General features: G+C 42.0%; 3 protein-coding genes across 11 annotated transcripts; 2 read left to right on the top strand and 1 right to left on the bottom strand.

The window, feature by feature from the left end:
- Positions 1–1,948: 1,948 nt before the first annotated feature.
- Positions 1,949–50,934, bottom strand: USP37 (ubiquitin specific peptidase 37). Of its 8 annotated transcripts, none has more exons than XM_044437959.1 (25): positions 50,707–50,934; positions 46,470–46,674; positions 45,322–45,490; positions 45,036–45,136; positions 33,408–33,527; positions 31,047–31,228; positions 30,658–30,723; positions 30,116–30,213; positions 29,261–29,345; positions 28,276–28,437; positions 26,318–26,449; positions 23,725–23,848; positions 22,968–23,173; positions 22,069–22,186; positions 19,594–19,673; positions 18,457–18,621; positions 17,767–17,832; positions 16,474–16,618; positions 14,512–14,767; positions 12,271–12,437; positions 9,908–9,971; positions 8,724–8,839; positions 7,706–7,775; positions 7,158–7,296; positions 1,949–6,317 (listed from the first exon to the last, which is right to left on the bottom strand). In XM_044437959.1, exons 2-25 carry the CDS (start codon positions 46,623–46,625, stop codon positions 6,230–6,232), a joined length of 3,075 nt encoding a protein of 1,024 aa, XP_044293894.1. In that variant the 5' UTR covers positions 46,626–46,674; positions 50,707–50,934; the 3' UTR covers positions 1,949–6,229. The 8 variants fall into 8 exon arrangements, with proteins under 8 accessions (XP_044293894.1, XP_044293895.1, XP_044293896.1 ...); XM_044437960.1 differs by having other exon boundaries at positions 9,908–9,968; XM_044437961.1 differs by lacking the exon at positions 30,658–30,723.
- Positions 50,935–51,215: 281 nt separating this feature from the next.
- On the top strand, positions 51,216–67,855 carry CNOT9 (CCR4-NOT transcription complex subunit 9). Of its 2 annotated transcripts, none has more exons than XM_044438338.1 (8): positions 51,216–51,397; positions 56,825–57,004; positions 57,490–57,605; positions 61,310–61,419; positions 63,501–63,610; positions 64,532–64,630; positions 65,769–65,860; positions 66,147–67,855. In XM_044438338.1, exons 1-8 carry the CDS (start codon positions 51,374–51,376, stop codon positions 66,319–66,321), a joined length of 906 nt encoding a protein of 301 aa, XP_044294273.1. In that variant the 5' UTR covers positions 51,216–51,373; the 3' UTR covers positions 66,322–67,855. The 2 variants fall into 2 exon arrangements, with proteins under 2 accessions (XP_044294273.1, XP_044294274.1); XM_044438339.1 differs by having other exon boundaries at positions 51,217–51,397; positions 66,153–67,855.
- A 9,423-nt stretch (positions 67,856–77,278) lies between these two features.
- PLCD4 (phospholipase C delta 4) lies at positions 77,279–111,776 on the top strand. Its single transcript, XM_044438282.1, has 16 exons — positions 77,279–77,344; positions 91,594–91,652; positions 91,842–92,000; positions 92,746–92,974; positions 94,453–94,582; positions 96,202–96,437; positions 96,809–97,006; positions 102,302–102,446; positions 103,311–103,463; positions 104,046–104,210; positions 105,299–105,455; positions 107,329–107,445; positions 108,349–108,495; positions 109,518–109,694; positions 110,374–110,523; positions 111,658–111,776. Exons 2-16 carry the CDS (start codon positions 91,628–91,630, stop codon positions 111,759–111,761), a joined length of 2,292 nt encoding a protein of 763 aa, XP_044294217.1. The 5' UTR covers positions 77,279–77,344; positions 91,594–91,627; the 3' UTR covers positions 111,762–111,776.
- The last annotated feature ends 5,183 nt before the right edge of the window (positions 111,777–116,959 follow it).

Below are 116,959 nucleotides of genomic sequence, written 5' to 3'. Positions count from 1 at the left end.
TAAAATTAATTAAAATTAAATTAAACATTAACATTTTAAAATTAATTTAAAAAAATAAAAAAAGCTTGCTCACTTGCTCGGGGGCATGAGAGTCCTGCAGCTTTCTCCAACTAAGCTTTCTCCGCCACGGCTTTCTCCGAATAAGGGCCGTAGTTTGAGGACCCTTGTCTTAGATTCTTATCTTCATGCAGAGCTCTAGCTTCATTTATAGGGAGCAGGTTACCATGCTCCAGTGTTACCAGACAAAAGCAGGTCGGGGACAACCTTGTTATCAGGCAAAGGTTATTGCATCTTAGAGAAAGCAAATTTGTAAAAAAAAGTAGTTTGTGCACGCTATGTACTGGCAGTCCTAACCTCTGATTTCCCTTAAGAATACAAGGGCATTTCACTTAAAACTTCATGCTTTGTGACCTAGAATGAATTTTGGTTCCTGAGCAACTGTCAGGTTCTGGGCAGCCCTGGGGCTCCATCTGGTGTCCAAAACTCGAAGGGCCACTGTAGTAATTGAAGGACTGGGCCCAAGCTCAATAAGCACCAGCTGAGAGATGTGGGGGAACAACCACGTAAGAGCAAGCTCTTCCTCCACTGGTAGCCTCAGTAGCACAAGCCTAGCTGTAGCACTTTCCAGCATCTTGCCTAACTCTTGCTTGATCCAGTTTCTGCCCTGCTGAACCCAGCCTTGCTCATTGCTGCTGCTGAGGTACCTTGCCTCAGGTACCTGCTCCCTGCCCTATCCTGATCATGACTGGATTCCTGCTCTGTCTTGCCTTACTGGTCCTGAAGCTCAGCCAACAACAACTTCATCTTGCTTTCATATATGCTCCTAGTTCTCAACTTCTTGTTGGCAACTCTGCTTCCAACCCAACTACCAGACCCTGGAAAGTGCTCAGAGCCCACCCTTAGAAACATAGAAAACAGTGTGAGTCAGAAGCGGCCTCCTTGGGCATCAAGTCTGACCTCCGACTGGCTCTGCTCATGACATGCCTACCATGTGCATTTCCTTAAACACCCTCACGGATGACACTTCAACTACATCCTGTGGAAGCCCATTCTATACCCTGGGGTCCTGTCAGGAAGTACTTTCTGGCATTCACCTCAAAACTTGGCTCCCTGAACTTTGCTCTATTGGCATGCATCCTTTCCTCATCCACAGGGGAAAAAAGGTTATGACCCACCTCTGCATGACACCCCTTCACATACCTGCATGGTGCTACAGTCTCCCCTGAGTCACCTCAGGGCTGAAAAGACCCAGTTCCCTCAGTCTCTCCTCATATGGCTTTCCCTGGAAACCAGCCACCATCTTGTGGCCCTTCGCTGCACCAATTCCAAACTTGCTGTTTCCCTTTTGTAATGAGGGGCCCCGAACTGAACACAATACTCCAGCTGCAGGTGCACCACTCCTATAGAGTGGCAGTAATACCTCTCTTGATCTAGAAGCCACACTTCTGGCTATGCAGCCAGGGGTGGTGTTTGCCCTCTTGACCGCCACATCACACTGCTGACTCATGTTTAGCCTGCAGTCGACCAGCATCCCAAGATCCTTTTCACAAGTGCTGCTCTCCAGCCACTTGTCCCCTAACCTGTACTTATGGCACCTTTTCCTATGCTTCAAGTGCAAGACCTTGCACTTATCTGCATTGAACCCCATCCTGTTGTCTTGGGTCCTGGTGTCCCTGCTCTGGATCCTGACAGCAACTTAGGTTTTTTTTTAACATTGTACATTCATGTACTCCACCTAACCCCCCACATAACATACATTTCTAGTAGGTTTAGGCATTTTAAAAAATACCCCAGAGCTCAAGTGCCCCCCAAATAATGAAATATGTCTTTAAGGATTAGAAAAATAAAAGGCAGTAACTTCAACTGCTGCAGAAAAATAGAAACTGCTGCGAAAAGAGACAATTAAGTTGCAAGGCCTTTGCATCTCTCTAGAAAGAAATATCAGAAATTCAGCATTAATAAAGAGTGTTTAATGTCTCTGAAATAAATCTACACATCATTTAAAGAAAAATGGCAGAATTGTCAAGAATACATTGAAATAAGTCTGTTAGAACACAGAAAAGTGCTTCTCCACATTAAGTGTCAAGGGACACAAAGTGACTTCCAACATAAAAAAAACCAAGGCATCCACCACAATGCACATGCCAAGAAACTCTTGCCTCAGCTCACTCCCTCCCCCAAATTTGTTATAGAATAATTCACTAAAGAAGCAGGGGAGTGATGAAGTGGATTATTCCAGTAAGCAGACAGCATAGGGAAATGCTTCTCTTTCCCTAACATTCTTAGGCAGTTCATGCCTTGTTTAGATCCATTTTCCAGCTCTCAGCTCCTCAAACACTCAACATAGGCAACTGAAAACATCCATGGATTTTTGTTTAGTTGTAGATAATTAATCCACCCTTGAATTGGTTGTGGCATTACTCATCTAGCATCTCATAGACAAGTATGAAACAAGTAGTACTTTACTGTCCCTTAAGGATAGAGAAATCACCAGAATCCTTTGTATCCTCGTCAGCTATCTTACCAGACTTGAGTTTTATGCCTCTTGTCCTATAAAATGCTAAGTACACATTTCAAATACAAGGTCAAAACTGAAGCAGATTTAACTTTGAGTGGAATAATAGTGCCTAAAGCCCTACAATTACATGCTTAGCTATTCAATTACGTTTTCACAGGCTCATAGCTAGAAAAAAGTTTTTTTAAGGAAAAATCTGTATTAAAAGAACCGGTGTTTGGTTATTTCTGAAGTTTTCTTCAGCAAACTACCTGAGCTATTTAATCCATGTATGTGCAAGATTCTTCTTTGGGGATGAAGGTTGATAAGAGTTTAATTAGTGCAAACACATATATGGCTATTTTTCTTTATCAAAAGTAAATATAGCAGAAAGATGGAGAAAAGTTGATCAAAATATGCTAGAGTACACATGTATGAAACAGTAACTTCTATTGGCTGAATTCATATTTAGTTTTTGTATTCTTTTGGAAACCAAGAACAGAATACTTGAGACGATGTCTCAGAATATTTCATGTCATGCTGCTGCTCCAGAAACAAACTTCATACAATTCAATTCCCTTTAAGTGGAAATAGAATTCTTAAATACCAGCACCTGCAGCTCAGATTTTCAGGAGGCCTTCAAGGTTTCTGTATGATTTCTCAAGATGATCCATAATAAAGAGTTGCTAAAAAAAAAAAAAAAAAACCCTCATACTTCAATGGTTGGTTTAAAATAACATCCTGTATGATTGGGAAAACATTGCACAAGGGCAATATCTTGTACAGTTTCAGCATTACAACATGTTAAAAGTGGGAAAAATCAATTTTGTGTAACATAGGACTCATCATCCTCTTACAACAGTTCTACAGATTTGGAGCAGACAGGGAAATACAAGTCAAGATGTAAACAAAAATGCCCATACCTATGAACCATCATGTGGTTCCCACTTTGTTTTAGCTTAGAAGAAAACAATTCTATTTAGAAGGCTAACATAGGAGTACTTGACTTGTTGCTTGTCAGACACCAGTTCCTGCAAAGTAAGAGCTATGCTTCCAATAGCAGGAAGATACATTATTTCAACTTGCATTCTCAGCTCTGGATGAAACAAAGCTGTTGCACATTTAAGGCTAGAGTACACTTTCTCATTAGACCATCACTTATTTTACCTGTAATTATGCTAATTTGTCCTCACCATCTTTCAAGTATGGAGTTGTAGATGTCACAACGGCTTATTTACACTGAGTTGTAGCCAACCCTTATGTGAGTGGAAATCCACTTGTGTAATGGGACTTCCTTACCTTCCCCACTGCAGCCCTGTCCTGTGATGCCTCAAATCCGCTCCAGAGGATCTCTATACACTCTGGAGCTTATCTGGGAGGCACACAGGGACTGAAAGTGTGTGTGGGGGGGGGAGGGGGGAGTCATTCCATCAATAGTTTACACCCACTGGGATGACACCATTAGATGGAACTAATGGTTTGGAACCGGTCCCTTCCATTCATGGAAGAGACCGAAATACAGCAGAGGTTGTATTGTATTGTACTGAGGGAGGAGGGAAAGGGATTTTAGTTTATTAGCCCCTTCTCCTGAAGTGCCTAGTGCAACCTCCCATGTTGTTTCAGGTTCCCTTAACTCCCCAGAGCAGCTTCACAGAGGGCACAGAGAGTTGTCTGTGGAGCAGGGATTGGGAAAATTGTCTCCCTGCTTCCACAACTTTCATAAGTGTTTGTGTATCTGGAATTAACCCAGTCTCTCACTATGTGGAATTTGGAGGGGTGGAATAGAAGAAAAGATGGCAAGCACCATCTCAGAATAGGTCATATAATCGGTCGGCCAGCCTTACCTTAGAATCAGGAGTATCACATTTTAAGGCTTTTTCATTGAAAAAATATCTTTATTCCTTGCTAAAAACATACTAAAGTAACTTTGACTGTCAACAGTACAAACTTACAGTGGCAGAGTAAGTTAGGGCATGATCCCATGTATGTTTAGACAGAAAAAGGTCCTACATTTTGCAGCTTGCCTCAGCCAACATTCATGCCTGGACCATACTGAGAGTTGAAGGGCTTTTCTTTCTGTCCAACCATACAGAGGTCTCCAGCCTTAGCATATGATGCTTCTGGGAGTCTAATTCTGAAAGACTTGGTTGTGGTTGATGTCAGATAGCATTTCAAATGATTATGCCTGTTATTATCATAAACATGGCAAGTAACCCTTCAGAGCACTCTTTCTGCAACAGGTAATATCCATTTGTCTACTGCTTTGTATTTGCTAGTCCCAGGATTTTAAATTTTAGTAAGCTCCAGCAATAATAAAAAGAAAAATCCCCCGTCAGCAAACAAGGGGGAAAAAACATGACACCCTCTCAACACCTGTTAATCTATTTTCAAACGAGAGGCCTGAGTTAGAAGTAAATCAAGAAGCACCCCAATTATTAAGCATTTCATTGCCACAAAAGTAAAAATGTGAGTACAAGAATTAACTTGCAGCACTAAAATGAAAAACTGGCACAACTTAATCCTAGACAGTGGTGGTTTTTTTTCTTTGCCAAAAATTCTTCTAAAATGAGTTTGTTATCTAAACACGTTTTAAGTAACAAAACTCTAACATATCTGCTCTGAAATGTCTTGCAAACAGCAAATAATCACTTGTGGGAATTTTGATTTTTTTTTTCAACTGATTTAACTGAACTTGCCACACAACTGGAATAAAGCCAGGTATATTTTAATGTTTCATCTGTCACCATATGCCCCTGGCCCAATATCATAAATCTGAGATAGCCACTCCCGCCTCCCATCAAGCACGTGCAGTTTTTCATGTCAGGAGACTGATATAAGCAAAGAGAACACAGAACAGAACTGTTGCTCGTGCTTCCTTTAGTACTCAGCATTGCCTAGGGACTGCTTGAAAAGGGCCTGCCCAATGCCCGGACGTGAATGTCCACTGTTAGCTGCCTCTCCCACAGCCCAAGTGGGCAGTCTTCAGTGAAACACAGCAAATATATAGATATATGCTCACATACATTCACAGAGAAATAAAATTGAGCTGCAAATGGCAGTACTTAGGAAAGAAGTCAGAAAGAATAACAACTTTTAAAGTTAAAATCTCTCTCCCATTTTTAAACAAGGATGAAGGTGAACTGTGTGAAGAAGGTGTATGCAACATGTTCCAGAGCACCAACAGTTTGTTTCCTGGATCTTTATGATCCTGTATTACAAATTATTCAGTGTCCAAGTTCATCTGTTTCAACAAAGCCAGATCACTCCCTTCAGCTAATCGCCAGCACTGTCCAATGAATGTTAAGGACACGATATATGTCAGCTAACAGGCTATTGCTTATTTTGCTGTTGTGCTGGGAAGATGGAGAAAGCCACCCAATATGCAGGATTTTCTCCACTCTCCTTTGTTAGGCAAATGAATGAGCTTGTCATCTGCTTTCATAATATCCTTTGGATGACTTGCTGAAGGAGTTGTTAAATCCTCTAGCCTGATTAACTCAATTATGGAAAATTATTTCTTGAACAGAACAAAAAGCAGAACAAAAAACAAAAAAGGAAGAGAACTCTTGGTAGGTGGTTAACTGCATGGCTGAAGTCCACAGGAAGGTGTGGAATGTTCCATTCCTCCTATTCCAGGGGATTTGTCTCAAACATGCCCTGAGTGCTTGTGGGGCTGCGGCTCCTGCAAGTCAGGCAAAGTTCAAAGTCCTTTGTGCGCAGGAAGAGATATAGTCTTCACAGAGGCTGTCGAGCAGGCTTTCCCACCTCCATGCAAGGCAATTGTATATTCTTTTCCATTTCTAGCAACTCATTAAATATTTCCCTAGGGAACATGAGACATATTTGTATCAATGTGAGAGGAGTGCATATATGCACATCAAAGGCATGTGGGATGCAGAAGACCAATGATGATATTCAATGGCATTTTATCAGTCACAGAGATCTACAAAGCACAGCCTGGCCATCCTTGTCACATAAGTGACAACTGGCTGTAAACCACCCTGAGACATCTAAGTATGGGACGGTATAGAAAAGTTTTAAATAAATAAGTAACTCAGAACCATACTAGAATTAACAAGTAGGAAATTATGAACATATTTTAGACAAATAAATGCTTTTAGAGCTGGGGTAACATGCATTTTCCAGCCCAAGGACTGAATTCATTTTTGGCAGAACTCTATCTCCTTATGTTTTGCACTTTAGCTCCCATCAGCCCCAGCCAGCAGGCCAAATGGCCAGGGAATCTGGATTTTACTTCAGAACATCTGGAGAGCACCAGACTGGAGAAGAGTGTGCTAGGGGACTACATTCCATGGGTGGGCAGTGCTGGAAGCAAAGCAGGGTTTGGAAGGCAAAGAAATGAGGACAAACTACAAAGAAGTACTAGGCATATTGTAAATTAAAGCTCTTACTTCCAGTAAGCCAGCCTTAGGAGAGGCATTTCAGCCTCTGAAAATGGGGGGGACATCTGTGCAGAAAAATGGGAAACCACCAAACAGTCAGTGGTCAGGAAAGAGGTGAATGGCCTTCTGGGAAACCCCTGCGGACTGAAGTGAGGTAGCAGGAGGGCTGCCTTTGGTCCCTGGGGTTCAGGTTCTCCACCCCCAGGATGGAAGTAAAATTAGGTGGACCAGGCTTTACAGTGAAGATAATGGATATTTACTTGTGCATATAAAAGAAAATGTAGCCGCTCCGGTCTCTGTCACTCTGCACAGAGGCTTCTTGAGTTCTGGATACTTCCAAGTCATTATAAGTGTACCATGCCTGCTTGCGAATGTCATATACATCACTAATGTAGTGACCTTAAAAATGATGGAAGAGAGAGAAAGGGGAGAATGCAATGAGAAACGTAATTTCCAAGTTATATTAAGACCCCAAAGTATTTTCAAGGCAGTGTATTATGTTTATATCTGGCAAGTACAAACTGGAAGACCTAAGTAATGACACCATTTGTTCAAACAAATCTATTTTGCTATTTCTAACATGACTATTTTAAATAATTTTAATGAAACTTTATTTTTTTTTTACATACCACAAGCCTTTCATGGTCTTCCAGTTGCAAAATTTACTGTTCAATAAATGCAGAGTTGTTATGGAGTACTCCCTACTTAGGAAAATGCATTATTAAGCACACAAAAAGTATGGGTGGCCCTGAGAGAGAGATATTTTCAGTACAAGGTACAGCTGCTAAAGTGATGGTCCATGCCTTACCTGAGGAGGATGTGTCTCCAATATGGCTGACCACGCTAATGAGACGATAGGAGTTAGGAAGCTCTCCTGTCTGGGGAAGAATTCCATCATCAGCTTTGCTGTATTTCTGAATGATTCTTTAGTTTGGTTCAGGCAGGCAAGTAGGATGATTATGGTTTCTACAGTAAAGCTAGGCCACATTACTCCAAGCACCAGCATAATTCCTTTGAAATCTAACTACTTTACTCAAATCTGCTCTTACACCTGTAACTCTAATATCAGCTGTCAGTAAGTCACCCATGCATGATCAATAAATCCCCCAGCCCTAAACTAGAGATTGCGGTATTTCCCTTATTATTTGTAGATATCAGATTAATCCAATGATGTAAACTTTTCTTTTTTAGTTTATAGTACTCATGCAAATCATTCCATGTGTTTACTTCACACAACTCTAGTGGACAAGTGAAACAGCAAAACATATTATGAATTTTCATTCTATTTAAAATATACATTACCAAAATGGAGTGTACTCATAACACACTAGTGGATTGTTTTCCCATTTTCCCATATACTTCCTAAGGAAAGTATTTTATCCAAAACTTCCTCTGATCAGGAAGCAGCCCTCTTCATTCCATTTGTTAAATTCCCAGAAATTCTCAAGTGTGTGACAGCTAAGTTCCACAAAGATCAGCATGAAAATTCAGATTTTGCTGCTGTGTGTGGCCACAACCTGCATCCAAGGATGAGCAATCTCCAGTCTGTGGGTTAGAAGCAATCTATGGGGATTCCTTGTCTGGCCTGCAGTGTCTTCGCCTCACAATAATTAGGTTTTTTAAAACTCTCCAAGGCTCAATGTCTAATACTATCTGCTGTCACTCACCACTTGTTAGCAGCAGTGGAGGGAACTTTACAACTATCCTCAAAGATGGCCAAGTGTACCAAGCAATACAAGCTGCACTATGAGGAAAGTCTCCTTTTAAGCATGTTATACATCTGTTCCATATGTATAACAGAACAGAAAAACTCTCAATATCATCACCTCAGCATTTCTTTTCAGTTCCTCAGCTTCTGCTTCTGAGTACTCCATGTCTAGAAAATCCTCATTCCCAGAGTCCTCATCAGAACCAAGACTGTCCAGAAGAGAGCTGTTAAACTCTAAATTGTATGAAAATGATACTGTGTAAGACACAGGATAATTGGTAAGCCTTTATAAAGTAGAGTGGTGAACTTATCAGTTCACTGTAAATTCAAATATTCAACCCTTTTTCTTCAAGGAAAGTAGCACGTGCCAAGGAAAAGTTTCTATTATATACTCAGAGCCACAGCAAAGATTTATTTATATATTTATTTAAAATATCTCTATGCCACCCCATTCACAAAAGATTGTGCTTTCACTCCAGCTGTTTAAGTTAAAAGACAACACTTTCCTTCCAGGGCTGCACTGAATTGCTAGAGGTGCAGTTTTCAAATGCTGCTGCTCCAGTTAAAGAGTAGCATGCACCCAGAACACTGCAGCAGCTTGTATTCTTAGTACGTACTCATGGACGTACTCAAATTCTCTTCGGCCAGTTCACACTGTTTGCTTGACTGAGCAAACATCATACCCTTTTCCTTCAAGATGCAATGCTGCAGCAACTTAAACTTCAGTTTTCACAGTCAAAGGCAAAAATTATTCTTAAGAAAATTGCATGCTGCACTTTTATTTGTGAATTTCTCCTTATGCAACAAGGCATTTTTATTTCTTCTTCCCAGTGCATTCTCCATTCTCCCATGCCCTTCCAAAATCTTCTAGAGATCCCCCTGCACACTCAAGAAAAGTGTTGAGGTTACAAAGGAGAGGGATCATTTCTGCTGAAGAAAGATAGTGAGCTATACTAACTGAAACCATTGTGGAAATGTTGAAGAAAATGAAACTGGAAATGAATTTAGGGATTGTCTCTGGAAAACATCTGAGGAATTTCAAGGAGAGCCAAAAATGTTTCAATAAGATTAACAAAGCAGTTTAATTGGGGTGTCACCTGCCCAACATGCAGTGATGAATTGCAGCATGTTGCTTTTTCAAAGTCTGCAGGGGTTGAGGTGGCTAGAAGGAGTCTCTGGGGCAGTGGGTGAGGGCTTGGGTGGACTCCAAGGGATGCTGGAGGACAGGAGAGCCTGAAGGAATGTTGTCCATGGGGTTGTAATGAGTCGAGCATGACTCTGTGACTAGGCAAAAACACTCACCCTGTAAACTTAATTCAGTGGCTCGTTTAAGGTCATCGTCTTCTTTTTGTTCTCGCGCCTCCTGCTGGAATAGAGGGCCAAACTTAGTTTACTGAGACACTTCTTGTCCTTATGGTAGGCTCCCCGCTCTTGCCACTGGGAACTATGCAGCTTCTACAACTTAATTCCCTGCATTGGCAGGACTATGACCAAAAAAAGTCCAAATGCTCTGATAAACATTTAAGCCTTAAGTTTGTGCAAGTTGGTTGAGCTTAGTATGCAACACAGCAAGTTGCTAGTACCACAAAATGCTCTCGCTACAGTTTGTCTTTGTAAAGTCTAGAAATGGAAGTGAACCACTTGTAAGGCAAAGCACATTAGCTTTGAACAAAAATCCCCAGTGTGACCAAATGTATGCTACTCTTGGTCTAAGTTACCTGGGAACAGAAGTACAATTATTGGTCTTAACCAATAGGGATGGGGGATACCTACTGTGTTTTAAAGTAATTCAAAGACTAGCAGTGCTGTTAAGCTTAATGAAAAAGAGACCTCACAGATAGGTGTCTTGCACTGTTGATTAGCCTCCAAATAGTTCAATTACAGGTAAACATTTATTTTTAGTATGTTTTCTCTTAATCCCATCCTCATCATTGCAATTATTCACAATGGTTGTGTCCATACCATCTTAGTTTATCAATATGAGTATGTCTGCAAAAGCATTTAAATCCAGTATTATGAACTAGGTGGCTTGTGAATGGGGTTAGGGACACTTCAGTGAAGTTTCTGCATTTCACCAATATCTGAAGTTAAATTGGTGAGTGGATACAGCAGGGCCTTTTAAGCAATGACATGAAGGCTGTCATGCTCATTGCTGAATTGCCTGCTGAAATTCACTGGTGTGGCAGTAGCATCAAAAAGCCACTTTTCCTTTAAAACAAGGTGTAGAGGGAGCCTATGCCTTGTTTTAAAGCAAAACTAAACTCCTGGAGATCCCAGAAGAAAAGTGTTATTGCTTTAAAACAGGACTGGGCTGTTTGCATCTCTATACATATTTTGGCTTACTATGCTTTAGGTCTATATAATACCTTACCACTGGCCATGCTGGCTTGGGCTGAGAAATATGAATAGGTCAGAACATCTAGAAGGTCACAAGTTGCTCATTACTATTTCCATTCATCTTTTTTAAAGGAAAAATGTGGCTTTTTTGTTTATTTATACATTTATTTATAGACTTCCTATATCTGCTGAGGCCTTTTTTGCCACTGCCAAATTTCAGCAAAAGCAGGAGAGCTCAGATCAATGGAATCTGTCCAAGCCTGAAATAGATTAAGACTGCTGTTACTTTCTTTTACTGTTTTTCCTCCCTTATCCTGTTCATTATCCTTTTCCCTTTTGATTGTTAATGCTTTTGACACATACTAATGTAATACTTTTAGAATTTAATTGTATTGTTTTTATTGTGCATTTAACATTTTTGTATGCTGTTCTGTGGAATTTTGGCCAAAATCATAAACAGAAACATTACAATATTTTCTAGAGAAGAATGGTGGGTGTTCAATGGAGAAAAGCTAGTTACTGACCTCATACTTTTTATGGGGTACAGGGACACCATGACAAATCTCTCCAAAAGCAGTTCCCTACTTTGGAGCCCATTTTGCAATATCTAGTTTGTGAAAAATGTCCATGCGAGAAGTAATGAAATACAAGGTTTATGAATTCTAAATGTCTGAGCATGTTAGAGTGGTTGACTCAGAGTGGTTTTAGGTTGTATCTAAAGATAGTTCTACTTAGAGAAGGGCCCTTGAAATGAATGGGACTTAAGTCAGACTACCATTGGATACTTTCCTTTCTCTCTCCCTGTGTATGCGTGTGTATATGACATTTTCAGTAGCCCTGGGATTATGTAAAGGGAATCCTGGTGTTTTCTTCTGCCTGATGATAGCTGTTCTTTTCACAGAGATTAGCAGCTGTGCACCAGGGGATTTATGCAAGGATATTTTCTCATAACCTTCTCATGAACCAAGACTAGTAGAAATATCACAGGAAGACACCATGGACTGATTCTATGGCAGAAAAATATCTGACTAGAAGGTTTTCCATTTTACAACTGAAATTGAAGTTACTAAAACTACTCCTCAGAAATATGCCAGATTCAGTAAGACACATTTGTGTCTTTGCTTAATCATCCCTCTATAAAAAACAGGTATATTTAACTCTGCCATTAGCAAAGGTTTGCAGTTCCGTGTAATTTAATGAGCTAAAAGGAATGCTTCAGCTGCTTCCCCACTATCAGAGAAGCTGAGTGTGAGGGTTGCATTTGATTTCATAGCACCAGAGAAGGCATTTCAGGGTAACTGTTTGATTTCTAATGCTTTAGCTCTTACTTGCTCTTGCAGGCTCTGAGCCAAAGCCTGTTGTAGCTCCTGTTCTTCTCTTTCGCGCTCCATGTCATACTGTTGCAGCCAATCCACCTCCCCCTGAGTGCCTTCCGGGGTTTTGTTTTCCTTATTCTCATCAAAATCTTTAGTAATCTCCGTGAAGTTGACAAAACCTATGGAAACAAAAACGCCAAATGAATGTTTTAATCTGCTTTGTGGGAGAATTTGCGGAAGACAGTTCTCTTGGTGGCCACCAGTGAAGACTTTTCCATGCCACTTCGATCCCAGAAGCAGAGTGACATCTACTGGCTCAGGAGTACAGGATAGATGCTGTTTAAGAAAAAAGAAAGTTACAGCAGTGATTAACATTTCCCCACATAATGAGGGTTCTAAAGAGGGCTATCAAATGTCTATCGTACACATTTAAAACATCAAAATCCATACCAGCTAAGGATTATTTGTAACCATTCTTCTGAAGTGTGCTGCATGAGCAAACTATTTTTCCCTTTTCCAACTTAGCTTTGCATTTTTAATTTCTGCATTTTGTTTTCAGATTATAGAGATGACTTTTGCATATTTTTTTTATTTGGGTTGTTGTTGTTGTTGGGCACACCTTCATTCCAGTCTGTGAATCACAGTGATTTCCATGATAAGATACTGTGGACTCATAAATTTTTACAGGTGAAAGTGCAGGACTTGTTATATATTTAAACATATTCACCAGAGTCACATGACATAGCAACCCCACATTCATTCATTATTTCAATTTATATGCCGCTACCATAGCCCATAACTGGGCTCCCAGTGCAGTGTACTAAATTAACACAACAGTTTTCTAAAATCATTTGTACTAAAAACATTAATAAAACATCAATAATGCAAAAACAACCCAACAGATTATGATCATTGCATGAAAAATTTAAATAAGCAAACCATGAATAAATAATAGAAACTAAACTAACATTATAAGCCAGGGTTATGTTAAAAACATTATTATCATTACAATCAACTCTTAAAATAGGTGGAAAAGAGATACGCCTTTGCCTGGCACTAAAATTATAACAACAATGGTGCCAGGTGCATCTCTCTGGGGAGCCTCCTCCAGAGATGGGGCACTACCACCAAGAAGGCCCTTCTTCTTGCTGCCATTCCCCTCACCTACCGTAAGGCATGGCTCCTTAAAAAGATGGCTCCTCATTTGGTCTTAAGACACCAGGAGAACACAGTCCCTCAGGTATCCAGGATCTAAGCCATTTAGGGTTTGATAATAAGTACACACACTTTGGCCTGGACTTCCAGTGGTAGCCAGCTTAGATAGTATAAAACTGGTGTAATATGGGTCTGCAGGTGGCTGCCTGTCCCACTTTTTAAAAAGAATTTTAGGCCTGATAGTGCACGAAAAATATTTAAAACTGCCAAATGCCAAGCCCCACTCTTACAAGTGGGAATCATCTCCATTGTTAAGGTTCCTCTTGCTGTTAGCAGAGAGGAGGGAACACTTTCAAAACTTGGGGACCACTAGTACACCTGATCTCCCCCAAAGGAAGCAAGAGACTGCACTGCAAAATGGGGTAAGAGTTCTTTATGTAAAGTGCAATCCCCTGGGGCCTCCCTTTGTAAGGAGATGTCAGCTTGAGACCTGTCAAATCAGAGCTATCATCTCCCTGAAAGGAGGCAGGGAGTGGGAAATGCCTGCAGCCTGCCGTAGATGCATATAGTGTGGATGTCTGCTGCATTTTTCCAGCCTACCCTGGCCAGTTTCTACTTCAGTGTCCCTCCTGTATTAACCCAACCTGCCCACTTTAGGTCATGAACAAACTTAATAATGCACTCAGTAATGGGCCTCAACGAATCTGTCTAAAAGGCAGCTTTTGTGATCTGAAAAAAAGTTGTTGTGAAAACAAAAGACAAGTCAGATTAAGCCCAAGGCAGCTCAATGGCAGCTCTAGGGAAACCTTGGTGCTCCCAAGTCGTCCCCTCATATAAGTGAAGGAGGAGTGAGGGGACAAGACGCAGGACCAGACTCCTACTATATCTGATTGCCTGTCAGATACTTTGGGGGCAAAGGATAAACACTGGGTGGCAATATGCCAAAAGTGAGTTGGCAAATGGGTGAGCCCACCCATTAAGTCAATAAAAAGTTTCAAGCAACTGTAGTTCTCCAACCCTCCAATTGTGGTTCTCCAACCCCTAAATGCAGTCCTTAGAATGTCAAGCTTCTATAAAAGTTAATCTTCCCATTCTCACCTGATTCTGCAACTGCTTTAGGTTTCTCCACCTCCATTGGTTCCATATTTTCTGGCAACTCCTGGAGCTCATCATCTCCAAAGCCAGTGTCTGGGCTATTTGTGGGTTTGTCTTCATCATGGCTCAGTGTCAGTGATGCTTCCCTCTTACTAATTTCTAGAACAGCTGCAAGAAGCTCATCCTCACTCATCCCATCAAATCCAGCATTTGGTGACTCTGAAGCCTTATCACTTTCTGTTCTACTTTTTTTTGAAGCCTAAAAATAAATAAAAAGGCATAATGTGTTGGATGTAAATGACTAAGAATGTTTCTCTCTCAGGCTACTGTGCTGCAGATGTTAACTAAGCTAGGCAATCCAAATACACACACCCAATGCAACTGTAGGTATCGGGCCCATTTTTTCTACAAGGGAACCTACTAGGATAATGGAAACAGAATCTGACTCAGATGAGCAGAAGATGTTAGAATCTGCAGCTGAAATGCCAAAGCCAGGGAACCCAGAAATAAGCCAGGCAGTTACTGAGAATCAGAGTTCCGAATACGTGGGATAATTCAGTGTGCATGCTAACGTGGAGGTGGGAAAAAGTTAGAATTATCAATCCCATGAAGTTAAGATAGCGAACTACTTGAGAAGTGTTGAGAAGGCTGGCCCTTAAGCAGGAGGATCCACTTTAAAGGCATGGTTTGCTCATTTCAATTTGGAAGGAAGCAAAAATATTCAGCTTGGAATCAACCTCATACGAACTTTTTGCTATTGGCCAGTATCCTAACTAAGCTTATTTCTTTTGTTATTTACTACTGCAATACTCTTCGTTTGTACTTTAAAGCCAGCCTAGCTGGTCTGTTTTAACATAATAAAGGCTTTTAAGTTACAAACCCATTGTCCTGGTCTGTGTGGAAGATGGGGGAAAGAACATTCCTTTGGGTTCTACTGTTGCCTGTGACTACTAGATATATAGGCATTAGGTTTGAGGATTTAAGGTATACAATTAGGTCTCCATTTCTTACTGTCTGACTTACTACAATGAACACTTGGCACACACTGTCTCTTCTATTTCCAGTGCAAGTCTTAACCAACATTTGACTATCAGGAACTATTCTTGCATTTACACTAGTCTGTGAGCTGGTTAGGTAATTTGAAAATCTCTCCACATGCCACAGCTCACAATGAAAAAGGGCACGCTACTGGATGCTGGGAAGTGTATATAGCCAAAAATGATCCTAATCAGATTGTCTTCTTCCACATGTTGCATCCCCAGGAATGTTGCCAGCTCTGGGTAGAGATGTTCTAATTTCTAAAGCAGCAGTAGGCAGTCTCCAGGTCTTGGTATAATGATGCACCGGTCTCTTTCCAGAACTTTTATCACTGTCACTAGAAGTGGCCAATGCAATCCAGTGATTCTACTCATGAACTAGACACACTTGAAATAGAATATACATGAAAATTGAACTATCGAACTAGGCCAGTTTGAAATTTGCAAAAACTTAAAAAAAAACAAAGTAGTGCTGAATGACTGGGGGAAAATCAAAACTCAGCAAACTGCTCAAATTCTATAAAGTTGCCAGAGTTTGCCTAGCCCTCTTGTACTTTCAAGTAAAGCCTTTCTATGTCAGTAAAACTTCCCAACACATACAGTACCAGTAGTTTCTTTACTGCACCTCCCTCAAGGGCCCTAAGTAAGTTTTGGGAAGTTAAAAGAGCTGGAAGGTACCAGCAATAAGATAAATGGAATACTCAATCCATTTTTACAGTACTGAGTTGTTCATCTCTCCAGGCTTTAGTACTTCATACTTTCAATTGGGCTTAAAAGTGGCCATGGCTACCCCTAGGTACTGCTTAAAAACTGAGGGTGTACAGATTATTTCCCCATTTCCTGTTCTTTCACTGATCAGCGTCACAGGGCTGAGTATTTGGATAATATAACATGTATGCTTTTTCCTCTCCAAAATCATTCTCCTTACTTTTTCTAGCTCCTCTCGCTGTTGTTCTCTGCATTGGAAATCACACTGCTTTTGGCTGTTTGCTACCGACCGTTTCAATGGCTCATCTTCACTGTCTGAATCCGCAGAGTTTAAAATAGGACCTTTAAACTTGAATGTGTACTTTCTGAAAAGTAAAAATACAACCTTTATTCTTTATATTTGACGAAATCTTCCATGGCAATAAACATCAGGTTAATCATAGAATAGTAGAGTTGGAAGGGGTTAAGAAAGCCACCAAGTTCAACTCCCTGCTGTTGCAGGGCACCAAACAGATACATAAGATATTCATACAAGAGCTAGAAGGACTACATGATTTTAATACAAGGATTACTATTATTTTGTGAACTTTAATTCATTAACCTATGGGAAATTCTGTAGTCTATTTATGACTACAGAGAGATAACAGAAATATTTTTAATGCACATTTAGCATGCTGTGCACAGGGAACATTAATATTTCTAAAAATCTTGAGCAGAGAGATGGACCATTACAAAGTTGGATTTGGTTCTTGTTTATCGACATTTTCCAACTCTCACATTTGGGGTCAGATAGTAGCTTAAAAATTCTGATAAGTAACTTAGTAGCTTTGAACTACTAGTTCATTTTATCCCGATAACATTTCTACCATTTCAGCAAAGCTCCTACAAAATACACAATACATTTCTCAAGTTCTTTATTTTTTTAAACATACAAATTGAATGCACAAATATGACATCCCCTAAAATTTTGGCAGCAAAAATATAATGGGTGGATTTGCAAGCCATGCTAAAATCACTCTGCACATAATCCACAGTGGATTGGTTGTTCACTTGGCGCCAATGCTGAGGCACACTGGGAACTGTAGGACCTTTTTTCGGTCCAAACATGCATAGGATTGTACCTTGAGAGCCTCATTGAAGCTGGGCATTCAGGGACAAAAATGTAGCACACAGCTCATTAGTACTTTATCATACTTGGCCTGTCTCATTTGAATGAGGTCTAAACCTGAAGCACCTGCACTAACAAAAGGTTACTGAATTAAAATGTTATTTCTTTGTTTCTGATTTGAACAAGGAAAACGTAGGATTACTAAATCCAGAAATGTATTTTTTCAATAATTCTTCTATCTGCTAATTAATCACTGCACTGAATTAATTTCAACATAAGAGAGAGAATATACAAGAACTTAGTACAAGAATAAAGGACAGCAGCAACAGATAAAACCAGGCCAACTTTTTATACTTACTCACTATAGGGTTTCAGCCCTCTCAAACATCTAAAATCTTTACTCACCGACATGGAGTGGAGGTGCTTACTGAACAGGAATTCACCATCTGGGATACTTTCAGTGGCCGTGAGCTAATAAAAAAACAACACAGTGTATACTGCTAGGTGCTCAAAGACCTACCATTGCATCACCATTTTGACAGTGATTCAAAACACTAGTCTATAACCAAGTAAACTATAACAAAAAGTCTTTGAATTAGTGTAACAATGGGCTTTACAAAATGTAAACATTGTAAACCTTTAGAAATTTTGCTATGCCACTCAGCAGGAAACTTGCACAACTTTTCCCCACCTAATGCTCCTTTCCAAGTCCACTCTTTGTTGTATGTTTATCCTCAGGGGATGTCCTGCCACCCTTAACAGCCTATTCTCAAGATCCATGGTAAACCCTAGAAACTATAGGCCAATAAAAATGACCCACAGAATAGGAAAAAATAATCAAAGCTGTAAGATTGTTTACCGAATATAATATGAAATGGAAGTAACTATGTTCCTTTCCTAAAGAAAATAATCTATCATTACTTGAAGATAATATTAAGCATACAGGTAAGGGCGATCTAGTTTAGTTTACAGAAGATTTGACAGGATAACTTTACTAAAAGGTATTCATTTAGCTAACTTTGAATCCTAAAATATTTAAATGCTACATGAATCAATTTTTCTTATGAGTATTATCTCTGTAAGGGAATAACTTACATTGCTGACTGTGCACTCCATCCCAGATTAAGTGGAGGTCTTGTGCTTTCTGTACAGTGAGACTGCAGGGTTAAGAATCTTGGAATAATCACTTGCTGTCCAACTTTGTGATTGAGGGAGAGTGCCACATTGAAGCTGTACCGTTTCAGATGAAGAATCAAGACCCTTCAAGATACAATTGGAAATTCATTTCTACATAGAATAAAAGATGCTCTTTATTCTCAGGTAAGAAATAGTACTCTTCAAATATACAGCTAATTCTGTATTCTTCCCTCCCTGCTACCAATATCTAACAAACCTATATGGGTTAAAAATGTGATGTGTTCTTTCTGTCAACAGACAGATAGACAGAGGTATTGTGGTCTTTTTAGTTGTTCTAAACTTTTGAACTTATTCTGTTTTTATGATTCTCACTGAAATTTTATTGTCTGTTTTTATGGATTGTTGTAAACTATCCAGAGAGCTTACAGCTATGTAGTAATATAGAAATGAGATGAATTGTGTATGTTTCTGGGTGTACATGGGGGGGGGTGCATCTAGGTTCTTTTATGTCAACAGGAATATTCCCTCAGACTGCTCAGATTTCCCTCAGATTTCCACTCAGACTGCTCCTGTGTGAGTTGCAATAGAAAGGTGGAGGAGAAAGCTATCATCCCTGATGCCTCCTCCTCTGCAGCCCCTAGTACAACCTCCCCCACTGTTCTGGATTGCCCCACAAACCTCCAGGGAGAGGAGAAAATCAACAAATCTCACAGGCCTCCATTCTTTCAATAGAACTCCTCTGCTGGATGAAAAGCTTCCCATGAACAGATGAAGCTTTTCTGTGTGCAAGGCGGCCAAGTCTAGATTGAACCCATAGTTTTCAATGTATCATTGACATATACCATGTTTTTATTCTTTGTTGTGTTTGTCTCTAGATTGAAAATTTTGCCGAAATCAAACAGCGAGAATATAAGCAGTCTAAAGAACATTTGTTGATTGCTTGTACTCTCTAGAATGTAATGTCAATTTATATTTAAAGACATATAAGACAGTCATTGCAAGGCCACTATTAAAGTTTTCTTTCAATGCAGTTCATTACAGACATATCCTACATGCCCTGATATTATGATTATGTTCATACAATCCCACACGTACCTGGGAAACCGACTGAATTTGTGTGTAACAAGAGCTGACTTCCCATTGCACTTCTCACAGGAATACTCTATCTCTTCTGCCTAAGAGACACAATACAAAGAATGTACATATGAAGGTTGTCATCTACAAAAACCTGTTTTAAAACCAAGAAACTGTCTCTCTCAGCAGAGAAGGTATTCATATTACAGAATGGGCTGCATTCAGTGTCATGTGAACAGACACTGCACAAAAAATTCCACTTGCACAAAAAATGCTTCCTTTTCCTCTCCTCCCATATACCACTAAACTCAGCTCTAGAGGATTCCCAACCCTCCAGAACATATTGGAAGGCACACATGGATCAGAATACACTCCACCACTGGTGTCCATTCTGCTGGTGGATAGATACCTCCAGATACAACTCAGTATTTTCCAAGGAATAAAAAGCAGCACAGAAGCTGAATAGCAAAAGGAACGTATTTAATAAAGAAGCATATTCTTCACATCCATTATAGTGCCTTGGCTAGTCTTATGCTCCCGGTTTTATGGGAACTGCTATCAAATGAGGTATATGCCTAAGCATATTAACATATAAATATAACAAGAAATATTATGTTCCAGTACTCATTCAATATATAGTGCAGTCCTACCTATGCTTACTCAGAGGTCCCATTGTTTTAAAGGGGGCTTACTAATAGCTCAAAGCCAACCTTGAGATGAAAAACGAGGGCACAAATGAGAAGCATACAAAAATGGCAGCTATCTCTCTCTTGCATGCATTCTTCATGCTACTCCCCAAAGAAAGACAGCTAACTCTTCTAGTTGTCACATATGGGCCACACACCTGCTGGTGACTGGCTTCTGTGAACATAGCATGCTGGTCCTTTGCAGGCTGCATTGGCTGCCGCTTGCCATCCAGAACCAATTCAAAGTGCTGGTGTTAGCATACAAAGTTCTAAGCAGCTTGGGGCCAGGATATCTGAGGGAATGAAAATCTCCACATGTTCCTCACCAGAGGCCCTTCTTCGGGTCCCTCCTCAAACAAAGTGAAGGGGGAGATGACCTTCTATGTAGTTGTACCCCACTACTGGAATTTACTTCCACAAGTAATTTGCCTGGCATCTTTACTCTTTTCCTTCAGACACTAATTGAAGACATTTCTATTTCATCATCATGTTGGTGACTGAGCTTGGTTTTTATAAGAGTTTACTGCTACTGCCACTGTATTAAGAGTTTAGCCTCCAGATATTATTTTAAATGATTGTTGTAAATGGTTTTATTATCAACAGACTGTTTAATTTTGTTATTCTATTTTTAACTGGTTTATACTTTAGTTTATTATTTTATGATTTACATTGAATTGTTTAATTTGTAATTTACTGTTGTCTATATAAACCGCCAAAAGAGCCTTGGCTAAGAGGTGCAACATATAAATACAATAGACAAATAAATATGTAAATCTGTGGGAAGGTACACTTGCCTGCTTTTAAGCAAGATTCTGTACAATGACTGGAGAAACTGTTCCAGCATTCCTGGTAAAGAACAACCTCCAATATCCTAGATCCCTCATTGGTTAACAATAGATACAGACAACTGTTTTGACCTATTCCCCCATTAGCAATGTGTGAGAAATCTGGTTTGGGAGTGGGAATCCATTGGATTTCTCCGTTTTCCTTCCCTAGACCTTCAGCCTGCTTTCTCCTTCCTCTGACTTATGCTAAGCATTTGCACAGGTGCCTGGTAAGAAGTGAGTCTGTGCGGCTGGCTTGCATACATGCTGCACGCTGTCCATATATCCACTGTGCAAGCAAAGCTCTGTTTCTGCACATGTGACTTATTTTGCACACTTTGCGTAAGAATAATTCAGTCCCATGAAGGGGGCTGTCAATGTTCACAAGCATTTACAGATTTAAATCTTGGCTCAGCTCACTTCCTAAGCCAGGGCCAAGCGCAAGAAAGAAGTCTGACAAGCATAATTGCAGAGGAGAGCCTTCTCTGCAACAGTGCCCCAATTATGGAACTTGCTCCTCAGAGGTGCGCCTGGAGCTGACATTTTGTTTGCTTTGGTGCCAGACCAAAACCTTTTCATTTTCCCAGTTTTTAAATCAATAATGAATGTACTTTTTATTAGTTGAAGAAATGTGGGAACTGAAGTGTTTTTAACTATTTTACAGCTGTAATATGGTTTTAATATATTTTTTCTGGCTTTTTATATAACCCCTCTTGAGATTTTATAATAATCAGACAGTATACAAGAAATTTTAAGGAAATAAATAAGTGAAACAGCATTACTTGGGCATACTTTTGGGGCTTGTTCAACTACTGTTCGTACAGTATCAGATTAAGGTCTACTCCAATTTCTCTTAACTAGTTAGCCTTTAAATGTTTCTAATTGTATCCAAGCATATGATGATGTGAAAAAGGAATTTGTAACAAGGAACTTATGGATATAATTTATAACATTTTTAATAAGAAATATGGTAAAATATGACATACCCTGAAAAAGAGATCCAAGGAATCTTGGATTGATCGAGACGGAAGAAGTTTTCTTCTTCGTGGCAAGTCAATGGAGAGGTCATTAAACTGCTCCCGTTTGGTGACTGTTTCCCCACACCTGCATTGAAAAGAGATGTTCTTGTAATTTTTTAAGAAGAAATTAGTTTTAAAGAAGTAACCCTTACAAACATGTATGATTTGCAACACCATATAAAGTATGAGAGAAAAAAAAATCTGTTGACATTCATAGTGCAGGCATTGCTGAATAAAAATAGAATCCAATATTATTCAACTTGCAGAGCAGTTCTTGAACTGACAGATTCTTCCACTAAGAGAAAAGGAAGGAGGAAAATATTTATCACTTCCCTCTTCAGCCCACACATCACCGAACATGCTGTGGAAAAGAATGTAAAGAGAAAAGCAAATTGGCAACAATCGCCATGTTTGTCTTCCATTTGCAGAAGTCTCTGGCACATCAAAAACCATTCTGTGAGTGAAACAACAAGCGGGATTCTACATCAAGTTCTAATATTCTTAAAATCAGGTATGTGCAACGTGAGTGCATTACAGCTTCTTCCTTGACTCCTTGCAGCCCTTTGGAGGGGTATATCCAATATTTACCATTTCTTACATTTGGCCTGCAAAAGTGCTTGGCCTGAATTGTGAATAGGTACAGGACAATGCTTGTGTCACTCCATCTGAACTGGAGTTCTTAGAAAAGTTAACAACACTCTTCCTATCTGTGGCAGCAAGTTGCTCACTGTACGGTCTCCATCTGTATCAAACTTCCCCACTGTGTGAATTGCTGGGAGGAGGGAAGCTTTGGGTGCTATTACAAACAAACTCAAATGAAGAGCAAAAGACTGCTGAGACAAATAAAGACATGTTTTAATACTTACATTTTACATATGATAGAATGCTGAACCTCAAACTCTAAATTTGTGATAACTGGACAGGTGTAAACTTTGGTGGCTGATAAGTCATCACATATGCGTCCTAAGGAATTGTCTTCACCAGAAACTGACTCGCTTTTCCAGGTTTTGTTAAGTTTCTCCATGTCCTCCTTCAACTGATCTAAGCACTGACTCAAGAATTCATGGGCATCCTGTAATCAAGCAACATTAATGACCTGTTCATAACTTCAAATAAACTAAATATATATTGTGGATTCAGTAAATGCTGACTCCCACAACTAAATTCCTACCAGAATCCCGGCTAATAAATAAAAACTGAATTGTGATTACCTGGCCAATTAATTGTTAGAGAGCATTTAAAACAGTTTCAATAAATCTAAGTTTTTATTCTTAATATGAGATCCTTATGTTCCCAATTAAAAGTATATTTTAGTCTGTTTAGTAATGTATCATTGCTTTTTTATTTATATTCTCTTCTGTGAATGCCAAAATAGATGACAAAGGAACAACAAAATAAAGACCAAATAGTGATCACCAAAAGCGCTCTGCTCTCTCACAACCCCTGCACCCTTTGTAATATGTTGCTACCACCTTTCAACAGAAATCTAATTTTTCAGTAAATGTCATCAACTACTAGTTTTCTAAACAGTGCAAAACTGTTCTAAGCATTTTTATGCAACTGGTTTTGCTAAGTTATTACTATTGTTTAAATTCTTGGTAGCCTTAAAAACATGATACTTACATTTTGCATGTAGCCAGAGAATCTCTCTGCAGTAGCTGAAATGGCATTTTTCACCTTTTTGAGTAAGTCTTTCTTTACCTCAGGACTACAAGCATCTTTTCTAGCAAGTAGATGGGTAAAGCGTCTAGAAAAATTAATGCAGTGTCATTCATTCATTTCCATTTCTATGTTGCCCCATAATCCAAAGGTTCTCTTTAAATGTCAAAAAGCAAATTAGCAGTGATTAACGCTATAAGTATACTGTGAATACTATGGGATGGTAATCTGTGAATACCTTCCCACTGGCCTCCCCAAAAGAAAGTTTTATCCCATTAATATGGCATGGTATCAGCAGCACAATACCATTAGAAACAAGTAAGTCCTACTCCCTCCCATTCCTTTAAATGCATTTAACATTCAACTAACTTAAAATACATTATGGTTATTTCTAAGATACACTGACTGGCCCAAGTCATTTATATAGGAATGTACTTGTTCATATTATGCAATTCACTGTTAACTATGGGCTGCTTAGGGATGCTCAGAAGCAAATAAGCATGGTGACTCCAGACTGCTCACCTGCTTCTTGGGTTGTATTTGTGGACTGTTTCTACCTCATCAAACCAGATCTGGGCATAATGAAGAACAACCCAGAGAGAGAGCATCCCTGCTTATTTTTGTGTGAAAAAGGACACTTTCTTGCTCCCAAACAGTACATATGCATGTTGCATTCAAATGGGCCAAACTCTGGTGTACTCCTCTTCCTATACCAAAATGCTTATTGCTGTTTTTTTTAAATACAGCATGCATATATAGTACTTGCTAAGCCCTCTACAATGTCATATAGAAATGTATTTGTTATACCACTGCAAAAATAGATGATTTCAGAGTCTCAACAAGTATGGAAATAAGGCAGTAATAGCAATAGTATGAATATAAAGAGACTATATGCAAGTCACATAAAATATTGTAAAAGCTTATATAACAGGAGTGACCAGACTTGCTCAACAAAAGAGCCACCTATAGTAACTGTCAGATGTTTGAGAGCTGCAAGACACGAACAAATATTTATTTATTGTTTATTTATTAGAACCAAACAAAGGTTTATTTGCTGCAAAGATACTATCCACAACAAACACTTCCTCAAGCCATGGAATAACAAGACATCCAATCAACTTGTCTAAACCTGACTCCTTGTGGAGTCTCCTGGTTATTTTGAAAGACAGGCCACCTAAGAAGCAAACTCTTGCCTTTCCAGTAGGCTCCACCAGTCCCACTGCAGTTTGCTTTGGTCCACACCATTTCTATAATGGCCTTTGCAAAGGTGAAACTGAGCAAAGGATCCACTGCGGTAGCAGTGCACACCATTCTAAAACAGACTCGTAATTTTGCCCTTCCTGCACGCACACCTTACTTCCATTGGCCCAGGCTGGCACCCCAATTGGCCACAGACACCCCCACAGCTCGTTGAGGATGGAAGAATGAGTGCAGCGTAGTTTATATGGCAGCTTTGCTGGAAGGTGCTCTCATTTGCTCCTCTTTCATTGACCCCAAGCAGAATCATGCATTTGGCCCCTCTGCGTGCCACAAAAAAACCTCAAAGAGCTGTAAGTGGCTTGCGAGCCTCCCCTTGGCCACCCGTTATATAACATATATAGTTGTCAAAGAAGCCAATATGGCATTGGTAACTAAGGCAAAAAGTGCATCCATGTCCTAGTTATGGTTAATTTAAGGTTCAGCTATAACTAAGTACATTTCTACTAATTGTGGAAAAGACAAAAGCTTGAAGAAAATGGGTAGCATCCATGATGTTCTTCTGCCAGCAAAACTGACACTATTGACAGACTAAGCTTCCCCTCTATGCTGCCGCCTCCAAAACTATTTCAAAGGGTTGAAAGTTGTGCCAGAGCAGATTTATGGATATGCAGGGCACTGTAGAGGGAGGGAGAAGAAACTTCTGTTGTGAGGTAAGTCTGTTCAAGTAACACTAGGTTTAGCACAAGTCTATTGGCAAAAGGCTCAAAATCTAGGAAAAGGTTGTGTTTCTAGCAGGCAATAGGACACCCATTCTTTGTATCTACCTATTCTTCTCTAGAACTTGTTCTCAACAAATATTCTCAACAATAAATATTGTTCACAAAGCCCCAGGCATCTAGTGAAAACACAGAACTTGCCTAAAAGATGCCAGCACCTCATTATCATGGTCAAGCAAAACTAACTCATGTCAATTACCAGATTTTCTATTCCTTTGTTTTGAGGGGAATGGCTTCAGAACAAGAGCTTGAAACAAGTTTCTCTATAAAGGAAATTTCACAAGTGTACAACAGAATTCCTGCAGCTTTGCCAGATCTTCTTCCTTAAGTCAGTGCTCAATGCTCAACAACTATTATATACTTAATTTAACAGGAGGATTTTGTTAAGGTCTGTAGGATTTTGAAGCCTGAGTTTTCATTTATGCTTTCAATTCCAAATCACCAAGCTATTTTACAGAAAGGAACTAGAATTGTGCATATTCATACATTTCAACTAGTGACTGTACACACACATCCTGATATTTCTTTTAATGCTACAGTCAAGAGAAAAGGTTTACTTTACCTACAAAGTTAGCACTCACCTGATAAGTGCATTGAATGGAACTTTTTTCCATGGGATATTTTGCTTCAAAAGATCATTAGCAAACGACTGAATTGAAAACAGAGATTGTAAAATAGCATTCATGTAGCAGGTATTTCCTAAGTTTGTAAATCTGTAAAGACCAAGACAACACTGATTACTGCAATGTATTGTACATACATGGGGTTACTTTTGAAAATGGTTCCGAAATTTCAGTTTGTTAGAGAACTGCTAGATCATTAACTGGTCTGTTCAAATATGATCATGTGATACCAGTGCTTCATCAGCTGTACTGACTTTCAGCCCATATCCAAGCTAAATTCAAAGTGTTGGTGCTGACGTAAAGAGTTTGGGACCAGAGTATCTAAAGCCATGTGCCCTCCCTGTCAAAACTCTTAGATCATCTTCAGAGGCCCTCTCTTGGGTACTGCCTGCCAAAGGAAGGTTGTTACAAGGGACTTTCTCAGAAAGAGGTTCATCTGGCATGTACATGCTATCTTTCTGGTGCTAGGCTTTATGTCTGTTTTATTGATTCCTGCCCTATTTATTATTTTGCATTATGTTGTAACTTATTCTTTTAAATATTGCTACTATATTTTATATTTTACCTGTTTTACGAAATTTTAATCTTTTTACCTGCTTGTAAACCACCTAGAGAACATTAGTTACTGGGTGTACTAGAAATGTAATAAAAAAGATTTATACAATCTGAAGAGAAACCAGAGTATGTCTAAAAAATAGAAATATTAGCCAAAAGTAATAATTTCCAACACAGTCATGAATTGTTATACTAATTACAGTGTGTGAACACACACATTATGTACTCTGTTTCTTACAGATTAGGAATGAGTTTACCTGCTTAGGAAGATTTCTGGGAGTCTAACTAAATAAAAACAAATTGGAGAGTAAAGAGAAAAACAGACCTTATTTTGGGTTTTTTTAAAAAAATCGATAATGTTGGTTAATAGTCAGGAGTTCACAAGTTGATAATATTTAAGGTGCACTCCTATGGTGGGCTTTGCAGATCTCCCTCCCCATCTCAGCTGCACCATTGCCACTGCTATTCTGAAGAGCAATAATGGTTGTTTCAGCAGAGTATTGTGATAGCAGGCAGGGGGCCTTTGATCAATTAGGTCTAACATCCCTCCTGTTCCTGGGAACTGGAAGAGAGTATGTCAGCTACGCAAGTAATGGAAGGGGGAATGTAAAAAAAGTGATAATAAGAGCCTTTTTGGACTGTTCTGTCCAAAAAAATGAGTAGGTTTGTATCTGGAAGCTTTATAAGCATGGTCATAGAAGCAATCTGAAGGAAAATTTCACTGCTGCTCAAAGTAAGCTGAAAAAAATAATGAAAAGCTAACCTTTTAAGATGTGACTAATTTTCTTCAAATATAGCAACAAGTTTTCTAACAACCGTTTGAACAGCTCTTGAAACCGTGCAAGGAAAGATAGAAAATGATGCAAGCTAAGATTTACCACACAGTGGGGGACCTTACTAACATAAGATTTTTCCAGGATTGTTTGACAGGACTGAAAATGAGGAAACCTTGCTACAAATGTTTAACATTCAGACCAAGAGATAAAAGGGAAAGGGGAAGAGAGTCAATAATATGAAAATAATATGAAGACTTAAACACACCTGATCTTAAAACACAAGCTACCTTGGTTTCCCTCTAGCCATTTTCTTAACAAACCACTACGCCATTAAATTCTGATTTCAAAATGAGCAGCATGCTATCCAGAGCACGTAAGTGGCAGCCCTTGCTCAGAGGAATTGTATGTTAAATGTACAAAGTGGGTAAAAACAAGCTGTGAAAATGAAATAATAGAAATAATGTGCTGGAAGGACATTTGGTTGCAGAAAATGCTAAGTTGGGTTTGTTTCTGTATGCTTAGCTGAGGATTTGTGTACATGTGTACATGTGTACTTCAATAAATATTGAAGATATGAAATTTTACCCTTGTAATTGCTGCTGTGGGTGAGTTGAAAGGGGAACTCGTGGCTTGTTCCATCCCGTATAATCTTGATTAGATCTCATCTTTTTCACAGATAGAGGGGCTGGCTGGGAAAAAAACCCCAAGCTTCTTTTAGCAGAAGGAGTCTGATTCAACACATTAGACCTATGTGGTGAAATGATAAAACATTATATTTCTTAAGTATAACAGTCAGCCACTGCCACTAATGACATAGCAACAGTCACAATTGCATTAGATGAACAAAGATTATATGACATGTGTTGTAAACTGCCCAGAGAGCATTGGCTATTCAGCAGTACAGAAACAAAATAAATATGACACTGGAGTGCCACAGCCCCCTCTGCCTGCTTAAGGTTATTAGTCACAATTTTCATTCAAAAATAAACACAAGCATTTTTACCTTTCAGTTATAGAAATCTTAACAAAGGGAGATAAAACTACAAGTAAAAAATAGTTTTGTTTTTTTATATTCATGATTTTCGAGTTCCTACACCTTCCTGCTCGGGGCGGGGGGCAGGCTTCCTTGGCTACTGCTGTGAAGAGATAGCCTGTAAAACCAGTCAAGGCTGGAATGTTCCATGCCAACATTCCCTGCAGGAAAGGGTGAAGCAGTTTGCTTCCCTGGCCACTACAGCTGGGTAAAGCAGGGCAGCAAACTGAAAGGTGTTACCTAGATGGCTGGGAATTACAGGCAATAGATAACTAGTACCTGATGGATTTGTATGTGTCAATTTACCCGGTTATATACCACATTATATGGCTTCCTTAAGTCACCTTGGTGACCTCAATCAGCATGGCACTTGCTAAAACTACAATTTGTCCATTACAAAGCACAAAAAGGTAAGTAACATAAAAAGTGGCTTTAATGGATAAATATAAACAATATACACAACTTGATTAATACAATGCTCTGATGATGAAGCATTCAGGGAGAAAAACCATCTTTTAAAATATATTCTGTACCCACCTGTCCAGATTGGAATTACCAGATGAATACTCTTTTGAAGAGGACCTGCTTCCATAAAATGAGGATGTCTGTAGAGGTAAACCCCCTTAAAAAGGAAAATAAATAAACTTTTATACACAATGTCTTAGTTGATCAGTAATATGATACTGGCTAACATTCAACACTTCAAAGAAGATGCAATATCCTTTTACAATTAAAAGGTGCTAAGTTCTGTCACCAAATCATTTGACTAACTCTAGAATTACTGGAATGGATGTATATGCTAAGCAAAATGCAGATATTTCTCAATCTGAATCTTGGGAATATTTCCCCCTACATCATTTCTCCAGACTGTAACTCTTTGCTACAGCAATGATATCTCAAGCCCCCATATTTGTTGTCCAGTGAGGTGGATTTACAAGGAAGACAACCCGGAACAGAAAAACAGTCAAGCCAATTTACAGGTGGATATGTAGCAGTACTCTCTGCTACTCATCTTTCATTTCAACAGTTCCCAAGATAAAATTCTTCTTTGAGCCTCCAAGGTTTGAGCTATTTTCCAGAGATATGGTTCTTATTTTAATGTTTGCCTTTTTAATGTTTCTCAGGGAAGAAGCAAGATAATTCTATTATTCCAGCTGGGCAACCTGTGACTCTCCAGATGATATTGTACTACAACTCCCATCTGATCTAGCCAGCATAGCCAATGATGATGGAAGTTACAGTCCAAGATCATCTGAAGGGACACAAGCTGTCCACTCTTGTACTATGCAGATTTTTTTTAAAGATAAAAGTTTAGAATGCAAATTAAATAATTGTTTTAGTTTACCAAGTTAGTCATTAGATTGGATTGATAAAAAGTATAGCCTTGTTTACCTGATGTCCTGTTCTCCTCAATTTGTTTCAAGTTCAGCTGTTTCTCCCTGCTGCTAAGTAAGAATTTCCTTGCTGGATCAGTCATAACTTTGTTATTGCTGCAGATAAATACATACAACCTATTTGAAGTTATATGTAAAACAGCACTGTAAACTGTACAGTGTTTATATATGCCCATATTTACATTCACTACACTCACAGGCTCTCCAAACATTTCAGACATCATGATTTCTAAAAGTTTACTGTACTCATATTTTAAAAGCTTGCCTTGTGCTTTAATATAAGTTCACCAGATTAAAGTCATTGAATAATCACTACAAAAAGCAACACTAAAGCTTAACTTTAACAACTAGCATACTGAAACACACACAATGTCCTGAATCACTGCATTTTTCAGGCATTTTAGCACTGGATTTTTCAAAGATCATTATGTTATGCTGATTTAAGAGGAAAATGGGAGTTCTCAATACATCCTTCACACTGGAATTGGGAAGTAAAAAGAAAAGACACAGAAACAAGGGAAGAAGCCATCAAAATGATACCTTGATGAATCATTCTCTTTAGGATAATCTTCATTCATTTCCGAAGTAGGAGACATCCTTTTTCTCCTTCCACAGTTTCATGAGGAGGGAAAAACATTCTTTCAATCCACAAGGAAACCAGAGGAGCCCAATCTCTTAATATTTACGCCAATATTTTCAGGCAGTGACCAAATGGCCTCAGTTTTGAAAGTGCTTCTATAAAGGGTAAAAATGCTTCACCACTTTCTAGCTAGTTCAGCATGCAAGCTTTTGGGACATTTTCCAGAGAATTTATTCAGACATATAAACAAATTATGGTAACCTGAAAAAGCAACATAATTTTCAAAGCCATTGCTATTTTAATGCATGCACACCGAGGACTGCAATGCCTTAAAAGTTTGCTCTCATACCGGTTTTCCAACAAGCCAGTTCTGTGAGGTGTTGAAGCAGCAGAAGGAGTTGAAATGTTGACCCTGTTGCCAGACATTCCAGTTACTGGAGAATTCTTAACTGATGCTCTTCCTGGGGTACCCAGCCCCTTACGAAGCGGAATTTCATCTTTATTTTCTACAACCCCTCTTCTGGAAGGAGTCTATAAAACCAAAACATACAATGCTTCTAATCATAACAGTCAGAGCCAGGCATGAAACTCAGTAGATTGCATGTAGGTTGGAACACTGGCCACTTACCATGAAGATTCCTTCTGGTTTGGTGTGACAAAGACATCCAAAAATGTGCTGAGTCTCCCTACTGTCCAGGAAAGCCAAGGATCACAGACAAAAATTGTGTCTTGTATATGCAATCCATTAATCCTCTTCTTTACTAAGCCTAAGACAGAAGATCAATCGAAGAGCCCAGCAGAGGTAGAATTGAAAAGCAAGGTGAAGAATGGAAATTTTTCCTCACATGGAGGGACTGTGATAGAGCGGGACTAGAAACTGAAACTTTTATTCACACGCGGTTCCTTCTGACACAATCCAAAAAATTAGGGCATGGCTTGGATACTTTCATCAAAGAGGGTAGAGAGAAAATAGTTTGGATGGAGGTATATTACTATTTATAATATCCACCTGCTGAAGGATGCTTCTGCAGAGGAACAGGCATTGTCTTCTAATGAATGTGATTGAACTGAATAGTGTGGCAGTAGTTCTGCATACTTCAAGAAAGGCTTGGTGCTAAACGCTTCTGAGGTGGTCATGGCTCTGGTTAAACAGGGGCTTGGGATACTTTTGGCCACTTTTGGATACTTTTGGAGAGTGGCTTGGGATACTCTTGTGGCCTCAGGATTAAAGGGGATTAAAAATATTCAGAACATGTGCATTCTACTTTGTGTTTGTGATAAATGTTTAGAACCTTGCAAACATTTAGCTTGTGCCATGCTCTATCTGATGAGGGAAACTGGGCAGGAGGAGAGAAGGACCAGTCCCTCGCTCTATGCAACGGAGCTGCCTATGGAATGGAAGGATTTGGCCACAGAAAGTCCTGTGTTTCTATGAAATATAATTGACAGAGATAATTCAAAAATCTTTCTTACCAATATGAAAGCCATGAGAAACAGAACTTTTTGGAAGTAAGAGAAGAGAGATACAGACTTAAGCGGGCTGAACTGAAGCTTGGTTAATACCATAAAGGCAATGTGCAGGTTCCAGGATGGGGAAAAAGTAAACTATGGGCAGACTCTGTGAAGATGGCTCTCTCAGGAATCAATGTGTTGGTGAGATCAAAGTGGCTTTGATTTTGACTTTGACAGCACACACAAAAGTACAAAAGTCCATTGGGTTTCAAGCCCAGGTATAAATCTGTTGAAGGAACAATAAGAGCTCTTTTAACTCCTGCTAGACTCTGCCAAGATGCTACCATCTGTACCACTGGGTCAAGACCTTACAAGACACCTCATAGATATGCAAGATAGATGGCTTTCTAGAAGACACCAAGGTGTTAATCACTGTTTCTGAATACCGTAAGGCTAGTTATCTAGCCCTCTTAGAACACAGGTACAGTTGCTTCATCCTATACTAATTATCTGTGAAGACTTGGTTGGTTTTGAATTCCTCTGTCTTCTAGAAGAGAAGTGACTCATCCCTGTCCTTCTTGAGGGGTGCAAATAATAGCAACTATTACAAGGCTTTTTGCTTCCTTCTTATTGGAGATGGTATGATTTTTTAAACTTTAGTTTCAATTAGAAACAAGTGTGCTCCTTTAAGGAAAACTGTGGCCAGGCTACCCTTTGAAAGGACATCCACACTATGGTGATTCAACCATAGGGACTATTTTCCGCACTCCTTGTCACAGTCTTTAAGATCTTCACACTGGATAAATAAATTGCTACCATACTGTTGGAGAATAGGCAGCTAAGTAGTATGGCTGTATGCTTTTCATGAAGAAGTTGATCTGGGGCCACAGTCCCCTGCAATCATTTGAAGAGTGGGGGTGTGCTCGCACAAGTTTAAGTGATGTTCCTAAAAGCTGCTTTATTTAACTTGTTCCAATTTTCTCCTACATCTGGAAGGAAATGGAGTGGAATCTTAAGGAGTCTTTACCCTAGATTCAGAAGAGGTCTGACCCTAACCTCTTACTCCACAAATAGTTCATCTATGAGTTTATCAAGAACTGCTTGTTTAATTTGGCTGACATATATCATTGGAGGCAGATGAGCACTGTACTAGAAAACCTGTGGTGGAAGCGAATTTCACTTTTATTGGGCTAAGGCAAGCTGTAGACCTCAGGGTAGCCTTACTCCACACAATGCTGCAAACAAGGAAAAACAATACCTGATTGTGTTGCAAAGTTGCTGAGGAAATCCCTGCTATCCTTGCTTCAGAGTCACACCTCCCCAGTTTTGCTTTTGTGTCTGAGGCAAAGAGGACCTCTCCAAAGAGCCTGCATGACATCTGGAAACAGAGCGGGAAGTCTCCAGTTGTGGACATGTATTACACCAGGTTGTTGAGCAGGTGCAGTATCATCCAAGGATACAGCATTTTTCATACTGAAAGGTTGCCCCAGGTTGGTGAAACTGCTCTGTTGGCTGGAGCTGGTATATGGAACAAATAGTGGGTGAAGGTGGGATTTACTTGAAAGTATCTTCCCACAATGTCTCAGCTGTTGGTGCTTCAGAGACTGCTCCAATGGAATTTAGTAGAAAAGGAGTGTTTACGGTTCCTCTTGATTCTAATATGTTCGTCTATTGCCTAGTGATGCAAAGATCCACTTGGAATCCAGCTCTCTGGAGGCTAGCTGGACTTCTCACTCCCATTTGGCTCTGGCCTAAGAAATTATCAGAGCTGAGCTCAAGTCTGTGAATGTTTGCAGATGCGCTGGGCCCCCTTCTTTATGCTGAGTTATTCTTCTACTAGGTATGTAAAGCCTGCAAGTCACTTGTATAGAAGCAGAACTCACACAGTGGGTGTGTGGGCAGCACGTATACAAGCTGGCCTTGGTAGATATATCTGCACATCTGTAATATAATATGCAACAGTTGGACTCAGTTCCTGCTAGACGCCCACAGAGAGGAGATAGAGAAAGCAAGCTCTCATCTCCAAACTAGATTCCTCACACATTGCTCATATTTTGCCTTCTCCAAGCATGAAATACGTTTTTTCACACTGGTACCACAGGAGGGGCAAGGCAGGAGGAATGCAGAGGCGCAGAAAGGAAAAAGCAACAAGATAGATACTAAGGAGAAAGGATAACTTTAATTGTTCCAAAAGTTGAAGGCTAAATGGTGAATGAAACCGGAATTAAGTAGATGAAAAAGCTGAGATGGTTGGAAGATGGACAGAAATACCTAAGAGGCAGCAGGGAACTGGGAGAGAATCATGGAATACATTTTCGAAAGATCTTTGCAATATAATTCCTGGCTTCCCTGGACATTAGGAAAACCTAACCCCCTCCTCAGATGCTTCCTCACACTAAACAGTAAAGTATCTGTAAGAACTAGTGTTCCCATGTGGGACCTTTACAGAAACCCAGTTTCAAGCAAGCACAATTACAGGCCTCAGTGGAACTACTGGTTCATGCACAGAATCCCAACCAGGTTGTGAACCTGCTGGAGGACTTGTATACTCACCATGGAACCACGACCTGGCTACATATAAACACTTCATATCAGAAGACCCCTTCCCACGGGTGTGCATACAACAGATGTACAGCAGAAATAGAATTCTGTGTGTGCTTGAAGAAGTTACAATGGGAAAAATACACACCCCTTCATCAGCACTGCTTGTCAGTTTGTTATCAAATGCCTGCTTTTAAAACTCAAAAACAACTATCAAAATTTTATTTCCTGGAGTGCCCCTAGAAAACTTCTTACCGTCCAAATCCAGTTAAGATATATGTGTTGTGTTTTGATTTAGTCCCAAGGAGCCTGTACATCCAAGCACTTAGCCTTTATAGCACCTGTAACCTAACCCACCAAATAGAGTCAGAAGCAATAAACGGAACACTGGATTTACCATGAGTGTTCCTTCTCCTTGGAGATGAGAGGGCATCCTGTGAAGGGTTACCTGAAAGTCACTGAAGGCAACTTAACAGAAATTCCTGTCCAGCACTTAAGGGAGGAATCCTCTCCCAAATCAGAGAAAAACAGTAAGACTTACAAAAACACTACAGAGCTACTAATTATACTATATATATATATATATATATATATGTATTATGGTACTCTTAGCTGATCTGAAACAGCAGGAAAGGGGCCATGCTCTCTCTTGGTCCTGAGGAGAGCACAGCAGAGCAGAGCAGAGCATCAATCTTAATGGGCAACGAATCCTATTTATCAGTGGCAGTAACATTTCCAAAACTGGAGGTGGGGAGAGGGAATAGATGTCCTCCAAGAAAAGGAACACTCACAGTAACTGCACTGTTCTGTTCACCTTTGGAGTGGAAGAACTGCCTGTGAAGAACTGCGCAACAATGCCCTTCCATCCCAAGTGGGACAGCTGCTCTGAACAAGAATATAACATACTTTGCAGGACTCTCCTGCTGAAAGAAGCACTTACAAAGTCAAATATATTGATTACATAATTATGAAAGTAGCAACCTCACAAATGTCCTCCAAGGAAACATTCACGTGATACCAACTATTGTGGCTTCTCTTCACATTGAATGGACCAAGCACCTTCCAGGACTGGAAGGCATCAAGACTCATACATGAGGCAGACATATTCACCAAATCAAGCTGACTTTGAAATATTTCTTGCTCTGAACAGAAGAGTGAAATATGACCAAAATACCCCATGAAAATCAAAACTCAGCTGCTACAGGTAATTGTATACACACAGAGTATGTGCTACTCATTCTATATTGGGTACAAGAAGTTTCAATAGGAGGTAAATCTCCTCTGTTTTCTGGAAGACAAACATTATTTCTGCCATAAATGATGGATCAATTTAAAGCACCACATTGTCCTTGCAGAAAAAGCATATGCTGAGTTGAACTGAAAGGACTCCAAGCTATGAAATTCATTCAGTGGATGTCACTGCCACCAGAAACACTACTTTGGCCAGGGAGTCATCAGGTTGAAAAAGCCTTAGTCACCTGCAATTTCTGTAATATCATCCTCAGAGTTTTTCCTGTCTGGGTTTAATGACATTTTCTCCTCACCAAAGTCCTAACCAATATCTGCCTCATCCTCCAAATGAGAGATGACTGTGTTGATACACTTGCATTTGGCTAGGACTAGAATCTCCTGAGTCCCAATGCTGTACTCTTAACCACTGCACTACACCGGCCTTCCTATGCATGTGTGCAGCGCACTGGAAAGGCATCAGAATCCAAGTGGTTTGTGGTCCAGGCTCAGGACTCTCCTGGGGCACAGTACGAAGTAGATTCTCAAGACCCCACAGGAAAATTTCAGAAAAACAACCATTCAACTGTCCTCATAAGGGCAGGATGAAAACTGAGGGAGGACCCCTTCCCCTATGTAAAATGGATATGCAATTAAGCCCTGCTTCTACAGACCAACAGGTGGAATAAGCCTCCACAAGATGCCTTCCCACTCCAAGGGAAAACTTAATAATCACATACAACAAAATAAAACTGTTACCCTGTAAGCTAGTTTAAACAACAGTTATATTTTACTTGTAGCTGTTTAGCTTGTTCCTGTTCACTTGTAACCATGTCATCAGTTTATTTACATTTCTGTTTATCATATTTAACTTCTAAAAATACTTTAAACATTCTGAACATTACCTCCAATCCAAAATCATGACAACTGTTCTTCAGAGGCCTAACAGATGGACAGTACCTATTAAGCCAGAGAACAGAACACTGGTACTTACCGAGAAGTTTTCTTCCGGATTGCTATGTGGAAAGCACCCCACAATTGTTCATTCCCTCTATTGCCCAGGAAAAGCAGGGACCCGTGTGACTGAGTTTTGCATATGCCATTGGTTTGAGGTTCTAATCTGATAGTTCCATTTATGGCAAAAGCTCAGTAAATGAGGAAGATAACATTTCTTTGGATCACAGATCAATTAATGACCACAGAAAACAAAAAAAATGTTAATATATAGAATATGAATTGAAGAAAACTTTAAGGAAAACCTTTAAAACGTTTGTGTTTCTGGCCAAAGACAACAGTATAACAAGATGCAGTTGGGATGCCTTCCACACACCAACTGAGAAAGAACCTTCTCAGTAAGTACCAATGTTCCATTCTCCAGGTTGGTGTGAGGAAAGCAGCCCACAATAGGGCATGCTAAACCTAAACCTCAAACAGGGAGAGAAATGTATAGGACTGCATATATGGTACTGCTATTATTGCTTCTGGGGTGCAGGTAGAACAAATAGCCAGAGTGAAATAGATGAACTATTCCACAGCCAGTTAGCTAGTCTGAAACACTGTACACCTGAGTGGAAGAGTGAAACCTCTGAAACAAAGTCTGGCTATTGTAGAAGGAGCTACAGTCTCTGCTGTGCTTCAACAAGCATCTCAAACATGGTTTTCTTGGTCAGAAAGGAGGTATTAGGTGACTGTCATGTGTTCCCCCACTCCTTCTGACAGAATTCTAGCTAACAGTAGAACTGAAAGGAAAGCACAGAGTATCTGCAGGTTTGGAGAATAGTGTTATTGTTTTTGTTTTGGCCAGTTAATGTTCAATGTGTCTATTCCTCTGGTTTGTGGAAATAGAATCTGGAAAAGAATAGTAGTAGTTTATGGTTGTACCTAGAGATGAACAGGTCCTGTCAGTGGACTACACTGACCCTGGGTTTCCTGGAAGACAGCAAGATATAGACTTCAGTGCTACCTGTTATTGGTTTAGGTAATCTGCAGTTCAATGCCCCTTTAATATGATGAGCTGAGATGGATATTAAGTTCTGCTCAAGTCATAACCCTATGGTCTGAATGTCTAGGTGGAGGGAGCAAGATTTTGTACCCCCTTGCTATATAATGTGCCCTTAAGAATAGTGTGCCCTTAAGAATGGTGTTGCCCATTCTTACTAGGATGTAAGAGTGAAGTAACTGGTATGAGAAGGATTTCATACCTAGACGAACTGCTCTGACCTGCATTTTTATTCTGCACTCCAGTTTTCTTAAGCTATTAAATAAAAGCAGCGGGCTCGCTATCCCTTGAGACCAGCATCACTAATCAGTTTGCCATTGTCTGGGCATGCCCACCTGTAGATGGAGATGTTACCCTCACTCAAGAATCTATGAGGTGTTGAGGGAGGTGGTCCTTCATCACCATTTAGCCTTGCAAGGATATCAGAAACTACTGCACAGCAATGGCACAATCTGGGCAATAGAAGTATGCAAAAACACAAGTTCAAATGCAGTAGAAGTGGTGTATGCATTTACTTGGTTATTCTCTGTTGTTATTTTTCTTGTTTGGTCTTGGAGTCTGATTACATTTTCTGAGATGAATATGAACCTCTTGGCAGTGTTCATTAGCATTCATAGATGAGGAAGGACTTGAGTGGGCGTCAGGTAACGTTTCTTCCTGTCTATGTTGAATCCATGACAACCTAGGTATTTGACCATTATTTTCAGGTCCTGTGAATTCTTGCCACTGGAGACAATTGGATGATAATGTATGGATGGATAACTATGAATAAACAACCACATCTTTTAGTTGAAGGTAGGTTACTAGCAACAGTATGATTTTGGTGAACAAGTTGAATGCCAAGGTTAAGTTAAATTACTTTGCTTTGTATTTTAAAAGTTTTGTAGTTTATTTCTACTGTATTTTGCAAAACCAAACTAAGCCATACCTCAAAGAGGGGAAAAAACCCATTGTCAACTGAAATATTACAGTTTCTTACGTAAGATTTTAAAAGGTCCACAACAGTAAATGGAATATAGACTGTATTTCCCTATGTATTAGGGAAAGATACTACTGTTGTTAAAAATAATTATGCACACACTTCAACAGGGGCAGTTCAACTATCCATATATTTACCCATTTGTAAATTATGCCTAAAGGAAATCCATTCAAAAATAGAAAGTTTCCTTAAATGGTTCCCCCACTGTACTTTTCCAGTGTTGCAGTATTAGTATTTTACATTCAAAAAGTGTGGAAAAAATCATTTATGTTAATCTTGTGTTAAATTGCAAGAGAGAAGTTAAAAAGGACATGCATATCATTAAAAATTAAAGAACTTTCCATCACAAAATTTATCCAAATTATTACCTCTTCCCAAAAGAAGTTGCCTTTGGGCATTACCAGAATATATGAAGGAGTATTGGAAGCATTACACCTCCAACGATTCACTGATTTAATTAAGCCCTTATCCAGAGCCACTGTGGTGTCCAGGATATTCAAAACATCAATTTTTGCTGTATTAAACATAGGAAAAGGTCCATTACCCCCATTCTGCAATAGGTAACAATGAAACCCTACATTGACTGGGCAACATAAGGTTCATTACTCCATTCTTTTGGTACCCTGTGCACCATAATTTTTCACCAATAATAAATATGTATAAATTGTAGGTCAATATAGCCGTTCTGCTCCAATCAATACTTCCAATAACACCAGCAGCAATGAAGCTGTAAAAGCAGCAGGACCAAGCTGGTTGTAAACCACCCTGAGACCTTTGTGATGTGATACTATAGAAAAGTTTTAAATATATATCCTAACAAATGTTTCAACTGCATATATTGCCATGAAACCATAGCTGGCAATTTATAATTAGCAAACAGTAGGAAACTGCAAAAAGTTATTAGCAGGGCTGAAAACCTGATCAAACATAAAAAATCAATCTGTCCATCATGGTCCACCAAACAAAAGTTTTCTTGGTAATCTTTAAATTTAGATGTCCTTGCAGTGGTAGAGGACATTATCTATTTTAGCATAAAATAAAAGATTGCCTCTTTTTGGGAAGAGGTGCCAAACATGAAAATTCCAGAAATGGCAGGTAAGAAGTATTTTCTCTCTAAGCAAAAAAGACAAAAATCTAGTGCATATCAACAAATAGGCCCCATGCTATCAGGAAAAATCGATTCTCACTGAGGTAAAGTTGCATCCTTTTGAAGGATATTTGTGATGGAATAGAACCCCATAAAAGTATATGAAACAAAACATGATATAAAGAAATAGCACTGAAAACATTAATAAGCCTATCACACAAACTTAGCTTTAAGGAAGCCCATCTGTCAATGACCCTTGAAATCTCATTAGTCAGCTTCCTTAAATTTAATTGTTTATGATACATGTCTAGGGACAAGTACCCCCAGACGAGTAATAAACTTAGCACAAAGTCTAAACAGCCAGTTAGTTAACACTCTAAGGGATATATTATCTTCAACAGACATCAGATCTAACTCTGATTAGTTAATAAGCAGATAAACATCCCAAATTATTAATAATCTAAATCAAAGCTGGAATAGATGACCAGAGTTTCAATTAAATGACACAAGATCATTAATATAAATAACTTTACATTCTGATATATTATGTACAAACCCATGAATATTAGGATTTTGTTTAATAGCATATACCAGATTCCAAACTTAACCCAAATATTGCTGTAAAGCACAAAAATGTTCTATAAAAAGATGAAATGGGGTTGTGCATAAACATCCCTGGGAGTTCTACTGATGCCAAAGATTCCACTTTGTGAAGTGCTTCCCTGATGGTCTGCAACATGAATCCCAAACTTTTTGGACCTGTGGGCACATTTGGGAATTTGAAAAATTTCTGTGGGCATTACCTCAAACATCTCAATAGCAACAAAAATTGTGTCTACTAGACATCACAATATCTCTTTAACATGGTATTATATAATGTGACTAATTGGTGCAATACAGCTAAGCTTGTTTAAGCACAAAAATTGCTAAAATCCAGTAGTCACTGCTTTCGAGGAAGAGATTCTTACATGGATATTTTGTACTGAAACAGTATTTAATATTCACTTATGTACGCATCCTTTTAAATTATTTGCTTCATGGAAATTAACAAATGCTCAATATAATTGGATTCCCCATGCCCTATGGATTGTACCCTTCATGACCTCAAGTCCCTGAATTTGGGGCTTACAAAGATCCAATGCATCAAAGGAAGACTTAAGCCCCTGCATTTTTTGGTTAGATGTTCTCTTGTACCTGTCTGGATTTTTTTTGGAGGAGAGAAGGAAGCTGGGGAGGCTTCAGAATAGTTTGCAAGGCTTCCCCATCTCTTCCCTTCCTTGTCTGCTGAAATGCTCTATTCCTCCCCGCTCCCCCACCCCCCTTCTCAAGGTTGCCTTCCACTCCAACTGTGAGGGGATCAGATCTCTGGTTATCTGCTCTGACATCAGTTCACCATTTCCAAAAATAGATTAGGGAACCTGAACTATCCTATGGCCCGTAGATGCTGTCTATGGGCAATAGGATTGCTCCCCAGAAGAATATCTCAATACTGGAAGGATAAATACTCAGCTTCCACAATGCAATGGATTAAGAACTTTATAATGCTTTCAATATTTGAATGGGTGGCATATAGTCACTACCTTCATATGGAAACTTATCTGCATAGTTGGCCTGCTAATTGAGGCCTATGTATAATTGCAAGAAAGCCATGTGTCTCTCACACAAATTCATGTTTGCCAATTATACACACACACACACACACACACACACAAATTAAACAGTTGTGTGGGCACCTACACATACCACACAGAAGACTGCTTTACAGACACCACTGGAAACGCTGATAGGCAACATGGCATTTGCAGGCACTGCATTGGAGGCCTGGACAGTATTGTAATCTGTCTGTACCTGACAAATTTCTTCAGTTGTTTGAGGTCCAGTATGGTTCTTCAGCCTTTGTCCTTTTAGGGGACCTTGTAGAAGATGGAATAAATGCCTTTGGATTGTTCTTGAAAAGGTTCTATCACTCCTGTTTGAAAAAGGTTCTGTGTTGTGGTTGACATTTTTTGATACTGGCTATTTCCAGATAATCTCTGGGCATTGACTCCAGAACTTAGCCATCTGATATTGTTACTATGCTAGGAAGAAGTGCTGACGTCTCCCTGCTACAATGGATTTCCTGGTGTCAAAACTGTTGTCATCCTGACTTGGAGAGCTGGAATGTGTAAGGTTGACGGAGTTAGAAGAGTTGGATTTTTAGATAGGAAGCAAGACCTGATCCTTTGAAAACCTGTCACTTTTGGATTGAAAAGAAGTCTGGTTAATACTCCTGAATAGACAAAAGGTACATAAGGTCTGACAGGAGGTTTTTTATCTTCCTTTTGAGAGGGCAAATGCATTACTTTTTACTTATCTTTGGTTCCTATGAGCATAAATGGAACAGCAGGCTACACTGCTGGCTGCTATGGAACACATGGTAAACTGGAAAGCGTGTTGTGTGGCATCATCCAGGTAGACAAAAGATTAGAGAGCTTAATAAGTCTTCTATATAAAGTGGTCTGCTTTAAGTCTTCGCTATTTATTAAGTCTTCAACCCACAAGGCAGATGCTCTTGTAAAATAAGATACTGCTGAAGTTCTTAGAGCTAAAGTTAATATTTCATATGCCTTCTTTAGGGGTGAATCAGACCTTTGTCTATAGTCTTTCATAAGAGTGTCCCCATCTTTGTGCATCATGGCACATAAAGACAAAGCCACCACAGGAGCATCAACTAAAAGGACTTGCAATTTTTCCATCTTCTCATGTCAGAGTATGTAACATCTTTGTGATGCTCCCTCCCTTTTTTCCATGTACAAGAGATTTCCACCCTTTATTAGTTTGTTAAAGGAACCTGGAAAGGATACTTGGGTTGTTGGCTTGGGACACATTGCTGCCATCTGGATAGTAAATGGTTTTTCTTGGATTGTGCTGGGTAAATAGTAAGGGGGAAAATTACTTTAGACAAAAAAATTTTATGTTGAAGAATCTGTCAAATGATGAGTTGTCTATAATTTCAGTGACTGACCATTCCTCCACTTTGCTTTTGGAAATGGCCTCCTGAAGTATGACAAGAGAAGAAACACTGTTTGCACAGGGCACAGCCTCAGCTGTCTGGGACCTATTAGCCTGACCTGTGTCTGAAGAGAATAGGTCAGGTAAATTCTGCTGAAAAATACTGACTACAAGTAAGGATACTTCATTTTGGTTTGGATTGTTTATTATTTTCACTCTTATTTTTAAGATTAGGATTAGGGAGGAGAGGACATGTGAACTTCTAGTATGATTTGGATCAAGGCTTGACCTCAAGGTTTCTTTCTTTAATAAATGATCAGTCAAATTATTTCAGTACTGCCTTATCGATCTCAACTAAAACCAATTCATTTAGTCATGCCTTATTATTAAGGGTGCTGGTTCTCTCTTGATCCCATATGAATAATGGAAGAGGTTGAAGGTCTTTGCTTGTGGGCTGAAATCAAACGCACTACGTAAAGTGGCTGCCCTTTTGTGTGTGAACGAGAGGCTGCGGGACAGAACCTTCTGATTCCACCCTTGCACTCAGAATATCTGGGCTTTCCATTAGAGCCTCTTCCAGTGTGTGTGTGTGTGTGTGTGTGTGTGTGTGTGTGTGTGTGTGTGTTTCATTGCTCTATTGCCTAATTAGGCAAAATTACTCTCTGGGCAGTTAAAAATAAATTATTATCATCTAGTTCAGGGCCCAACTTGTGATCTAGTATGGCTTCTGCAGTGTTGTGGGAGAGGCTGGCATGCCCTGACTCCTTCAAACTTCTGCCTATTCTTCTGTGACCTAAAAACACCTTTCCTGGTGTTTGTGAGACTCAGTGGGCAGCCAGAGCCAGCAAGCTAGAAAGCTCATGCCTGACTTTCATGAGTGCAGTTGGCCATCAACTTATCTGTTGATGGTTTCCTAATGATTCTCACAAAAGTCACTGTCTATAATATTTTTTCAGGACTTAAGTTGGTTTCCTTCACCAGGGAAGCCAAGAAGAGAGTAATAAGCAAATAGAGAAAAAGAAAAGTTGGCAGTGAATGTTTTTTAAAAATTTTCAGAAGAGATTGAAGATATTAATAAGAAAAAAGGATAGAAAAAATAAAGATATGGCTTGAGATAGATGAGAACTAGTTCTATCCTGGGAAAAAGCAAGAAAGAACTGGTAAAGAAGAACCTCAAACTGATAAAATACTCAAAACACATGCAGGCCGTGCAGGTCTCCGCTTTTCCTAGGTGATGCGAAAGTTAAGCATTGTGGGATGCCTTTGGCAAACCAACCTGGAGAATGATTTGCCTAAACTGGGCAGAATAAGATGCTGAGAATCTTGGTCTACTTTCTTTTCACATCAGACTTTTCACAACCCTCCAAGAGTTCCCAGATTTAGCTCTGCCTTTGATTTAGCGCCTGCCTCATCTCATATACCCTGGAGTAATGTTTCAAAGCAAATGCATGCACAAGTGTGCCTCAAGAGAATTTATGAAGGGTTGATCATGGTGGCACAAAGAGTCTGAAATCACAAGCTATTAGTAGGCCTTATAGCTGTTAAGGCTGGCTTTGTCATCATATCACTCTATTGATTCCAGTTGACTCCAATCACTCAAAGGGCTCCCTAAAAGCAATTTATTCCAGAGAATGCTCCTGTTCTTGAGGGTGAGAAATGAGAATTTTCCTGTGCTGCTATTTCACTGTGCTTGCTCAGAGAAGGCAAAGATGTTTCTCTTTTGCTCCATTCCATTTTTACCATGGGATGGGGAGACCCACACACATAAGCATGAATATGCACACACAAATATTTACTTTTGGAGTTGCCCACTGCCCAGTTTAAAATCAGTAATGTGCCCCAAGATCAAACATATCCCCTTCATCTAATTTAAGATATAAACATAGCGTCCTCCAGCTCAACAGGAAGGCTCACACAATCTATTATTTCTTCTGACTAATTCAAGTGACTTAACAGCACATTATTATAATATTCCTGATTGTCTAAGAAAAAAATATTATTGTAGAACAATGTTCAGAGAAGGAACATAAGAAAGAGAAGCAGAACAAAACATTTAAAATACCTGGTTTTCACTGTATGGGAACTGCCTGTTGGAATCTTTCTGCGTGGTTCTATTGCCCAGCACACTTCCAAAACTTCCAGAACCTTGGGAGGATTTTGCAGCTAAGAAAGAAAAAACACCATGAAGTTCTATTGCACATTTACATATTTGCTGCAGATTGTTTTTTTTTAATCTTGTAACTGTAAAATCATTTACTGTACACAAAACTGCTTTTATTTTAAGGAAATACGGAGGTCAGCTCTACATATGTCCTCTCCCCTAAACTAGTAAAAAGTTTTATACTAACCTGTATGAGCCCTATTTTGAATGGCCTCCAGATATAGCTTCATTTCATCTGCATCTTTGCAGGATATTTTATCCACAGTCAGGAAACTAGAATCCTTTAGTGATATCATCAAGCAGCACAATTTCCCTTTACTTGGTCGCACAAGCACTTTTTTAATATTATGGTTTAGCTAGAAAGAAAATAAAGGAGAAAAAAGTGTATAGTTTAATGGAAAGTTATGTGTTCAAGGAGTTCTTTCCTCTCAATGGTAATTTTAAAAGACTCTTTATTGATTACCTATGCCTGTTCATATGACTCCACATGTCTGATTATAAGCTCAAACTGCACTGTGATATTATGCTTAGCCTACTTAGCCCTTAAAAAAACCTAGTTATCTTGACTCATGTTTTGTATTCTTGCTATATTTGTGCAAAGTGAGCACACAATTAAGGATACTGATTATAATAAAGGATTACTAAATGAACATTCTTAGCTTCCATCTATGAAGTACTTCCAAACCACAATATATTCTAGCTTCTAGAATACAAAACCAGATGGACGTCTTTCTGGATTGGATATAAGCTAGTAGATACATGTAAAGGAAATACAGTGCAGCAGCAGACAGACTACAGTCCTATGCTTATTAGTTCATAATTAAATATTACTTTGTCCAATGGGGCTCATAGGTAAATATGATTAAAAATACAACAAGGTTATATTCTTGGGTACAAAATTCACCTATGTTTTGACAATATGGATAACAGCTTATCATGAGAACAATGTATACAGAGGCATGGGGATCTTACAGTGAACCTACACCACGGCACTACAATGAGGAGAAAGGCAAATAGAGCCAACAATAAAGCATTTATCATTCATGTTGCCATAAAGAGTAGCACCCCAATACTTTTCCAAGTTTTCTTTTCTACCAAAGTTTAAAGCTTTTCATAATTTCTATTTTGCTACACAAGAGCACTTAACAGTATACACCTGAATAATTCACAATAAATTATAGTAAAATCAGTATTTCAGAAAGAAAAAATAAGAATGAATCTCTGAAGAAAATTCAGGTAGAAGCTAAATGGACATGGAAGTAATTCATGAACTACTAAATTCAAGAGTAATTTATGAGCTACTAAAATTTAAAAGTCTTTTAAATTCTGAGATACCTGAAATATCTTTGGTATTCCTCCAGCACTGTAGTGAACCACCAGCGTCACTTTGCTGTCCTTATCCACAATTTCAAAAGACCCTTCTTTCCATTTTGTAGTCCCAGTTTGCATGCTGCGCATGCGAATAGACCCCCATAGTTTCACTGGAGTCATGTTTTCATACAAATAGTTTATGAAAGTAATGAAGTTTTAAACGCCAAGCCTGTTTAAAAAAAATGTATAAAAATTAGGAGCTATGCAATAAGCATCACCTTCAGTACTAAGTGACCATTTTAAATCAAATAACATATACATTGTCTTTCTAAAATATAAATATATACCCCCCCCCTCAAGTTGCTTAGGAAATGCTTCATGGATTCTACCAATTTGCGTTTCTCCATCAACAGAGAGTAATAGAGTCCTCCTCCTGCTGTGATCCCCAGATCTGCTCCAGTGGTTTGGGATTTTCTCTGAGGCAGATCTAGGTGCATGGAGAATTGCAAACAGAATAACAGAAAGTCCATACAAAGAAGACTGGATGTCACTCAGTTTTACTTATCTCTGAAAAGGTCCAAAGTAGGTAGCTCATTACAGACAATGAAAATTTATGGAATGCAATTGAGTTTTGAATGTACAGTGGTACCCTGGTTCACAAACTTAATCCGTTCCAGAACTCTGGTTGTGAGCCAAGTCAAATTTCTCCATAAGGTTCATTGTAAATAAGGTCAATCCATTTTATAACTATTTTTTTAATCAGAAAAATTTGAAGCAAAGTGACCAAGAACATCAAAGATCACAGCCATGTCTCCCCCCCCACCCCCCCAAGCAGGAATGTGGCCATCTTCCACCCCCCCACACACAGCACAAGCACAGCCATAGACAGGAGTGCTTGCAGGGGGAGACAGGTGCATTGGGGGGAGAGATGGGTGCGATCACAAGTGTGGTGATGGGGGGGAGAAAGCCAAAATCACAGGCGCGCTCATGCAGAAAAGATGGGCAGCCATCTCCCCCCCCCCCCCGAGAACACAACCACAATCGCGCCTGTCTTCCCTGCACGAGTGTGACTGCAATCATAGCCATCTCCCCACTCGGGGGGGGAGGGGGGATGTGACAATAGCGGTCACCACCCAATGTGAAGTTTGCGACCTGAGTCAAAATTTTTATGAAATTTTTGTTCACGACCCGATTTGGTCGTGAACTGAGGTGTTCGTGAGCCGAGATACCACTGTATCATCCAAATTTTGACCACAAGTTGAATTGGATGTGATGGATAAAGAAATCTTTTAAATGAATAGTTCAACTTAAGGAAGCCTAGGAACTCTTGCAATGTTACAATAAACTATGCAAAATCTAAACAGATTGTTAGCTTTCTAAACATAAATTTGTTTTGATGAAATGCACCAAGTTATTTATTCTTTTTCTTGCATTCCATTAATCTCAAGTTCAAGATTTCATCACACAGGGGAAGTCTGTATATCTATTAATTCCAAATACTGCAATAATTCCCACAGGATTTAAAAATACACTTCTGAACTACTAATAACACATACTTAAACTGAAATAAATTAAAATGACTTCTAAAACTGATGTGTGCTCTGTGTCTCTACCTAAATATATGATGCTGCAGAGCTCTTTTACTTTAAAAAGATTACTAATATGTTCTAATGTACTGTTATTAAGTTATGTCACTTTATTATGGCCTTTAAGCTGGGGCAGGCTGTAATGTACATAAATAAAACAATGCCAGGACAGAAAAAAATTCTAGCAGTTAGACTCATGATGGATAGACAAACAATCAGGAGTTTTCTAGCATATCATGCACATGAAGTGAAAAGTGGCATTGTTGTAACTGTTTAAGTAAATGGATGAATACAGAGAGGGTAAAAAGAACTACTTTAAAGGCAAGATTTAGGGTGCAGGGTGAGCAACTTATGTTATTCCAGATCTTGGATGGCAACTCCCATCAGCCCCAAACACCACAGCAAATAGAGTCATGGGAATTATAGGTCCAGATTGGCCATATGTGCTATAAACATTCACTTTGGAGTAAGTGTAATTGAATTAACTGTGACTTATTTCTGAGCTGACCTTTACAGTATCACAGTACAAAAATAAAGACAGCGTACTGTTGAACTGGGCACTCGAACTAATAGAAACTTTGTTATGCTAGCACAAGCAGCCTGTAGCGCAACATAAGTAGTGTTAGTAGTGTGTAACAGCATTAGCCAGAAAAATGGTCACACCAGCATTACACTAAAAAGTCCTTGAGTAATTTAATTCCTCTAGCAATGTAATTTACCTTAGCATTGGATACTGCCCACGGTAAAAGCCAAATTACAATATATGAGTAAAGCAGAGTACTGAACAAGTGTCAAAACCCTTGAATTCAAGAAGTGTTTTCCTTAATATTTTAAGAAATCCAAAATATTAATGTATAGCTGACCTAGATTATAATGGTTATTTAACATGCCTGTGATAGGAACATGCCTTATCTTTCATATTTAACTACAAACTACGTTTGATTATTTAATCCAAAGTCAATGAAATTACATCTAAGAACAGCCTACACTTAAAATCCTCCAAATTACATTTGAAGAATTTGAAACCAACTGTAATGTCCAAGTGTCTACATCTTAAGCACTCTTACCATATAAAAACGGTTATCTCCTATTTATGCTAATTTCCCAGAAAGCAATGAAAAACTTATTTAAGAGGATGTTTCTTGAAATACTAGCTAATTCATGGAGGCCTGTTAGTAAGCTTTTCAAACATATGCATTAGTAAAGCATGCTAAAATATTTTTTTGAAAATATTTGAGTTACAGCCTCCAACTATTTCCATACTTCAACAATAACTTTATCAGCTTACACTGCACTTGTTAATTTTTAACAGACCAATCATCTATAGTAAATGTATCTGAGCCCACCAGTTTCAAAGTTTTAAAATGCTTCTCCCTCTGCACAGGATTTGGCTGCAAGAGTGCAATGCTCTGGATGGAAAGTCTGATCTGCCCATATTACACTTTTTAAGCTTTTTCACAAAACACTTTTTACAATCAGCTTTCATTCTAAAAATTCTATATAAACCATAGAACAGCAAAAGCACCTAGCGTAAATCTTCTTATGCAGCCAATTAAGGAAAATGTGCAGCCCACATTTTAACATAAACAAGAGATACTTCAATTTTCAGTCAGATATCTAGGAAACAGGTACCTCTGTAGTTCCACATAGATCATATCCTGCAATGGTTTTGGGCACACAGTTTGCCTGTAAATAATGTCTGCAGGGTAGGTTTTCAACACCTGCATTACTATCTCTACAAAGGCATGAGTTCAAAGACAATCTTGCATGAAAGTGATGAAGAAGCCCTAAATACAAATCCGTGTCTTATTATTCCTTCACCAAATTCCCTCACCAGTTCTGTTGCACTGGTTAACATTTTAGGTAAAACCAACAGGATCAGTCTCCTTCAGACTGCACAGCATGTATTATACTGACTTACTATAAAAACCAAAATTTTTGCTACTCTGCTGCAAGCAAACTTCTAATTGATAAGACAAAGTTAAATCCAGAGAGCCCAACAATACAATCCTACACATATTTCCTCAAACAACGAGCTTACTGCACAGTATATTGCCTAAATATCAGATAAGAGATTAGCATAATCTCTTCCCAAACAAATTTTAAGAGCACAAAGCAATTAGTTTGAAGGAAGGTACCAAGTGCCACTTTTTATACCGGTCCTAAACCTACCTGTATCCGAACAGAATGTAGAGAGAGATTAAGTGGCCACAGTTCCACCTCCAAGCCCGGAAAAGAAGCTTCGTTTGCCTCATTTCCACATGCCAGGCTAATGTTACAGAAGGCATAATCGGAACGCCAGTAAGTTGGCAACTCTAGCAGTCTAGAGTTAGGGCGCGACCAGGAAGGAGGTTAACCTGGGGGGAAACGGGCCGCGGCTAGGGAAAGATTCAGGTGCAGATTTGAACCAGCCGCGGAGGGTCTGAGGGAACCGGTGGACTGAGGGATCCAGCTAAGGTCACGGCTGTGAGGTGATGGCGAGCGTCTCCCCGCCATACCGACAAATATCAAGAGACCCTCCTCTATCGTCACATTAACCGCTCAACAATCGCCCTTAATATTGTCTCCTCGGCCCACCCGGTCCCGCGTGTACGAAAAGAACTCTCTCACGGAAAGTTAGTCAGTCACCCCTTCAACCCACTCTTGAAAAACACCGGCACTGCCCGGCCACTCACTAATGTCGACGGCGGCAGCGGCTTTCCTTTTCTCCAGCTTCTCCACAGACCGGTCCTTCCTCCTGCCGCCGCCGCCGCCGCCGCTTTTCTTGCTCTACGTTCGAAGGTAATCTGCCCTTTATTTCCACAACGCGCCGGTCTGGCTTGGCCAAATCCAGCCCGGCCTCCGCTTAGCTTAGTGAAAAAGGCAGATGGCGGGAACCTGATCGGCCGCGCGACCGTCCGACTGACGCAACCACGCACGACCCAAAAAAAATTGATAAAAACAACCGCGCAAGGAGATAGAACGAGAGACCTCTACGTCATCACGGCGACGGCTGGCTCGTTCTCTCATTCGTAGCCATCTACAGCGAATGAAGCAACTTTACTCGAGACTGTAGTTAGCGCGCGAGGCCAAGTGACGACGGTCGCACCTCTGCGCACGCGCAATTGGAGAGCGCTCGGAGGGGTTACTATTTACGTTGCGCTCCTTACTACGCATGCGTCCACGGATTCTCCTCGGGCCTACTGCTGATGCCCAGAGAGAGGTCAGGGGTCACGGCAGTGGCAGGAGTAAAGACAGCAGCAGGGCTAGGAGGAGGAAGAGGCGGTGACTTCTGCTCAGATCCATGATGGCGGCGACTGAGGTAGAAGCGGCCTCCTGAGCTTTGGTAAAGAACTTCCGACCATGCACAGCTTGGCGACTGCCGCGGTAAGGCCAGGCCGGGCCTGAGGCCGTTTGCCAATTCCCGACCGGGGGCGGGGGGGACGAGGAACCTGGTTGAGGCGCATGGAAGGCTCTCTCTCAGCTCATTGGTCGACGAGATTAGAGGGGGGGTCAGAGAACGGAGCGGCGCTCTTTTCCCGCCAAACTGCCCTCCTTAAAAAGCGCTCGTCCTTTAACGCGCCCACCTTCCCTCCCCCGATCCCGAGGCGGGTTCTGTCGTATGTCCTGCGGGGGAAGTAACTGGGGTGCGCGCGCGCACAGGCGTCTTATATCGAATATGTGCGCTTGTGTGGAACTGGAGACGCTTGTGTACCTTTCGCATATGTTAATATAGGTCCGTAATCCCCAGCTGCTTAATGCTGATACGTAAAAACTTGGCTCGGGAGATTGGTGGTTTCCATAAAAGCTTGCGAATTGATGTCTGATGTTTATCCGTGTCTTCAGTTTGCATATGCAGATTTATGGAGACAAACTTGGATCGAGCCTTTTGATCATTTGATCACTGTCATTCAAGTGCCTCCCGCCAAGGCATTTATCAGCCTTCTAGGATGTCAAGCCTGAATTAATGTATTGTTTATATAGCAGGGATTGCTTTTTCTTAAACTCTTTTTTGTATGCTTGTTCCTAAACGTGTTTACATGAGAGTAAGTCACACTGAATTGAATGAGTGTTACTTTTTGGAACGTTTAAAATTGCAGCTGTAATTTGTTTGACAGCATGAAACTTCCATGCCAGTACTTGTTAACAAATTAAGTAAACAGCAGTTTGGGCCAGAAGCACAATTTATAACCAGGGATGAAAATGGAAGTATAAATAATTTAGATACAAAAAGTAATAGTAACAGAAAAGATGGCCTGGGGTACAAGCATTTTCACAAGGGTCACTGTAGAAGATACCACTTCCCCAGTAAGAATCCAATTCTCCTCTACTTCAGCTTAACAGAGCTTGAATCTTTCATTTACTGTTCAAGTCTGAAATCAACCAAGCATGTGAATGAACCACTGTCCTCCAAACTATTCTGCAGGCCACAAATGCTCATGATTCTAAAGTTTGTGGGTGGGCTAATAAAAGCCAAGCGGGAATAGGACATTCATGGATTAACAGGAAACCATGTATTACTTCAGTATTGAGGGTCCTTTGATGAAGGTGGATCGTCTGAAATCTACTAGTATGCTTGAATGGTGAAGTTCATCAGCAAAGCTATATGGTTAAAGAACAGGGTACAACAGTAAAAAAAGTTTTCCACATGCAGACCATCTTGATTTATTCATTGATTGATTTATTAGATTTATATCTCAATTTTTCCTTACATTTCCTTACAACAAACTCAAAGTGGCTTACATATTTCTCCAGATGCTCTCAATCTTATCACCACAACAACCTGTGAGGTAGGCTGAGCTGAGATTCTGTGACTGACCCAAAATCACCCAGTTGACTCCATAGCTGAACAGGGACTAGAACCCACATCACCTGAGAGCCTAGTCTGATGCTAACCAGCCTTCCCCAACCTTTTGTCTTCCAAACATGTTTTGACTGCAACACTCAACATTCCCAGTCAATGGCCCTGCTAGATGGGAATTCTGGGAGTTGCAGTGCAAATGGTTCTGAAGGCTACCAGGTTGGGGAAGGCTTCTCTTAACTGTTGCACCACACTGGCTTGCAAACTTAGGTGGCTCTTACCAAAACTTGAAGATAAATCCAGAAGTAGCTCAACCCTAAAGGCTGTCCAACCCTGGCTTAGATATAAAAATGAGAGTGAGTGGTGCTTTCCAGTGGTAAATATCTAGATATATGTTTACAAAATAGCAACTTACAGGAAGCTACATTTGTAGGGTTGTAGGCAGGACTAGGGATGCCTACTAGCAAAGAAAATGATCTCTCTCTATATGCAGAGGAACCAGACACCATATTCTCTGCTTTGTCTATGTAAGTTGAACTAAGAACTAAAACCACATAATATGAAATAGCAGAAAGGTTTTTTAGTGGTCTACAATCTCTGTCAGGCAGGGTGCCTTCTAACTGAAAGTAGCTGGAAAGGGATTTTCCTGTTCTGAAATGTTTGCTATTCCACGTATGATAAATAAAAAAGGTATGCTTCCATATAATCCTTACACAAAATGGACATTGAAATGGGGTTGAGGGGAAAAATCCAATGTGTTTTCTCTTTGTCCATGTGCTTTCTCCCAGGATGTTTGAGGCTGAGCATTGATAAATAGGCTTTGGATTTATATTGTGATTTCATTTGCCGAAAGCCACTTTGTGAGAGGTTGGTCCTAAAATGCAACCTAAAAGTATATTTAATAATACCAGTATTCCAAAATTAGTAATACTGCCTGCTAGGTAGACTGTTGTAAACATTTGTAACCTAGGTTATCCTCTCTGATTGGTAGACCAGTCCAAAGTGGATTTGGGAAGAACAAAATGGAGGTTAATCTGCCATATCCCAAACGATGCCTGCTTATAGCAGTAAGCATAGAAGCTGAAAGGGCAAGTTTCTTGGGTGTTTTAGCTTGGCAAAAGTTTCACTTTTGGAAACCTACTCCTAAAATAGAGAAATTTGCTACGGCAACTCCAATCTGAAGGCCTCTTGACGGAAAGGAGAATGCAAAGGCACCCCACAGCAATCCATTTTGGGACATTACTAGTGGTAGATCTATATATGTCTAGCTTTCTGTGATTAAAATCAGGGCCTCAGGGCAGGTATGCTCCCACTCCAGCCAACACATCTGAAGCTCAGGACTGAATGGCTTCAGTTTAAAAAATGGATGAAACTGATGATACAAAGAACATGGGGCTGCTTCCAAAAACTCCAGCCTTATGTCAAGTTCTACCTAGTCTATGGTGAAGCAAAAGCATGGTATAACCATGTCATATATTTCATTTTTCCTGCTTATTAACAGCTGTAGCAAGGGAACAAGAAAACACAGAACATTATATATTGCCCTGATTTCATACTGCAAAGGGGGTTAAGGAGAATGTTGCACAGACTTTCTGGCTTTGGTCACAATCCAATTTTATCATGTCTAGTTCTGTTTTTATAGTGTATTTCAATATAACAATATGTGCAAGTACCACTTATTAGGAATACTACTATATTTCTTCTTTGTGTTATACAGTAGACTCTTGACTATCCAGCTTGTGACTATCTGGCCTCCGTACTATCCGGCCTAGTTAAAAAATAACTATCAATGAACAGTAAAATAAGTTTAAATAATTTTTGTAAGAATTAATCCTATGTTTTACATTAATGTTTTGTTTGTTTTAAAAGTGTATGTATTCATACTGTACAGTGTACGTGATTTTATATTTCCTGCAATTAAGTTACACATTATAAAATTTATCTTAAAATGTGTACAATATTTTTATCCTTGGACTTCCTTTTTCTGTAATATTTTGAAATGTACAGTACATAACAAACATTTATAAAGTACTGGCCTGTACTAAGAAGTCAGAAAATATGAATAAGAGCGGGTTTTGGTATAAAAAGGATGTTTTTAATGGTATGGGTGGGGTAGGAAGTGAGCATTTATAGAACTCCGGCCTATCCAGCAGAACTCTGCCCTTCCACCACATCAGGCCGGATAGTTGGGAGTCTACTGTACTTAGAAAAACTTTAAACGAACCTGCTAAGATTGTGAATAACTGATTATCCAAACTTATTCTGGTATGCATAATGTATGCATTCATTTTTAAGTTTGTACTTGGAAGTTCTTGAACTGTGGATATTTAATACATACGGTAAGTACTGATATAGCACAGCCTTTGCCCTGAAAAAGTGATTTAAATAAACTGCCCATTTACTCAGAAAATTATGAAAAGAAAATAGTAATTTTCATAGGCAGGTATCTTTTTGTATAATGAAACCAAGTGAATCAGTAGATGACAGTTTGCACCTACAAACGTCTAACTTACAAAGGCAGTGCTTTGAATAAAAATAGCAATTACTCTGGAAAAAAGCTTCCACAGTTTTTTTTAAACAATGTAAAGGTTTTAAATAAATAAAAACATGCAATTTCTAAATACAATTGGGAAATAGGAGTCATAGCTTCTGCTAATTCCTTTATCTTGCATTAGTCTACTGTCTACTGTTTTTCAGTTGTTCATGCTCTAGTAAAGTTCATCTTCAGGCACTTTTTTGTTTGTTTATTATCATAGTTGACCTTAAGATGTTTTCAGTCTTGCTTCTCTGTCCCTTTTCTCTACCCTCAAGTTTGTTGAACCTGTTTTGTTTTGAGTGGGAGCCAACTAATGAACTCTGTGTGTGTGTGTGTGTGTGTGTGTGTGTGTGTGTGTGTGTGAGAGAGAGAGAGAGAGAGAGAGAGAGAGAGAGAGAGAGAGAGAGAGAGAACAGCAGATCCAAGCAACTCTAAAACAGAGCCCCAAAATAAGAGAGTGTCAGCTAGCTAGCAATCCAGCACTCAGAATTTCTTTCACTGCAAAAGCTCTGAGCTCTGGCCTACCACTGAATGTAGTGATTGAAGTTTTTTTTTTTTCAGTAGTCCTTTTTCAATTTTCTTGAAGCAACTTTTCGCAGCCCTCCGGATGTTTTGGACTAAAACTTCCCTCCTCCCCTACCATTGGTCATTCTACCTGGGGCTCTGTTCTACAATGTAAAACTGGTTTGTAATCTGCCTCAGCTTCACTCATTTTTTTAAATTTTGGAATAATGGAAAGGCTGCTCCTGCCATCTCCCCATCATTAACCAATTAATCTTGTGGAGAAGCAAAAGTTGGCTCTCACCTAACAGCCACAGGCTATCCTATCAGGTGATGATGCACAAATTGGCTACCCAAGCAGGATACAAGAAGTATAAATACTGAGCCTATACAGATAGGCAATCTTTGGGTCCAGGCACAGGTTGGATCGATGCCACTGAAGAGTAAATTCAAATGGCAATATATCTTTTTTACCCCACATTAGCTGCAGCAGTGTGGTAGGTAGGGATATTTGTCTGTACATGGCCACTAAAGCTATGCAATCTAACTTCTAATTTGTTATTTAATTTAGGCCCTGTCGGAAGCTTCATTTTTGTCTGCTATTATATATTTCCTCTTCAATGCTGCCATTGTGTCCAAATGAAGACAATACTGGGTCCAGAACAAGCATATATATTTACTCAGGCTAAATATTCTTGATTGTCCTTAATTGTTTTTGCGTGTACTTTAAAAATGTTTTGTATTGTATTTTGAAGGTTTTTATCTTTTGTAACCATCCAGAGAGCTTAGGCTATAGAACAGTGTAGAAATGTAAAAATAAAAATACTATCTAGAAACAATCCCCATTAAAATGAGACTTCATGCCATCTATTTTTACTTGAAAGTGTCTATTACTTGCTCTTGAAGTTTTATGTGAACAACTATTGGTTTATCTCTGACCGGCAAACTTTATTCAATTTCCTTTCTCATTTTAAAGCCTGTGCCAACGGCACTGGCTCAGGTTGATCGAGAGAAGATTTATCAGTGGATCAATGAACTTTCTAGCCCTGAGACTCGTGAGAACGCACTGCTGGAATTAAGTAAAAAGCGAGAGTCTGTCCCTGATCTTGCCCCAATGCTTTGGCACTCCTTCGGCACAATTGCAGCTCTCTTACAGGTAGGTAGAATGTCTCTTCTGCCTAAAATAACATGCTAAGCTATCTGATGAACAATTTATTTGGCATCTTGCTGTATATCTAAATTATTTTCAGTTCAATCCTATAGTTATATGTTCAAAATTTAATTTTAATTTAATTTAATTGGACTTAACTCCTGGGCAAGTATGTATAGGTTTACAGTTTTAGGAGCTTGCTGTTTTTTCTCCTAGCCCTTATGACGGCAAAAGAAGAAGGGGACGGCAGAGAATGAGGTGGCTAGATGGAGTCACTGAAGCAGTCGGTGTGAGCTTCAGTTGACTCTGGGGGATGGTGGAGGACAAGAAGGCCTGGAGGAGTGTTGTCCATGGGGTTGCAGTGGGCCGGACGTGACTTCACAACTAGCAAGCAAGCAATTAGTGGGAGTGTTTGACAGTTCTTGGACATTGGACTAATGAAGTGGGGAAGCATTTTCACCTAAATATTTTCTATTTTCTATTTTCCATAGGAGATTGTAAATATCTACCCATCTATAAATCCACCAACTTTGACAGCTCATCAGTCCAACAGAGTCTGCAATGCTCTAGCACTTCTACAGTGTGTTGCGTCACATCCAGAAACCAGGTTTTTATGCTCTGTATATTGATTCTCTTGGGGGGGGGGAACTTACAATAAAACCCTTGTATCTACTGTTTCAGTTACCACGATTACATTTAACTGTGGTTGACCATGTTCCAAAAAAGACGCCCTGCACTGGAGTGTGGCCTGTTCTGGGGGAGCTTCTCCTGCATTGCATTGCAAGCCTCATGTGTGGCCTCATGCCTGGTCCTGAGTTCAGACTCCCCCATGCTTGCCAGCAGGGCAGGCACACTATTCTGGGCCAGCTGCAGTGGTGGGCAGGAAGGAGAGTGTTCCCCATGCAGTTGTCTGTTCCCGCTCACCCAACCCTCCCACACCCATCCACAGTGCAGTAGGCCGCAAAATTCCAAGAGTGTTCACCACTGTCCCGGGTTTCAGGCATCCACTGGGGAGCAACTTGGAACTGATCCCCTGCAAATATGGGAGTCCCTTTGTATTTTGTTAGGTTTATGGCTGGACAGGGGAAAAGTTGCCATCAAGCATCTTGCCTGCAGTTAGTTGCATGTTGTTTGCACTACAATTAACAGTTAAAAAAAGCAACCCAGATCAGGACTGCATGTTTAGCTGCCCCCATCTGGAAAGCTGATCCAATCCATATGCATATGTGCCACTTGTGCTGAAAATATGTCTAAGTTCCTCTTATAAAAGGCGCTAACCACAGAGCAAATAACTGCTCATCTAGAAAGCAAGTAATTACCAGAGTGTCAGGTTGGGACTCAAGAGATCTGGGTTGTCCATGAAATTCATTGGTGCTTTTGGGCCAGTTATCGAATTAGTGCCTGACATAATTCACAGGTTTGTTGTGGGGAGAAAAATGGAGAGGAGGCAGAAGCTCTTGTAAGCTGCCTTAGGATCCTTGCAAAAGGTAGAGAGGCTGGGATGTATTGTAGCAATAATAATGAAAATAAAAACTAGCTCCACGCAAGCAGTGGAGAGTCTGGGTTCTTAATCAGCAAGTGCTTGTCCTACATGGCAAGCCATGCTAGAAAGTTGGGCAAACTTTAATGTGGAATACTGTTGCATTGTTTTTAAAGATAAAACTTACATTGGGTATGTTTTCAAGAGAAATCTAGATGGTGACTAATTTGTACAGATAGGATGTATTGTAGGCTACCTTAGTAAATAATAGTTATCTTGTTAATTAAGGTATCAGTAGGAAAGCTAGTTATATAGATACATTTTCTCCTAAAATCGTTGTTCCTGGAGGTAAGATCTCAGTGCCAATGTAGATTGCTGGAAAGGTGAGAGAACAAAACTGAGTTTCTTAGCCACCACAAAATAATTCTTTGTCCAGCACAGCTGAGTATAATGTGAGTTGTAGCCTGGTGCTCTTGAGCATGTGTGGAGAAACTTCTTTAGCCAAGAGCAGCACTCCCTCCAGAGAGTTGCATGTTGGTGGTGGATGAAGCCGAGACAAAAAGTGGGTGGGGCATCCCTTTGGCTAACTGCTTTCTCTCTATCTCTTCCCCACATCCATTTTCAGTGTCCCCCATTCCTGCACGTAAGATCTGCCCTGCAGCACCATAATGCAATGATTAGGCTAGAAAAAGCCTCTTGTTAGAGTTCGTTGGGAGTCTTATTCAAGCCTAGCTGCTGCATGAAGGGATGTACAAAGAGATGCACAAAGATTGTATTCCTATTGTGGCATTTAAGCTTGAGAGAAAACCTTAAAGCTTAATTATCACATCTGGTTGAGAAATGGAAGCCACAGGCTGGAACAGAAGTCTTCACACATCAGCAGTTTTGTACCCATGCTGTATTGCTTGGTAGTTGGCTTACGTGATAAAACAATGGTATCACTGATGCAAGTTATATAACATATTGACCTGGTTCACACAACATGACCAGGTCATTGTGGGTTATTTAACTAGTGGCATGTGCTGTTTTCAATACTGAATGTCCAGTCAGAGCAATTGGGCTGTGCGGTGTCATGCAAACTTGGACATCATGGGTTATTTGAGGGTTAAGTAACTCTCATATAATCTCATATGATTACCAGTCATAGTTTACAGCATTTGCCATTTAAACAAAAAGACATCTCTGCTCCACTGAGCATACAGTTGAAAGTTTGACCAGAATGGAAGAGTGGTTGACAAAACAGCCTGTACAGGTGAGAGTAATTGAAGAGACAAATGGACAAGGGGTTGTAATTGTGCGCACATGTAATGATATATGATCTTGTTCATTTTGGTTGGATTGAGGCTTGAAGGATTAAGACAAAGCGATTGATTGATTGATTGATTGATTATGGCTTTTCTATACTGCCAATTATTCAAAAGTATCTCAAGATGGTTTGCAGGGATGAAAACCTCAGATATTTAAAAACTTCAAAGCAATTAAAAATTCTGCAGTGCCAGTGCTTTATATTAAAGTACAACTTAAAAACACTATCTAACAGTTAGTTAGCCTGGCACCAGAATGAATAAAGTATTGATACCAGGCACACTTATCTGGGAAGCAGATTCCATTGCTGGAGTGCTATGGCAGAAAAGGCCCTTCTTGTAATGGCCCTCCTTACATCTTTCAAGGAGACTCTCAGAAAAGGACCTCTGCAAGTGATCTTAAGGTCCAGGCAGGCTCATATGAAAAGAGGTTGTCTTTTTGATACCCAGGCATAGATTATGGGTGGATTCTCACATAATACCAACTCACTGTGGCAAGTTGCCACAATTGGTTCTGCAAAATACTCACTATGAGCCTGGCAGATAGGCAGGCTCATTGTGGACAGTTTGCTTCCCCTTGCGGGTGATCTTACACACCATTCCTTACAAGTTCCTCATCTTTTCTCTCCTCCTTACCATTTAGTCCACATCTGAGAACTTTTGGCTTTTGTCTCAAGCCTCTAGAGCCTTATAAAAGGCTAAAAGTACATTCCTCCTCCCCACAATCTTTTCAGGAGAAATCATGCTTGACGGTCATCTGTCAAATGCTAGAGCCCTTTATAAGAATGGGTGGAGCTGTTTATGTGAGTAAGGGTAATGATCGTTGCTTGCTTTTGTCATGTAAGTGATTCAGAATGTGGTCTGTGAAGACTTGGTTAGAATTAACATAAATGCAACAAGTTGAAGTTCCAGACAAGGAATATGTCAGTCAGTATGAATTTCTGTCTTCTTTCCCAGTTATTGGGCATTTTTTCCTTTGCTACCCAGGGCTTGATACTTACGTTATTTCTCCTGCATTGATCTGAGTGTATCAGAGATATTTGCTGCCTCAATGTATTGAGTGTTAATGTAATGACTTAGGGCCTTGTTTCCTGAAGGAGTGTCTCCTTCTATATGTGCCTGTCTGCCCTCCCTGAAGGAGATTAGGAGGGTGACTACCTGGAGAAGGGGTTTCTCTGCGGTGGCACCCCAATTGTGGAATTTGCTCCCCAGAGAGCTTCGCCTGGCACCATCACTTTATTGTTTTCGGTGCCAGGCCAAAACCTCCTTATTTTCCCAATGTCTCAAGACCTGACTGTTTTAATTGGAGTTTTAGTATTAGCTAAATTTTAGGACACTGTGTTTTAATTTTTTTTCTTACATTTTGTATTGTTAAACCATCTTGAGACTTTGGTAATGGGACAGTCTACAAAAGTTTTAAATAAATAAAGTCCACATACACATTTAACAGCACTAAGATTACATTAGAAGATTATGTCTTTTCACAGTTTGCTCATTTGCCAATGTTTCTTTTTTCGCATTGTCTAGGTCAGCCTTCCTCGCGGCTCACATCCCTCTCTTCTTATATCCCTTCTTGCACACTGTCAGCAAGACTCGTCCCTTTGAGTATCTACGACTCACAAGTCTTGGAGTAATTGGTAAGCATCTATTCTAATGGTGGGGATGATAAGGTCTCACTTTTGAGAAATGGTGGATGGTTTGACTTTACCAGTTAAAGGGTCATTAAAAAGAACACTGTCCTGATCTGATATGAGCTCTGCAACTTGTGTGTTGTGAAAGAATTTTAACATTAAGTAACTATCAGTGCTAGAAAGAACTTGCTTCTGAGAATGATGTATGATGGAAGTAAAATATTAGACATGAACATAGCATCAAGATTGAATGAAGGGTCAGTCACAAGTTTCTGATGCCATTCCTAAGCTTCCTGATTCTTTCTTCCAGTTTGCCTCTTTATTTTTTAATTAATAAGAACAAAATGGAAGTGTTAAGATTTGAGGATCCTGGCATGCTGAAGAAGCTGCAGTTGAGAATTATTCTGTGGACCTTAAAAGTCCAGTATGCAACTTAAAAGTGCTTATAGTGGCCATGGGCCATATGTGACATAATTTATTTTTTAAACTCTGTGTAATATGTGCCTGGCACGTTCTGTAAAGCTTAAGGGTCTTACATCTGTAATGTCAAGGACCAATTATTATAATATACTTTCTGCTGGATTAGCCTTGATAACTGGTGTGCCACGCCACTGATAGCCTTTTCTATTGATAGGAAGTAGGAAATGCACAGCCACTGCAAAAGCAGCTGCATTGGTTCCTAGGTAGCTTCTAGGCCAAGTTCATTGACCTAAGTCATAGAAGACTTTACAGAACCCTTATGCCTTAGGGCAGTGACAGCTAACCTTTTAGAGACCGAGTGCCCAAACTGCAACCCAAAACTCACTTATTTATCGCAAAGTGCCAACACTGCAATAAAACCTGAATACTGAGGTTTTAGTTTAGAAAATTTACATCTTTTGCCTTAAAAGAAAAACACAATAACAGAGCTTTCAATGATACAAACAGCTTTTTATTGAAAGGTAAAAGTTTGTATTTGGTGTGCTTTTGCACAATTAATGTGAACTTTGCTGTTGTATGTATGCTGATAATTTGTCAAACCTTGGCTCATACTTCATTAGTTTGAGAGCAACACATGCAGGTCATCTGTTAGTCTGTTTCTTGTATCATAGAAACAGAGCAAGTCAGAAGGGTCCTCCTGGGCCATCTAGTCTGACCCCCGGCTCCGCTCACAACATGCCCACCATCAGATTTGATATAATTTGTTAATAAAAATGAATGTATTAAAACTCACAGCCAGTCCAAGCAAATACATATATCCTTGGCAGCGCACTGACCAGCCATGCGAAAGCTTGGACAAGGCACAGCTAATGAGTCGCAGCTCGTGACATCATCACTTGGTGCTGCTACTCCTTTCCAAGCATGCGCATGGCACCTATGTGCACTGTTATCTGATGATCGGTTACTGGGGTGATCAGCTGGGGCGACTTGGCTTGCATGTCAACAGAGAGGGCTCTGCATGCCCACTGCAGCATGCGTGCCATAGGTTCACCACCACTGCCTTAGGGAATTCTGGTCTTTTTATGGTGTTTCCTGTCCTTTGAGAAATCAGCTTTAAAAGCAAATCTGTAATGGGCCATAGCAGGTTCTTTCCAAAGACAGTTGAAGACAATGCTGAATCTGAAGCATCTCTGTACAGTAATGGGTAAACTAATGCACTAAAAATGCTGAGTATCTTACATTCTGTAGCTTGGAATATACAAGCTTCAGATAGTTCATTGGCAAAGAGATGAAACCAGGCAGAGGAGGAACGGGTGAAAATGTTACTGTTTCTATCCCTTTGTATTTAAATTTCTGGATCCTTCTGTATCTAGTCAGTTTCCATTCCATTCCAATCCAATCCTTCTCTACATAAAGGTTGACTCACTAAATAAAAATTGAACAGGAAGGTTGCCATTAGTTTATGTTAAATGACCAGAATGCCATCTGGTCATTTATTTATGCATGAACAAATATTTGTGCATAACTAGACTGTTCTGTTGGCTTTTTTTTTATGAAGTTTTAGTTTACTGGTTTTCTGTTAGGTCTGCTTGATTTTTCTACTTCTTTTTGGTCTTTGTCAAGTTATAAGAAGCTATTCTTTATTGGTTTTGCTTGTGTTTTTAAAGGGGCGCTAGTGAAGACAGATGAGCAAGAAGTAATCAACTTCTTACTGACGACAGAAATTATCCCTTTATGCTTACGCATCATGGAGTCGGGCAGTGAACTTTCCAAAACGGTATTGCTTTTAGTCTAATGAATTGATTCTAGCTTCTTGGCTGCTTTCTCTTTCTTTCCAGTGCATCATGTTCCTGTGTGCAGCAGACCTGTTCTCCATCCACACTTAGTTGGCTTTTTCTCTCTGGGGAGTGATTGCAGATGCACCTGCTTCAGATTGTCATGATTCAGCACCTCCTTTCAAGCCACTGCTTTGCGAGTAAAATGAAATAATGAATCTCTATTTCCTTTTTGTACTGTTTCTCATTCAGGATGCTTTTTATGTTCACTTTGCCTGAACATCTGAGTGGTATAGCACACTTCAAACAAATTATCCCCTCAACACAAATTCAAAAAGGACCAATTATTACTTGGCAGAGACCTATTATAAGTTATGTGAAAAGCCTGCAGATCCTGGGCCATATCTTGGTCAGTTTAGGCAACATATATCTTACATATTTGTTACTTTTTATTTTGTCTATTAATTTTGGCTAGCAAATGTTCTGCCACCATTTGTTGACATAGTTGACACTAGTTTCCACCTATCAGCTGGACCCATTAAGCTTTATTTACTGCCTATCTGTGCAGCCAGGACAAATACTTTATTTGAATTGATTTATTTTATTTCTATACTGCCCAGTAGCTAAAGCTCTTTAGGTGGTTCATAACAATTAATATACAAAAAGGTATAGTATCCCTTGTTCCTCTTGTCCCTGTGTTCTGTAAGGGTTTGTGGCAGCCAAATTTGTGTCTTATCAGTGTAAGTCAGGGATGCAAAAGCATTTCTTTGGGAAGGGCTGATGTGCCCCTATTGCTTTCAAGGGGTGAAGGCAGGGCAGATTGGCCATAAGTTTTGACAATGTGAGCAGGAGGTAGAGTTCCATCCCAGGATAATACAGTGATGCAGCTCAGACATTTAACCATTATGTCTTCTGCCTTGCAGGTTGCTACTTTTATTCTACAAAAAATACTGTTGGATGATACGGGACTGGCTTACATCTGTCAGACTTATGAACGATTTTCTCATGTTGCAATGATATTGGTAAGGCTTTTCTGTTTGCAAATGACTTGATAGCTCAATACAGCTCTAGGGTCTGTAGAGCAAGATGCAGTGAATGAAAATTGGATCACTTGTAGTGGAACATCTAATGCAGAGATCATTAGAGAAGTGTAAACATTCAAGAAATTTAGAAGCGTGTCAAATAATAGTGCACACATACTAGTCATGTTTTCTTCTGAGGCTTTGTTGCAGCAATTCCCATTGCCCACAACACAAACCATTGTTTGGTTTAAAATTGCTAGCCGTTTCAGTTGTTAGATCTGCAGTTCTCAAAACTTCAAAGAAGCTCCAGCTGTTACATGGGTCTTGGTAATACAAGCATATCAGGATTGCTAGCTGCAGTTTTTCATTAATAGATTTGCATTTTTTCAGAGCCCAGTTGAATAATACCATTTTTCTCTGTGCCCGTAAATGCTATTTCATAAAGCCTTTTGCGAGAGGTTGGGGAGATGGTAATAATTGCATTTACTGACTTTGTTTTTAGTACTGCAGTTGTGGACAGTTCAGGTAGCCATAGTTTGTTTGCTTTTTTTTAAAGAATCGTGCTGAATAATTAAGTATTGGGTTTGGCATAATAACCTGTGGTGTAGAGCTTCTTGCTGAATCAAAATAATAATAATCCCTTTGTGTCTTGAAACCCTTGGGGAGATAAGGCAATGTTCTTGGCCCTTGTTTACATAAAAGAGGGCTCTTGTCCTGTGAGAGTAATAGATACTACTCTTCCCCAGTTTTGAGGTCACTTTTTCTGTTTCCTATATTAGATTAGAACACTGTGGCTAGAGCAAAAACCTGAGAAGTCAGGCTTGTGTCTCTGCTTTTGGTCTTGCCAGCAATCCATTAATTTTTGGAGAGCAGGGAAGCAAATCATAGTCTTATCACTACTATGTATAGGAAGCTGCATGTCTTTTGAAATTACTCTACGAATATAGTACAATAGGTGTACATGGCACTTTGTGGAATAAAATAAGGGTAGATTGCTGTTCCAAGAGGATTATAGTCTAAACTGGAAAGGAGATGACAGATGCTGGTAGCAAGGCTAATGAAGGATGAAATATAGTTACATGTGCTTAGCCCTCAGTGCCTCTCCCTGTTCCAATTTCTGTTTGTGTTTTTGACTTAGGGTAAAATGGTCCTGCAGCTTTCCAAGGAGCCTTCTGCCAGGTTGCTGAAACATGTGGTCCGTTGTTACCTTCGCCTTTCTGATAATCCAAGGTAGGCATCTTAGAAGTTTCTTGGAGTGCCTTGGTGAGGATGTTTTGGTGATACTCTGTGGAACTAGAAATAGCAGTGCCAGATTGAGGATCTGCTTCTACATCTCCAGAGGCAAAGAACAAACAGAATATGGTGGTGTGGTTACAGAAAGTGTGGTGGTCTTCTGATATTTGGTGCGTATGGCTCAACCTCTGACCTGTGTGGAGCCTTATGTATTCGGAGGGGGGCTTGCTCCCCTCTTGTCCATTTGAGTTTATTTGTTGGTCCCTCTCTTTCTTGTCTCCTGATGTAGGGCACGGGAAGCCCTCAGGCAGTGCCTTCCTGACCAGCTGAAAGACACCACCTTTGCCCAGGTTCTGAAAGACGACACAACCACCAAGCGTTGGCTGGCACAACTGGTCAAGAACCTGCAAGAAGGCCAAGTCACCGACCCCAGGGGCATCCCCCTTCCTCCACAGTGACAGCCAAGGAGGTGGCAGAACCCAGGAGGAAATAGCTCAGGTTTACAGAGAGCCAGGAACCAATGACCTCTTCCAGATCCTGTCAGGCATGTGTGGACAGCTCCTTGGACTGACTGTCAATGGTCACCTAGACTGCAGGCCCTTTCTATAGCAACTTTTCACCATGCCTCTGAGGATTATGACACCAGCAAACACAGTTGGGACAGAGAAGCCCTCTTTCAGGGCATGAGCTTTGTCGTGATGATCAGATGAGCACCAAGCTGGGCGGCGCTGCTGCAGCTAACAGCATCTCTCCCGCTCTGGTTCAGTGTGGCAGGCTTGGGAAGTATTCCTCAATTTCCTTGTTGTTCAGTGTTTACATGTAAGTTCAATAAAGGTTGGTATGGTCATTTGACCTTCTTAGGAGTACCTTTTGAGCTTTATCTGGCTCTTAAGCAGAGGGAGTCCATTTCCCTTTTCCTGACTGGGAATTTTGCTTTCGTAAGAGGAGCTTCATGATCTATTCTTTTTGATACGTTCAGCCTTTGTGGCTGGGCCCTTACAGTTTTAAATCTGGTGAGATTATTAGAAGGTGCGGGCAATAAGATAGCATAGCCTCACTTTCCTAAGGGATAGCTCCTGATATGTCAGAAGGCAGTGATTTCCCTTGGCCATGCAGTAGGACAGTCCCTGCCTCTGTGACTGTATTTGAACTCATGCTAAATGTTCCATAGATCGAACTCCACTAACTTCCTAGTCAGTAAGATCCAGAATGCCAGCAAGGCATTCCTTTAATATTCAGACTGTGCCAGCAAGGGAAGAGTTGTTGTATGGGTGCCATGGCTTAGAACCTGCAAGCCATGTGGCCTTCCACTTTGTTGCAGCCTGTGTGTCTGCTTAGTATAAGGTAAACCCTAGGAATGAGCAAAACAGACAGGGACCAAGAGCTATTTCAGGCAGCTGTGAATAGCTGCAGGTTTTTCAGCCTTGCGGGCTGGTGCTGGAAAGCATAATGGCTGCAAAATGCAAGGGCTCTCGTGCTCTTTATCTTCTTCCCCTGCTTCCAGGCTAAGTGCATCCAGTTCATTCATTTTGAACCTGCCCATGTTCATTGGTGTCTGCCACAGCTGAGGAGCCATTAAGCAGTCTGCAAAGGCAACCTATTCCCTGCTCTCTAAATGAAAGAGGCAAACAAAAAAGAAGTGGGGAAGCTGTTTGGGATGGGGGGAACACCCGGGCTGTTTGTCAGTTGCACAACAAGGCTGGGAGCAGGTGGCTTCTGGTCCCTTGCCATTTCCCTTGGCCTTGGCACCTGCTGCCCCTGCTTTGGGCTGGAACCTGTTTTTCCTTTCCCCCCTTTTTCTTTGTTGATGGCTGGACAGGCCACTCCAAGAGTGTCTTAACTCTTCTTTCTCTTTCTCTCTCTATGTGGACTGCTTTTACTCTTGCAGCGGCTCCCAGTTTTATAACAGCCTTGTTTTTCCATCCCTGCCTTGAGTGGACTTTACCAACTGCTTCTTGTTTTGTAACTTGAATAAAAAATAAGCCAAATGAATCTGGATCCTCTTTGACTTTAAAGTCTTGGAAGGTGGGTGGGGGTTGCAATAAACATTACATTCACAGAGAAGAATGTCTCCACAAATCATTTTAAGGGACAACATTCCACTTTTCTTTAGAAAATGTATGTGGGGGGGGGGGGTTAATTTGTTTGTTTGTTTGTTTATTCAAAGCTTTTATAGACTGTCCCGTTACTAGCATCTTGGGACAGTTTACAACAACGCTGCACCTTAGCAAGGTTTAATTTGGGAATCAGTTCAAGAGTAGTGCATATCTTTGCATCCATACTTCATATCATTCTTTTACTCAAGCAGCCATAGCCAATTACACTGCATAACACTGGAACACAATTCTCTGAAGAATGCAGGAGATGCTGAAGGGACCGAATTTATACACCAGATGTCAGATGCCTCCAGAAGTCTTGAGCTATTTCAGTTCTAAAGGTTTCCATTTCATTGTCCACTAATGTGTATGAATTTTGCATTTAAGGTACAAATGCACAAACCTTTTTCAGTCCAATACTATACTGTTGTTCTCTGCAGCATCCCTTTGGGATGAATTTGGGAAGTTTCTGTTCTAACTCAATTTTTGTACTTCCTAATTTGGTCATGTAAGACTAAGTGGTTCTATGTCCACTTAGAATCATAGAATAGTAGAGTTGGAAGAGGCCATGAAGGCCATTGGGTCCAACCCCCTGCTGTTATAAGCAACTAAGTTCAATTGAGTTCTTTTGGACTGACTTTTTAGCATATATGATTGGAAATAAGCTATAATGTGCTTGGCTTATTTTTTAGGTTGAGTGATTATTGGAAAGTGTACCTTTTCCATACACTGTGTATTTAATTGCTCCCTTCTGTGACGGAGTTTTTCTTCTACTTAGGTTAAGTAGAAAAACGCCTCCTTTCTATTTAGAAGTAGAAATAGATCTGTGCTATCAGAAGAGGTTAGGCACAATGTTCTGCTAATTGGTAGCAGATAATGCAGCTTGTATTAATTTCTACTATGATACATTAATTTGTTCTGCCTTAGGGAAGGGGCAGAAGATGTGCAATGTGTCCCAATACTGATAATTGGATGTTAATCCTGTAAACATAAAACCAATATAATTTCACACTGCACATGAAGTATCACAGATACACAGGGATATAGTACAGTTTCAGAAAGAGGCTAAAATATGCACTGGTTGATGGAAGGTGGATTAGAATCAACTGAGAAGCATAACAAGATTGTATCCTTGGGATACATTTTGGTGTTTATTGTTCCAGCTTAACAGGTCTTAGTATATTTAATGCCTGCTTGGGAATCAGCCTCATATTTGGAATGCAAGCTATCCTTAGATTTCTTGAACAGAGCAATATATAATGCAGACAAGTGTATTAAGAACAACTGTTTGCTTTTTGAAATACATGTACACCATCAGAAAAAGACTAGACTGATTAGGAGAGAATAGTGGTGGTGCTAACTAGCTGTATGTTCACACAGCAGCTTATGCTTGATGTTGGCTACAACACTGCTGTGTACATTTGGTTATGAAGGAAATGCCCCTGGTTGCATATGCTTGGACTAAAAATAAAAATTCTGCAGCTGTCTTCCATGCTCTTCTGCCAAGAAAAGCAGGTGTAACCTGCATAAATATGTGTTTAGTGCACTTGCTTATTTTTACATTTTTCATCTAGCCGTCTAGAGGGTCAAGGAGGTATGCAGAGCACTGAAATCCTTACCATGGAAAACCTGGTCAGCTACCCCTCTGGCTTCTGAGATGCCTCTAAGCAGTGGCCATGAAATTTTAAACCCATCTGTGCAGACTGGATGTTTCCTTTAAAAATTCTAACTCAAACCTGCATTTTCAAGATGCTGAGTACTGTGCTTAGTACCAGGTTATGACCTTCTGTGGCATGCATTGTGCAATACTAGGAGCGAGGCTGTAGGCACTGGGCCACATTTATTCCAGTTTGGAAGGGAAATTGCCTTTTGCCTGATGGTGGTGTACTTTTTGCATTTTGCCATAACATTCCCAAGGCTGTCAACAGCTTTGTGGAAGGGGAGGGGAAGTAGCATATTTCAAATTGTCTTTTTGCATTGAATATTTAGTGAATCTGCGGTCCTGACCTCACCTAGGTTTTGTTGTACTACTGAGAGTACTTGTCATCTCTTCTGGTAATGACCTAAAAGAATCTTGTCCTCAATTGGGCGCCCAAAATAGCAATGAAATGTAACAGTAAAGGATACTGCCAGAAGTTTAATCTTTCTCACAGCATTGGTTAACCAAATTCCCATCTGACACTATGCATCCCGAGTTTCCAGAGCTCAAGGAACAGCAAGCTGAATTTTCAGCTACATGTCTAAATTGAGAGTACAATCTCATCCCATTGAAGACATTGGCAGAAAGCCCATTTCAGTTATTCTGGTTTGCACCAATAGCAACTTGGAGAGCGCCAACTTTGTTCCAGACATGTACTTTGTCACAATTTTCATGCAGAAACTTCTACTCAAAATATTTTCTGACTTACTTTTCTGAAGTCAAAAATTGCTTTGTTGTAGATGCATGGACCATCTGTTCTTTTAGTCCTGATATCAGCCTAACCTGGTGTAGTTCAGATGTATTGGACTACAAGTTGAAGAGGGTTACCCCAGTGCATTATTCTTAATAATGAATACATTTGATTGCACAACTCTTACATTCCTTATTTTGTTTCTCCTCATAGTTTTGGAAGACAGGTCCCTGTTCTTATTGCACTGGTGAGTCTGGTCACCTTACCTGAAAAAGAACATCATTGAATTGAAAAAAAGTACAGGGAAGGGCAACAAAAATTATTAGGGAGCTGCTGCAGCATCCCTATTAGGAGCTGCTACAAGAACTGGGACTGTTCAGCTTAGAAGAAAGGCAAGTGAGGCTTTTAGCTGTGCCATATGATGAACATTAAACAGACCCAAAGAACTGGGCTTCGGAAACAGCACAGTAATTGACTAAGTATTCTTGCCTACCCATCCAGGTGAACAGGGGGCTACTCTGGCCCACAGGACACACGATGTAGATGGAATGGAGAATTTCCCTTACCTCTGAATGCTAGTTAATCACCACACAGTGGTCTAGCTTTGAAAAGCCCAGGAGTGGGGTGGAATGACTGATCTGGATTTATTGCCAGGATTTGGGTTGGACCAGATAGTATGAGCATCTTTGCTTAGTAGCTCCTGGCTACAGAATGGAAGTGGAAAGTGTCCCCCAGCCCAAGGCCAGGCCCTCCCCCACTTTAAAAGATCATGATTTTCATGGATGGAGAAGAAAACTCCTCAATGTTTGGACTATTGTATGCCAAAGAAGAAGATCATTTTCAGGTAAGGAAGATCTTCTGTTTGTTTTTCAAGTTTAGAAGGCAAGTTTCTAGTTCTTAAACTATTGTTGAAAACTGCATGGACAGTACCTGGTGAAATTCAAGAGGGCAGAGAATAGTTGAATAGATCTTCCATTGGTAAGGGGCTCAGTGTTTTAATTCTTTCCATCATCCATCCTTTGAACTTCCCCAAAGGCTCATAGAGGCCTTTTCTGAATCCTTTAAAGACTTGCTTGGCTACCAAAGAGCCTGAGGGGGATCCCCCACCCCCAGTGGTTCCTCAGTCTCTCTCTGTTGTCTTTTTAAACTGTTCCAAATTTTTAACATTATGGAAATCAACATAATTTATCCATGTAATAGAATTTGACTCTTCTTGATGCAGAATTTGTAAGAAGAATTTTGAAAGATATAGATAGATATTAAACCTATATCCTTCCTTTAACTCCTGTCCTCCGTATCAAGAAGAGAATGACTTGCAGCATCTTCTTACAGCTGCCTCCCTTAATAGCTCATGTTACCAAAAATACAGTGGACAAGAACAGCGTTTAATTTTTAGCATGGAAGATGCTGTGCCTTGAACCTGTTTAGAAAATGTTGTCCCCAGTCTGTAATGTACTCTGATGGTGCATGCTTGGAAGCACTCCAGTTATTCTTACAAAGGATCCCTGAATGGAAAATTGATTTTAGGGATGAGTCCTGACTCAGATCAAGCTCTGGGTAAAAGAGAGGGAAGGAAGAGTAAAGATCTTGCATGTGCAGTCTTCCACATTATTGTTGTCATGTACTGCTCCTGTTCCCCGGCATCAAGCTTTTCCCCGCTTGAGTTACTAACTCTCCTTTATAATTCATGCATGATATTCAGTCAGGTGGTACTTTTTAGTTGAAAAGCAGCTGCCATGGGTATTGTCCTGCCTCTTGGAAATCACCTATCCATAATACTGGGCTTGTCATAAGAATCCCGGAACTGTTCCTGGAAGATCATCTGAGTTTTCATGACCTGCTTGCTTTTCAGAGCACCTGTAGTAACAGCAACCCAACAATAACGTGTAAAAATATACATTGAGCATGAATCATTTTTAACTGTCCCCAATCTTTTGAGAAGACTTGCCTATGTTTCATCTGCTCAGTTCTGTGCTGCCCCTCCAGCACCAGGAATACCATGGAATTCCTTGTCAGATTTAATAATTTGGGATGAGGTCACACACCGATTTATCACTTGATAACCCATTGCTGAGCAATGACCTGCTTGCATTAAAGGAGACTCTTGCTAGAAAGACATTCCAAAATGCCAGGCTGCTGCAACTCACATCCTAGGGCTTTGTCCCTGTGGGGCAGATATGATTGCAAAAGGTATAGCTGAAATTTTGTACTTTATTCAGAAGGTATATTTCAGAGAAAGCAAATGCACATTTCTCCACAATTCTGATATCAGCGTATATTTTGTTTGAAATAGGCAGGTTAGGGTGGAGGCTACTTACTGCATGCTGGCTGGATGTCTGTGTTCCGAATCCAATCAATTACACAGTTCACTCTACCATATTCTCCTTTGGACAGGGAGTTTTAACATTTCCACAGTTTCCTTTTCCCTCATTCAGAACTCTTTCATTTGCAGGCACTTTGTAATCCAAATATAATCATTCTGATATTTTTTTTTCTATTCCGTTTCCCTCATTGCTTTTTCAAACTAAACCTTGTGTAACAACGGAGTTTTTCACTGGAGTATCACATTCAACTTCTGCCTTGTCAAGCCCTTATACAAGCCGTGTGCTGAACCTGATGGGGTTTAATGCATCTGTAAGGACTCTAAGGGAATCATAACATGTTCAGGGTTAGTGACCATCAACTTTTTCAACTCATGCCTGTGTGTGTGTGTGTGTGTGTGGAATCCTTAGCTTGGGTGAAAAAGAAGAGCTGTTTCTATGTTCAAAGGATCTCTTGCAATCGGAGACCCAGCTTTTTGTTTTTACTTGAATGTTAATACTCAGTGCATTAATACTAATGAAGTTGGACAGGATTGGGGAGAGATTGCCTTGCAATGCTGGCGCCACCGGTGGGAACACTGACCCAACCACAGTGTTCATACTGCTTCCAGCTCAGATTCCATTCTAGTGGTGGTGGGATAAGTGCACAGGGTAGAGTCGTAGAGCTGGGAAGAGGCTATGTAGGCTATCGAGTGCACCCCCTTACTCAATGCAAGAATTCAAATTCCTAACAGATGAGTATCCCTCTTCTTCATTGAAGCAAAGCTGCACCCCCCACCCCACCCAGGCAGTTGATCCCATTGATTGTTTTGTCTCTTAGAAAGTATTTCCTGATGCTTAACCTTCCCATAGTAAGCCTGTTCTTTCATGCCCTGAAGGATGATAGAGAACAGTTGTGTTGTCATACAGAAAAGGGCACTTTAGGTACTTGAAGAGAGTTATTAAAATCCCCTTTCATTCTTTTTCAAGGCTGAATGTACCAGGTTCCTTTCATAGTACTTGCTTTCTGATTCCCCTCCCCACACATACACACCCATCATCCTTGTTGCCTTTCTGCAGACAGTGGTAGAAAGCTAGAATATCTCTCCATTCAACCATGACACTGGAGGTCTTGGATGTAGGGTTTTTAAGGAATATTCTCATTAATTTGGTTATTTAGAATTGTTGTTGTTAGTCGCGAAGTCATGTCCGACCCATCGCAACCCCATCGCAACCTTCCTCCAGGTCTTCCTGTCCTCCACCATCCCCTGGAGTCCACCTAGGCTCACACCAACTGCTTCAGTGACTCCATCTAGCCACCACATCCTCTGCCGTCCCCTTCTCCTTTTGCCATCTATTGTTCCCAGCATTAGGCTCTTCTCCAGGGAGTCCTTCCTTCTCATTAGGTGGCTAAAGTATTTGAGTTTCATCTTCAGGATCTGGCCTTCTAAAGAGCAGGCATGGTTGATCTCCTCTAGGACTGACCGGTTTGATTGCCTTGTTGTCCAAGGGACTCCTCCAGCAACCACCCAATTGTGGTTATCAGGGACATTAAGATCTTTCTTGTATAGTTCTTCTGTGTAGTCTTGCCACCTCTTCTTAATCTCTTCTGCCTCTGTTAGGTCTCTGCCATTTTGGTCCTTTATCATGCCCATCTGTGCATGAAATGTTCCCTTCATATCTCCAATTTTCTTGAAGAGATCTCTAGTCCTCCCTATTCTATTGTTTCCTTCTATTTCTTTGCACCATTCGTTTAAGAAGGCATTCTTATCTCTTCTAGCTATTCTCTGGAATTCTGCATTCAATTGGGTGTATCTTTCCCTTTCCCCCTTGCCTTTTGCTTCCCTTCTTTCCTCAGCTATTTGTAAAGCTTCCTCAGACAGCCATTTTGCTTTCTTGCATTTCTTTTTCTTTGGGATGGTTTAGTTGCTATCTCTTGTACAATGTTGTGAACCTCCGTCCATAGTTCTTCAGGCACTCTGTCTATCAGATCTAATTCCTTAAATCTATTTGTCACCTCTACTGTATATTCATCAGGGATATGATTTAGGTCATACCTGAGTGGCCTAGTGCTTTTCCCTACTTTCTTCAATTTGAGCCTAAATTTTGCAACGAGAAGCTCATGATCGGAGGCACAGTCAGCTCCTGGTCTAGTTTTTACTGACTGTATAGAGCTTCTCCATCTTTGGCTGCAGAGCACATAGTCAATCTGATTTCTGTGTTGACCATCTGGTGATGTCCATGTGTAGAGTCGTCTCTTGGGTTGTTGGAAAAGAGTGTTTGCTATGACCATCATATTCTCTTGACAAAATTCTACCAGCCTGTGCCCTGCTTCATTTTGTACTCCAAGGCCAAACTTGCCTGTTATTCCAGTCATCTTTTGGCTTCCTATTTTAGCACTCCAATCCCCCATGATGATAAGGACATCATTTTGGGGTGTTAATTCTAGAAGGTGTTGTAGGCCTTCGTAGAACTGGTCAACTTCAGCCTCTTCAGCACCAGTGGTTGAGGCATAGACTTGGACTATTGTGATGTTGAATGGTTTGCCTTGGATTTGAACTGAGATCATTCTGTCATTTTGGAGATTGTATCCCAGTACTGCTTTTCCTACTCTTTTATTGACTATGAAGGCTACTCCATTTCTTCTGAGGGATTCTTGCCCGCAGTAGTACACCTGATGGTCATCTGAATTAAATTCACCCATTCCTGTCCATTTAGTTCGCTGATTCCTAAGATGTCGATGTTCAGTCTTGTCATCTCTTGTTTGACCACATCCAGCTTGCCTTGATTCATGGATCTTACATTCCAGGTTCCTATAGAGTATAGATCTTTGCAGCATCGGACTCTCCTTTCACCACCAGATACATCTGCAGCTGAGTGTCCTTTCAGCTTTGACCCAGTTGCTTCATTCTTTTTGATGCTACTTGTACTAGCCCTCTGCTCTTCCCCAGTAGCATATTGGACACCTTCCGACCTGAGGGGCTCATCTTCTGGCATCATATCTTTTGCCTTTTGGTACTGTCCATGGGATTTTCATGGCAAGGGTACTGGAGTGGGTTGCCATTTCCTTCTCCAGTGGATCACGTTTTGTCAGAGCTCTCTGCTATGACCTGTCCGTCTTGGGTGGCCCTGCACGGCATAGCTCATAGCTTCATTGAGCTATGCAAACCCCTTCACTTCGACAAGGCAGTGATCCATGAAGGAGTAGGGGTTGGTAAAAGGTAAATCTCCAGATGTTTTGGACTTCAAACTTCAGAAGTTTGTTTGTTTGTTTGTTTAAAACATTTTTATGCCGTCCTTCACTATTGTGTCTCAAGGCAGCTTACATTATTAAAAGCAAAATCATAAAGCAATCCAACAATACAATAAAATTATCAAACCCGAAACAATAAATCCAATCAAATCCAAATAAATAAATAAAAGTGACTGAACATGATAAACGTACTAATTTTTAAAACAGCAATTAAATAAAAAGGTTTTAACCTGGCACCGAAAAGAATATAGGCTCAGCACCAGGCAAACCTCACTGAGGAGCATATTCCATAATCTGGGAGTTAAGTCCAAACATCTGGAAATGTGGTTTCTGGCCACCACTGATTAAAGATTTTTTTAAAGATCTCATTGGGCTTTATGCAGCAGACACGCAACAGATTCTCTGCTTCATTTAGTTATAGGCATTATGACTTCGTAATACTTAAGCACAGCTTAAAATGTTATCGCTATCCTCTGTCATTTCACAAAAGCCTATTCCATAGTGTTCCTGATCTGTACAGTAGCTTTCACCAACCTGGTGCCCTCCAGATATGTTGAGCTACAGCTCCCAGCATCCACCCCCAGAGGCAGAGTTGTTGGGAGTTGTAGTTTAGCACATTCAGAGAGAACTGGCTTGGAAAAGGCTGCTTCAAGGTGCCACAGGAGCCTTTGTTTCTTGTTAAAACCAAAGCAAGTATATTTACACAATCCAAGTTCCACATTTATCTCTCCACATCAACCAGATGCCGCCTTTATCAGAGGAAATAAATGTTGGTCATTGCTCAACGACATGCATGCATTTTAACACATGTACATTTATATTTGCTCCTTACAGGGGCAAATGGATTGCTTATTCCCAATTGCTAACAATTGTGGTGGAAGGTAGGTTTCCTTCGGGATCGCTAGTTTTCTGCTTCTGTATTAAGTCAAGATAGATGCAGAGCTGATAGGAATTAACAAACTGGACGATATTCTTAATGGACAGGTGCATTTTACAAAGATCGACTGACTTGGTCAGTCATCGTGAGTAGGAGGACGTGCACAGGGTATCCATCTGCCTGGGAATCGGGGCAGTACCAAGAGAGTAAGACTGACCTCCCACCTTATGATTTGCTTGCAGGGCATAAGCCGATCTGTCTGAACAGCTTTTCATCTCCTCCAGCTCCCAGGGCAAGTCTGATCTGCTCTACCTTGTGACTGGGTGACAAATGAGCCCTTGGCTCTGTGCCTTTAAATGAGGCAGCAAAGCTCTGGGCAGGGCTGAGCTGCTGTAAGCTCATTTTATATTCCTTCGTGCAAGCTGAGTTTCTGCATCAGGAGCAGCCCCACACAGCAGCAACATGAGGTGGTAGGACAAAGCCTGGATAAGCCAGAGCAGGAGCTCCCGGTCACCCCCAGAGCATGGGGAGGTTTTGAAGCCACCCTGGGATCCTTCGGCCACCGGTAAGAGAACTGTGCTGCAAAGACTTGGTACAATTAGGGCAAAGTGCGACTTTTGCTGCAGTGCTCGGTGAGGGCAGAGAGAGGAGGGGAAAGAGATGCTTGGACACAAATCGGGAGAGAGAGCGCACTTCAGTTTCTAAACTGGCAGAGCTCAAGTTTCCATTACTGTCGCGCGTTCTGCCTTGGAAACCTCTAAGGCAGCTTCTAGATATGCAGGTTTCATTGCGGAGACTTGGTGAGAAGAGAAAAGAACTCTGCATGTGTTCAGAGGCGCGATGATTTTTCACGTTCTGTGCCTAAGGCAGCACCACAGAAAATAAGTGCTGGCAAACGTGTCTTGAGCGCAGGAAGCGATTGATGGGCATGAGCGTGTGTGGAGTTATCACTGTAGCCAGGAGCCTGCAGCTCATGGGATCCATGCACGCTCTGTGTTTAGTGTTGGATGTGGGGTAAGATGCTGCATGTCCGTGCTCAGGTGCTGCCGTTTGAGAATAACTTTGCTTGGATTTCTAAATGTTGAAATGCAACTTGGCAAAATCAAACTGAGGCTATCAGATAACTGTAGGCTGTTTACAAGAAAGGATCACTGGACACCAGAGACCCAGAGTCTAAGAAAGCAAGAAACTGAGGACTGTCGCAAGGGAACATAGCCAATTAAATTAATTTCTATTTGTTTTACTTGATGGCCGCAAGGAATAGAATAACAGTTCCTCTGAGAGAGTACTTGGCTTCCCTCCTTTTTTTCTTTTTTCTTTTTTTGGCTCATAGGGAAGTGTGTGTTTTACTGTGTGCAAATAGGCATGCATCTGATTGGGGTTCTAGTAAATCAGGAGATAAGCCAGAGTCCATCATTGGAACACTGTCTGTAAACCACAAGTATTTGGAGAATGATATTCCTGCAAGTTTTATAACCAACTGGTGCACTTCATAAGCAGAGCAGGAGAGTTTGTCAAAGTTGCAGTTTGTTTGGCTGGCTGCTTCCTGATAGATCTTCCTACTGACTTCTGTTGTATGTATGCTTTAAGAAATAAAAGCTAAAGCAGAAAATAAACACATTTAGGGAATGAGAAGTGTGCGAAATGGAAAAGAAATGACTGGATTTTCCTTGGACTATCAAGTTCAAGGAGAGAGGAAAAGAATCTCATTAAAAGTTCACATTTTCAACAAGTGGGGTAAGTGATCAGAATTTTAAAGAAAATAGACTAAATAAGACTACTGTCCTGTAGTCAAGGGACTAGAGAGAAACTGCTTATTGCTTTCAGTGTGCAAAGTATTCAGCCTAACCTCATCAGTGTTTGCTCTGAAGCCAAGCCTCCCTCATTCACTGACTATTAAGTAAGTCTGCATACTTCTTTATTAGTCCCAACTGCAAGACAGAGCACCCTTGTTCTCATTTTATACCCAAGAAAACTGAGTTTGCCTAAAGGCATACCAAACCTGAGTCACCAGTTAGGTTTACACAACATGACAAGCTAGAATGTGGGTCAACACTGAATAGTAGATTGTTACATTGTGTGAACCCAGCCATGCTAACAAACCATAGTTTAACTGTGTGCTTCCCATGAAGAAATCCCCTTTATTAGGACCAGTTAAAACATCACAAGACGCTAAAATCAAAGAGGCTCTCGCAGCACCCCAAAGGCCAGTATATTCCTTATCACAGAAGCTTTTGTGGCCCAGACTCCATTTCATTAGATGCACCAATACATTGTCATAAATTTTCTTAGCCTTTCAGGTAACAGCTCTTCTTCAGGAAGCATTAACAAAATAATGAACAAAGTTTCAAGTTTTTCAGCTCTCTCACTCCAGTGGGATGTTAAACAAAATGCAGTGTAGATGGATTAACCGTTCTTCCCCCCCATGCTGGTTCCCAAATGCAAAGCAACTTACTTTTTGGTATTATCCCTAAGCAGGAATACATGTTTGAAGATCCCTTTATAATCAAGTGACCAACTCCTTTCACAACCCATTGAGTCAATCTGGCAACATATTCCCCTTCCTTCCTTGTATGTGCTAAGGGAGGGAAGCATGCCTTCTGGACTGAGACTGAGACAGGAGGTTGTTTTATTCGGCCAAGCCAAGCCAAATTAAATCTGCATCTCAAGGTTCAATCCAGGATGAGCCCATTTCAGTTGGAAGGGCACACACTGAAACAGCACACACTTGAAGCAAACCTAATTCTGTATCTGAATGTGAATCCTGCTGTCAGCCAAATTTGTTTTGAGAATAAATCCTTAAGAAATACTCTTCCTCCGTCACCCACTCTTGTGGGATATTCTACCAAAAAAGAAAGAATCCAGCTGTTTAACAACAAGAGGCCTGATTACCCTCTCCAAGGTGGAAATGAAATCCAGGGAGATCATTTCCCTTTGCTTCTTTTGAGACTGAGATCTGTCCGGTTCTGATCATATGGATTGTCCTTGTGCCCGCTCCTTGCCATGGATTACTAGACAGTGACAGCTTTTGCTTATCAGAGATTCCTGGGTCTTATGGAAGGGAACAGCCATAGTGTTGATATAGGGAGTAAAGCCTTGGTTAGGAGCTGTTCTTATTCATCTCTCTGCCTATCTGCAACTTCAGAGCTTCCCCTCTTAGAACTTGTTCATATAACCAAAATTTAAAGGTTGCTATCTCTGGAATATCCCTGAGATAATCCCACTCTGCTTTTAGGGGAAATACAGTTTTCAGCCACAACAACCATCTCAGATTATTCACTGGTTGCTGTGATTTCCTAGGGAATCACAAATTCTAGCCTAGCCTACAAAGATAACACTGCCACCATTTTACCTCCATTGCTTGTACTGGAATGAAAAAAATTCAGGATCCCTGTTTCTTGCGAGGGGCTTTTTCATCTTTTTGAACCCTGGGTTTTATTTGTTGAAAGTGCAAGCAAATCATATTCTGGTGTCAGTTCCATGATTGTTATTATCTAATAATTCCCACCCTCCTTATACTTCACAGATGAAAATAGGGATATGGTAACTAAGTTGTCACTGATCACTTAGCTGTTTTAAGGGGTGGTTGTATTTTAATCTGCAATTCTTCTGGTTGTTTCTAATATTCTATTTTTAATTATATTGTAAATCATCAAGTCTTTTTTAAAAAGGTGTCTAGGAATTCAGTATTATCGGGGGCCTTTCTGTTCAAGAGTCATCGTGCCACTGATTACCAGCTCCAAGTGGGGCAATAGCAAAGGGCTGGCCCAAAGTATTTTGATACCTGGAGTGAAAAACCAGACCTACTTCCACCGACAGAAGCTGGCAGGTTGCTGGGAAGGGGGAGTAGCTCTGTTCCCCCAACATAAGGAAATGGCCAGGGGGCTGCCACCACTGCCCCTTCCAAAGCCACCCAGCATGTAGCACCCAGGATAACTTTCTCATTTTGCCTAATGGTTGGGTCAGCCATTGATGGCAGTTGCCTTTATTTCTTGGTTATGGGCTTTGTGGAAACACTGGGCTGGTCTCTGTTGGAAATGTGATGCTGGATATGTTAGACACTGGGTCTGGTCTAGCAGTGTGGTTCCTTGTTCTGGAATGCTTGGGTATTATATTAATTATTTGTTCATCAAGCTTCCTACCTAAGAACAATTCCCCCACTTTCTGGGCAATTAAATGCACCACTAAGGTCTCTTCCCCTCTACTATACCCTGTATTGATTTATTCCAGGGACAGCATTTCAGATGTTCAACTGACTCCGACCATCCCTGACTATTGCCCATGTTGTCCGGGCTGATGGGAGCTATAGCCCAACATCTGGGCAATGAGGAGAGGTCCCACGTTCAGTCTTGCAATGAATTCTTGCGTTGTTCCATAAGAAGGTCTGATAATGTGCTTCTCTCACAACAGCCCCATTTATTACAAAGTAGCTACTAACCAGATGCATTCATAGATAATTAGATAATTATGGCATGGAGGCCAGGGTAATTGGAAGCAGCTTGCATCCTATTTGCATGTATTTAAGTGCATATGAACAACACAGTGTATTCTCCTCTCCTCCTTATTTAACTTGTAGAACAAGGGTGGAAAGGGCTAAAATACTTACTTTCAACTCTCAGGGAAAACTGTGCTGGAAGCACAGTAAATAGAAATAGCAACAGTACACATTAAAAACATTAATTATTATTATAATAACATTTCTATGCCGCCCCTTGCCGAAACCTCAGGGCGGCTTACAACACAATAAAATACATTGAAATACAATAGAACATAATAAATTACCATTAAATACAAAAATACAAAAAATACACTGAGTTACAAATATAAAATTAAAATTATCAGTATAAAAAAAGTAAATAAAAATATAGGAGGAGAAAAGAGAAGGAAGAAGAAGTTGCCCTGGCCAGATCATATGTTTTAACAATTAAAATGATGTTTAAATAAAAAGGTCTTTACCTGGCGCCGAAAAACCAGTAACGACGGTGCCAGGCGGACCTCTTTGGGGAGTGAATTCCATAGGTTGGGCGCCATTAGCACTGGTGCAGTAGTAACTTTTGAAGTGTTGGCACTCAACATGACACACCTCACCTCTGTGTTACATAGCAAGTCCAAAAATGAGGGCAATTTATTAATCTGTTTTATCAAAGTATGTGAGTTGCACCTGAATTTAGTGGAAGCAGGGAGAAACTCACATGAGAAGATGAAATCTATTAAGCTAGAGGCCCTATTGCCTTGGCCTTGTGAGCTTTGCCATGATGATGTCCATCCCTCTGCCCTCTTATGGACTTCACTTGCTAAATTATGCCAGATTAACAAGCAAGAATGATACAGATAATAGTTTCAAAGGCCCAGAAATATTCTGTAAGATTTCCTAGTCAGCCACTGAACTAGCCATGTGCTTTCCTGTCTTCATTCCCAACTCAGACAGACAGATGTTGGAGCCTTGACCCAGGGGAAAATTAGAAATCTTACACTAATAAAGCTGTTGTATGCAGAAGTCTTATTATGTTGGCATCAGGGGGAAAGGCTTGGAGTCTTACTGACCCTCCAGAAGCAGACATCTTTGCGCCTGGTGCCTCTTCCATCTGCTTTGAAGGTTTCACCCCCTCCCCCATTAACCAACACAATTCATTTCTGCCACATTTCACCCTAAAGCAAAGTGTGTGTGTGTGTGTGTGTGTAGTGGCTACTGTCCAATTATATGTTAGAGTAGAAAGAAAACAGCAGTGTGTAAGTGAGCATCCCAGGGAAAAATCCTAGTGCACATGACGTAGAGAAGCCTAAGGCAACGTAAGTGCACCCTTAAGGGCGTAAATGCTGTGATAGTTTGTGTTGAGGATGATCGGGCCAATTATTCTTAGCACATGTTCCAAGGTCAGGCAGATGTGGACTTGTCAGATGACAAGGGGCCCTGGGAACCGGACAGTGAAATGGAAGAAGCAGAGGGGCTTCTCTCAAGGGCACCTCCCAGGATGTTCAGGTGGACGTTGAGAACAGTCGGGATGGACAGCTGCAGGGAGGGGGCAAGGGAGAAGAACTCCTGCAGCGGACGAGCCTGGCACAGCTCAACCCCATGGTGCGACGTCAGGAGAGATGGGCTGCCCAACCAGAGGGGCGACAGGCAGAGAAGAGGCTTGCCCATCTCCAGAAGGGCATCCCAAAGGGAGGGTACTCAAAAGGAGAATGCTGAGAAGGAGTTGTCAGACGGGGTTCAATGAACCGCTGTGTCACTCTTCATTAGTTGTGCTTACAGGAAGTGCACTGGATGATAAAGAGCATTGGTCAAAGATTGGTCTATGTTTCGGAAGTGGCAGTGGAGGGGGGATGTATGACAGTTTGTAGCAAGTGTGAGAGGCACTGGAGGAGCTCAGAACCACTCCGAGTTTGGGCAAATTCATGGTGGTGGTGAAGAATTGGGGTGGGGGAGAGATGGGGCCTAAAGGCTGAAATGTTAGGACATCAGCAGAGCATGAGAAAAATTTGGGGCCAGACCTAGAGATATCCTTGCTAAGCTTGCTGCTACTGCATCAATTATCTACCCACATTCTCTCCATCTTGTTCTGCCTATGAAGGACTGATCTGGACCGTGTAATCCTGGATCATCCTCGATAATGAATATTGTTAGGGTGATTAAATGTTCTACATCAAACAACTGCATAAAAAGCAGAGAAGCTTGGAGCTATCTGTGGTGCTGAACTCCATCCCCATAATAAGTTCACCACCATGGTACACCACCATAAAGCTTTAAGCTGTGGTAAATAAGGAGGTCCCCAGACATAGGAGTCGCCAACCCTTCCTATAGGGGGCTGCAAGCTCCCGTGGAGCACTGTGAAATGGCAGTGACACTCCATTATCTGCACAGCCATCCAGAGCCCTGTTGTCCTGGTGAAGGACTTAGATTGCAGTAACAGCATGCAGGGTGGTAATGGGGTGAGCACTGGTTTTAAATGGCCATATAGTCTTTTTAGGGTAATATCCAGAGAGTGGCAGGAACTGAAGCCATAGTCCTTCACAGAGGTTGCATAATTTCCCACTGCATACTGTAAGACTTAAGGAACCCAACCACTTTGCAGGACTGCAGCCAGAGGGATTTAAAAATATGGCACTTACCCTATTTCCAAAATCTGGAGGTGAGTACTTTAGTTTCTAAAGTCAGAACAAAACCACCCAGGCATAAGAAGGAGGAATCAGTAGACACAGGGAAAATTCTAGGTAGGCAGAAGTATGCAAATATTAGACTATTCAGGACTTTCTGCACAAGTATCACTTCTTGGATTAGAAAATATGCACCTAAATTATTTGCCTCATATCTGAACTGTGTTGCTTGCCAATGGAGTGCACCCCCGGAGTGTGCACCAGGCCAACCGATGTAGCCCAAAACAGCCTTATCTGCACTCAGAGATGCATTTGAATGTGAATCTCCTTTGCTCCTATCATCAATCTTTAAATGTTGAAAATGTGTTCTCCTTTACAATAGGAAAGATTGTGTGAGTGGAAAAGTTTCCAAAACTTATTTGTCCTTCCTCTTTTTCACTGCAAGGGGTCATTCTTCGTACATTATAAAGGATGTTGGGGTGCATGGGGGTGCATTGGGTTCAAGCAAACTTACATGGGCATTCTCCAAGGTAAATTCTTCTCCTTCAGTCCTCCCCTTGAAGTTTGAGGTATACTTTGAGGCATCAAATTGAATTATTATTATTATTATTATTATTATTATTATTATTAGAACATTTCTATGCCGCCCCTTGCCGAAGCCTCGGGGCGGCTTACAACACAATACAATACAATACAATACAAAAATAACAGTATAAAATTAAAATTAATAATATAAAATAAATAAAAAATATAAACGATATAAAAGAAGTTAGAAAAGTTAGAAAAGAAAAGAAAAGATGTTGCCCTGGCCAGATAAATAAGTAAATATTGTTAACAATTAAAATGACGTTTAAATAAAAAGGTCTTCACCTGGCACCGAAAAACAAATAACGACGGCGCCAGGCAGACCTCTGAGAATGCATTCCTGAAGAAATGGCAGGTCAAATCCAAGGAGAAGCTCTTGGAGTCTGCATTCCAATGGTGGATGGGACTGAAGGCAAAAGTGGGTGGAGCCAAAAATACCAGCCTATTTTAATTGAAAGCTACTAGGTCTTAGGATATGGGTTGCAGCCTTTTCGAATGGGGTAAAAGCTGGGAAACCATCAAATGATAAATCCTTGGAGGGAATATGTGGGGCCAGGGAAAGTGTTCCCCAGAGGGCTAGAGATGATCCCCCAGGCCTTGAGTTCTGCACTTCTGTGAAGGGACACATCCCCCCGGATTTAGAATTGTGTTCAGAGCAAAATTAGGAAGCACCATGCTGGATCAGACCACTGGTCCACAGAATTCTGTTCACACAGTGATGAGCCACAGGATCCCACAAGTAGGATACGAGTGCAACAGGACAATCCATAGTTCAGCCATGCTTTGTGGTGAAGTTCTTCCTTTTATCTGTCCTGAATCTCCCATAGATCAGCTTCCTGGGATGACCATAAGTGCTAGCATTATGGGAAAAGGAGAAATATGTCCATCCAGTTTCTCCCCATCATGCATAATTCTGAACACCTCTGTCATGCCTCCCCTTATTTGTGTTTTTCTGAGGTCAACAGTCTCAACTGTTGGAGTCTTTCCTCTTGGGGAGTGGACCCAGCCCTCAATCATTTTAGTCATCCTTCTCTGCATTTTTCTAACTCTGCACCCGGAAATGTGTGGCAACAAGAACTGTCCATATCATTGTGTACAGTTGTACCATTAGATTTGTATAAGGGGAGTATAATCTTGGCAGTTTTATTTTCAACTCCTTTCCTAATTATGCCTAACATGAGGTATGCCTTCTTTTAAATCAGCCATGCACTGGGTTGACATTTCATCAAGCTGCTGATCACAGCCTTAGATCTCATTCATGGTCAGTTATTGCCAGCTCAGACCCCATCAGTTCATACTTGAAGCAGGGATGATGACGATGGCCCCAAAGTGCCTTGCATTTATCTGCATTTGCCGTGTTGATATCCCTTGTCCCAGTCTGAAGAGAAAGCAAGCAAGCAGCTCACAGAAGCTCTACTCCAGGGGGTGAGGGTTTGTTATGCCTCCAGGTGGAACGGGCCAATGTCTGCACACAACTTGAGGGCCCTTCATCATCCCCATCTGGATTTCAGCCTGAAAAAACTCAGAAGTGTGGGTATATGGAAGGTGCATTATAAGCAGGCACATTTTTCTGACACAGATCACATCTTCTAAGGCATTAGCCTAAACTTCCAGTTTCCTGATTTTGTGGAGCTTGAGCCAAGATGATACGATCTTGACTCTGGTCCTGAAGTAACAGGGGTTTTAATATTAACAGGGGTTTTTTTACACAGACAGAGAGAGACTAGAGATAGAAAGAGTGCTATAGATTTGTACTTGATATGCATATACAGCAAACACAAAAAATATTGCAGCATAAAATTATTCTTGCACAAGCTTTTGTGGAAGCTCTGCACTGCATCTGTCATATACAGTTGATGAAATGGACAGTACCCATGAAAGCTGCTGCAAGAAAAAGTTAGGATTTACAGTATCATAATGCTCTTTGTTGTTTTTCTGCAGTAAGCTAGCGCTATTACTCTTTGAGGCGCATGTGTGCATACACACACACACAGAGGCAATGCCAGCGTATGGCTCATGTGATGCATTGTGTAATTATTTCTACCCCCTGAACCAAGATTCTGCATCTGGCAGTGGGCCCCCAAGCCACTTCCTCCAGCTGGGGACTTTGGAGATCTAGAAGAAAAGAACAAAGAAAAGAAATTAGCTTATTTCAACTTATAAAGTGCTCACCCAACATATAATTTACAAAATAAAAAATAGAAATGCAATTATTTTTAACCCACCAGCTCTGACAATAAGCTAGATTTGCAAGTGGATGTTTGGTCACAGCATGGATTATATTTCTTTAGCAGCTGTTCCAAGGTCAGCCTTAGCTTCCAGCTGTCACATTGCACAAAGATCTTGTGTTTGGGGGCTTGCACATGGCAAAGTTCAAGTCCTTTTTTATCCTTTTTCTTTAGGGGATCTATCTCCTCGGGAAAATGGCTTTTGCAGTGAGGATGATCCGCTTGTATACATGCAGATTGTAATTGCTCATGGCAAAGGACTGCACCCCCCCCACCCCGTTGCATCATGTCCTAAAGAAAGGGCAGCATGTTCCACAAGCTCAGTGCCTTTCCCAGAAGCCCATTGCTTCATTCCATTAGACTCACTTCTGACAGCCTGTGCTCTCTCACTTGGCCTATGAGCCCATTTCTTCGCAGTGCACTGAGGAAGGAAAGGTTGGGGTTTTAAAGAGCGATCATGGTCAAGTGCCACACGTGAGTGTTGCACTTCTCTCATTCCTTCCACCCCGCAGCTTCCAGTAAGCAAGACCAGAGTGCAGCTGGCGTTAAACCCTTGATTATCTTCAACCAGGGACACAACACCTCTTTTTGCCTCCCTTACGCTCTCTTTAGGGACGGCAGGTGGCGCAGTGGTTTAAACCGCTGTGTCGCTGGGCTGGTTGATCGAAAGGTCGCCAGTTCGAATCTGCACAACGGAGAGAGTTCCCGTTGCTCTGTCCCAGCTCCTGCCAACCTTGCAGTTCGAAAGTATGCAAATGCAAGTAGATAAAAAGGTGCCACTTCGGTGGGCAGGTAACAGCGTTCCGTGCACTTCCGTGTTTAGTCATGCCGGGCACATGACCACGGAGATGGTCTGTGGACAAACGCTGGCTCCTCGGCTAGGAAACGGAGATGAGCACCACCCCCTAGAGTCAGGCATGACTGGACTTAATGTCAAGGGGAAACTTTTACCTTTACCTTTATCCTCTCTTTGGAGATGCTCCTGGGGGCTGCATGGGTGACTAAGGGCAAAAGCAGGTGGGGGCAGAGGCCAAATGGGCAGGGCCAAGATACCAAAAATATCAGCAGTAAAATCCTTAACCAAAAATATGCAGAAAAGCAACCAGCTTGTAGCCTTGTGTTTAAACACAGAAGGAGACGGGCTGGATGTTGCCACAGGCTGGCAGGAAGAAGTTTCTTGCTGCCGCTGCTGCAGCTTTGGGGCACCAACAACCTTTTAGAAAGAAGCACAGCCTGTGTGGATCCGGGTCCTGTCCTGTGTTTTCAAAGAATCCATTTATCACAGATGAAGCTTTTACATTCACTCTCCTCAGAAACAGAAAAACTCACCTGTGAAAGGCCAGCCTGGAATCTTTGGCCACTTGAAAAAAAGCAAGATATGTCTGCTTTTTCAAGATCAGGGCCCCAGCATTCACCAACGGCTATGGGGGCTGGGAATGATGGGAGCTGTAGTCCAAATTCATCTAAGGGTGCCAGATTGAGGAAATCAGGCTTGTTATAGACTATATATAATGCCAATCTGACTCTTGATATCCCTAAACCTGAACCTCTATTTTTTTTAAAAAATAATCACTAAGTAATGTTGGGGTGGCTGTTGGGGGTTAAACAACAGCCTTGTTATGTAAACAGCCTTCCTGTTGTTATATAAGAATATTCATTTTCAAGGAATCTGCCTGCGCAGTTCTTCCTAACCATCTGACCCGTGAGCTTCTCTATATATGTTGACTCAGAAGTAAATTCAGTTGAGTTAAAAAGGGATTACTCCCAAGTAAGTGAATAGGATATGTCCCCTGTTAGGGAGTTCTGTTTGAAGAACTGCAAGAGGGTTTGAAAGCATCCTCTACCTGAAGGGAGGTCCAGTCTAAGTCTGGTTTAAAGGAGAAAAAGCATCAGGACTAACCACTGGGTCTGGAAGGCCCCATCAACATGTAGCATTTGGATACCAAGCTACAGGCACACTGGTTACCCTGGTTAGTCTTCTACTTTCTGATGAGATGTACTGCATTTTATTTAAATTATAAGAATGTCTGAATCATTTCTAAATTTACAGCTTAATGAAAACATGCAGATTATATGCCAATCAGGGTCCTTTTTGTCCTCTTCTTTGGTGATGCTTGTCCTCTGGATATGTTGAGTCATATGCAGGAGCCAAAGAGGAGGTGCTAAAGAAGAGAAAGTGCCAGAGCCTTTCTTCTGAATATCTTCAAATCAGGCACTTTGTATGAATGGGGAGGAGGCAGCTTTAGACCACTGACCCAGTCAAAATTAATCTTAATGAACAACCCAGAGAAATCATCATCTGAGATTTATTTTATGGAAGATTAAAGAAGGATCAACCAGGATAACTTACAAAATGGAAAAGGGATTTGTAAACAGGCTCATAAATGGATGTGTGCATGGAATTGGTCAGATGAATATGCAGCCTGAGATATTTTGCTACTTGAAGTGAAGGACAAAGTAGTGCCCATGCAACCCATTCCCCCTCTAGAAGCAGATGGGACTGCAAACTGGTTGTGGGACAACATCCTCCACTTCACTGTGGGCAGTGGGCCTGCTTTGGTGGGGGGGTGGTCACACAACAGGCTGCCTGGAGCACCTAGTTCTGCCCTTTAATTGAGTGGAAGGAGCAAGTGGTGCCACCTCATATGCCTGAAGCCACTACTTTCCTTGGTCCAATAGTAAGGCTTGTCTTGATCACGGAATCAGAATAGTAGAGTCAGAAGGGGCCATGAAGGCCATCCAGTCCAACCCCTGCTGTTGCAGGACTCCACATTACACCGTTCCAGTTTCTTTTTGCATGTCTCTAGTGTGGCAGAGCCCTCCAGCTCTCTGGGCAGCTGGTTCCACTGTCATACCACTCTGACAGTGAGGAAACTTTTCCTGGTATCTAGCCTGAATCTGGGTTGTTGCAGCTTGAAATGATTATTCCGTGACCTACACTCTGGTGTCAGCAAGAATTGATCTTGACCTTCCTCTTTGTGACAGCCTTTGAGGGACTTCGAGGGGGATCTCATGTCCCCACTCAGTCTCCTTTTCTCAAGGCTGAACATGCCCAGGTCTCTCAGTCTCCCCTCACAGGCAGTGTTTCCAAACCCTAGATCATTTGATCTTTAAAAGAAAGCCAGTGTGGTGGGTGGTTAGAGTGCTGCGCTGCAGACCAGGTTCCCGCTGAACTCCAAAGCTCACTGGATAAGTCTGAGCCAGTCACTAACTCTCAGCCTAGCCCACCTCCCAGGGTTGTTGTAAGGATAACATGGAGTAGAGGAGGAATATGTAAGCTGCTTTGAGTTCTTCACAGGAGGAAAAAAGGCAGTATATAAATGCAAAGTAAATAATAATAACAGTAATAGTAAAAGGGTAGTATGTTAAGAAGATGGTAGAATGAAAACCTCTACTATAGGAATGCAGTGCAAACTGTAGGTGCAAGGGGCTCAGTCCAGACTGTTTGCAGAGGTGAACAAGGATTAAAGCCCTTCGCCCCCCCCCCAAATGTCAGTCTGGATTGAGCTCCAAGAACCGAGTGGGGAGACCTGCACTCAAGGACAGAACTGCAGCAGTTAAAGTCAAAAGTTGCTTGGCCCTTGATATTTGTGGGAAATGTGATAGAGAGGAAATTTTTAGCACTGCAAGAGGCAATGCAAGCAAGCTAAGAGAAATTATTTCCCCATCCCAAGGTGTTATTATTTTTTAACTTTAGGAGGACACCTGACAAAGAGGCTATTCTCTTTTATTTGATTGTGGCAGCTTAAACTATTTATATACTCTTGGAAAACAAACCAGGTACTGAGACTTATAGAATGGGGTATCAGATGATGGCCTACAGGAAAACCAGAAAACAGGGGACTGGGAGGAAGCATGAAATGGAGTATTCTGGGAAAGGGCATGGCTGGCTGGACTCATTAGAAGTATACAACTCAGGAATATTTCACTACAGGTCCAATTAACTTCTTTATTTTAATAAACTGAAACTTTTCTTCCTAAAGAGTTTTAAAACTATTTTATTTCACTATAGCAAATTTTGCTAAAGGTAAAAGCGCTCCATTTTCATTTAGACTTGGATGTTTGTTTTTAAATTAAACAAGCATGGTGGTTCTTAAAATGAGCAAGATGTCCTGTTATCTAAGTTGATCCACATTGTTCTTCCTGTCTTTTTCATCAAGAAAAAGATTATACATGAACATGATCCAGTCAAAGTGGGGTTCCATTCATTTCAATGGATGTACTCACAGTTTCTTTTTCATAAAAGAGGAAAAAGCAACTAGGAGAGATCGTTAATTTTTTTGGCTGTGCTTCCGATCATCTCAGATTCATTACAGTGGACATTTTTTAAAAATCAAGCCGTACTGGAATGGCATTTTCCCATATGTTGAGCAAATCACAGGATACAGAATATCAGCTATTTCACTGATAGTTTTGCTAAGTTATCTTAAAAATTATGCTATAGAAATGTTTATAATTCATTTTATAAATGAATTATAAATCTGCCAAAATCTCATTTGCTACTCATTCGAAGAAATACAGGGACCCTTATTAGCAGAATAATTTGTTTAGAATTTGGGCATAGCCATGATGATGACCTATTTTATTCATGCAAGAAGAAATTGCTTAATAGAAAATATGTTTGTTGAAAAATGGATAACATATGTTGCACTCTGGAATGACTAATTTCAAGTTAATGGTGAGGCATTCTCTCTTTTCATTGATATGAAATTGTATGCTTCAATTTATTTCAGAAGATTTTAAAAACGTGATTTTGTCTATTTGAGAGGTCAGAATACATTTATGTTAAAATAAAAAATACATAAATACTATAATAAGCCTTTTGGCCACTGCAAACACGGCCTTCATAGACCAGTGATGTAAGACTTGTAGATCTCTCAACTACTTCTACTCTCTCATGCTGTAGGTGATAGTTGTGCCAACCCAAGGAAATAAGAACCATGACGTCTGTTCTCTACGCCCCCCGTGAGTATTTTTGGAGCCTTTGGGGAGTCGCAGATGCCAAACATTAGGTTTTGGGCCGCCTTCAGGCAAGATGCCATGAGGGGGCCTTTCCTAAGCGAGCCCCATCCTCCCATATCCACTCCCTTTCTCCTGTATTGCCCTTCACATGCTTCCTAATTTGAAGTGCTTATGCCTGTCTGCCATGCTCAGGCCTTCAGCTGGATGCGAACCTTGAACAGATGCAACAGGGGACAATGATGCGCAAGGCAAAATCCAAGAACTGGAAGAAGCAGCGGTACTTCATGCTGCAAAAGGACTGCATGACCGTCTGGTACAAGTCCAAGATGTCTGGCACTGCTAAGTCTGCCTGTGAGTCTGACTCCTTGCTCTGCACTTGTCTTTCAGCTTGCAAGTCTGTAGTACAACGCGGAAATCCTTTCCCAGGGGCTCAAGCATTTTCTGCAAGCACAAACAAATCCCAGAAATGGCAGTTGGGCAATACAGTCATTGGCAGGAATTAAAAGTGCATAACAACACAGTTCTAAACCAGGCTAAAATACTTTTTTGCTTGATATAAGGAGCTGGGCTGCAGCAGTTCTGGAAGTGCAACAGAAGGCACACTGGAGAATATAAATTTTTGCACTGTTAGTTCAGGTTTCCATTTAGACTTCAACAGAAGAAATTGTGTATTCTCTTGCCGTTTATTGCACAATCTCTTCTCATTTTGGATGCTTTCATTCTGTCATCCACGAATGACATTTTATTTCTTCGTGGGATTTCTCTAAATCCGTTTCCTTGCTGCAGTCATTCCCTAGGCAGACAAACATCCTGACATAGTTTTGTGAATTCCACCATCCTATCCTGATTTCAGTTTGTCTCAATAATAACTGTGCCAATAAAAAAGTGTTGGTTGCCCCTGCCTCACCCCTGTGGGATGGGATAGTATGGAGTGGATGAATTGATGGATGGGATGGTTTAGCTGAATGGATGGGTAGCCAGGTAATAGCCTACAGTTCCCCTGTGGCATCTAACCTGAGAAGCAAGAGTATTTTAAAATAGTATCATTTCAATGTCTGCACAAAAGCTGATATTTCCTGATTGTCTTTCTCCCAAGTCTCAGTAAGTGATGTGGAGACTGTGCGTGAAGGACACCAGTCGGAGGTTCTGCAAAGTTTAGCTGATGAGTTCCCAGCTGAGTGCTGCTTCACTGTTGTCTTCCATGGGCGCCGTAGCAACTTAGACCTAATTGCCAGCTCAGCTGAAGAAGCTCAGTGCTGGATCCAAGGCCTGCGGCGCCTTGTGGAAATTGTCACTAACATGGATCAGAAGGAGAAGTTGGATCAATATCCTCACTTTTACTTAACTGCTATCTATTTCAGTGTTCTCCCTTGAAAAAGGGGGAAGCTAGCCCTCAGGAGCTTAGCTTGGTTTAGAGGCACAATGGGATGGATCTGGACTTAACCACACTGGAAGGGCATCCACTGAAAGCAATGGGACTAAGCAATCATGGCTATGTTTGACTAGGTAAAGCATTCAGATGGGCAAGAAGTCACAGTCAGATGGACAATATGTTGAGGAACACTGGAGAACAGGCAGAACAGCTTCATTTTTAGGTACAGAGACAGAATGTAAGCAGAAAGCAAGTTGGACTAAGTCTGGATCCAGCCCATTGAATAGGAGACTCAGAACTTGCAAATGTCATATCGCCTTAGTACCTTGTAGAAGAGGCCTATAGCTCAGTTGCAGTATATGATCTTAAAATCCAGAAGGTCTCAGTTTTAATCATCTGTGTCTCCAGGAAGGACTAGGAAGGACTTGCATGAAACCCCGAAGAGTCTCATTCAGTCAAGAATAGAGGTAGATTACTTGTGGCCTTCAGATGTTTTAGCCAACAATAGTCAATCATTTCTCACCAGTGGCTGTTCCCACCAACATCTAGAAAGCCACAAGTTGCCCGCCTTTGATCTAGACAATACCCGACTAAATGGACTGATGGTCTGACCCAGAACAAGGCAGCTCCAGCCTTTCCTTGTGCCTTTCCCTTCATGTTCTGCAAATTTTGTTACCTTCCCTTACAGCTTTCTTTACCATGGGTCTTTCCTTCTACCAGCACTCCTCTCAAGCGAGCCTTCCTTTATCACCTAGCCATATCTTTCCTGAATCTCCCACACTCTCCATTATTCCATCCTCGGTCTGTTCTGGCTCTTTCCTGTTTCGGAAACAGCACTCTAAGGAACACAATACTACTGATAAGAATTCTAAATATATTTGGGGACTGTCTTTACCTACCACCGCAGAATTTATAAGAGAGAGACACAAGAGTGGGTTGATTAAATTTGGAAGAATATGACTATGTATAAATATATTCAGCATGTACAGACTTTTATATTCTGTATCATTTTTGCTATTCTTTTGCTAGGTTTTGCAGACTTAGCATACAGGTTGCAGCCTAGGAATCATAATTGGCTTATTCAATTTTTTTAGTTATCATGACTTATTACTCTGTATGTTCTTCTATTTTTAAATAAAATGACATTTCATGACCAAAAAAACAAAAAACCCAACAACAGCAATCATGTGGGGGAAGAGAAGGACTCTTTCTGCAAAGTTGATTCCATGTAGTTCTTTGTCTCATACAAATTCAACTCATGTAGCAAATTAGATCCATGTTAATGCCTCAAGATGCAGTTGACACTGGTTTTCAGAAGTTGGCAATGCCCAGTAAGCTGTGTACTATAGCAAGCTCAGTTGATACTTTGAAAGCCTAGCTCTGCTTAACCCTCGAAGTCTGATTTCCTTAACCCATGTTCTTGGGCTGCACATGGATCTGTGATTGGTTCCTAAAAGCTGATAAGAACAAAGATGGCCGCATGAACTTCAAGGAGGTACAGCACCTGCTTAGGCTGATGAACGTGGCTATGAATGAGGACCATGCCTTATGGCTCTTCCAGGTAAGTCTGCCAGCTGAAGTGAGGGACATATGGAAGTGGGTTACAAAGGGGGAGGTCCCTGTGCTTGTTCGTCTGAGGACACCCTTCCATTCACAGCCAGCCGTGATCTCCAAATCAGCTGTGCTTGCACTCCACATACAGTCCAAGCTCCACCTCCCCAACAAATTGTCCACCTAACTGGCTCCTTGTCCACCTGAATGCTTTGTTTATTCAGTCCCAATGGTATAAACCAGCCTTTCCAAATATCCAGATGTGCCAGAGTAGAATTCCCATTACCCCAGTCAATAACCTATGCAAGCTGAAGATGATGGAGACTGTATCCTGGAACATCTGGAAGGCACCAGGTTGGCATAGGCGGATATAGTCAGCTTGAGGCATTTCCACTGACAAATTTCACAGGCCAGAATTGCTCCAAAACAGTCACATCTCCACCCTTGATCCACTGTGTGCAACAACGGTAGAGGAAAGGTCTCTTCAAGGGATATATCTCCAGGTTTCCCTGTTATTCTCCCCATGGAATCAAATCTACAGAGTTTATAAAGAAATAGGTGCTGAAATTCAAAAATATATTGAAAATTCCTCACCCACAGAGAGGCAACGATTATGGCTAGGATGCAATGAGAGGCATTCCCTTCTCTTGTTTATTTGGAATTCTTGTATGCCGCCCCATTCGCATACGCCTCGGGGTGGCTTCCAACAAATAAATATCCATACAAATACATAAAAATGGAAACATCCTGGCATAATAATTTAAAACCAATAAATAAATCAGTAATTAATTAAAATAACATTTAAATAAAAAGGTCTTGGATCTTGTTGTATTAGTTCATATTCCTGGGCAGAGCATGGGTGCTCAAAACAGGTTTAGAGGGCTAAATCAACCCCAAATCTCTTATCGTTTCTATTGGATGAAAAATGAGCAATGTCCCTCTGCTGTAGCTTCAAATACTTCCACAACCAATGCTAACTATTTTTTGATTGGATTCTGCCACACATGAATGTTAAGCAAGTAGAGAGAGTTCTGAAAAGCGATTTTATGCTCCTGGTTAAATGACTGTGTGTTACTTACTCCAGCAGAGGCTTTATGCCTCTCGGTACCAGCGGCTGGGAAAAACGCTTGCTCTGTGCAGTGCCCAGTAAGCTTTGGCTAGTGGGCGGTACAGGGATGTAACAAACCAAAATGAAGGCAGAAGTGGGAGGGTGTGATTCCACTCCTGTTCTGTTTGTGGGCTTCTCATAAGAGAGCCTTTTGGCTATTGAGTGGCCTAAAACTGAAATAAATATTTGGCTGGCCACATCTGGAACAGATGATTGGCTATAGCTCTGATTCTGGCTAAGATACAGCATTGCTTCCTTTCTAATTGATTGAATGATGGGTTGCTGAATCATAAAGCAAATTTTCTGTTCTCATCTTGTCAGTTAAGGGTGATAGAAGTCCTTCAGGCAGGGATCATGGGGCACTGAGGTTCTAACCATCACCTAGCAGCATGCTGCTAGTGTTGTGGTACCAGCCGAGGTACATCTGTGAGCCCCCAGGATCTTTACCCCTTTGTTTTGATCACCTTGGTTCTGTTGCGTGCTCAAGGACTCCATTGGCCAGACCCTTCCTTTTCTTGCAGATGGCTGACAAGTCGGAGACGGGGACCCTGGAGGGGGAGGAGTTTGTGCTCTTCTACAAAGCGCTGACTCAGCGGGATGAAGTGCTTGAGCTCTTCCGCATGTACTCCGAAGATGGCAAGAAACTGACCCTGATGGAGTTTGTGGACTTCTTGCAGCAGGAGCAGATGGAGGGGAACAGCACGGATGAGCTTGCCATGGTGCTGATTGACAGATACGAGCCGTCTGAGACAGGTGGGTGGAGGGAGGAGGGAGGATGGCAGCTGGAGGTCCACAACTTGGGCAAACATTAAAGCCAGCATGGGTTGGCTCTGAGGTCCTGAAGGAGTCCTCAGCATAGCTCTATATCCCTCAAGAACAACAGGAGATTCCAGGCACTGCGGGTGGGAGGAGGCATGTATAATGCTTGTTCCAGAAGAGCACATGCCGTCACTCCCTGTAACAGTTTCATGACACCTATTGCTACTGCTGAGATGGCCACTTTCCCATGGCCATCCAAGGCTTGCTGTTTCACTGGTTTTATCCCATACACACACTTTGTCCCTTTGTGGAATGTTTGTTTCCTGAAATCATCCCTTCTGCACTTTGGGCCTCTCTTCTCACAGCCAGGGCCCGCCACGTCCTGAGCACTGATGGATTCCTCATGTACCTGTGCTCACCGGATGGCTCTATCTTCAACCCTGAGCACCAGAAGGTCTTTCAGGACATGTCTCAGCCCCTCTGCCACTACTTCATCTCCTCCTCCCACAACACATACCTGATGGAGGACCAGCTGCGAGGACAGAGCAGTGTCGAGGGATATATCAGGTATCACCATCAAAGGGAAGGTGGTCGAGTGCCCATGTCACCAGCTACTCCCTTCTGCAATAGAACCAAGCACAAGGTTCCTTTCTCTTGCTACCTATTTAAAGTATTTTCATCCCACTCAGCTAAAAGAGGCTTCTGGAGGGGCCTGTGTTGTAGGCAGTGAAATAAGACAGCTTCTCGCCATCTAAAAAAAAATCCACAACACAGAATGAATGAGGATGGGAAGGGAAGAAGGAAAGATCAGTCAGTTTTTCAGCAGGGTTGGTGGAATGGGCCTGCGGTCTCTCTCATCTCCTTCTTCCTCCAAAAATATTGCTCATGTCCTGTACCTAACAATGCAGTGTCCACTTACAAAGAAATGATAAGGCAAAGAACACAAGAATACCAGGGCTCTTGGCCCTGGCCAGATTCAAACACACCCAGGACCTTCTAAAGTCTGGGCTGAAGAGCAGCTGCCTGACCTCCCAAATTTCTATTAGAAATCATAGACCTCCTGAGCCCCAGGTAGACTTACTGGCTTTTTGCCTTGGTGCACCATACCTGGCCATGACTGTTCTTTCCCTTTCCCTATGTTAGGAATGTTATAGACAAATCAGGATGGGTTCAGGGAGGATGCAAAATGGCGAGTGCATTGGAAAAACAAGTCCTGTGAGGAAAGGGTGAAGGAATTGCACTGTTTAGCCTGGAGAAGAGAAAATAAGCGGTACTGGGGGGCTGACAGATGGATTTGCACTCTTCTGATGTCTGAAAGACTTCACACAGAAGGGGGCAAAAAGGAAAACGTAAAGCTCTCTGCTGCCCAGGGAACAGTAGTAAGTTGAAAATATTGGCCAATGCTACAGGTAGGTAGGTTTTGGTTGAACATTAGGAAGCACATCCTGGTGGTAAGGGCAACGGAGCCAAGAAAGCTGGTGGGTTGCTGCTAGAGGTTGCTAGAGGTCTTTGAGCCTCTTTGTGGATGTTCTAGCTCTGGATTTCCTGTACTTAGCTGAGGTTGAAGTAGAACGGCCTAAAAGCTCTGCATCCACATACACCCTTGAGAGGAAGCAGAAGGTATGAACTTTTCTCCTTCCTCTCAATGAACTTTGTCTGCACAATAAAGCACCAGTTCTATGAGACTCACAATCGCTACTCCTCACTCTGCTTGAGCCTCTTCTCGCTTCACTCCTTGGATATGTAAAGCCACCAATTCTGCTACCAGCCTTTCCCTGATCTGTCCAATTGTTTTAGGAGTTAACTTTTGTGGGCTGTCTCTCTCCCCAGAATTTCACCTAGCCACCTTTTAGTCAGATGCTTCAGTCTTATCATTCAATGTCATGCAGCTTTTTTCTATCCCCTCCACTCCCCACTCTGCCCCAGTGCTGCAGATAGCAATGATTTCCACACTTCTGCAAGCCAATCTCTTTATGAGAGGGAAATGCCATTTTGTAAGAGTGCCATTTTTCCTGACGGGATCTCCTACATGGTACCGGTTGCTCAGTGCTGAGAAATTTGACTAATTCCATTTTGTTTGTTCTTTCTTCTCCATTATTAGAGAAGGCAAATCTCACAACTGAGTTTCTCACCATCATGCACATATTAAAGGCACCGGTGCCTTTGCCAGAGAAAAAGGTGGCAACCCTACTCCTTAGTTGGTCACAGAAAGAAAGGCACCCACATTTTCTGGGTGCCCTTGTTGTTTATTTATTTATTTATTAAAACATTTTTATGCCGCCCCATTCGCCGAAGCCTCGGGGTGGCTCACATCAATAAATTAAAATAATTATAATATAAATTAAAATATAAATATAAAATTAAAATACAGCAACACAGTATAAAATAAGCCGCCCTGGCCAGATAAAACCAATAATGTTAACAGTTAAAATGCTGCTTGAATAAAAAGGTCTTTGCCTGGCGCCGAAAAACAAATAACGACGGCGCCAGGTGGACCTCTCTGGGGAGCGCGTTCCATAACTTAGGCGCCACCGCAGAGAATGCCCTCCTCCGAGTACCCACCCTCCTAATTTCTTTCATGGAGGGTTCCCGGAGAAGGGCCTCCCCCGCCGATCTCAAGGGGCGGCTGGGCATATATGGATGCAAGCGCTCCTTCAGGTAACCAGGGCCCAAGCCGTTTAGGGCTTTATAGGTCATCACCAACACCTTGAATTGGGCCCGGACTTCAATGGGGAGCCAGTGAAGCTGACGGAGAACTGGAGTCATGTGAACACAACGCCCAGTCCCCGTCAGCAGCCTGGCAGCTCTGTTTTGAACCAGTTGAAGTATCCGGACCGTCTTCAAGGGTAGCCCCACGTAGAGCGCGTTACAGAAGTCGAGACGGGAAGTCACCAATGCATGTGTCACTGTCGCGAGGCAGTCATACTCCAGATAGGGGCGCAGCTGGTGGATCAGCCAAAGCTGGAGGAAAGCGCTCCTCGCCACTGCGGTCACCTGAGCTTCTAGTGAAAGCTCCGGGTCGAGGAGCACTCCCAAGCTGCGAACTTTGTCCCTAAGAGGGAGTGCAACCCCATTCAGAACAAGGTTCAGTTCACCCTCTCCAAAGCCAGAACCACCAACCAACAGGACCTCCGTCTTGTCTGGATTGAGCTTCAGTTTATTGGCCCTCATCCAGCCCATTACCTCGGCCAGGCACCGGTTCAGTACAGCCACTGCCTCACCTGGATTGGTGGAAAACGAGAGGTAGAGCTGGGTGTCATCAGCGTACTGATGGTTCCGCAGCCCACACCTCCTGATGACCTCTCCCAGCGGTTTCATGTAGATGTTGAACAGCAATGGGGACAGAATGGACCCCTGCGGCACTCCATGGCATAGCTGCCATGGCGCAGAGCCATAGTCCCCCAGCACCACCTTCTGGAACCGGCCATCGAGATAGGAGCGGAACCACTGCAAAGCAGTGCCTCCAACCCCCAATCCCGCAAGTCTGTCCAGAAGGATACCATGGTCGATGGTATCGAAAGCCGCTGAGAGGTCCAGGAGAACCAACAGGGACGCACTCCCCCTGTCTTTCTCCCTGCACAGGTCATCGTACAGGGCGACCAAGGCAGATTCAGTACCGTACCTGGGTCTGAAGCCGGACTGAAATGGGTCCAGATAATCAGTTTTATCCAAGAGTGCTTGGAGTTGTCCCGCCACCACTCGCTCTAACACCTTGCCCAGAAACGGGATGTTGTTGTTGTTGTTGTTGTTGTTGTTGTTATTATTATTATTATAACATTTCTATGCCGCCCCTTGCCGAAACCTCGGGGCGGCTTACAACATGATAAAATACATTGAAATACAATAGTACATAATAAATTACCATTAAATATAAAAATACAAAAAATACATTGATTTACAAATATAAAATTAAAATTTTATGTTGGCCACTGGTCTATAATCAGTGGCCATCTCTGGATCCAGTGACACCTTCTTCAGGACCGGTCGGACTACCGCCTCCTTTAAAGGGGCAGGCACCCGACCCTCCCTCAGAGAGGCGTTAATCACTTCCAAAATCCAGGTCCCAATCCCGTGCTTGGAATTATTTATTAACCAAGACGGGCAAGGGTCCAATAAGCAAGTGGTGGGACGTACTCGTCCAAGCACCTTGTCCACATCATCGGGCCGCAATAACTGAAATTCATCCAATAATTCTGGACCAGACGGCGGCATTGGCGTCTCCCTTAAAGCCTCTGTATCAATAGTGGAATCCAGCTCGTGACGAATCTGAGCGATTTTCTCCCTGAAATGCCTGGCAAAGTCGTCACAGCGGGCCTTTGAGGGTGGAATCAGGTCTTCTTTCGGACCTGGACAAACCAGGCCATGCACCACTCGAAAAAGCTCCGCCAGACGGCATTGTGAGGAGGCAATGGAAATGGAAAAATATCTCTTTTTCGCCGCCCTCACCGCCACAGCATAGGCCCGATAGTGGGCTCTCAAGTGTGTTCGGTCAGATTCATCACGTGATTTCCTCCACCTACACTCTAGCCGTCTCCCAACCTGCTTCATCGCCCTCAATTCAGGGGTATACCAAGGGGAAGAGCGGGCTCTGCCCGGTGGGAGAGGGCGCTTAGGAGCGATCGTGTCTACAGCCCTGGTCATCTCCCCATTCCACAGTTAGACCAGAGCCTCGACAGGAGCACCCGTCTTGTCAGCCGGAAACTCCCCCAGGGCCTTCAGGAATCCTTCCGGATCCATCCGGCTCCGGGGGCGGACCCACACAATCGGGTCTGCACCCTTGCAGAGGGAGAAGTCGCTCTCGAGCACAAACCTCACGAGGAAGTGATCTGACCATGACAGGGGAGTCAGACATAAATTCCTCACCCTCAGACCACCCTCTTCCTGTCCCGTCGAGAAAACCACTTCCTGTCTTCCTGTCTTTATGGTTGGAGACAGATGCAATGGGTACCAACTGGCATGGCTAAGCTCAAAACACTGTCTATTCTTCTCCAGGATCAAACTTAGACAAATCTCCTAAAATGTCATTGCAAAGCTAGACAAAAGCTGTGAATGAGATGCTTCCTGCAAGCTCTTTTTTTAATAATACCTCAGTCTTCATCCTTCACCCTTAGTGCACCAGACTGATAGCTGAGAACACTGCCATTTGGCAATGACCTCCTCCCAAAAGGTAAAGAAAAATGGATGCAATTGTTGCTGGCTTCAGTTTGGCACAGTGGAGGCCTTTTTGCCTCAAAAGATTTGGCAATGTCCAGATGAAGCTGAGGTGTTTCCCCTGTGTGATGATGGGAGCAGCATAAAAAGCCGCCCAAACACTGCATGGCGCCATACTCCTTCAGGAATCCATCATCCACCCAGGATGACTGCTCAAGCAAGGAGGCTTGGTGAAGTCAGATGGCTGGGTCAAATCTGGAGCTTTGGTTCCATTTCAGGACCTTGGTCAGTAACCCTGGAGCTAGAGAATGAACAAGTTACTCCAGCAAAGTTTGGGAGCAACTTGCACATTTTATAGTCAGGCCAGGGGAGTCTCTCTGGAAACACCCCCTTTCAGGTGCTGCATCGGGCCATTAAAGGCCAACAGCCTTTGCCCGCAGGCATTGGATTCTCCTAGGGAGTGAAGGTTGGAGAAGGGGGCAACCAGTTGGGAAAGTCCTAAGTCAGAGTCAGAAGGCAGTGCAACCTCCTGGGAGCTGTATGCATAAGGTATGGCATCCAAGGTAATGGGACCCATTCCAGAGTAGCCCGGAACTGGCTCTGATACCTGCCCATGCCACTGTCACCACAGGCTTCACTTTCTGAGGGGTGCCAGTCCTCACCGTGACAGGTAGGAGAAAGGGCTCATGAATTAACCTCTTCCCCCTGCAGGGCTCTGAAGCGTGGCTGCCGGTGCCTAGAGGTAGACTGTTGGGATGGATCCAATGGGGAGCCCATTGTCTATCATGGTCATACCTTCACCTCTAAGATCCCCTTCCGAGAAGTTGTGACGACGCTTGAGAAATATGCATTCCGGGTAGGTTGAAAATCTGGCCGTAGGGCATGGTTGCTTTCCTCAGCTAGAGGAGGAGGAGACACTAGGATGGAAGGTATACATATGGTGAGTGGGGAAGCCAGGCACAGCCACTGAACAAGGGATGGGGGTGTACAGTAGGTGCCGGGGGGGGGGGGGGCCCAGCTGTTCTGATTTTAGTGCTGTCGTGTGCCTTGGAGGATCTAAGGTACAATGGTGGAAGATTCGCAGGGGGTGCTCCCATTGTTCCATTAGTGCTGATGCCCACTAATGCAGCCAACAATGAGGTTCCAATAAAATATAATGAATACTATTGTGATTCATTATGTATTAGGTATCTATGCCACTCAGTAGCCATAGCTCTAAAATATTATTCCAGGGTTTTGCCACATCCCAGCAATGTCTTCATCCCACTCTCCAGCCTCCAAGCCAAAATTCCTCTCCCTGCTGAACGTTCCACATCCTTGTGCTCCACGTCGAAGCCCATATATGTGATGCACAGAGATCACAAAGAACATTACACATCCCAAGTCATGAAAGCTCAAGTAAAGTTCCAGGTGACCTCAGTCATATACCTCTCTGAAATTTGACTTGGGCACACCACCTCTTGTTCCAGATGGCTGTGATTCCATGGCCTTGTTCCAACCCTGCCACCCTTAATTCTTGTTCTGCTCCTCCAGGATCAACATATCCTAGGTAAAAGGTAGCTCACTTTCCTTCTAGGAGATTTTTAAAATTCCCAGTGGTTTTTTGCAGCAGCCCTACCCCCTTCTTTCTGTTCATCTTCTGTTCCATCTTTAGTTTCTCAAACATTTGGTTCACCAATGAATGCCTCATTTAACATCCTGTGTCTCTTTGGCCATCCAGGCTTCCGATTATCCGATTATTCTGTCTATTGAGAACCACTGCAGCATAGAGCAGCAGGATATCATGGCAGAACAGCTGAAAGGAATTCTGGGGGAGAAGCTGCTCACCACCACTATTGATGGGTGTGTCCCTGTGCAGTTGCCTTCACCTGAGGTAGGCGACCTGGAGTGGCTAATGGGTCTTGCTCACAGTGGGTTTACAGAGCTTGATTGTACTCACAGGAGAAGCCTTCTAATGGCACTCACCCACTCTAGTTTCTTTTCTCAGTCTGAACCACTTAAAATGTGGTCCTAGGAGAGGGAGATGCCAAAGGTGGTATGTATGAGGAGCAAAGATCCAGCCGGAGCAAGAGCCTGGGGTGGGTGCCAAAGAGTTAAAGGGTGGTGGCGGTGGTTGTTTTGGGCAAATCCACCAAGGCCAGTGCCAAATGCAACTTAGAAAGAGTAGAGCAGTGGCTACAGTGGAGGCCACAAAGCATGAAATAGGTTGAGGGGGTATGTAGAAGGCTTTCTAGGTAAAGCCTTGGTGAAAAAAATGAGTGAACTGTATTATGGCACCAGTGAGCTAGGAGGAATATTTGCTGGAAACACAAGAGACATGGGCATTTCTCTGAAGAAAGGTGGGATTTTGTAATCTGCCTTGCCAGATTGAGCTGTACTTGCCAGAGGCAGAGGAATCCCCCTCCCTATTCCCTGAAGCGCCGCCCCGTTGTGACCTACTTGTCTCCTCGTGCAGGAACTGAAGGGGAAGATCCTTCTGAAGGGGAAGAAGATTGGACACTTGGAGGATTCTCTGAATGGACACCCTGACAGCCCACCTGAGCAGGAGGAGGAGGAGGAGGAGGAGGGGCCAGATGGAGAAGAAGACTCTCTACGCAATGAGGAAAAAAGGAAGGACAAGGTATGTATAGGCAGCTTGGGCAAATGGCTTCTTTAGAAATAGGATCAGCCCAGAAGCAGTGACTGATGGCAACAGCTACTGATATACTAGAGGTAGTCAAATATGTCTGTGTTGGTTTCCCTGAGTTCCTCATATTTCCAGCATTAAGTTCTGTTCCTCATCAGTTTGAAAAAAAATTAAAAGGTTTGCATGAAAACTCATATGCCTTCTACAGTACCTTTCTCCTAATATCAGATACTTTCGATAAAGGCAATATTTTTGCAAAACATTTCTCCTAATATAATGCATTTTAATGTTGTTTTCCCTGATATACACTTTTTATTGGAGAACTCCATTATAAAGATCCAAAGGGTAATTAACTGACTTTTGATTTGCTATAGGTTCCAAAGTGCAAATTAGGTAAGTTCACATTAAAAGCCACCCAAACTAATTTCTCCCTATCCCAATTATGTAAGGCTTTTTGGAAGAAGGGGAACTATGTTGATTCTGTTATGAAGCTTGGAGAGACCCCCATGTGAAGGGAAGACAAAGCTGCACAGACCAGGAGTTAGGAGTTTTACCCAGGAAGCCAAAAGGGTCTCTCTTCCTACCATATCAACATAATAAGATTCCTTCTTACAGGAGTCAGACCACTGGTCCAGCTATCCCAGTTTTCCCCAACCCAGTGTCTCCAGATGGCTTGTATTACAACTCCCATCATCAGTGACCATGTGCAATGAGGATGATGGGTATTGCCATGCAACACACCAGGTTGGAGAAGGCCAATTCAATTTGTAGTGTTCTAGCAAGAACCAGCCCCATGGGTGTCTTATTTTAGGGCTACTACTCTAAAACAACCAGCTGTAGGAAAGCCAGAAATCAGCAATGAAACGTTTGCTGTCACAGCTTCTCCCTGCTCAGAAACCCCTGTCGCTGAACTTTCACCTTCCCTGGAGCAGTTCAAGACGGAAAAGCCCTGTCAGACTCCCTCCACCCCCAGATAAAAGGAGAGCAAGCCTACATTTTTATTTCATCTTTTGAACAGATGTGAAAAGGTCATGGCTGCATGCAAAGACATAATCTGCAAATTGCTACTGTATTCCTCGCAGAAAGGCAAGCAGTCCCTCTCCCAGGAGCTGTCCGATTGCATTATCTACTGCAAGAGCGTTCCCTTCCACAGCTTCCAGCATTCCCATAGCCACTACAAGCCTTATGAGATGTCCTCCTTTGCTGAATCCAAGGCCCGCAAGCTCATCCGAGAGGCTGGTGAGAAATGGGGCGGGGAGGGGGGAGAGCAGACAGAAAGCTGCATTCTGTGGGGCACAAGACCTTGCCCCCAGATATCGTGCCTATCTTGAGCCCCAGCTTTGGGCAAGAGATTTTTAGTGATCCCCGGGACATAATAAGCCAGATCCAGGTTTCCTTACAAGGAGGCATCTATTGTTGCAACCATCAACTCACTAGCTAAGTTTCCACGCATTTAGCAGCAAGTCACTTGCACTGCACAACGGGAACCCCTGCAAGGTAGGCTCCGATCAGCTGGAGCTGATAGGGTCAGCAGAGCCCCCCCAAAAGTGTAAAGAGCACAAAGAAAATGACTTGCTTATATAGGTTACCTATTTCTAGCATGGCGCACGTACACAAGCATCCTATATCAGCCTTCCCCAGTCTGGTGGCCTTCAGAAGCATTTGACCCCAAACTCCAGAATTCCCATCCAGCAGGGCCATTGACTAGGAATTGTGGGTGTTGCAGTCCAATGTGTCTGGAAGGTACAAGGTTGGGGAAGGCTGTCCTACATCAAAGCATAATTAGGAGATAGGATTACACTGATGGATGGGGTAGCACAGACACTGATTGTTTACACAGGTGTTAAGAACAAGTAGGGTCTGTAATCTAGTGAAGAGTATCCCGGTCTAGCTTGCCAAGCTCCCTACACTGCGTGTCTCATTCGTGCTAAGGGTGCCAAGATGATAGCATGTAGCACAAGGCTTAGGCTCATAACTGCCTTATGCGTGAAGGCACAACTGCACTCGCGGGGCTGATAAGGAATGTGGCCAAGGAGGCGCCTGCAGCTGTGTGCACATCCCGGGATCCATTTCTCATGCCGGGGAAACCTCCCTTGTAGGAAAGGCATGCAGTTGTGGCCAGGGAGAAGGATAACTAAGGCTCTGTTGTTTAATTAATATAAACAAGGTGGAGAGAGTTCACTCATGACAAGCAAGGCCTGCATTTTGGGGAGCCAGAGACCCAGGCATGGCTTTTTGGAGTTCAAGGCCTGACACATGGCCTTGTTCAATTGTCACTTCTGTAAACAGTGGGAGGTCCCAGTGGCAGCATTACCAGATCTAGCGTTCTTTGGATAAGAGATCTTTCCTATCTGCTTTATTTACAAGCAGAGCAGAGGGGAAGCAAGCAAACCCATACGCGCAAGCATCAAGTCCACTAACTCCGCATCCAGTTATTGGCAAGCAACTCGTATAGCCATCACCCACCCTCCTCAGGTGCCCTGTCCCCTAGTTTCAGCTAACTTCAGGAACAAATTCTTAATCTTCCCCTTTAGCTGGGCACTGCCACCTTCTAAAGACTGGAGAGGGAACCCCCCACATCCTTTTGTTTATTGAAATCCCAGATCCACTGAGTTCCAGACACCGTGTGGAATAACACAATGGGCCAACCTGCTTAAAGCAAACAGATTTAATTCTCAACAGTCTCTCAGCCGTCATTCCACATACTGGACTTATACATGCCTCCATTTTCAGCCCCGGTTGGAGGAGGCAGCATCGCTATAGTGAGTTTGACAATGTCATGATGGCCCTGCAGCTGACAAGGCCAGTTCTTAACAAGGCCTTGAAAACAGTCAGGTTTCCATAGAGTCCTCACCTTGCACAATAGGTGCTTTCCACTGCTTGCTTCCTTAGCACTCTGTCTCTACAGGGAAGAAGCAGTTGTCTCTTCCTCAGGCTCTCCTGGAGCATGGCATTCATCCATTCCAGCCCCCTTTAGGAATCGATCTCACAGTGAAGAAATCCTGAATGAGTGCTCTAGTACAACAGTCTCCCAGCCCAAATGCCTTCCCACTTGGTGGACTGCGCGAAGTATCAGTCGTTGCCCTAATCATGTGTGTGCTGTTTCTTGCAGGGAATGATTTTGTTCGCCATAATGCCTGGCAGCTGACACGTATCTTCCCCAGTGGGATGCGGACTGACTCATCTAATTACAACCCCCAAGAGATGTGGAATGCGGGATGTCACATGGGTAGGAATGACGTGCGGGCGACAGGAAGGGGAAGGACATCCCTTGCTGCAGTTTTTTCCTGAGCTCTTTATGGACTTGACAAAAATCTGCAGAGCAGACGCGGCTCAGCCCTTGATGCCGGGCTCTGTTTCTGTCCAGGCATCTAAACTCATGTGCCAATCTGCACTTTCACGTGGACTGGCCATTTACGCTTCATGAAAAAAGAGGGGGAAGTATCACCAAAACAAGGACAAAGGAGGACACCATTTGGCATATTTGCATACGTATATCTATAGGTAGAGATTTAGAGATCCTAACTATGATTTAAACAGAAGTGCAATGCATTGCATCATAGTCGGGAAGAATGTGCCCAGGTGAGCTGTGGGCCTGTAGAAGGGCCAACATGGATGGGCAACTTCAAGGCCTTTCCTCTCTTGTTAAGGTCTTTTGGCTTTAAACCAGACTTGGACACATCTTCAAACAAGAGATGGAAGGAGCTAGCAGACATCAGTGTTCTAAGAAAGCTCCTTGGAATCCATCCCTCTGTGCTTTTGTACTTCCTTTTGCATTCAGCCTGGTCTTAGAAAGTGAGTCAGGTGGAGGGGAAGCCTACAAGAATTCGTGGAATGAAGGTTGCACAACCAGCAACCTTTGCTTGAATCACATGCAGCAGCCCGAACAAAGGCTGGTACTGTTGGTGCTTGATCGACGCTGAGCGCCACAGGCATCCTGGGCATGCTTGGCAGGACCTGAGATGCACAGCCGCAACAAGGTGGAGCAGAGCCCAGGGAGCTGAGCCCAGCGAACCTGTCAGATTTCCACCCCCAGTACAGCTTTCCCCACACCTCTAGCAGACTTCCCCAGCCTTACCTTGTCTCTGTTGCTGCTGGTCTGAAATATACTGCTATGTTCTCCTCCTTTCAGTGGCCCTGAATTTTCAAACAGCTGGAGCAGAAATGGACTTATATGATGGGCTCTTCAGTCAAAATGGCTGCTGCGGCTACACATTGAAGCCAAGCTTCATGAGGGATTATGAGACAACCTTCAGTCCTGAAAACCCCCAAAGCAGGGGTGAAGGCAACCCCCTGAACTTAACCATCAAGGTACTGCAGATGCTTGTCACCTGTGCCACTATCTAGTGATGCTCCAGTGAGCTTAGGGAAGGGTTTTTGAAATAGGATGTTTCCTTACATTCAGTCAGACCTTCTTGCTCTGCAATGCCCTCTCAGGTCACGGGCAGATGCCTCTCCCAGTCTTGCTATTTTGAGATGCCTGAGATTGAACCTGCAAATGCAAACACATGCAGACTTGGCCATTGAGTCTGAGCTCCCCTCATATGGAAAAAAATAGAATCATTTTTCATTTCTGCTTTCTACAGCTCAGCATAAGCTATGGAACCAAAATGTTAATCTTTAGGAGAAAAAGCCTATCTGTGATGGGAAATTCTGCCCTCTTGTGGAGTAACCCCTTCCTATCGTTTTTCCTTGTTCTTGTGAAGAACATGTGTTTAATTCCTAGGGGTGTTTTCAGTGGACGTGATGTTAATTGAGGACCCGGAGAAAGAGACTGCCACCTTTACCCTGCCATCTTTCAGTAGCCCTGCAGCTGTCTCTGCCCAGTGGAATGAAGATGAGCTGCTGTTTAGTAAACTGACTTGAAGGTGTTGGGTAGGCAAGTGCAGTGTTGTTCCAAGCCCTTTGGCCTTGTGGGCTGGTGCAACATGGGTGGGCATCATTGGACCTCTGTGCAGGGCCCACTGACTGTACCCTCTGGACTGGTTCCTCTTCTTGTCTGCTGCAAACTGCTTTTCATGGCCCCTCACTCTGGCCCAAACAAAGGTGTGGTGAGCAGGAGCAGGAGGTGCCAGGGCCTGGGTGCTCATTGGCTTCCTACCTGTCCAGCAAGCAGGTGGTCGCAATAATGAGAAAGAGGATGGGAGCAGCTGGTGAGAATGATAGTGAGAAGGTAGACTTGGCAAGAGATGGGCTCCACAGATGGGGCTTTCTGAAAGGCCCTCAAAAACCTGGGGCCAGCACATACCATTTGGAGTACCATAGGCTGCAGGAGATGGCAGGGGCCAGGGTTCAGTGCAGCTTTTTCACATGTCCCATGCCCCTGTGATCTTCTCTTCCAGGTCATCAGTGGGCAACAGCTCCCCAAGATGCCCAACAGCAAACTTGGTTCCATTGTGGATCCACTTGTGCGGGTGGAGATTCATGGGGTCCCTGCCGACTGTGCCAAGTATGAGACAAAATACGTTGATAACAATGGTGAGCCAATGCTATTGGTCATTATAAGGTAAAGCTGGGCAAGGATTATGGATGCGGTTCGTGCAGGTATCAACAAAGGTGCAAACCAACAGAGAGGCTACTGGGGGAGGCTTTGGAAGGTAGCCCCCCCTCCAGCTGTAGGGAGGAAGATCTGCAAAATGCTGTGACTCCTCAGAGATGTCTCCAGGGACATAGGACTGTGCCCAACAGTATTTCAATGTGGTTTAGCCACGCCAAGCTGTTACTCGATTGCCCTTTGCTGATTCCATTTTCAAACTGTTCTCTGCCACTTTAAAGACTGGAATAGGGCAGGGTTGTTTTGAAAATAAAGTTAGAACTGTGAAAGAGGATACATTTCTGCCAAGTCCCAGCCCCTGTGGAATGCATAAAGGCTGGTTTTCAGGCACTTTCTCCTTTTGCCCTTTGTGGCACTCAGAAGAGTAGCAGCAAGGGTAAATTATTGATGGCACAAAGGGATGCAAAGGTGGAGGGTAGCTTTGAGGTTAGAAGAATATGAGCAGAAGGAGTCAGTTTGGTATCATGGAAGTAGTACTGAAGAGGTAAACTGTGTAAGGTATTGTAGAAGAGGATCCCTGGAGAGGCTGAGGGGAAGCAGAGGGAGACACTGAGTTTCTCTGTCATGACAATGTGGTCCTTTTACTTCTATATTCCTGGACAGGTTTTAACCCACAGTGGAATGAAACATTTCAGTTTCAGGTGTGGGTTCCAGAGCTGGCACTTCTGCGCTTTGTGGTAGAGGATTATGACAAAGCATCTCGGAATGACTTCGTTGGGCAGTACACGTTACCTCTCCCTAGTGTCAAAACAGGTGAGTGTCTCCTCTCAGACCCATGGGCATGGGGCAGGCTGCAAAGATCTGGGGTGAAAGCAGGCCTGGGCCCTTGGTAAAACAGACAACACAACACAAAGACACTTTCTGTATATGGAAGGAAGGTAATCTAAGCCACATGCTCCACAGCAGAGAATGTAGTTGCTCCACCATACAAAATGGCAGCACACAGACGGGGTGTTAACAGTGCAACACACACAGATGAGATATAGCTAAACACGCAGGCTGCCTGGCAAACTGGTGCGCCTACTCAGACAGTTTGTTTTTACTTGCAAACCCAAGACAGATGCACCCTTCACACAACCCACAGGATGACCCTCTGCCATGAAGTGATCCATCATTTAGCAAGACAGGAGGAAATTGTGTGTGATTCTTGCTTCACAGCACACTGGCAAGCTGTTTCCCCACGTAGTATTTGAACTGCTTATTCCACTCTTCTGATGCTCTCTGGTGCTGTTCCTGGCTGGAGCAACAGAGACAGTGTCTCTGTTCTTGGCCAAGGCAGGAAGTGCATGTTGCCTCCATCTTTGGAGAAGACACCGATTACCCATGTAGCATTGGCAGAGTCACACAGTTTTGAAAGAACCTCAGAGAGCTACTGTGGTATAGTGCTTAGAGTCTGCTTCTGGGTGTGTCATAGCAGAAGATCCACAAGACAAGCAGAAGTCTATTTGTAAGTAAATATTCTCACATTCAAGGCCTAGCATGACCACTGCCACCACTATTAATATAGATTTTGGGTAGTAAGGCTGGGAAAACCTTGGAGTACTGTGCATAAACAGTCGTACGATAGATGGGTCACTGGTCCGATTGAATTCAGGGCCAGCCGTAACAGGCTGAGGCAGCAGATGCTGGTCGTTAGGGAGCAAAGCAGCAGTGAGGTCTTGGAGGACCAAGCTGTGTGTTGCCCCAAGCCTCCTTAACCAGCCTGCTGACCTTAACTGGGGTGGCCGATGCCAGTCTTGAAGCAAAGTTCACCCACCAGGTTTTGTGCATAGGAGAACGGAGGAGTCACCATCTTGTCCCTTGCCCTGGAGGCAGCAAAATGGTCTGGGTCAACCCTACGGAATACAAGGCACCTTCATTTGTTGTTCATTTCTATTTTCCATACAGGATACCGCCACATTCACCTTCTTTCCAAGGATGGCACAGGTATCCCACCAGCATCCTTATTTGTCCACATCCAGATTGTGGAATTTTCACCAGAAAACGACTAAATGATACTGCCACATCTCAAGGCACACCTTTTCCTTATCTGACCTAATATAGTTTGGAAAATGTGGGTGAGTGAAGAAAGCCGGAAGCTTATGGAAGGATGCCACTCCATCTGGCTGCCTCTGTCTCTCTTGGACAGAAATGCTACTTTGCACTATGTTATTTATTTTTTTACAAAAACTATTTTGTATTATTTTGCTATTTTATTTTTATTATCTAAATTATTGTGATTTGCACAGTTCCCAGACCCTTTGAGCAGGCTCCAACTAAATCACCCTATTTCTCAGGTTCCATTATGATAAAATCTACCTCCGTTATGCCTCCTGTGGGCTGCTGTAACAAGAAATGGAACCTGCTGCAAGGCAGAGAGAGTTTCCTTCCACAACCTTGCCCCCCAGTCATCCATTTCCAGAAAAGCCTTTCTCCTGCACCTCCCTTCTAGGTCAACCCTCTTCATCTGAGCATGGAAGTAGGTCCATCGCTAAAGTAGGAGCAAACTGTTCCTGGAAGCTCCTGCCTAGATTTGGCAACACCTGTTTTGGGGTGAGTGGGGAGAGAGCCCATGTGCAGCTGATGTAGCAGCATCTTTTCCCTGGGGAATTGGTCCCTGCCCTCTGCAAAGCAAGACAGGCGGGAAAACATGCAATGTTGGGCCACTCGCGCTTTTACTTTGTGAGTGACACAAAAGAGGAGAATTGTCTCTGTTCCTTGTCTTCCCAATACTGATCTGAGAGGTTAGAGAAAAGTACCGGATTTCCCATTCCACCTAGAACAGCTGTACATTTCTCCTGCCACTGCCACCTAAGTAGAAGCTAACAGCTCGTTCAGGCATGCATATTAATCACAATGATACGCATGTGTGAAACAGACATTGCATAGTGAATATTATACACAAAGCTGCTGACAGTGTGCTTCTATAAGCCACACTGGTCTGGCTGAGCCCTCAGGCAAGGAGAAGCAGAAAGGGATTCCATTCATTTCTTGAAGACTGTCATGGGTGGAAGGGGTATCAACTCTGCTTCTCTGTTTTCTATCAGGCATTGATTGACAAAGAAGTGCTGACAGCCAACAGCCTAACTCTATTTTTAGACAGAAAGATTTGGGCTAGGGCTCTATTTCAACTCCAGGTAGGAAGAGTAAAAGTACATATAAATGAGCCTGTCTTTTTCTACCTGCAACACACAATATTTAGACAAGTGAGTCCTGAGTAAGAACACTTCCACATTAGGAATACCTTAATAGTCTACAAACCCTCCAAAAACCACTTTTTCCTGATGTATTCCACATACTATATTTGATTTTCTGCAGCTAGAGAAGCTCGTCCACTGGTTTAGTCCCAGGGCTCAACCACTTACTCTTAGCCTGATCTCATAATAGGTGGACTCTCCTGCTTGTAGGCCCTTCCTGCTTCTGTTGACTAAAGGTATCCAGTCAAGCCAAACAGAGCATACCAATCTTTCATGTAGGGGGAAACGCACTTGTTGCTAAGTGGCAGCAAGTATATAGGAGATCTCTCTCTCCTCCTATATAGGATATAAGTGACAGAATAGGACAGTAGAATGACAGGTGCCCGTTAGTTCAAACATCTAAAACGAAATTAGCACAGCTCAGATGTACCAGGACCTGAGCAGCCTTGTTGGATCTTACCCAGAGGCCCATCTAGCCCAGCATTCTGTTCACACAGTGGCCAGGCATATGCCTGTGGGAATCCCACAAGCAAGAGAGGAGTACACCTCCGCCTCCTCTCTGTATTCCAAGTGAATGATATACAGAGGTAGCTAAGAGGAAAAGAAGGCATTTAGTACTAGAGAAGCTGCATTCGTCTTAGGGCTAGATGAGCTAGAGGCCCATGTTGCACAGAGCCTCCTGAAACCGAACCTCAGTGGAAAAGCACTGTGGCTAGAAAGGATGCTGTAAAGTCACCTCAAAACTACCTTGCATGGTTCCACCGTGCATACGAACAGAAGGTGCAACCGCCTTGCCCTATTCCCTAACTTGGCCAAAGAACTGCAACCCTCCTGCTCTTCCAAGACCTCTTTGCTTAACTCAGGTATCGTTTAGAGATGCAATATATATACACACACACACACACACTTACAGCAATGCATGGAATGCTATTTTTTCTGTATACTGCCTTCTTTGTAAGGGGTCAAGACCCTATATATACAGACTGGTTTATCAAAATAAAGATACCAATAAAAAGGATGGTCCAAACTACTTCCAGACAAGGTAGGGGATGCCTATGGGTCATCTCAGAATTGCAATTACTTCTTTAACATTCTAGCATGAGATGGGAAAGTTATATGAGGACTTTGCAGGAGGGGCTGATTCACATCCAACCCTGTTGACCAACCCATCCTTGGTAAGACTTTCAGGATGCAATCCCATGCATGTTTAGATGGGAACAAGTCTTACAACACCCGGCCATGCAGGCTGGGGCAGGCTGGAAATGGCAGGGCTTTTTCTGTCTGAATGTGTGTAGGCATGCACTCCCAGCTGATTAACATGGCTGGTTACAGAATCTGCATTACAGCAGGTGTTTATACAGGCAAAAACTCCTCCTTTGGAAAGTAGTCATGGGATAGTAGAGAACAGATGTCAGCCATGGCATCATCATCATCATCTTCATCCTGCCTGCATAGCTGTGCATCGAGCTAGCCTGTGCAGTCATCTTTGCTAAGCTGGGAAGGTAAAGGCCTGCAGCTGGATGGATGACCACCTGTGGAAGCGAAGCAGGGAATTGGACTCAGTGGCCTCTGCTACTATTCTATCTGCCACACCGTTAGAGGCGGCTTTGTAATACTTTTTAATCCATGCTCTATAATGCTGAAATGCCTATCAGATGACTAGATCTACTTCAGTGTAACTGTGAAGCCTTCCAGATACTTTACTGGTTGTATAATATGCACAGAACAAAGCTTTTCTTTGACCTTTAACCCTCCCTTGCTCTCACAGCTCTCCAAGCAACTTATTTGTTCCTCAAGAAAAGGAAGAGAAGCATTTGCCTGTGTGCTTTCTCCTCTTGTATCTCTTTCTTTTTTGTTCACTTGAAGCCCCAATCCCTGAGCATGTCGGGTGTGCACCATGCTTCGGTATGGGCTGTTATCCCACCCCCTTCCCAGTTTGCACTGTGTGCTGCAAGGGCACAAAACTTTGGTCCAAGTTCTGAAATCTGGCATGCCCCGGCTGGCTCCACTTTCCCCCCAGGCACCAATCACTGGTGGCTCTCCAGCGTTTCTGCATATTCCAGTGTTCTGAAAGGTTGAAATACCTCTCCTAAGGCTTAGTTACTGGCAGGAAGAGCTTTTAGCTAAACTATGCTGGTATTTTGGTTCCACTGCATTTGCTTTCAGCACTGCCCTGAAATGCAGCCCTGTAACGCTTCTATAAAAAGGATTTCTGCCCTTGGGCTGAAAGAGGTTAAAAACCCACCATACTGGCATACTGAAGTGCTCAAACCTTCCTCTCAGTTTTAGGATCATTGCCTTTTTCCTCTGCCAGGGTTCTTGTGCTATTAGCGGCTGCACAACCAGAAGCAATTCAACCAACTTTTTTCCAGCATTGTCGGAGAAAGCTGCATCGACCAAGCTCTTCTTAATACAAAAGGAGTCCTGCTGCCCCCCCACCCCATGAAAAAGGAAAAAATACCAGAAATTAAAGCTAAATGACTATGCAGACCAGCAGTGTTGTCTATATCAGATGCTTCAGCTTTCTGAAAAAGCTTGTGTAACTCTAGCCTCTGGCTGCTTTGCTGGTACAACAATGTTGTCCTGATGTGCTAGTCTGCAACTCCACTAACTCCCAGCCAGAAAAGCTATCAACTTACGCTGTCTGGGAATTGTGAGAGCTGTGTTCCAGCCCACCAGGACACAAGGTCAGGAAAAGGCAGAGGTGCAAGATAAATGCCTCCCTTCTCTTTCCTGCTGGCCTTATTTCTAGTGTGTTTTGGTAGAAGTTCTTCTCCTACCAATGAACAGCAGCTACAAGTTTGTGTCTCACTAACAGGTATGTGCAACTCTAGAAATCTGTCATGGTTACACTTTGAATACAGAGATATTCTCATCAAGCACAGCACCTTGGCAGAAGAGGATGACTTTCCTTTTTTTTAAAGCAAGTTTTAATTTTCTATGAGCCATGTGTGCTAAAGGCCCAGAAAGGAGACGTGGCAGGAAGGCCAAAACATTTAAAAACTCAAGGTATTTCTCTATTTTGTGGCTACAAGGTTTCAAGTCCCTTATAGCACAATTTAGTATTTCTCCACTTACCCTAACTCATTCGACTTAGTCCCAGGTAATAGCATGGAGAATTACAGCCTTACATTGGAAATCCTAAAACTGCTTACCTGGGAGTAAGCCACACTCAATTCTGAATAGAAATGTATAGGATTCTGCAGTTTGTGTAATAATCTAGAGGGCCCTGCTCTCAGTGACCACAGGGGTAAAACAAGGCTGCTGTGTGATATAGTAGCAAAGAGATTGGGCTAACTGGAGGACAGGATTAGAACAGAAGGTAAGAACAGCAAGCTGAAGCAGGGAAGAGCTACAGCTCCACAGAACAAAAGTCACACATTCTGGTGTGTGCATGAAAATGGAAGGGCAATTCCCAAACGGATAATGTATGCAGATTTTCATTAGCCTTAACTGCCTGGTTTGTTCTGGTTACTTAAGTTGGATTTCTTTTGCTACTAAGGACTGGGAATAAAGATCAAAACGCCAAAGAAAAGCTAAGGGCAATAGAGAAGCTGAAGTGAAAACAGATGTATAAATCCTGAATCACTACTCAAACTTCTTTGCCCCCAGCCCTGCCAAAGGGTTTCTGTGTGAATTGGAGACCTGTATGCTGTGCCATAATCATGGCTGGAAGTCGTTTGTACTACAGAACCAAGGGGCTCATCACAAAATGAGGGGGGCTGTGCTTATCTCAGTTTTCACAGAAGCAAACAGCTTTCAGTCACAACCACCATACAACAGTGAGGGTTTTCTTCCTGTGTGCAGTGCACACAGCTATCTTGTTTTTGCACAATGCCACGCAGGCTAGCGGGAGTACCAAAGACCTAGGAGACAATCTCAGGTCTGATCTTAACTCTTTGTTCAGACAAGGCATTCTTTGACCAGCACCAGCCACCCTAAGATATCATGCCTGGAAAAATAAATACAGGACAGGCAAGTGTCTAATGATCTGTGCACAGTTCAGTCCACAC

The sequence above is a fragment of the Varanus komodoensis genome, unplaced genomic scaffold (assembly GCF_004798865.1).
Source record: "Varanus komodoensis strain SLA01 unplaced genomic scaffold, ASM479886v1 scaffold32, whole genome shotgun sequence".
In the NCBI taxonomy this organism is placed as follows: Eukaryota; Metazoa; Chordata; class Lepidosauria; order Squamata; family Varanidae; genus Varanus; species Varanus komodoensis.
Note: the sequence above shows the minus strand (reverse complement) of the source record. Positions and strands in the feature narration are given on the sequence as shown.

What these genes read in the sequence shown, in the direction of transcription:
- USP37 (XM_044437959.1), bottom strand. Translation starts at nt 46,625, where the DNA reads ATGACTCCAGTGAAACTATGGGGGTCTATTCGCATGCGCAGCATGCAA. An exon ending in AGCGAGAGGAGCTAGAAAAA is followed by an intron (nt 14,768 to 16,473) that starts GTAAGGAGAATG and finishes ATTTATTTTTAG; the next exon opens with GCTTCAAAAAAAAGTAGAAC. An exon ending in ATTTTCTTTTATATGCACAA is followed by an intron (nt 6,318 to 7,157) that starts GTAAATATCCAT and finishes CATGTTCCCTAG; the next exon opens with GGAAATATTTAATGAGTTGC.
- CNOT9 (XM_044438338.1), top strand. Translation starts at nt 51,374, where the DNA reads ATGCACAGCTTGGCGACTGCCGCG. An exon ending in GCGTCACATCCAGAAACCAG is followed by an intron (nt 57,606 to 61,309) that starts GTTTTTATGCTC and finishes CGCATTGTCTAG; the next exon opens with GTCAGCCTTCCTCGCGGCTC. An exon ending in CACAAGTCTTGGAGTAATTG is followed by an intron (nt 61,420 to 63,500) that starts GTAAGCATCTAT and finishes GTGTTTTTAAAG; the next exon opens with GGGCGCTAGTGAAGACAGAT.
- PLCD4 (XM_044438282.1), top strand. Translation starts at nt 91,628, where the DNA reads ATGACGTCTGTTCTCTACGCCCCCC. An exon ending in ATGCCTTATGGCTCTTCCAG is followed by an intron (nt 94,583 to 96,201) that starts GTAAGTCTGCCA and finishes CTTTTCTTGCAG; the next exon opens with ATGGCTGACAAGTCGGAGAC. An exon ending in CAAGCTCATCCGAGAGGCTG is followed by an intron (nt 105,456 to 107,328) that starts GTGAGAAATGGG and finishes TGTTTCTTGCAG; the next exon opens with GGAATGATTTTGTTCGCCAT.